Source organism: Geotrypetes seraphini, chromosome 9 (assembly GCF_902459505.1).
Source record: "Geotrypetes seraphini chromosome 9, aGeoSer1.1, whole genome shotgun sequence".
NCBI classification, from domain to species: Eukaryota; Metazoa; Chordata; class Amphibia; order Gymnophiona; family Dermophiidae; genus Geotrypetes; species Geotrypetes seraphini.
The window spans coordinates 165,305,759-165,449,937 of NC_047092.1; the positions used below are offsets into that span (position 1 = coordinate 165,305,759).

Consider the following 144,179-nt stretch of genomic DNA (forward strand, 5'->3'; position numbering starts at 1 on the left):
TGGGTCAGACCAGTGGTCCATCATGCCCAGCAGTCCCCTCACGTGGCGGCCCTCTGGTCAAAGACCAGAACCCTAACTGAGACTAGCCCTATCTGCGTATGTTCTGGTTCAGCAGGAACTTGTCTAACTTTGTCTTGAATCCCTGGAGGGTGTTTTCCCCTATGACAGACTCTGGAAGAGTGTTCCAGTTTTCTACCACTCTCTGGGTGAAGAAGAACTTCCTTATGTTCGTACGGAATCTATCCCCTTTCAACTTTAGAGAGTGCCCTCTCATTCTCCCTACCTTGGAGAGAGTGAACAACCTGTCCTTATGTACTAAGTCTATCCCCTTCAGTACCTTGAATGTTTCGATCATGTCCTCTCTCAATCTCCTCTGTTCGAGGGAGAAGAGGCCCAGTTTCTCTAATCTTTCACTGTACAGCAGCTCCTCCAACCCCTTAACCATCTTAGTCGCTCTTCTCTGGACCCTTTCGAGTAGTACTGTGTCCTTCTTCATGTACGGCAACCAGTGATGGATGCAGTACTCCAGGTGAGGGCGCACCATAGCAGTACTTCAGGTGGAAAAGCTGGTTCAGGAACCGACAAGAGGTGAAGCAATTCTAGATGTAGTTCTTACTGAAGGAGGTGCTGGGGTACTTGATAATATGATCATAACATGATCAGATTTAATATAATCAATGTAATAGGTTTACAAAGAAAATCTTATACAGCAGCACTTAACTTTAAAAAAGGAGACTGATAACATGAGAATGGTAAAAAATGAAACTTAGAGGTGCAGCTCCTAAGGTCAAAAATATACATCATACCTGGATATCATTTAAAAATATCATGCTGGAAGCCCAGTCTAGATATATTCCATGTATTAAAAAAGGAGGAAGTAACACCAAATGGCAGCCAGCATGGTTAACAAGTAAGGTGAAAGAAGCTATTAGAACTGAGAGGTGATATGATAGAGGTCTATAAAATACTGAGCAAAGTGAAGAGTGGTATATGGCACATGTTCTGTATCTCAGAAACTAGAAACGATAGGAGAAAACGGGTGCCATTTTTACAATCAGCAGGTCAAATATAGCCCAGAAACAGGTCTTACCATTTGAGGCTTCAAAATGAGTGTTGGCCAGTGATATCCTTCTTATCAATGTTATCTTCACTATGTCCTAGGAAATATTCAATAAGAATAAATGAAATTTACCAAAGTCCAATGAGTTCATAATCAAAATCATGTTTCCCTTCTAAGTAAAGTTCATTAGTCCTTCTTCACATCTGGACATATTTGGGAAAACTTGGATGGTGGATACTCCTCAAGGAAAGAAATCTATTCCTTGTTCAGGAACTAGTTTAGGTCTGGAAACACAGCTAGGCTGTAGACTTCTTCACGTTCAAAACTGACCTTAAGTGGATTTATTTCCACATCTTAAGGTCAATTAGTATAGATATTTTTTAGAAACTCCATTTTGTAGCTAAAGTTCCAGCTTATCCTGAAGCAATAGTATAAACAATAACGTTTAATATTAAGCTTCCAAATTTATTAAAATCTTATTGTCCCACACCATGGACAATCCTTCTGGGTAGCTTACAATCTAAAATTCAACAGTACAAATAATGAAACTATGGTTTTGATTTCTTTTCGAAAAGCTTTGAGGTCAGTTGACAGCTTCAACTGACCTCAAAGCTTTTCGAAAAGAAATCAAAACCATACTATTCAAGAAATTCATCCAAATTTCCTAACTCCCACTCATCTCCCCTCTCTCCCCCCTTAGGATCCTCCCCTCAAAATGTTACTTAGACTTAACGCCTTTAACTGTATTCCTCTTCCTGAAAACGTCCAGATATCGTCTTGATGTATCAGGCCCAACATCTTTGATTGTATTCCTCTTCCTGGAAATGTCGTTATCTTTTTGATGTAATCCGCTTAGAACTGAAAGGTACAGGCGGAATAGAAGTCATTAATGTAATGTAATGTATATCGCTTTCACGTACACATAGAATTTTGGATAAATAGAACTAGAAAATTTTATAGTAAAGAATGGAAAGGTATATACAATCTGGCAATCTTATGTTTTGCAAAACTCTACTGATGTAGCTAGCTACACCTTTTTATTTATCTTTGGTATCAATGTTGTACTTTTATATTTTGTAAGCAACTTCACATAAAAAAGCTTTTAGATCAGTCTTGGATTTGTCAAGAGAATTCAATAATCTAAGAGGTAATGGTGTAAGAGATCTTGACGGTAAATATCAGCTCAATAAATGCATAAAATATAAAGGTTCTCAATATCTTATTTTCTTTAATTGTATTTGAACTCAAGGTGGCTCCCCCAAATTAATGTGGGCTAGAAAGATTTGTATTAGATATTCATGATATTTCTTCCTTTTCTTTTGATGTATATCTTTATCCTTTACTGTTCTTTAAGAAGTGTATGAAAAAATTGATAAATTAAAAAAAAAAAAAAAAAAAGATAAAGGTTTAATATTTTAAATATCAATAAAATAATTTTATAAGTAATTTGGTGATCTATATGTAGCCAATGTGCTTCTTTCAGAAAAGGAGTTACATGATTACATTTATGTAAATTATAAATCAATTGAATTGCTGTGTTTTGAATAATTTGAAGCCTTCCAATATACTTCTGCCATATTCCCATATAAAGTTTAATACTAACCACCCCCCTTCTTTTACGAAACTGCTACAGCAGTTTCTAGAGCGGGGGAGCCGCGCTGAATGGCCCATGCTGCTCTGACGCTCATAGGAACTCAATGAGCGTCGGGAGCTGTGCGGCTCCCTGCGCTAGAAACTGCTATTGCAATTTCATATAAGGAGGTCTAAGTTTCCAAGTTTTTAATCTTATTATTCCGTACCATGCACAATCCTTCTGGGTGTCTTACAATCTAAAATTCAATAATAGAAATAATGAAACTATATCACCTGTTCGAGACTGCTTTCAACTCCCCTCACATTGGGTTCTGCATCCCTAATCCTATATGTCATGTCTATCCAAGTTAGATTGCAAGCTCTTCTGAGCAGGGACAGTCTATTAAATGTCAAAATGTACAGCGCTGCGTATGCCTTTTAGCTAGGGTTACCAGACATCTGGATTCCCCCGGATGGCTTTTCAAAACTTGATACTTTGTCTGGGGTTTGAAAGGCTGCTTCAAAATCGTGTCGGGCAGAGAGGAAGTCTGCACATGTGCGGATGCCGCATGGGACGTCATCGTGTGGCATCCGCAGACTTCTCCCCTGCCCGACAAGAGCAGGGGGCAGGGCTAGGGTGGGGGTGGGATTAGGAGGTCCAGATTTTCCGATTGGAAAATCTGGCAACCCTAGTAGTCAAAGAATGTTTTAGACCAGTGTTCTTCAACCTTTTGACACCTGTGGACCGACAGAAATAAAAGAATTATTTTGTGTACTGGCATCGGTCCGCGGACTGGCGGTTGAAGAACACTGGGCTAAGTCATGGGCCAGACCCCGCCCATCTCTACCCAATCTCCACCCCAGACCCCACCCCCATAGTCCTAATTGTAACACTATTTTTTCCATTCATATATACACACAATGGTAAAATTATGTTCTCACCTGTTAATTTTCTTTCCTTTAAAAGCAGCAGATGAATCCAGACAAGTGGGAATAGCTCACATCGACCAGCAGGTGGAGATAGAGAAACTGACTAACCGTTGGCCTTTTAGCCTGGTATTCTCTTTGTCCATTCAGTTATGCTCCTTGCCCAAGCATCCCGAGATAGGAGAATGAGCATCTTAAAAAACTTCTTTCCAGTATCAAATGCAACAACGAGACATTACTGAATACAACTACCAACAATAACCCAATTGGAAAATAAACAAAGACTGCCCCCGAACACCTATATAGATATTGAACTTAAAGGGTGGGGCTCTGGATTCATCTGCTGCTTTTAAAGGAAAGAAAATTAACAGGTGAGAACATAATTTTACCTTCCTTAGCAAAGCAGCAGCTGAATCCAGACAAGTGGGATGTAGCAAAGCAAACTCAAACCGGGTGGGAAGCTAATGCCGCCTCCGCAATCACTGAAGCGCCAAAACTAACCTCTTCCCGGGCTGCCACATCTAACCGGTAATGCTTTGAAAAGGTATTACCCGACGACCAAGTAGCCGCCCTGCAAATCTCCTCCAAGGAAAGACCCCCGGACTCCGCCCACGACGTAGCTAAAGCCCGAGTCGAATGCGCACGAAGTTGCTCTGGCACTTGCTTCCCTGTCAACAAATAAGCCGAAGCAATCGTCTCCTTGACCCAACGCGCAATGGAAGCTTTTGACGCGGCCATTCCTTTGTTTTTCCCTGCGAACAATACAAAGAGGTGATCCGACCGACGAAAGTCGTTAGTCACCCCCAAATAATGTAGAATCATCCGGCGCACATCCAGGAGACGCAACAACGAGTACTGCTCCCCCCAATCTTCCTTCCGAAAGGCCGGGAGGAATAAACACTGGTTCATATGAAAGGAAGACACCACTTTCGGCAAGAAGGACGGTACCGTTCGAACCGATACACCAGCATCCGAAATCCGCAAAAAAGGATCCCTACAAGATAGCGCCTGCAATTCAGACACCCGTCTTGCCGAAGCCATAGCCACCAAAAACACTGTTTTTAAAGTGACATCTTTCAGCGTGGCCATGGATAAAGGCTCAAAAGGCACCATTCGTAACCTCCCAAGGACCAGCCTAAGACTCCATGAGGGACACGGTCTCTTCACAGGAGGTCTGATATGGTGAACTCCTTTTAAAAATTGAACTACGTCGGGCTGTGATGCCAGCTCCAAACGAGAAATCCGGCCCCTATAACAAGCAATGGCCGCTACCTGAACCTTCAGAGAATTATAGGCCAACCCTTTAGCTACGCCCTCTTGCAGAAAGGAAAGAATAGCCGATAAAGACGCCCGAAAGGGCGAAATCCTGTGCCTCCCACACCACGAGTCAAAAACTTTCCAGACTCTAGCATAGGAGGTAGACGTGGAAATCTTCTTTGCTTGAAGAAGCGTGGCAATAACCTGCTCCGAATAACCTCTATTCCTTAGCCGCGACCGTTCAATAGCCAAGCCGTAAGACGAAAGTGGGACGGATCTTCTATGGAGATAGGACCCTGAGTTAGTAAGTCCCGAGTCACTTGAAATTTCAAACGCTCGCCCGCATATAGTTGCATCAGATCCGCGTACCACGGACGACGTGGCCAATCCGGAGCTACCAGGATCACCTGTCCCTGAAAGAGAGCGATGCGTTGTAACACTCGACTTATCATCGGCCAAGGAGGAAATATGTATAGGAGGGAATTTGGAGGCCAAGGGAGAGTCAACGCGTCTACCCCCTCCGAGTTCGGTTCCTTGCGTCTGCTGAAGAACCGAGGCAGCTTTGCATTGCAAGACGAGGCCATGAGATCTATCTCCGGGAGCCCCCACTTTAGGACTAGCATATCGAACGCCTGAGCGGACAGCTCCCACTCCCCTGGATCAAGACGATGTCTGCTGAGGAAGTCTGCCTGAATATTTTCGTGACCCGCAATGTATGCCGCCGAGAGGAGAGGAACATGCGTCTCTGCCCATTGAAACAGCATCATTGCCTCTTCGGCTAACTGAGGACTCCGGGTACCCCCCTGCCGATTGATATACGCCACTGCTGTGACGCTGTCCGAAAAGATCCTGGTTGGACGGTCCTGAATCCTGGACTGAAATGCCAGAAGCGCCAGCCTGATAGCCCTCAACTCCAGCATATTGATCGACCACTGGGCCTCTACCGAGGACCAAACCCCCTGGATCGATGCTTGGAGGCACTGAGCCCCCCAGCCCCGAAGACTGGCATCTGTCGTGATTACGACCCAATCCGGCGTCGCCAACGGCATGCCCCGAAAAAGATTGAACTCGTTGAGCCACCACTGCATGCTGGAAGCCGCTCGAGGAGTCCACTGGAGACGCTGATCGTAATCCTGGGACGCCGGGGACCACCGTGACAGAAGAGACATTTGCAACGGCCTCATGTGGAACCGAGCCCAGGGTACCACTTCTAGAGCCGCCACCATCGAGCCTAGAACCTGTACATAATCCCAAACCCGAGGTCTCGGGGATTCGAGAAGTAGACGAACCTGAGACTGTAACTTCTCTCCCCGCTCTCGGGGTAGAAACACCTTTCCCCGACAAGAATCGAACATCACCCCTAAATGCACTAAGGACTGGGACGGGGACAGCGAACTCTTGGGAAAGTTGATGATCCACCCCAAAGACTGAAGGAGAGAAATCACTCTCTGAGTCACCGACAAACTTTCCCGCCTTGAAGAGGCGCGGATCAACCAATCGTCTAAGTAAGGGTGAACTCGAATCCCCTCCTTGCGGAGACATGCTGCCACAACTACCATCACCTTTGAAAAAGTGCGAGGAGCTGTTGCCAGACCAAAGGGCATGGCCCGAAATTGATAATGCTGGCCTAGGATCGCAAACCGCAGAAACCTCTGATGCGGGGGCCAAATCGGAATGTGGAGGTACGCCTCCTTGAGATCGAGGGAAGTGAGGAACTCCCCCGGCCTAACTGCCGCAATGACAGACCGAACTGTCTCCATCCGAAAATGACGGATACTGAGAAATTCGTTGACTCTTTTGAGATCCAGCACCGGTCTGAACGACCCCCCTTTCTTTGGCACAATGAAGTAAATGGAATATCTGCCGAGGCCCACTTCTTCCTGTGGCACCGGCACCACCGCCCCCAGATCCAGAAGTACCTGAAGAGTCATTCGTACCGAGTCCCTTTTGGTTACCCCATTGCATGGGGACACCAAGAAAGAATCGGCGACGGGAGAGGAGAACTCTAACTTGTAACCTTCTCGAATAATTTCTAGCACCCACCGATCCGACGTGATATTGGCCCACTCCGCTACAAAAGCCGACAGTCTTCCCCCCAAGGGAATAGCGGAGGGAGCCAAGACCCCGTCATTGTGAAGATCGAGTGGCTGGGGCACGGGCTGACTGAGCTGTAGGAGGTTTCGCTGCCCGAAAGGAACTTTTCTGCGGAAACCTAGGCCCTGAAGAAGGGAAGGAACCATACGTGGACCTAAAACCCGGTTTACCTGTCCGATATCTTCTAACATCCCGGAAACGCTGTCTCGAGGTGGAGGACTTCAACGGGGGCCTAGGCCTATCTTCCGGCAACCGTTGGGTTTTGGTATCCCCAAAATCCTTAACTAATTTTTCTAAATCTTCCCCAAAAAGCAAACGGCCTTTAAAAGGGAGCTTTATGAGCCGGAGTTTAGACGCTGCATCTGCCGCCCAATTACGGAGCCATAAAGACCTACGAGAAACCACCGCAAGAGACATTTGTTTTGAGGAAGCCCGAATAATATCATATAAAGCATCTGCTAAATATGCCAGACCTGACTCCAAATCAGCCAGTTCTACTGGAACCGAACCTCCAGACTCCATTAAATTATCAGTCATTAACTGAGACCACTGCAGACACGCTCGTGCCGCATATGAACTACAAATCGCGGCCTGTAGAGTGACCGCAGCTACCTCGAAGGACATTTTCAGAGAAGATTCAATCTTCCTATCCTGAGTATCCTTTAGAGCAACTCCCCCTTCAACCGGTAAGGTAGTCTTTTTGGTAACTGCGGCCACCAGCGCGTCAACCCTGGGTAATTGAAATTTCTCAAGTTCATTCTGAGCAACCGGGTACAATAGCCGCATGGCCTTTGCTACCCTCAGACTTGCCTCCGGCGTGTCCCACTGCGCCGTGATAAGCTCCTGCATAGCCTCATGCACTGGGAAGGACCTAGGTGGCTTTCGCGTCCCTATCATAAGGGGATTGGCGGAACCAGAAGTAGCAGCATCATCTTGCGAGATGTTTAAGCCTTGCAACGCTTTAGAAATTAATGAAGAAAGTTCTTCCCTATGAAAAAGACGTAGAGCGGACGGATCATCTACTTCCCTACCCGGGGGATCTTCCAAGTCCAATACCTCACCCTCTTCAAGGGAGTCCGGAATAGATAACGGGGAGACTGGAATAGTATCTCCCTCGTCCGCGGCTGCGAGTCTGCGCTTTTTTGCTACCCGTGAGTTCCCGGGAGAAACCGCAAGAACCGCAGCCGCACACAAAGGTTTGCTAGCACAACCAGAAGTGGAAGTAGATGGAACCGGACGCTCCGACATACTCATAGGCACCGGCTGAGCAGGCTGAACAGGCTGAGAGCCCTGTAGCATAAAAGCTCGGTGCATTAACATCACAAACTCTGGCGAAAACGAAGTTAGCCCGAATCCAGCCAAACCAGTCTGATCCGAACAGAGGAGTGGACCCGCGGCTACTCCCAGCGTCCCTGACGCCACGACCTCCGCTGGCTTCCCCTCCTCCGTCCCAGTAGGTTGTTGTTTGGCCGACTCAACCGCGAGTGAAGGGGAAATCACTTGCGCCTCCCCAACGCGGGACTGAGCCACTTCTGTTGCCTGCGAAACCTCTGCCGGTGTATCTGAACACCCGGCAGAGCACAGACCTAGCAGTATCCTTCGCTTACCACAGCGAGAACACCGCTTTGCAGCTTCTGCCGCCATTACTTTCTCGCTCGTTTGCACACCCGCCCTCAACTCGCGACCCCGACCCGCCCTCGGTCGACGTTGCAACCCGTGTCGGATGGCCGGAACGCGGAGCGGGGAGACAACAAAAAAGCAGAAAGTACTCACCCCCAAAACGCGAGTTCTAAAACGCGAAGTTATGGCTGGCAGTTGTAATTATAGCTGACCCCACAGGAACAGCACAGTACAAACAGGCTCTGTTTTTTTTTTTTTTTTTTTTTATACTGGAAAGAAGACAGCAGAGCCCAATGAACTCCTCAATCCTTCGGAGGGTAGGGTGGAGAAGGGACCTGGGAGGGCCCAGGTGTTCACCTAAAGCCGGCACCGCTCAGCCAGGCACCCCTGTCTAGCAGAAGAGAGCTAGTCTCAACAGCAGACTCAAGTCGCTCAGAAATGCACCCGGCACAGCCAAAATCCAGGAGCTAGAGGACTAGCTCACATTCCTGCTGGGAGATAGAGCAAACTGAATGGACAAAGAGAATACCAGGCTATAAGGCCAACGGTTAGTCAGTTTCTCTATCTCCACCTGCTGGTCGATGTGAGCTATTCCCACTTGTCTGGATTCAGCTGCTGCTTTGCTACGGAAATAATCTTACTAGTGTTTAAGCCCGTTACATTAACGGGTGCTAGGATATATGTATGTCTGTCTTTCTTTCTGTCTGTGCTTCTCCCTGCCCCTGTCTCTTTCTTTATTTCTAACTCTCTCCCTCTGGCCCCCTGTTTGTCTGTCTTTCTTTCTGTCTCTCTCCCTCTGGCCCCTGTTTGTCTGTCTTTCTTTCTGTCTCTCTCCCTCTGGCCCCCTGTTTGTCTGTCTTTCTTTCTGTCTGTCTCTCTCCCTCTGGCCCCCTGTTTGTCTGTCTTTCTTTCTGTCTGTCTCTCTCCCTCTGGCCCCCTGTTTGTCTGTCTTTCTTTCTTTCTATCTCTCTTCCTGTCCGCTGTCTTTCCATCTCTCTGTGGCCCCTTGCCTGCCTGCCTGCCTTTCTTTGTCTTTCTCTATGGCCCCCTTCTTTATCCTCCTCAAAGCAATGCAAGATTGCTCCCTGGCCCCCCAGCATACCCCTCCCCCCCAAAGCAAAGCACGTTTGCTCCCTGGCCCCCTTTGTCTTCCCACCCCACTTCCCTATGCAGCAGCATTCCCTCCCCCTTTATTAAAGGTATAGACGAAAATGGCAACTCGGGAGGAGCCCACCTCCTCCTCATCGTAACATTCTGGGATTGAAAGAAAGCAACGCTAACCCTTGACGGGAGCGCCGCTGAGATGCCTACGTGGATTTCAGCCGTGGTGTCGCATGACAGTAACGCTCGGCTGTTGCGCAGGCGCCGCTGCCTTTTTTTTTAGTTCCTCCTTGGCGCCGTAATGATCTCTCTTGGACCGAAGGCTTGCGGCTCTATGAGACGAATTGTCTCCTCTCCGCGTCCCCTTTCCTCCTTCCTTCCTTCAGGCGGCAAGAGCTGCCACGGCTGACAGGCTCTGCGCTGCCCCGCGCATGCGCACTCCTACCTGAGGTCCCTACAGCTCACGGAAAACGGGAGCACACAGGTGGGAGTGCACATGCGCGCTTAGGGCTTTATTATATTAGATTAACAACGCATTGATTGCACCACGGACCGGCAGTTAAAAAACACAGTTTTGGGCCTGATGCACATGCCGGCCCTGTGGACCGGCAGGAAATTTCTGTGGACTGGCACCGGTCCATGGACCGGTGGTTGAAGAACACTGTTTTAGACAATACGTCAACAAAAGACAAGCCAGAACGATAAGTTAACCAGTTTTTTATTTGAGGAAAACAAGTTGTCATGCCCAGATTTGGTTCATACATTGAAAACATCTATATGGCCTAAAAGGTGCTTTAGACAATACTAAAATGTTGGACTTGCTCTTCATGAGAAAATATTTCTTTAAACTTATACTGTAAAGCATTAATACACCAGGTCCGATATAAGGTGCAGTTTCATTCTTTGGCATTCACAGTTTATTCAGAAGTACAAAAAAAAATTGTCACAGGTGTTATCTTGTAACAAAAAAAACCAGACTTTCCTACATCACAGTTCTCTGGTAAAAGAAAAGCCTTTAAATACACACCTGAATACTTAAGAGCGCTTGAAATTTTTTTTTTTTTTTAGTATAGTACATATGTAAACTGCATACATGCCAAATGTAAGCACATATTGCAATGTTTTACATTGCAGCAATTAAAAAGGATATAAATATTACACAGAGGGCCCCTATTACAAAGCCACAGTAAATGTACCAAAGCCTATAGGGACTGAATGGGCTTTGAGGTATCTACCAGAGAAGCATCACTACTTCAACTTTGTAAAAGGGTCCCAGAGTTAGAACACAGTGGCGTAGGAGGAAGGGGGGGGAAGGGCACTTTGCCCCGAGTGCCATCTTTTTTTGGGGGTGCCGGCACTTGTCCTCTCTGTCCCCCCCTCCCCGCTTCTTCCCTGCTCCCTCCTACCTCACGCCCCTTCCCCCATACCTCTAATATTCCTGGCACAAGCAGAAACCACAACCTGCTGCTCGTGCCAGCGTCTGCTCTTCCTTCGATGTCACTTCCTGGACCCAGGGGGAGAGCCGACGCCGAACAACAAGTTGGTGATGCTGCTCGTGCCGGGAAGGGGCACGCTCATGGTGGCAGGGGTTCCACACCACCTCAGGTGCCTCTCACCCTCACTACACCACTGATGCATGATAAAATACAGCCTTGATAAAGTTACGCTTTACATTTAATTCACTGTGCTTTTCAAGAAGTATTCTAAGAAGCTGACCTCTAAAATCACTTTACTGAAAATTCCTGACCCTATCGCTGTGCTTAGCAGCCGAAGTTCAAATATCTTCTGTTTCAGAAACCAGGCTTCAAAATAATACAGCAAAGTTATCAGGATGAGCATATGTATTTCATGTACATTTTTATGACACAGACACATAGGGTTGGGGGAAGAAGAGGAGCTGACCTAGTAACCATTATATCTTTTCATTTAAAGTTCCTTTCAGTGAAGGTATCATGGGAAAAGATTTTCAATTATGTTTAAAGTTACAACGAAGCTTTGAAAGGCCTATCAGAAATATTTAAAATGGAATCCAAAAAAATCACCAAGTAAAAAAAAAAATAAGTTGCAGCTGGAATTTTTGCAAGAGAGTTTGATGAAATACAATTGCATAAAACCAGTAAGATTTCACCTATTTCAAAATGTGTGCGTTCCCATCCTATGTTAAGTTAATCCATGCTTAATGAAAAGTCACACAATTTCGGTAGGGAATTAGCCAAGCTATAGTCTATGCATAGTGAAAGAATTTTTTTTTTTTGTTTCCAACTAGAGTTAACCAAGCAAGTCAGAATTCTAAACAAAAGAGGTAATCGAGGCAAAATCTTACTGCTACGAGGCCAGATACTCAAGTTAAGGCAACAGCATTCTGCAGAAATCAACCTTGCAGGGTTACGCAAACTAGGGCCCATACTCAAGAAAAAAAAAAAAAAAAAATGTTAGCTCATCACAGCAACAGTACTTTCATGCTGCCCTCCAAATATTCCCGAGAAGAACTCCAAAGCCAAAGAAACATGGATTGGAATGAAGACATACGAGGTGTAAACCACCATGGCAGCAATAGTCAGTAATATAGTGTTGAAGATGGACTGTTCCCAGGGTTCCAAGACATAACTGCACGTGATGAGAAGATACTGATAATATAGCCAAGAGATGTACTCTTTCACCTGTTTTATATCCATGTCAGGGGTTCACAGCTTTCAGGTCTGCAAGAGAGAAAATACAGTGGTTGACGATCGCGAGTACAGTTCATTGAGAAAAATGATCGAGAATGTACTTAAGCTCTGTTAAAGTGAGTAGATCTGGACCATTATGAATGCTCCTTTTATGTTGGATTTATTTATTTATTTTTTAAAATAAAGCCATGGCACAAGTTTACATACTTCCCTTAATCTGTTCAGAGGACTCATGTTGGCTTATCAAGTTTATTAGGTTTTTATATACCGCCTATCAATGTTATCTAAGCGGTTACTCAAGCATTTTCCCTATCTGTCCCAGTGGGCTCACAATCCATCTAACGTACCTGGGGCTATGGAGGACTAAGTGACTTGCCCAGGGTCACAAGGAGCAGCGCGGGATTTGAACCCACAACCTCAGAGTGCTGAGGCTGATCCAACCACTGCGCCAAACACTCCTCAACACAATTGACACAAACTGACCCATTCCACACAACAGTTCTTTTAGATAACATCATCCAGGAACAATTCTAGAAGATAACTGAAAAAATGAGGTACTTTTTTCCTTCCTAAGGGGCTCGTTGACCAAGCAGCGCTACAACGTAGCCTGCGCTGTCCCTAGCACATGTTTTCCCTTGCACTAAGGCCACCTTTAGCACTGCCAGTGAATGGCCAAATACTAAATTTTCTCATTAGCGTGCGAGCCTATATCTCCGTGCTTTATGTGCTCGTGTGGTAATAGTCATATGCTAATCCTGTGATTAGCACCAATCAATCAGCACATGGAGCACAGCCACACCATGCCCCAGTGCTAAAATATGTAAAGTTTCTGTATGTGGGTAGCGCACATGTAAAAAAAAAACAAAAAAAAAAAACCCTCACGTGCTTACCGCGGCTTAGTAAAAGAGGATCCTAAATATTTTCTACGTGAGCATTTAACTCATAGTCTAAGGCAGGGGTGTCAAAGTCCCTCCTCGAGGGCCGCAATCCAGTCGGGTTTTCAGGATTTTCCCAATGAATATGCATGAGATCTATTTGCATACACTGCTTTCATTGTATGCTAATAGATCTCATGCATATTCATTGAGGAAATCCTGAAAACCCGACTGGATTGCGGCCCTTGAGGAGGGACTTTGACACCCCTGGTCTAAGGTTTTGCAGAAGAATTTCAAACCCAATGATGCAAAGCTTCAGTAAAAGGGCTTTACGACTGTACCTGAGGCAATAAGTGACTTTCCCAAGACCACAAAGAGTAGCAGCAGGATTTGAACTGAGTTTCTCTGGTTCTTAGCCCATTGCTCTAACCCAGGGGTAGGTAATTCCGGTCCTCGAGAGCTAGAGTCAGGTCAGGTTTTCAGGATATCCACAATGAATATGTATGAGATGGATTTGCATGCACTACCTCCTTGAGATGCAAATCTCTCTCGTGCATATTTATTGTGGATATCCTGAAAACCTGACCTGACTCCGGCTCTCGAGGACTGGAATTGCCTAAACATGCTCTAACCACCAGGAGGGAAAAGTATTGTTTACATACTTCCCCCTCCCTCCAAAGGCATAGCAAGGGTGAGGCGCCTCTCCCCCCTCCCCATGCTCCTTCCCTGCCTCCTCCTCCCATGCACATGCCACTTCCCTTCCCCCGTACTTCTAACATTCCTGGCACAAGCAGCAAACCCCACGTTGCTGTTGCACCAGCATCAGCTCTTCCTCAGACGTTACTTCCTAGGCGTGGGTCCAGGAAGTGACATCAACAGGAAGAACTGATGCTGGTGCAACAGAAGCTTGGGGGTTGTTGGTTGCGCCAGGAACTTTACAGAGGTACGGGGAAAGAGAAGCAGCATGTGTGGCAGTGGGAGGATGGGGTGGAGAGGAGGGGGAGGATGCAGGCACCCATCAAGATGGCACCTGGGGCGGACTGTCCCCCACTTACTATGCCACTGTACCCCCCCAATTGGGGCACATAGGTATTAGAACCACAAATTTTTCTCTTAATTAGGAGCAGTGGAATTATGTGGTCTATAATAGTGTGTGACCCAGTAAATCATGTTTAGGTTTTTGCCCGCCTTGAGCTTCCCTCGTGGTTCTAATTAATACCAAATGTGCTTTAGGCTGGTTAGGAAGAGCATATTAGATTAAGTATCCCAAACTGAGATATAACATGCATTAAATATGAATGAAATATATGGATGGATGAATGAAGGGGCCCCCAAGTATGGATGGATGGAAGAACAATATATATAAAAGAAGATGTACTAAAAATGAAATGGTTTATAGAAAGAACACTAAGGAAAAATCCTGAACACAGCATCTGGAAATGGTTGTTAGAATCAGACACCTGTAGCAGTCTCTAGCATAGAAATGGGGCACATGAAGCCCACTCTTAGAAAGGCTTCTGTGTGAGTATCAGTTGTAATTTAAAACTGTCAGTTGTTCAAAGCAGGAGGAGGGAGTACCCCTCCTCCAGGATAAGGCTGAGAACATTTCAGCAGCTTGCCTGATACATAGACAAACTGTCTGAATTAAGTTTTAAGAAGGACAAAAAGAATATTGAATATGTTATAAAATGTTAATGTATATTCAAGGATGAATGTAAACAAAAAAAATTATGATTTCTGGAACTTTTATTCCATGTTAAAAAGAAGGTCTTTGTCTAAATTTAAGTACAGCCTCTGTTAGTTGATTGGCTGATGGCCAATGATGTCAAACTGGACTGAAGGTATATATTGGGGAGCTTTGAATTATTGGGTTGAGATCGTTATCAGAAGGCCAGCATTTTGGCAACTATAACGACCTCCTGCTAATGCAACTAGCCTTTTGAGGTCCATGATGGAAAAATAAAAGCAATAAATAATTATTTTGATAAACCTTGCGTTATGCGTCATTTCCATATTTTTGTTATTTTGCACACCTTGAGTGAAAGCTAGCAGTTTAATTGGCAACTGCAGCTTTATGAGTACGCTGGTGTCTCATTATTCATGCTCACTATGAAAGCTTATCGATACTGTGGAGTGGTGGGGCTGAGGCTCACAATAAGAAGAAAGAGACAAGATTAAGGGCTCCTTTCACAAAGGTGCATTAGGGCCTTAACTCGTGCTAAATTGCCGTGAGCGCTAGCTGCTACCACCTCCTTTTAAGTAGGCGGTAATTTTTCAGCTAGCGCGTGCTAATCCGGTGGGTGCACTAAAAATGCTAGCGCACCTTTGCAAAAGGATCCTTAAGAGGCTAGCTATTGCTGTAATATTGATGGATTTTTAGAGATGTTTTTGAGAAGATTGAGAAAGATGAATGTAGGGCAGAAAGTAAAGGAGAGAAAAGCAGCAAATGGATAATAATAATAATAACTTTATTCTTTTATACCGCCATAACCAAAAGTTCTAGGTGGTTTACACTAAAAAGAGCTGGACAATCAGCAAAATACAATAATACAGTAAATAATACAAATATTTGTAAAATAGAATTTCAATAATAAAACTCACCGACAACAGACAGAAGAAAGTGCAACCAAAAACTGGGAAAAGATGATTAAAAATAAACATAGGTAGGAAAAATGATTTATTTTCATTTTAGTGATTGAAATGTGTCAGTTTTCAGAATTTACATCTGCTGTTTATATTTTGCATGGTTCAGAAAAATTTATCTTTATTTCTATGGTGTTGTACTGTATGTAGTCTGGCATCGTAAGGTTTCACTTGTGTATATTAGTAATTTTAGCTTGTAGTCCTGTATTTGCATAGGGTTCATCTATCTTCTGCATTATGTGACTAAAAATGACCCTAAATTAGTGTACACCGCTGCCCCAGATTTACCATATGGCTCCAGAAAAAGGAAGATGGATCGAGACATCTGGGTTTTACCTCCGTTGCTTTCACTGGAAGTAAAACCTGGATGTTTCAATTCATCTTCCTTTTTCTGAAGTGTGTCCTGTATGGTTTTTCCACTGAAAAGGCAATATTCCACGTGCTATAGATTAAAATTAAGGATTGCCTTTATAGGTTTCAAACTTAATGTAAATAACTTGAGAGAAAAGCCCTAAGGGCTCCTTTTATCAAGCAGTGATAGAGCAGCATTTTACCACGGGCTGGTGAGGTAAATGCTCCAATGCTTATTCAGTTCCTATGAGCATCGGAGCATTTACCTCACCAGCCCGTGGTAAAATGCTCTATCACTGCTTGATAAAAGGAGCCCTAAATTATTCACATGTGATATTCTGAGGGCTGTACTTGATTGAATTCTCTCTATTTGCTAGCTTTGTTTTGTTGCTTGGAAATGGACATGTCTATTTGTGCTGTTCGGTTTGCCTTCACACTGACAAAAGCACTAAGCCATATGATATTGGTTTGCTTTTACACTGGAAACCCCCCCCCCCACACACACACACACTAAGTTTATTTGTGTGTGATATGCTGAGTCTTGTCAGATTAATATGAGGATTCTTCAAAAGGTTTCCACACTTTCATATTTTCACAGGAAAATGGTTGGGGCGGGAAAATTGGTGGCATTAAGAAGTTAGTAGGATGCTGGGAAAAATGTATCACAAAACAGAGTGATTATGTGGAAAAGTGATGTAATTTGCTTTTGAGATATTTTTAAACATCATTTATTAGAATATAAATGCACAGAAACTTTTTGAAGATCCCTCTTAGTTATCTTCTATTTTGTGCATTACTATAGGTGGAGCCATGTGAATTGATTTTCAGCTTACTGTAGGGCAGGGGTGTCAAAGTCCCTCCTCGAGGGCCGCAATCCAGTCGGGTTTTCAGGATTTCCCCAATGAATATGTATGAGATCTATTAGCATACAATGAAAGCAGTGCATGCAAATAGATCTCATGCATATTCATTGGGGAAATCCTGAAAACCCAACTGGATTGCGGCCCTCAAGGAGGGACTTTGACACCCCTGCTGTAGGGAGGTGATGGAAAACTTATTTCATAGTATATGATCCTTCAAATCAATAATTATGCAATTATAGGTGTTATTACAGCAGCACTGGAGCCACTCCAGTGGTAATTTTTTCTGTATTCACAACAGCTTAAGTTGATGCGCAATCATTTTTAATTAGAGTGAGAACTTGATATTTAGAATTGTGCATAGGTGTTAAGAAGCAATAGGAAATGTAGCATTTTTAGACAATTCTTGATAACCCTGGACTAACCAAAAGGTTTGTTATCCTTATCCAGTAATTTGAAAAAATAGGTAGTCACTTGACTTAAGTACTTTACATAGAAGTGTTAGATTAAGATCCAGATGTAGTTAACATTTATCCCACAGACAGTTCTGGAAAAAAAGACTTAGAACATCTGTCCCCGAAGATGTAGAACCTGTACTGTGCAAGAATGGCATTTCAATAGAAACAGAATGGGTAAAAATCGATTGGCTCTTCCACTATTATATTCATTAAAAGTGCATTATCATTTGAGGAATAAGATAGAAAAAAGGGCAATGGAATTTAGAAGCAAGAAGCAAACCCCCCCCAACAACAAGAAAAAAAAACAATCCACACAAAAAAAAAACCCCTACAAAATGACCCCCTCTTCCCCCCCCCAACTACAGAAGCTGAAAATTTTCCATGCTAATTTCTGTTCTCCCTTTACCCCTCTATTTTTTCCATCTCTCTTCCAAGCTCTAAACCTACCTTAATTCCTAGGCCTTCCTCACTCCCTCAGCTAATTTCTATTCCTCTCTCCCCCTCTTCTGTTCAATGCTAGGTCCTCTTGTCCCTGTCAAGTTGATCCATAGTCTTTTTTACTCCTCTTTCACCCAATGTCAAGTTCTTCTCTTACCTGCCAGTTCAATCCTTGGAAACTTTCCCTTGACTAATAGATTTATACTCAATGTCCATCAATGCTAACAGGAGGAAAGGGTACTTAATGTTTTTTTCCTTGCATATGGAATAAATGCCTCCAAAGTATTATTCCTACAGCTCAAAAGCAGGAATATTCTAGAATCCTTACCTCCTAAGCAGAGCTCTAGACAGGATGATGCAAAGTGAGTTAGGTGGCTTGTTGTCAGTCAAGGGACAGAAGGTGTCCCCTTACAAATCATGGAGGAAGTATAAACAGGGTATTAAGCCAGCACTTTAGACTCCGTAGGAGCAGGAAGGTCCAAGAGCAATGACGAAAGACTCATCTTAAAGATTAGGCCAGTAGGGCTAGCTGCCTCATGTCATGCAGCACTCTATTCCTTAAAATTATTTCCTTCCCTGCAGTTCTCCACCCTCCTAAAATGGGCAGACTACTAGAAGATCACCTACGTTCAGTCCTCCTCCCAAGGGAATCCCTGTTTCAACATTGTTGAAGGCTGTAATTGAGGAACAGAGTTAGTTATATAGTGTTGAAATGGAATGATTTTTTTTCCTTAAGCAACATCTGTAAACAAAGTATTTTTTTTGGTTTTTCAAACAGTCTCCGAGTGGAGTTCTTTTGGACAGCGATGCTCTTAAGTTCTGGTGCCATATTAGGAGACATCAACCGAGGTCTTACTTCACTTTGTAGGAGTGTTCTTCTGCCTTTATGAGAAATTTGAAATAGAATTGTGATTTTCTAAGTTTCTCATTTTTCTTGTGGAAAAATTAGTCAATGGACATTTGGGGCTCCTTTTATCAAGCCGCGCTAGTGGGGTTAACGCGCATGACTTTTCATCACGTGCTAACCCCCGCGCTGGTCAAAAAACTACCACCTGCTCAAGAGGAGGCTGTAGCGGCTAGCGGTCTAACGCACGCTATTACGCGTGTTAAACCGCTAGCGTGGCTTGATTAAAAGGAGCCCTTAATACGATGCCCATCTTTTTCTGCCTCAGGGCCAAATTACTACTAAAGGATCAGCAAATTTTGTTTTCACAGCAGATGTCCGATTAAACTTGTCTCTTGTTGCCAGCCAGTAGGGATGCATGATGGGATAGGAGCAGAGGAACCAGCTCTGTTCAATATTGGGGAGCTCAAGCACCCACATAGTCCTTGATTGTGTACAGAGGAGATAATTTCCATGCACCCTCCAATCATTTTGAAAATTTGGCTCCTATGGATAGGGATATCGAGTATGCCTAATCGCATGGTAGCCTCTTCATATAGATCATAATAAATTTGCTGTACCGGTTATATTTGGAGGATGAGGAGGGTAGGTGGAGATTAGGGGCGGGGAGTTAGGGGGTAAGAGCCTCTTAAGAAGGAAGCAGGAAGAGAAGGGTAATTTTTTTTTGGGGGGGGGCATGTCTGTAAGAAGGGGGAACATCTAGGAGAAGAAAAAGTGCAGGTATAAAAGTAAAGGGAGGAGGATAGTGCAAAGGATGGTGAGAGGAGGCACTTGAATGATTATTAATGGAGGGATGAAATTACTCCTTAAAATAAATGAATATTGTAAAAACCGCTGTCCAGACTACAAATCTAAAGATATTGCATTGGTTAAGAATACTTCATGAGCAGAGAACTGAAATAAAATCTATACTCAAAAACAAAGTCCAATCCCACCCTAAAATCTTTTAAAGTTGATGTGAAATGTTATCGGTTTGCAACACTGTTGGTTTAATCAAGTTTTGACAACAAATGTGATTACGCTACAACCAAAAGTTACAAAACCACTCTTCCAAGATTGTATTGAATATAACGTGCCTATACACAGCTGGCATTGTGACAAAGAAGAGAAAGAAAAGCTAGCTGCCCTATCTACGTTGACCATAGAAGAGGTGTAACAGGCACAGGAGTGGCAGGTGTGGCTCTGGCTGCCTTGTTGGGCAAACTAGATAAGACTATTCAAGTCTGTCATTTACAATGTTCAGTCCCTTCTGATAATATCCTGCCACTGAAATCTGAATACCATACAGGATCCCATGTACTCGAAAACACAGGAATTGGGGACAGAGACTGTGGGGACAGGGACAAACTCTGTCCTTGTGTCATTCTCTAAAAAAACTTGTGACTAGTATCAATATGTAAAAAAAACTAACACAGACAGACATTTGACAACTGAATTAAGAACATAAGAATAGCCTTACTGGGTCAGACCAAAGGTCCATCAAGCCCAGTAGCCCGTTCTCACAGTGGCCAATCCAGGTCACTAATATCTGGCCAAAACCCAAGGTGTAGCTACCAATACAGGGCAAGCAGTGGCTTCCCACATGTTCCTTAATAAAAGACTATGGACTTTTCCTCCAGGAATTTGTCCAAACCTTTCTTAAAACCAACTACGCTATCCACTCTTACCACATCCTCTGGCAACGCGTTCCAGAGCTTAACTATTATCCGAGTGAAAAAAATTTCCTCCTATTGGTTTTAAAAGTATTTCCATGTAACTTCAACGAGTGTCCCCTAGTCTTTGCAATTTTTGACGGAGCGAAAAATCGATCCACTTGTATCCGTTCTACTCCACTCAGGATTTTGTAGACTTCAATCATATCTCCCTTCAGCCTTCTCTTTTCCAAGCTGAAGAGCCCTAACTGTTTTAGTCTTGCCTCATACGAGAGGAGCTCCATCCCCTTTACCATCTTGGTTGCTCTTCTTTGAACCTTTTCTAGCGCCACTATATCTTTCTTGATATAAGGAGACCAGAACTGAACGCAGTACTCCAAATGAGGTCGCACCATGGAGTGATACAGGGGTATTATGACATTCTTAGTCTTGTTAACCATTCCTTTTTTAATAATTCCCAGCATCCTGTTTGCTTTTTTGGCCGCCGCCATATATTGGGCGGAAGGTTTCATCATATTGTCTACAATGATACCCAGATCATTTTCTTGGGCGCTAACCGAATGGGAGTGCACTTTAGCACTGCTGCTCGGCATTGAGTGGCTTCCTGAATGGCTCCTGCGAATTCACGCAAGAATTCCCACCCGGTACCGCTCAGCGGCAGCTGGAACTTGTGGCAGAAACGCCTGCTACACCTCTGGACCTGTGCCTGCTACACCTCTGGACTTCCAGGGACTCCAATAGCAAAGGAGGTAAGATTGACAGGACAGGGAGGGAAGGGGGCTGTGTGCAGTGCCTGGCAGGGGAGGGAGGGAGCGTTGGATGCAGATCCTGGCAGGGCAGGGCACTTGAATATTAAGCTGCCCAACTTATATTCAGGTCAACCCATTTTTCCTCCTTTTGGGGGGAAAAATGGGGATATTCGAGTATATATGGCAAATTAAAAGTTGCTGTTTTCAGTAACCCCTCAACTCTGTCTTGGATTCTTTCAACTTCAAATTAGGAAATAAATTGAGTGTGGCGATTGAACCCAGGATTGTAGTCCTCTGGCCCCAGCCTGTGCCCAGCTTGAGAGTTACCCCAGTTATAAATTCTTTGTGGACAATGGTTGTGAGTGGCATGACCCCAAACAACTGGCTGGGTCCCCGAGGACTATGTGCGGGACGGGTGGAACCAGGGTTACACATATGTCTTAACATAGTTATTCTGAACCTTATTTTTGTCTCCAGGATATCTGTAATATACATTGATAACTGCATACATAAATTTAACATTTCAGTCCGATACATGTAGATCTCAGTCATGCGTGTTTACTGTGCTTATTTTGGAAACTGGCTTAACTATAGCTCCCCACCCCTGGTAGCTCCTAAAAGCTTTAGGATTTCAGACTAGCCACAATGAAAAGCCAAGAGTAATAACAGAGATTAATGAGTTAGTTACATGAAAATTAGTCTTAATATCCATTAGACATACTCATCTTTTCCATTGTGGTTTGTCCGAAATTCCTGACTGGCTAGATGAAGCAAAGACCAGGCTTTGGAAAAACTATTAACTCTCCTCTTCCCCCTTCTTAAATTCAATCAATTTGTACCTCGCTTAATCTATTTTAAACCGCATAGAACTTAACGGTATTGTAGTATATAAACTTATTATTATTATTATTGACTATGGAGTAAATTCTATATATGGTGCTTTCAGTTGCATGTGTATATTTGGGCATGTGCAGCTTAACTCAATGAACTGATTAGCAGTGATAATTGGCATCTTAAGAAGCAATAATTAGTGCTAATTGGAATAATTAAAAAAAAAAAAAAGTTATGCACAAGCCTAAAAAGGTGGCATTGAAATGGGAGGTTCAAGGGCATTCCTAGAATTTGCATGCATAATTGTAGAAGAGGTATCCATGCCTTGATTTAAGTTTCCAAGTTTATTCACAATTTGATATACCGAGCATCGACAAGTATCTGGTCGGTTTACAATGCTAAAATTTAAGCTAAAATAAAAGGGGCAATATGTAGACAGGACATAAGACAAGAACAGACAATATTGAAACAGGAAGGTGCGGGGAAGGGAAAGATTCAAAATTACATCGAAGTTAAAAAAAAAAAAATTAGAGGGAGGGGAAGAATATGTAGGGAAGGAAGTCGCTTCTTAAAAGCGGTTCTCATTAATCATTAGTAGTAATTGGAGAAAGGATCTTATCTTGTATTTTGGTAAGCGTCTTGAAATAGAGGGGTCTTAAGTTTGATTTTGAATTTGTCAAGGGAGTTTTCGAGGCGGAGGTGTGATGGCAGAGCATTCCAGAGGGTGGGGGCTGTGGCTGAAAAGATGGCGTTTCGAGTATAGAAAAGCTCTTTGATTGGGGGGGGGGGGAGGGAGACGTTCAGCAGAATTCTGATCAGCGGATCTCAGGGCCTGAGAGGATGCATAAGGGATGAGATGTTTGCCTAAAAGCTGGGGAGTGAGCGAGTTTAATTTTGAAAGAGAGGAGGAGTATTTTGATGAGAAACTGGTAACCAATGAGCCTCACGAAGCAGCGAAGTGACGTGGCCATATTTTTTTTTGCTTTATAGATAAGTTTGATTGTGCAAATGGACATGTCTAAAAAGTTAGGTACAATTCCCAGGCATAAGTGCTATTCTATAAACTGTGCCCGACTCTTTAAGCGTCATCTATAGACTTAGCACTGAACATTTTTTTTTCTTCTAGTGCCATGTACAGAATTTACCCCTATATTGTTTCCTCTTAATACCTTTCTAGAAGATGGATTTACATAACATTTTGGGTAACAGTAGCCACAGAGTGGAATAGCTGCTTAGTGGTTACAGCACTGGGCTGAAAACCTGGGAAGAGTGTGTGGCGCAGTGGTTGGATCTACAGCCTCAGCACCCTGGGGTTGTGGGTTCAAACCCCACGCTGCTCCTTGTGACCCTGGGCAGGTCACTCAGTCCTCCATAGCCCCAGGCATGTTAGATAAATTGTGAGCCCGCCGGGACAGATAGGGAAAATGCTTGAAGTACCTGTATGTAAATGGCTTTGAGTGTGGTTCTAAAACTACAAAAAGGCGATATATAAGTCCCAGTCCCTTTCCCTGATGTCATAATGCCTGGCAGAAACCCAAATACTAGCAACATTCCAGAGCTCATATTGTGATGTCATAATGCCTCATTCCACCAAAGCCTAAGAGCCAGCCTCATCAGTGATGTCACAATGGCTTCATTGTTCTATACTTGGCTCACTTCTGAAATTGCGTTGGAGGAGAGTTTGGCGCAGTGGTTGGATCTACAGCCTCAGCACCCTGGGGTTGTGGGTTCAAATCCCGTGCTGCTCCTTGTGACCCTGGGCAAGTCACTCAGTCCTCCATAGCCCCAGGCATGTTAGATAAATTGTGAGCCCGCCGGGACAGATAGGGAAAATGCTTGAAGTACCTGTATGTAAATGGCTTTGAGTGTGGTTCTAAAACTACAAAAAGGCGATATATAAGTCCCAGTCCCTTTCCCTGATGTCATAATGCCTGGCAGAAACCCAAATACTAGCAGCATTCCACAGCACATATTGTGATGTCATAATGCCTCATTTCACCAAAGCCAAAGAGCCAGCCTCATTAGTGATGTCACAATGGCTTCATTGTTCTATACTTGGCTCACTTTTGAAATTGCGTTGGAGGAGAGTGTGGCACAATGGTTAGAGCTACAGCCTCAGCACTCTGAGGCTGTGGGTTCAAACCCTGTGCTGCTCCTTGAGACCCTGGGCAAGTCACTTAAATCTCCACTGCCCCAGGTACATTCGATAGACTGTGAACCCACTGGGACAGACAGGGAACATGCTTGAGTACCTGATTGTAAAACCGCTCAAATAAACCTTGATAGGTGGTAAATAAAACACCTAATAAACTTGAAACCTGGGAAGTCCAGTTCAAAGCCCACTGCTGCTCCTTGTAATCTTGGGCATGCCACTTAATCCTCCATGGCCTCAGGTACAAAGTTAGACTGTGAGTCCTTTGGGGACAGGGAAATACCTATTATACTTAAATGCAACTCACCTTGGAGTTACAGCTGAGAAAAATAAAAAGGGTGTGTGTGAGCTAAACATATGCAGTAATTTTCTGCATATAATTCAGTTCAGGAGGAATTTCAATAAAACCATTCTCTGTTTAAAGACTGGCGTTTTCTTCAGAACATTTAGCGATGGCCACTGAAGTCTTGAGTTTTTTGTCACTCAACTTTTTTTTCGAGTTTCTGGCCATTTCGATCTGCACCTACTCACCGTTACGATAGCTGATGTACAGGGAGGAAAGTAAGATAACATTCACCTACATGTGGCTTTTTATATAGCCTTGAACAAAAAGCGAAAAGGGCGAACAGAATGCTAGGAATGATAAAGGAGGGGATCACGAACAAATCGGAGAAGGTTATCATGCCGTTGTTCAGGGCTATGGTGCGCCCTCACCTGGAGTACTGCGGCCAGCACTGGTCACCGTACATGAAGAAGGACACCATACTACTCGAAAGGGTCCAGAGAAGAGCGACTAAGATGGTTAAGGGGCTGGAAGAGTTGCCGTACAGCAAAAGATTAGAGAAACCGGGCCTCTTCTCCTTCGAACAGAGGAGATTGAGAGGGGACATGATCGAAACATTCAAGGTACTGAAGGGAATAGACTTGGTAGATAAGGACAGGTTGTTCACCCTCTCCAAGGTAGGGAGAATGAGAGGGCTCTCTCTAAAATTGAAAGGGGATAGATTCCGTATGAACGTAAAGAAGTTCTTTTTCACCCAGAGAGTGGTAGAAAACTGGAACGCTCTTCCGGAGTCGGTCATAAGGGAAAACACCCTCCAGGGATTCAAGACAAAGTTGGACAAGTTTATGCTGAATCAGAACATACGCAGGTAGAGCTAATCTCAGTTGGGGCACTGGTCTTTGACCAGAGGGCCGCTGCGTGAGCAGACTGCTGGGCATGATGGACCACCGGTCTGATCCAGCAGCGGTAAATTTTATGCTCTTATTGCAATCTCCCATTTGTTCTACTGTAAGTGCAATCTTCTGTCCAAAGGGCTATAGCTTCCTTTAAGCATTAAAAATGCATTCCTGAAACAAGGAGTCAATGGGGACTACTGGCTGGAAGCCTTTGCCATCAGGATTGTCAATATGGACTTTGGCAAAAGCAAGGATATCGACAATCAAAAAGCAAGAACCAGGTTGAGAATCTAACCTAGGTTTTCTATGGTTAGTAATTACCAACTCCCATTAGACACACAAGACATCTAAAATATAAATTTATGAAGTCAAGATACATTAAAATTTACAAAGAAGACAATTATGAACTCTCTCTCTAAAACCCTCCACAAAAAAACATTTCCCCGATTGCCTCCCTAGCAGCTGCTCTGCTAACACCTTTGATCCAGAAAAACAGATTTTGCAATGTAGTTACATCAGCTATAAACCATTCTTATATGAGGAAGATTAGCAAAGAATTTTATCCCAACCCTAGTTTAAAAGCGACCTTCGAGTAACTTGGTAACGCCTAAACCAGTGGTGGGTAACCTCAGTCCTCTGGGGCTGCAACCCAATTGGGTTTTCATGATTTCCCCAATAAATATGCGCGTGATCTATTTGCATTCTTCACTGTCTCCATTGTATGCACATAGATCTCATGTATACATATTGGGAAAATCCTGAAAACTCAATTGGGTTGCAGTCTTTGAGGACCAAGGTTGTACCCCCCCCCCTCCTCAGACATTAAGGAATAGTTAAACCTCTTCTAGATAAAGAGAGGCCACCATTTACTTTTAAAAAGGTAATAAGATTAATTTGTATAGTGAAAACAGCACTCAGTAGTAAGGGGGTTGAGGGGCAGACCACCCCAGATGCCAACTTGGTGAGGGCACCGGCACCTCTCTGTCCTTCCATGCCAAGCCCCCACATACTTCTTTAAATCTTTGCCAGCGTGAGCAACTACTCTGGTTTGCTGCTTGCACTGGCCTGGCTCTCTCTGAAATCACTTCCGGGTCACGGATCCAGAAAGTGACATCAGAGGGAAAGCCTATGCCAACATGATCAGTAGGCCAGAGAAGCTGCTCGTGCTGGCAAGGATTTAAAGAGGTACAGTTGTGGGAAGGCAGGGCACGAGTGCAGTGTACGGAAAGAGCAGGGGGGTGGAGAGGAGGGCACTATTGCCCCAGGCACCTCCTACCCTCAACTATGCCACTGGATTCTATAAAAAGATTGCTCAAAATTGGGTGCCCAAATTTATGTACAATCCTGAGATGTGCGTGCAATCTAACAAGTCAATAATTGATTACATTACATTAGTGATTTCTATTCCGCTTGTGCCTTGCGGTTCTAAGCGAATTACAAATTAGATGATATCTGGACATTACCGAGAGAATTATATAACAAAGATTCATGTACATTACATGATACAGTTGAGAGTTACAAATTAGAGGATATCTGAATTTATCAGATGGAATTACATAGTAAAGATTCAAGTACTTACAGGATACAGTGGAGAATAACAATATATTCGGGATTACCTAACATTGAAGGGATAAGTTTATTGGATACATGTGGTAGATGCTTATTTAGCGGTCTGGATATTTTTTGGTAGGTGTGGTTCGAGTGATTGACTAGTGTGTTATTCATGGGGGAGAAAGCATGTACGAGTGGGAGGAGATTAGTAAGTAAGGACGTGTTTTTTGAATAGAACTGTTTTGATTTCTTTTCGAAACACTTTGATGTCTGTTGTTTTGATCATCAGTTTGGTGATGGTGGGGTCAATTTTCGCTGCCTGTGTCGCCAGAAGGCTGTCAACTGGTGCCAATTAGGGATTGCAAGCTATTGAATTCTGGGGGATCTGTGCCATAATTTAAGCCAGGTTTCAGTTGGCACAGGTCCTTACACCTAAATTAGGGCATGGGGAATTCATTTTAGGTGCTGTTCTATAAAAGAGCACTCATCTTGGCATGCCCTTTAAGGAACAGAACCGAGGGCTGATTTTTCCTAGTGCCTATTTTTTTTTCCCCCTGGCAACATTTACTTAATCCAACCCATAATGGAGAATAACTGATCTATAGGAGCTTACGTATAATTGAAACCGACATAGGAGAGAGAGGCAAAATTTTGAATTAAGGGAGAGGGGGTGTTTAACAGGCTGCCAGCTTACACGTCAAGCAAGCTTCCTCCACATGTGCCAAACAGACCACTCCGCTCCCAGGGTGAAACATGCTTTAACACCCTCCCCCCCCCTTGGAAAAGGGGATAGAAGGGAATAGATAGAGGGCTACTACACAGGTCCTGGACTTGATGGGCCGCCGTGTGAGCGGACTGCTGGGCATGATGGACCTCAGGCCTGACCAAGCAGAGGCACTGCATATGTTCTTATGTTCCTTTCAACTGCAAATCGCCAGATGACGACCCTTTCATACTACTCTACTGGAATCAATTGCCCTCACTGATCGGGTCACTTGAAGGACTCCTGAACTTTAGGAAAGCTATAAAAATCCACCTCTTCACCAAAGTCTCCCACCGATTTCCATATGATTGGAAAGAAATGTGTAGCAAAACTAGAGCCTCTGTATTATAATCAACAAATTATAATCAACAAATTATAGTGTGAATAGAGCAAATTTTAACCCGTTTGAATATATATTATGTAAGGACGGCAAATTGTACAGTGAAACTAGAACCCTCTGTACTGTATATGTAAAGTTACAATTAACACTTGATATTGTAAAGTGTAGCCCGAGAGCTTGTCTCGATGGGCAGAAGGTAACATGGGGCTGGGAGGCCCGAGTGTCACCCATCGAGACAGGCAGGTAGTTAAGGGAGGGGGGGGGGGCAGTGAGAGTAGAGAGCCATTGGGAGATAAGGTTTTCCTGCTGGGAGGTCGCATTGGGATTAGGTGGGAAGGGGGTCGGCGTCGTGGGGGTGAGGCTTTAAAGCTGGGACCTTGAAGGACCCGGTTCCTTCGGTGGTCCTCCAGGGCGGATTTTCCCACCCACCCAAACTTTTAGCTGGTGATGGTGGCTCGGGAGGGCGGTTCTCCCGAGCTACGGGGTGCTGGGGCTCATCAGGCGATGAGCGGTGGGCAGGCTGGGAGCCGTGCCTTGGGGTCAGGCGACCCGGTTACAGGGGCATGTGGTCAAGACACCCCTCAGACTCTAGCTGCTGTGGCGGGGTCAGGGGCAATATAATGCTAGGTATCTGGTAGCTTTGGAGGAGCTTGGTTTGGTTAATCGATGTTAATTTATTTTACTATTATGTTAATAATGTTATTTGTTATCATGATCAATAAACAGAGCTGCGGCTATATTCCCCATATTTAGAGACTATGTGCTGTTTTTGATAGAAGGGGTAATGGGGCAAGTGGTGGTGGGGGGGTGGATGGGTGACAGCTGGGACTATCCAGATCCCGATGTTAACATGGCAGATTGTTATACTTAGATAATATATAGTCAAACGATTACAATGTATGTAAACCTGTAACCCGTTCTGAGCTTGTTGGAGAGAACAGGATAGGAAATAGAGAATGACACGGTGACAAAATTCATCACCGTTCCCGTCCCCGCGGATAACCGCGGGAAATAATCCCATGTCATTTTCTAGTGTCTGTTTCAACCTCAGTCCTTCTACCCCAGCATTCTTCAAAGCAAAGCTTGCAGGTCAGTGGCTGTGCTTATGTGAGCCAAGGATAATGAAGCCACTGTGATATCACTGATGTGATTGGTTCTTAGGCACTGGTGGAATGAGGCATTATGACATCACAATATCTGCTCTGGATACCAGAGACTGTCATTCTGTAGTGTCTGTTTCAACCTCAGTCCTTCTACACCAGCATTCTTCAAAGCAAAGCTTGCGGGTCAGTGGTTGTGGCCATTCATACTCTAATTCTTCCCTCTCTCCTTAAAGAATGACATGAAGATGGTTTCCCGCGGTTATCCACAGGGACAGTGACGGTGATGAATTTTGTCACCGTGCCATTCTCTAATAGGAAACTAAAGTGATATATAAGTTACCCTTCAAATACTCTTATCACCGAGGTGCAATGGAATAGAGAAGGAGGTAGTCAAATGATGTATAGGATACAAATGGCTGGATTTAAAATTGAGGCAGGAGGGACCTGGACTCGCCAAGTGTTGTTCAATCTAGATACATAGAATCTGTAGAAGATGGGTCAGACTAGACATCCGTTTCCCAGTGCTCATTGGAGTTTCTGCCTTTTTAACCCCCAGCTGCTTTTACCAGATTATAAAAGGATTTGCCCCTCCCCACTCAACTGAATAACTGACGTATCAGATTTATTCTTCCAGTTTGGGAGCCACTCAAAATAGAAATGCTTTCTTGGGTTGCACACAAATAAGATTTGTAAATACCAAAAGCACCAACCTCAACTACAAGCTTTACCTTGGAGATACTGTAAATCAATGACCCTGTAAAACTATTGCTACATTAAAAAAAAAAAAAGAAAAAAAAAAAAGACATGTGCCAATAGGAAACAAACACAATGGCAGTAACCTATCATCCATTGTAAAGGGTCTCCCTTCCAGTCAGTACTCCCTTCCTGCTAGGGCATAAGTGATTGGCTTACACACCGACAGGAACCCCCACAACAACCTCCTCAATCCCCTGAACACCCCTAAAACTAACCCTAGTATTCAGTGGCACCTGCGACCTCCCAAATCCCAGGTGTACCGTCCAAGAAGTCACAGGAGCAATGCCCACTGATTCCTGCCTCCATATCAGCTTGGAAGATGATGGTACAGCCTGGGATGCACCATAGTCTGCCAAAAAAGGGGTATTCCCCTCGTTTGGTAGGATCTGCTCAGACTACCAAAGGAGGAGAAAATTTCCCTTATTTTGGCAGATTAACCCCGATGGTGCACATCAAGCAGGACAAGAAGCCATCATTTTCAAAGATGGCAGCAGTACATTGAGTGGGCATCTCTCCTGCTTTGTCACTCTTTGTGGTGTGTGTCATCTTCAAGGCAATTTATTTGGTGGGGATCATTCAACACCAGGGCTATTTTTGCAAAATAAATGAGTGCGTGTTGGATCAGGGGGCACGAAGGCAACTGCTACAGAAGAGCGAGCTTATCCTTCTATAATCACCTCAGAAGTTCAACTTCTGCCCTGTACCGCTTCCTGCATCATGCAGCCAGTAGTATATATAGACCTCTCGCTAACCACACACTTCTGCCCACAGTAATTTTCTGCATCATCCCTTAAGAGTCTACAGGGACAGAAAAATATCTGGTGTAGAAACAAAAACATGACAGCAGATAAAGGCCATTTGGCCCATCCACTATATCCTCCCTAAGAGATTTCACATGCCTGTCTCAGCAATAGGATTGTCCAGAAAAACCTAAAAGTTAGAGAAGCTTTTTTTTCATTGAAGTTTTTCCCATGATCACAAAATATTTTTGTACAATTTAGACCCGCTCTTAGGTCGCTCAAAGCCAATGAATATAAGCACCACCAAAATCCATTTGCCCTTAAAATCAGCTGAAAGCATTATCACCCATTTAGTGCAAAATTATCATTATACATTACACCAGGGGTCTCAAAGTCCCTCCTTGAGGGCCGCAATCCAGCTGGGTTTTCAAGATTTTCCCAATGAATATGCATGAGATCTATGTGCATGCACTGCTTTCAATGCATATTCATTGGGGAAATCCTGAAAACCCGACTGGATTGCGGCCCTCAAGGAGGGACTTTGAGATCCTTGCATTACACATTTAATCTACCTCCATAAGTAAATCCGACATTAATTAGACATATGTAAAAGAATTTCTGGGTTAAAAATGTCATTCAGAAATCAAACAAATTCATAGAACTAAGGGCTCCTTTTACGAAGGTGCGTTAGGGCCTTAACGCGCGGAATAGCGCGCACTAAAATGCCGTGCACGCTGGCCGCGACCCACTACTGCCTCCTCTTGAGCAGGCGGTAGTTTTTCGGCTAGCGTGCGCTAATCAGGTGTGTGCGCTAAAACTGCTAGCACACCGTCATAAAAGGAGCCCCAAATGTTTGACTATCGCATGGCTGATAGGGGCTTGTCTGGGCAAGTACGACACCAACAACTGATCTGCTGTCTGAGAAATCCTTGCGCGTGCCCCTACATTGACGAAATGGGTTGGGAACTGGCTTGGAGGTAGGCTTCAGAGGGTAGTGGTGAACGGCACCCCCTCCGAAATGATGGAGGTAAACAGTGGAGTGCCGCAGGGCTCGGTCCTGGGCCTGATCCTATTCAACATCTTTATAAGAGACTTGGCAGAAGGGCTGCGAGGTAAAATAACATTATTCGCCGATGACGCCAAACTAAGCAATGTAGTGGGCAAAAGCACAACAGACATAAATTCAATGTTCGACAACATGATGCACGACCTTCTCCTACTGGAGCGCTGGTCTAGGTCCTGGCAACTCAGCTTCAATGCCAAAAAATGCAAAGTCATGCACCTGGGCAGCCAAAATCCATGCAAGACTTACACCCTTAATGGCGAGATCCTAACAAGAACTGAAGCAGAACGAGACTTAGGGGTAATCGTCAGTGAGAACATGAAGACTGCCAATCAAGTGGAGCAAGCTTCATCCAAGGCAAGGCAAATCATAGATTGCATACGGAGGAGTTTCGTCAGCCGAAAGCCTGAAGTCATTATGCCATTGTATAGATCCATGGTGATGCCCCACCTGGAATACTGTGTGCAATTCTGGAGGCCGCATTACCCTAAGGATGTGCTGAGACTGGAGTCGGTCCAGAGAATGGCCACCCGGATGGTCTCGGGACTCAAGGATCTCCCGTACGAGGAACGGCTGGATAAGTTGCAGCTGTACTCACTCGAGGAACGCAGAGAGAGGGGTGAAATGATCGAGACATTCAAGTATCTCATGGGCCGCATCGAGATGGAAGAAGATATCTTCTTTTTCAAGGGTCCCACGGCAACAAGGGGGCATCCGTGGAAAATCAGGGGCGGGAAACTGCACGGGGACACCAGGAAATTCTTTTTCACTGAAAGGGTGGTTGATCGCTGGAATAGTCTTCCACTTCAGGTGATTGAGGCCAGCAGCGTGCCTGATTTTAAGGCCAAATGGGATAGACACGTGGGATCTATTCACAGAGAAAGGTAGGGGAAGGTCATTGGGGTGGGCAGACTAGATGGGCCGTGGCCCTTATCTGCCGTCTATTTCTGTTTCTATGTTACATTTACTCAAACATCAGGTAGTTCTAATTCTAGGCACGTTCTGAGCTTGTGTGGATAAGAATGGCTTGTTGCATCCAGTACTAGCACCTATATAAACCCAATATCAGATAAGTGTAGTTCACTTTTATTCAAAGCAGTGTGAGTTTTACTGTGGTAAATTTTTTAAAAAGTTTTAAAAATAGAGTAGCACATTTCATTAATAACCAAGCATGTCAACTTCAGAAACACCTATGAAGCTAAAGACGTCATCTCTGGTTTACCAAATTCATCATCTGAGAAATTCTCAAGGCCGGTTGCTAGAGCAGCGAGTTAATTTTAGCTCACTGGATTACAGGGTCTAAGTTGCCTACCTGCAGACAAGCCATGAAGTATTTTTTACATCTCCGCCATGATCAGGGAAATATCAGAGAACATTAAAAATGAAGTCGCCTACAGCGTTGCTGACACTATATCAGGGTATTTTGGCAAATAGCCTGCATCAAGACAAAGACTAGGTAGAATTTTATGCCGGATGTTATGGCTCTCTGGCGTGAATGGAGTAGTCTTTCAAAAAAAATAAAAGATGTGAAAGTGAGCCAGGAGGAAAAAGAGAAAAAAAACACAACTATTATGAAAAGTGGACAACTTTTTGATACTGGTGTTCCAGATGCCGTTGAAACTATACCGAATTCTTGACTGCTGTCAAGTGAAGATAAGAAAACCGATGTGGGCTTCTACCTTGACCAAAGAGATAAGACAGGCAACCATGTTTGAACACCAGATATTTGCAACAAAAGCAGTGATGCAAACATTTAGACAGCAAAATGAAAAAGTGAAAGACTGAAAATGAAAAGGCAAGGCTGCTTAATGTTGAAAAGTATATGATCGTGGTGAGATGGATATCAAAGCAGAAGTATAGAGCGACATGGAGGTTGACGAATTAAAGACCAAGGCAGCTGACTTCATAACAAATTCAACTGCCATGAAAAATAATGCAGTGCGATAAATAGTCCAGTCTGTCAGCTGCAGCAGTTATCAGACAATCAGACCACTCTGTCTCAGCAGTCATTAAGTCTGGCAATGATGACCTCCATGAATTTTGGCATTTCGCGACAAATTACGCACTGCAGCAAGAATGGCTAAATACCATACCACTTGTCTTTATGAACTCCCAGAATAGGAGCAATCACCTACTATAACTTTCTCTTTTACTATTAAGGTCAGTCTATTAGAATTATCTTGGCCTTCAAATCGCATACAATGATTAGAACTTGAAATATACTTTAAATAAACAGGTTTTGAAAAGAGTCCAGGGGTAGGAAAAGCCTCAAAGTACCATCGGGAGTCGTGTAGAGAATTTTCTCCAAGCTCCCTTTCTTTCTTTCATAGTAAAAGAGAAAAAAAAGTTATAGTAGATGATTCCTACTATTCTGGGAGTCAATATAGACAAGTGTTTGTTCCCTACTATCCAGGATTTGATGTTTTGAATACCATACATTTTTCAACTAGGATTCAATGCGGTTTACAATAAGATATGTTGTGATTTGGTTCACGATCAGAGGACATGAATACTGGTTGAAGGCTAGCTGGGTAGAGTTAATGTTATTGGTTCGAGGAGAAAACGTGAATCTTTAACCTTTTCCTGAAGATATAGTATGTGCATGTTTGTCGCAGGTGAAGCGAGAAGTTGTTCCATAATTTATTGCCACTGTACGAGAGAATCCTCTACGCTATGCTGCTCGTCACTGGGATGGTAAAGTGATTGAAGATCATCTTGGAGAATCTCATGAATGACTTGCTGTGCTTGTATCTGGTGCTCCAGAATACGCAGAAGGTAAACTCCTGGGTGTGCCAGACCTATCGGATGCTACAGGCATGGCCACAAGCAGATCTATGTTACGAGTTACTTGAACTATGTCATCTGGTTGACAATATAGTGCCATTGGTCTTCGATATTACTGCTAATAGTAGCATTAAGAAAGGTGCTGCAAAACTACTGGAAGACAAAATTGGTAAGAAGCTCTTCTATTTGGCCTGCAGGCATATCTTTGAAGTAGTTATTGGAGCAGTATAGAAGGGTCAGAAAATGAACCATTTCCAAATGTCAAGAAACCATGGGACAAACTAGATAAGCAGGATATGAATCTTCCGACACTGTAGTGTCCACTAACCCAGGTTCATCAACTTCAAACAAAGCTGTCGAGGAACTGACTGCAGTCCTAACATACGTGATGTATCGTGAGTGAATTGAAAACACACTTAAGATTCTTGGAACAGCACCTCTTTGTGGTGTACATTTCATGAAGCTGGGAGCAATACATCAAGCATTCTGGATAACCTGAAACATATGTGAACAAAAATATTCATGTTTTCCAGCCCACTGTTGTACAACAAGGAGATGATTTGTGAAACGAGCAAGTCAACTTTTCTGGTGCTCTTAGGTGCCGCTGTGGACGAGTATGTGCAGAGCACAAGACCCACCCATTCTTAATCTGCAATTTTTCTGTGACATGCATGACTACAAATCAGTTGATTGTGAAATCACTGACATTGTCTGGAAGAAATTACCATTTTTGCCAGAGTATAGGACGCACTTTTTCCCCTCAAAATATGCTTAAAATATGGGGCGCGTCTTATGCGCTGGTAATCAAAATTATGAGTTGAAATTTCAGTCAGTCTAAAACTTCTGAGAGAGAGCGCAGAATCAACGTGACGCGCGTGTACAGTGCGTACTTGTGAGACTTCGCAGTGTCCGAGAGGGAGCAGAAATAACGTGACGCACCAACGCACAGGACATGCCGATGCCAGTGCCGAGGCCCAGATGACAGTAAGATGCACGTGGGGGGCACGTATCAAAACGAGTTTCCATTATTTCCTATGGGGAAACTTTTGGTTTACGAGCATGCTTCTGGAACGAATTATGCTCATAAACCAAGGTACCACTGTAATTTGTTGAATGGCAACCCCAGTCATTATCAGTATGAGGTCTTGATGCAAGGAGATGACCAGCATCACAGGCTTTATCCCTTCTATCTCAATATGACATTGAATGCTCGAGTGCGTTTGGAACACCATTGGTAGACGACTACACCAAGAAGTGTACACGTTTAGCTATTTGTGAAGTATGTTAAAACTTCTGTTATTTTCCACAATAAAAGGCAGATATTGAAGGTTCATTTCACTAAATACTTCCAGACTTTTTGCATAAAATTTATCATTGCTGATTGTGCCAACATAAAAATAAGTTATAATACCAAGCAATTTGCTCCATTAAGCAAAAATAGTAAATTTTAAGAAAATCAGAACTTTATGTAAATCAGCAGCTTTGAATACCCCAGGATGGGCTTTAAATTTTTTTTTAAATTTTTTGATCAAGCACAATCAAATTCACAGGAAAAAAATCAATTCACGCAGTTTTTCCAACTTTAGGTTTTTCTGGACAACCCTACTGTCCCACGCTATGTTGAATTCAGATACACGACCACATTACTGAAGCATTCATTAACTCCCACTGGCTCCCAATCCAGGAAAGAATACACTTCCCCCTTCCTATTCGCAGTTTTGATTATCCGTGATATTTTTTTTTGGGGGGGAAAAGCATAGTTTAGGGCCTTCCCGCCTCCCTACAAGATTTAAAATGTCTAGTAGCACTATAGATTACTCTTTACCTGGTGGTCTAGTGGGCTTTCGGGGCAGGAGCGATCTTCCTACGCTCCTGCCCCGTGTAGATCGCCAATAGGAAATGGCTGCCGTGAGCTCTCGTCGTAGTCTCGAGAGACTATGGGAACTCACGGCAGTCATTTCTTATTGGCGATCTGCACAGGGCAGGAGCGTACGAAGTTCGATCCTGCCCACTAGACCACCACGTAAGGCCGGGATGCCGGGGAGAAGACGGGGGTGGGTCAGAGCCGGACGAGAAGTTATTTGCGGTTTTTCACACTTCGCGGTCCAGCTCTGCCCCTATCCCCCGCGAATACCGAGGGAGAAGTGTACTATTCAAATTCTACTGCATACTGTTTAAAACTATAAACAGAGACAGCCCAACCTACCTGAACAACCGCCTCAGCCAAACTACCTCAACCAGACATAGAAAAAAAACTCACACCCCATTCACACACCCTCCAATCAAAGAAGTAAAACGGAAAAAAACTTTATGACGGCCTCCTAGCTACTCAAGCAGCACAACTAGATAACCAAATCTCTAATCTACTGACAACAACCACAGACTACAAGATGTTCAGAAAAGAAATAAAAACCATACTCTTCAAGAAATCCCTGAAAAAATCTTATCATGAATATTTTCTTCCTTCCTATCTTCTTCTTCCGGACTCTCTGATACTTTACCTTCACTAGACATGCCCAATGATCCTCTCTTGTAACACACCTATTATAAATCTTTTGTAATCTGCCTTGAACCGTAAGGTAATGGCGGAATAGAAATCTCTAATGTAATGTAATGCAATACAGTCTGTCACCAGCAGTAAACTATTCCACGCATGTACCTACATGCAGCTCTCCTTAAGTTACTAGTGAAAGGTGTGAGCTAGATCCAAATGCAGCAAGTGTGCTAGCTAGAGTCTCTTATCTGCCAGCAGTTTGTGGAAACACATCTGACTTTCAGTTTAAAATTACATGCTGTTAAGAGCCCCCACCCTAGACTTTAGCCAGGAATGAAGAAAAACCAGAAACATCAAAACCTGACATTCCTGCCCGACAATCTCTCACAAATCAGGGTTAATCTGAGCAGACGTAAAAGCCTTGAAGGGTCAGGTGCGCAGAAATGAAGCGCAGCTTGGGAAAGGAGACTTTTAGGCTCCGATGTTTAATTGGAGCCTAGATTCCAGTTGCGTGGGTGGTTGAACACACCCCTGTTCCTCCCGTATCAGATCAGTGACGTAGCGAGAGTGAGTGGTGCATGGGGTGGTGGCGCTGCCCCCCCACCCCCTCCATCCTTCATACCTTTTAAATTTTCCAGATGGGAGCAACGTCACACGGGGCCCAGAAGTGATGTCAGAGGCAACGCCGATGTGGGCAGGAAGTTTGCAATGCTGCTCGCGCAGGGAAAATTAAGGTGGTACAAGGGGAGGGAAGGGGCGGAGAGGAGGACAGGTGCTGGCGCTCCTACGAAGACTACGCCCGAGGCGGACTGTCCCCCCTCCCCTCCCTTACTACGCGACAGTATCCGATTGAAATTCTATAACAATGTCCTTGACCTATAGCAGGGGTGCCAAAGTCTCTCCTCGAGGGTCGCAATCCAGTCGGGTTTTCAGGATTTCCCCAATGAATATGCATGAGATCTATTAGCATACAAGGAAAGCAGTGCACGCAAAGACCTTATGCCTATTCATTGGAGAAATCCTGAAAACCCGACTGGATTGCGGCCCTCGAGGAGGGATTTTGACACCCCTGACCTACAGCAATTGCAGAGGAGAGAAAGCATGGCGATTTAACATAAGAATTACCATACTGGGATAGACTGAAGGCCCATCAAACTCAGTATCCTCTTTACAATTCAGGTCAGAAGTGCCTGGCAAGATCCCAAAAGAGTAAAACCAGCCCCATTTTATGCTACTTATCCAAACAATAAGAAATAGATTTTCGTCAAGTCCATCTTAATAACGGCTTATTGACTTTTTTTTTCAAAGAAATTATCCAAACTTTTTTTTTAAACCCTGCTAAATTTTCACCACATTCTCTGGCAATGAATTCCAGAATTTACCGTAATTACAAGTTGGGTGAAGACATTTTCTACGGTTTGTTTTAAAAACTGACTACATAGTTGCTTCATTGCATGCCCCCAGGTCTAGTGTTTTTGGAAAGAGTAAACAAGCAATTCACATCTACCTGTTCCATGCCACTCGGTATTTTATAGGCCTTTATTACATCTCCTCTGAGCCACCGCTTTCAAGGTTGAAAAGCCCTAGCTTTTCCTAGGGTTGCCAGATTTCCTCCTCCCTCCTTCCCCCCCCCAAAAAAAATAGGACACATGGCCCTGCTCTGTTCTGCCCCTAGTCCAGCCTCATCTCCCCCCCCCCCGAGGTCTAGAGGACCCCTGCACATACACGGACGTCGAAGCAATGATGTCACACGCGTATGATGTCATCACGTCGATGTCCATGTAGGTGCAGAGGGTCTCCGGACGTGGCCCGGAGCCTTCCAAAACCCACAAAAACTGTCAGGTTTTGGAACTCCCTCTGAGCACCCGAACAGTCCTCTAAAAAGAGGACGTGTCTGGAAAAACGTGGACATCTGGTAACCTTAGCCCAGGGGTCTCAAAGTCCCTCCTCGAGGGCCGCAATCCAGTCGGGTTTTCAGGATTTCCCCTATGAATATGCATGAGATCTATTTGCATGCACTGCTTTCAATGCATATTCATTGGGGAAATCCTGAAAACCCGACTGGATTCCGGCCCTCGAGGAGGGACTTTGAGACCCCTGCCCTAGCCTTTCCTCATTGTCCCTCTCTGTCCCTTTTCTGCTACATTGTTGAGATACGGTGACCAGAATAGCACACAGTATGCGAGATACAATTGCACCACGGAGTGAATTTTAATTTTTTTTGTTTTACATTCTTAACATTGTTTGCTTTTTAGCCACTGCAGAAGGACTGGAAGTAGATGCGATCCGAGGGGTGGGGGGTTCAGGTAGACTTACCAGACGTCCGGATTTCCCTGCACGTGTCCGGGGATCCGGACGGCTTTTCAAAACCCGGTGCTTTGTCAGCTCTCCCAACTCCCCCCACCTACCTCCTTCCTGGCCATTGCATTGAATCTTCGAGCAGCCTGACAGCAGCAATGAGGTGAGCCTGCTGCTGTCGGCATAGCCCATAAGCCGCCTCTCTGTAGATCCCGCCTACACAGGAACAGGAAGTTGCTTCAGGGAAGCGACTTCTGGGGCATGCAGATGGCAGCCTCACCTTGTTGCTGCTGCCCAAAGATTCAATGTAGCGGCGAGACAGAATAGATGGCTTATAGCACCCTTTAAATGTTACGGAGTTCCTTTTTTTTCCCCTTTATTTAATATATGTTTTTATTGTTAGCCTCTGTTGTAAGCTTCTGCACGATATCTAATTTTAATAAACAAATATTTTGAAGGGCATCCCTCCTGCCAGATTTAATAAAAAAGGTACGGGGTTGGGGGGGTGTGCCGTTCTGTGAGGGGTGGGGTGCAAGGTTTCTTGGATGCCCCGGTGGCATGAGTGGGCATCCCTTCTGCTGATCGTCCATTTAAAAAGTTGGGGGGCCTTGGTGAGGTTTGTGGGGGCAGGAGGGAGTGGGCATCTCTCCTGACAACAGTTTTGTAAAGGGGGGGGGGGAAGGAGTTAATGCAGCTGTAAAATGGCTTTAGTGCACAAGATACTTTTGCTGCAACTTAGTACAATGACCCCCCCTTAATGAGCTCAGAAGTATAAAATTTCAGGCTCGCCGTTCAGTTGGTGAACCAGAGGCATCCATTTCTTTCACAGAGAAAATGCAATTGAGGCTTTTGGTTTATACAGCGATAAAAGTTAATTAAAAGAAATGTTTCAGATTAGCAGTAGCTCAGAGGGCATTACACTTCCCCCTCCCGATTTGCAGTTTTTGGACTTGCGATTTCCTAAAATCGGAATCACCCCCACCTCTCTCCCGCCTCCTGGACCACACCTGGCGGTCTAGCGGTCTTTCAGGGCAGGAGCGATCTTCCTACGCTCCTGCCCCGTGCAGATCAAGGGAACTCATGGTGACTCACGGTGAGTGTAGGAAGATCGCTTCTGCCCCAAAAGACCGCTAGACCAGTGTTTTTCAACCTTTTTACACCAATGGACTGGCAGAAAAAAAAGAATTATTCTGTGGACTGGCATCAGTCTGTGGACCGGTGGTTGAAGAACACTGGGCTAAGTTGTGGGCCAGACCCCACCCATCTCTACCCAATCTCCACCCTAGACCCTGCCCCCAGAATAGTCCTAATTGTAACACTATTTTTTCCATTCATTTTTCACAGATACACAATATAATCTTATTAACAATACATAACGGTTAACCACAAAATTAAACTACACAAAGCACACTGACAGCAGATGTAAATTCTCAAAATTGACATAATTCAATCACTAAATTAAAAAATAAAATCATTCCCCTCTACATTTGTTGTCTCCCTCCCTCCATGCTAAGCCTTACCTTCTTGCCTGCTCCTGCCTGGCCATTTTATGCCCCCGGTATTATCTTCAGGCCGGCTCCTTGTGCGTCCCGTGCCTCATCTGGAAGCCTTCCCTCTGACGTTGCAACATCAGAGAGAAGGCTTCCAGTTCAGGCACAGGATGCATGTAGGAGCCACTGCCCGTGGCTTTGTGCACTGAATCAGTGAGGAAGAGGGAGCTGGCTCGAAGATAACGCCGTATCGATCGTACCATGGACCGGCAGTTGAAGAACACTGTTTTGGGCCTGATGCACATGCTGGCCCTATGGACCGGCAGGAAATTTTTGTGGACCGGTGGTTGAAGAACACTGTGCTAGATCACCAGGTAAGGTCCGGGATGCCAGGGGGGAAGGTGGGAGGGAAGTGGGGGCCCAAAAGCCAGAGTCAGCCCAAAAGTTATTTGTGAATTTTCAATATTCATGGGCTGGCTCTGCCCCTAACCCCCGCGAATATTGAGGGAGGTGTGTAGTGACAAGTGATTAATTTTAAAAAGAATATATCCTCTCACTACACCACCTTGCTACTTGAAAATAGGGCAGGACTTCCTTGTCACCAGTGTGTCGTTACCACCCTAAACGACATTCCAAGAAAGGCAGAGGGCTGCAACCTACATGGAGCAGCAGGTACAACTTTCGCCACCTTTCTGGGCAGGATTAGATGTGGTCCTTATCTATCATTATATACTACTATTATTTCTATAGCGCTACCAGACACACGCAGCACTGCACAGAATCACAAAGAATAAAAAAACAGTCCCTGCTCGAAAGAGCTTACAATCTAAAACAGGCAAGACAGACAAACAGGATGAGCTCAGTTAAGGGGAACGGTTAATCAGCTGGCTGGGTTGGAGGACAGAGGGGAGTACAGGACAGTCAAGCCACTGTGACATCACTGATGAAGTTGGCTCTTAGGCATTGGTGGAATGAGGCATTATGACATCACAGTCTCAGCTCTGCTTCCCAAAGACTGAAACCCTTCACACTACTACTATGAATTATTTCTATAGCGAAACCAGTCGCGCACAGCGCTGTACAGAGTCACAAAGAAGACAGTTCCTGCTCGAAAGAGTTTACAATCTAAACAGCCAAGACAGACAAACAGAATGTCATGGATACAGTTAAGGGGAACGGTTAATCAGCAGGCTAGGTTGGAGGGCAGAGGAGTAGGGTTAAGGATTGAAAGCTATATCAAAAAAGTGGGTTTTCAGTCTGCTTTTAAACAAGGGAAGGGGCCTGATGGACAAACTAAGGTAATTTATTCCTGACATAGGGGGCAGCTAGATGTAAGGAACAAAGTCTGGAATTGGCAGTGGAGGAGAAGGGTTAACGCTAAGAGCGACAAACTGAGGAACGGAGATCTCTGGGAGGTGTATAAGGAGAGAGAAGCAAGGAGAGATATTGAGGGGCAGCAGAATGAACACACTTGTAGGTCAGCAATAGGAGCTTGAACTGTATGCGACGGCAGATAGGGAGCCAGTGAAGTGACTTAAGGAGAGGGGTGACGAGCGTAGCAAGGTTGGTAGAAGACGAGTCGTGCAGCAGAGTTTTCCACAGATTGCAAGGGGGAGAGGCGGCACTGAGGGATACCAGCTAGGAGTGGATTGCCTTGTATTGACTATGTACCAACCACAAGGATTGTGGTGCGTCAAAAATCATTTTCCTTAATAGACATAGAATTAAGTTGCCTTAAAATGCATTATCCACTCGTTTAAACAGATTACCGTACATCTTTATGTTGTAAGCTGACAAGCAGAGCATGATTAGCAATAACAAATAAAAAAAAAAAAAAATAGTGTTTGCAGACATTCGGGTCTTAACCTTGCAAGTAACCAGAACACTCTCGCCTCTTAACCCTTTCAGGACCATAAGGATCGTAGGCCAATTTTTGTGGTTTTGACGACATTTTTATGGTAAAAAGGGCTTGCAGATGCCAAAAAATTGATTTTTTTTTGTGAAATATCATTATTTTTTTTTTAAAAAAATCAAACTTCTGGCTTATGGACAGTGTGGCAAGTGAATCTTCTCGTCAATCTGGCAACGACGCTAATGAATGAATGTCGGAACCAGTTTGTTTACATAAAGGCAGTATCATATGGAATCCGTACATATCAAATTTAGAACTGTAGACTATCCCAATCAAAATTTATAGGATTTTAAAGTTATGGGACAAATATGTCCCTTGGTCCTGAAAGGGTTAAGCGTTTCCTCAAAGGCCCCCTCTATAAGAGGGAGTCTTATTAAAGATAATCGGTTGCACTCTTTAGAGCAGCCACTGAAAGCAATTCCATACCAGATCACCTATAGCTGCAGTTGGCTCTTTTCAGACTCATCTATGCAACCCAGGTGGCTTCTAACAAAAGCCTTTATACGTCAGTTGTGTTTCATTAAGTTAAGAAGGGAAAATTGCAGCTCAATGCGGTACTAAAGCCAGGGAACACCCCCTTAAGCGACTGTTAACAGCGGGATCTGGCTAGGCCCTGCTGTCTCCCCTATATTCTCATCCCCTTTTGGTACCATAACTCTCCCCGTACCTTTTACCACAAAAACACTAAATACTTTATGATGGAAAAATTAGCTGCAGCTCAGTTTATTAATCATAACACTTTAACATATCATAACTTTAATTAACATAAAATCAAAGAGCTCCTCCCGAGCTACCCAATTAAAATATACAGTGCCTTCGACCCCGCCGCCTCAGCAAGGGTCAGAGGGGTGGCATGCCCCTCATGCCCCTTTATCCGGGTCACCTGACCCACCAGGTACCCCGCCGGCCCACCGCTCATCACCTGATGAGCCCCAATGACCCAGTAGCTCGGGAGATCTGCCTCAGAGCTACCCTTTACTGCCTAAATCACGGGTGGGTGGTAAAAACCGCCCTGGAGGACCCCAAACGGCTGAGTCCTCCACGGTCCCCTCGCCCCTGCACGCCACCTATCTTCCTCCCAATCAATTTAAAAACTTTCTTGCTTGACAATCTCTCTACCCAATCCCCACCTCGCCGCTACTCCCCCACCCCAGCCGATGGGCGACACGAAGGCCCGCCAGCCCCGTGTTATCTCCCGCCCATCAACACGGGGTCTCGGGCTCCCATTTAAAGAATTTAGGGAAAAGAAAACGAATAAAAACCAATTTTTGAAGACTTTACGCACAAGTGCTTTAGAAATCTGGCGTCTTCATAGCTTCCACATTCCTCACAAATATTACACTATATATTCTATTTTTTTTTATTTTTATAAATCTTTATTCAATTTCCAAACTTCAATTGTGCACACCAATAAATATATGTTATGTACATATGATATTAAAAGTAAAGCACATTAAACTTACATATATTAATGAAAAAGTACTTTCCCTCACCCTCCCACCTAGTAATCAATAAATGAGATACCTACAAGAACTTTCTAAACATAATCCCTGAATCAATTCCAAAACCTCCCACCCTGGATGTAAACATGAAAGAGTATTGTAAAGATTAAAAATATTCTTCCCTGTATAAAATTTTAAGACATTAAGGGGGGGAGGGGGTATTTTTGATTATAATTGAAACAAATTATTGTCATAAATAAATAAGGGAGGGGGTAATATTTTATATTATGATGATCAATTATAGGATTTGAAGTGTATTTGAATGCTTAATTGATAAATGTCAATATTGTACTTGTTTTAAGATTTGAAATGAATAAAGATAAAAAAAAAGAAACAGTTTATATTCTTTAAAACAAAAATATAAAGAGTACTCTGTGAAAATCAAATGGAAAAGAGAGTAAAGGACCGTAGTTGTAGTCTCTTTAAATCTAGTCTTATCTTTCAAAGAATGACTTAACCCCCCCCCCCACCCCCCCCACCCCAGATAGGCACAGAATAACAGAAAACTCCTCTCTGAATTCATTCATCTGCTAATAAAAACCCGGTTCTCTTTTTATAAGCCCGTTAAGGGATCTAAAACTCACCGCAGTGTCTTAACGCTAAACTCCAACGGGGCTCCTGCTTACTCGAAGAACAGCGGCGCAAAGTAAGCCTGGCTTTAGCGTGGCTGCTACCTCCTTCTGCCCCGCCCTCTTTCCCGTGGTCGAGAACTCAAGCTGGTCCTAACGATGAATGATTAACAGAAAACAAGAAGGAGCTGAAATGCACCAAACCTCACCCAAGAAGATAATGGTTGGCTATTCCTGTGCTCCTTTTTTTTTTTTTTTTTTTACACAGCGCCCCCCAGCGACTCTCTTTGCAATGGGAGCAGCAAAGTCAGGTAGCGTAGGAATGGCGGGGAGACACCGCTTGGGGGCCCCTCAAGCACCTGCGACCCGTCTCCCCTCCAGGGATCAATTGCTCTCTCGGCTGCTGCAGTCGGAGCCTTTCTTGTAGCTCCCGAGTGAGGACAGGGTCGGGGGAGGGGTTATCTGTCCCGGGTTAGAAGTCAGCCAAGAGGCAATCAAGACCCAGAGGTACAGCCTGAAAATATTGGTTTTATTTTATTTATTTATTTTTTGCCTAGAGCACTCGGATCTGTGCCAATTTTGCAAGATGACAGAGAGTAAAAATTGATCATTGTTATATGGAATTATTAATGTGTTTCTGATTTACTAGGAACAACAATTAGGCGCGTTCTGCCCAGACATAGCGCCTACCAGATGCTGTTGAGATGAAGGAAGGGGAACATACCATTTTCCCAAACCAGGGGGGCGGCGGGGGAGAGATAAATCTATAAGTGGGCACCTCCACTTAGGTGATCCAATGCCTTGCATCAAGATCTTATTCTTTAAGGCAGGGGTAGGGAACTCCGGTCCTCGAGAGCCGTATTCCAGTCGGGTTTTTAGGATTTCCCTAATGAATATGCACAGAGATCTATTTGCATGCACTGCTTTCAATGCATATTCATTGGGGAAATCCTAAAAACCCAATTGGAATATGGCTCTCGAGGACTGGAGTTCCCTACCCCTGCTTTAAGAGCATCTGGGTGCCAGATTCCATTATAGAAGGGAAGGGGTAAAACACGGACCTCGCGGATCTTAAAAATCTGAGGTCCGCGCCACTTGTAGTTTCTAGCTCTGACAGACCTCGATGACAATTGAGCTCTGACGGATCCGTCTCAGCATAGGGAGGGAAAAGTATTAGGATCTGTCAGCGCTAAAATGTCATCGAGGTCTGTCAGAGCCAGAGACTAAAAGTGGCGCGGACCTCAGATTTTTCAATGTACTGAAAACAACCAGACCCCCCCTAGGCAGGGTAAAATGGTTCATAGACAACCCCGCGAAAGACAAAGGCGCGCGCCGACAACTGAGCACAAGACGGAGGCGCGCGCCAAAGAAAATTACAGTTTTTAGGGGATCCGATGGGGGTTTTTGTTGGGGAGCCCCCCCCAGTTTACTTAATAGAGATTGCACCGGCGTTATGGGGGGTTTGGGGGGTTGTAACCGTCCACATTTTACTGTAAACTTAACTTTTTTCCTAAAAACAGGGAAAAAGTGATGTTTTCAGTAAAATGTGGGGGGTTACAACCCCCCAAACCTCCCACAACGCCCCCACAACGCGGCGCGATCTCTATTAAGTAAAGTGGGGGGGGTTCCCCCCCACGCCCCCACCGTCGGAGCCCTAAAAACAGTAATTTTGTGTGGCGCGCACTCCCGCGCTGCGCTCAATTGTCTGGGCGCGCCTTTGTCCCGGCGCGCTTTTGACCTGACACTGGGTAAGATAGGGATATAGCAAGCACAACCACCTCTCACTTTCTTTTACCAGGAAACCGGTTTAAAGGATTCGTTTGAGAGCCGCTCCAGCACTAGTCTCTGGCTCTGGCAGACCTCGATGACATTTTAGCGCTGACGGATCCTAATACTTTTCCCTCCTTATGCTGAGACGGAACCGTCAGAGCTAAATTGTCATAGAGGTCTGTCAGAGCCAGAAACTACAAGTGGCGCGGACCTCAGATTTTTAAGGACGTGCGGTTTTAGATCTGCGAGGGCCGTCAGATCCGCGTTTTACCCCTTCCCATTATAGAATACTAGAATAACCCAGTATTGGCAAGTCTCATATGTTTGCACCCAGTGGCGTAGCAAGGGTGAGTGATACCCCCCTTCCCAAACCCCCTGCTGCATGCGTGCATGCCCCCCTTCCCCCATACCTCTTTAATTTTCCCGGCGTGAGCAGCCTCACAAACTTGCTGCCCGCGTCCTGTCTGCGTTCCCTCTGACGTCGGGGCCAAGAGCTGGAATTGTGTTCTGTCAAAGAATTTTCAACCTTGCCTCAAGTTTCTCATGACCACGAATGATTTTTACTGTAATTCTCATCACTAGCTTCTTTCATTTTAGACTCTACAGAATCACAAAATTATTAGCAAAACTGAAATCTTTTTTTTTTTTTTAGCTCTTTGCCAAATGCAAAATTAGGTTCCATCACAAACAAAAATAGGCTTAGCTGCAATTATCCAATCATTTAAAAAAAAAAAAAAAAAATGTAATAGAGTAATTTAACATTGAAATTGACAGCGAGTGCTTATTAGCAGAAGCCGTGATCATATTGTATTTATTTTAAAAGGAAAAAAAGCTTTCACTTTCTAATGTAATCAAATGTGTTCAGGCAACTGGCAAATGTCTGTCAGATTTACAAAATAATTTTCCTTAGTAGGTGATTGCCAATGAATAGGCAATGAGAACAGGCTAATTGTCGGTGCTTCTTCCAACATCGCAGAAAAGGAAACAAATGTTGCTCTCTGGTGGAATGAAGAGTCTTTGCACCCGTTTGCTCCAAGAATTACATTGGCAAGAGGGCAATTGCAGAGCCAACTGCACAGTGAGTGATTGGCAGCTGGGATCTGTCGGTGCAAAACGATGCAATCATTTTCAGCTCTTCTACTCGTGTTATGTTTGATTCATGAAATTTGTGCAGCCAACATGCGACATCCTGCCTCATCGGTTTTGTTGAATCGGCTGTGCAAAATGACTGATCTTGTTGGCCGGCTCTGCGTAGATTGTCTTGAAATAAACCGTTAATTGGATTCTTCATACAATATATAAGAAATGGTTATTGAACCTGGTGACATAGACTATTGGTTCCCTGGTTGCCATCTCTTCAAGGACTTCCTTCTTTTAAAGGTGATGGAGACTTAGAGGGGACATGATAGAAACCTTCAAAATCCTTAAGGGCATAGAGAGAGTAAATAAGGACAGATTCTTCAAACTGAGGGGAGCCACAAGCACTAGGGGTCACTCGGAGAAATTGAAAGGGGACAGGTTTAGAACAAATGCTAGAAAATTCTTTTTTACGCAGAGGGTGGTGGACACATGGAACAAGCTTCCGGAGGAGGTGATAGGCCAGAACTCTGTACAGGGGTTCAAGAAGGGTTTGGATAGGTTCCTGGAGGATAAAGGGATAGAGGGGTACAGATAGAACTTGAGGTAGGTTATAAAAGTGGTCAGAAACCACTTCACAGGTCGCAGACCTGATGGGCCGCCGCGGGAGCGGACCGCTGGGCGAGATGGACCTCGGTCTGACCCAGTGGAGGCAACTTCTTATGTTCTTATGTTCTTATGTAATATTATTTTATTGAGAATGAACATTTTAATAGGCTATTAAGAGGCACTTTTACTAATGTATGCTAAAAAGTTAGGAGGCAGCTCTATAACAGGGCATCAACATTTAGGTGGCCAATTTGCACTGGATTCTGTATATGACACTGAAAAATCAGCATCCTGAAAAAAGGAGCACTACATAAGTGCTATGGCATAAACCAGTGTATCTAAACAAGACAATAAAAAGAGAGAACAATATACTAAGAATAGGGGTACAAAAAGTCAAAACAAGCTGAAGACCCCTCACAATCAATCGCATTAAAATATAAATATAGCAAACGTTAGTAATAAGCAAGAAACAACAAAGTAAATTTAATAACAGTTGTCAAAATTTTTATTCATATCACAATCTTATAGTATAATATAATAATATAATAATTTAGAATTGTGTAAAATCAATAGCCATCAACCAGTAGTCAATGACCATCAACATATAAACATATAGGACAAGACAAACAACAAAGACAAGAACTTCATGATCATGGGAAACAGAAACCAAAGAAATTCCACTCAAAAAAAATATATAATAAAGTTAGTCCAAAAAATAATCAAAAAAATGATGATAATGGTGTAAATAATCTCATAGAAAGAGCATATATGGCTCAAAAATGCGTGAACAAAAAAGGAATTCCATTCAAAAAAACTGAAAACAATTCAAGAAAAAATCCAGAGAATAGTACTAGTGTGGGCAATCTCTCAAGTGAAAATCAAACGTCACAACAGCGGCAACGGTTCAAAAAATCACGATGACAATCATCAGTGCAAAAAGAGATTCAAAAGAGCAGATCACAGAGAGTGAAATCAAATGTAGATCAGATAAATATAAAGAAAATCATTGCTTGGCGAAACCAGTGTATCACCAACTGTGCGCCTCCTGAGATTTCATGTGTGCCGTGACATACTGGCAAGGAGGAGAGTCATCCGTGCCAGCTGACTGCCTACAGGACCTGCCTCTTGTGGCGCGGATGACTCTCCTCCCCGCACCTCCCCTCCTCCAGGATCCCTCCACCGAAGTGGGTCGCGGCCAGATGGGCCTCAAAGCATGCGCAGTTGTCGACGCTACGACATAAGGCATGTGCGTGATGTCATTGCATCAACGGCCGCACACTTCTGGGTGCCTCCGCGCCAGGGCGCTGGGTTTAGTGTGCCACTGGCCGGAAAGTTTGCGAGACACTGGCATAAACAGTGCTCTGAGCTGGGTGATGTTTATAGAATAGGATTTGGCTCTAGGATCTGCACCACATTTTAGGCCTGAAACCTGGCGTTAATCAAGTTTCAAGTTTATTAAAAGTTTGTTGTACACGCAATATCAAATACTTCAATGCGTATGACAATTTAAAATTAGAAGACAAAAATAAAACAATTTATACAAATAAACACACAATGTATGTACACAAGTAATTAGCGATACAAAAGGGAAGAGGGGTGAACTACAATCTTTGAAGAAAGTAAGAGTACATTTAAGGAAAAACCAACATCAGGGGGCTGATGAAGAATGTTTTATAAATCTGGCTAAGCCTGAAAAGAGGATCGGGGAGGTTGTGACCTATACATAAGGTCTGGTTAAAATTAGGTATTTGAGCATGGGATTAATGATAGATGAATTATCCTATCTATGACTCAAATGCGTCTTTGTACAGGTAGTATTTGAATGTGCTTTTAAATTTTTCTAATGAGGTGTCTCCACGTAGATAGACTGGTAAACTAGGCATAGATCAAGTTTATTCTGTAACACTGTATGCAAATTCCAGGAATGCCCCTCCCATGGCCACGCCCTTTATGGATCCGCATGCAGAAATTGATGCTTGCATCTTTACAGAGTAGCAACTATAAAGATACACATGTAAATTCCAGTTATTGTCAATTGGCCCCAAATAATTGATTGTTAGCATCCAATTAGCAACACTGATTGGCTCGTTAAGCAATTAAATTGCATAGGCACATTGAGCATGGGCTCCAAATTGCCCACACAATTTTTAGTGCCTTAAATGAAACTAGGGGGGTAGTATATAAATGAATGTGCGCACAATTACGGGATCGGTTACAAAGCTGCGGCAGTGACGCGGCTGCGGCAAATGCACCGAAGCCCGTTCAATTCCTATGGGCTTTGGTGCATTTACCGTGGCAGGATTGCTGCCGTGACTTTGTATAAGGGGAGTGTGGTTTATTTATTATTTCATTTATCGGCCATCGACGACATAGACAATAAAATAGACAAAACTTAAAAATAATAAAAAAGGAGAATAACCTCTTGTCCGTCATTAGGTCATCAAAACTGCCAAAAATAAAATGCTAGGTAATTGGAAAGTCCTGCTTGAACAGGTATGTTTTAAAATGTTTATTAAATGGCGGTAGGGTTATGCAACCTCTCACCCCCTCTTTTACTAAGGTGCGCTAACCGATTGGTGCACGCTAATTGAATTAACGCATGCTAAATGCTAACACGTCCATAGACTAACATGCACGCGGTAGCGTTTAGTGCGCACTAATCTGTTAGCGCACCTTAGTAAAAGAGGACCTCAGTGTACTTGGAAGAGTATTCCATAATTGTGGTCCTGCTATCGAAAAATTACCGTTAATGGTAGAAGAATGCTGTACGTGTCTCAAATCAGGGAACCCCTACTTTCTTTTCCCCATTAATCTGTAAATATCTCTTAGAAGCATTCATGTGTACCACTTGTTCAAAATAGGTGAACACATTACAATTCAAGCTTCGGAAAAGCAGACACAACTCTATACGGTATTCTAAATTTTACTGGTAGCCAATGCATAAGAACATAAGAAGCGCCATCTCCGGATCAGACCATCGGTCCATCAAGTCCGGCGATCAGCAGACACAGAGGCCCCGCCAGGTGTACACCTGGCACAATTTTTAGTCACCCGTATCCTTCTAGGCCTCTCGTAGGAGATGTGCATCTAGTTTGCTTTTGAAACCTAAGGCGGTCGATTCCGCTGATGTTGGAATCTACCGACACGTCCAACAAGCCTTGGCTCTGCCTTTTCAACAACCTACAATGCCTGAAGTTTCATGGCCGATAATCCAATATACGAAGTAAATCAAACAGTAAAGGCAAAATACATTTGGCACATTTTGCAAGATGATACATTTGTTGTATCGTTCAACTAGCTTCTGCATTTTTGTTCTCAAAGCCAGGTGAGCACCACTTCCTTCCTTTACTTCATCATGCTTTGTCTTTTGCTCTCCGGGTCGCAGCGACGCACCCATGTCTCATCGCCGGTGACAGTTCTCTCCAAAATCCTCGGATCTTCTTCATACCATCTCAGGAATTGGGTCGCAACCTGCATACGCTGTTGCTTGTGCCGATTAGTAAACTGTTTGGGGACCTACCATTCACAGACTTTCCTGTTTCCCAAGTCATCATTCAATGCAGAGCCATAGCTGATATCCAAATTTGCATTCAATTGAAACACCGTTATCCGTCGGTCTTCTCTAATCAAGGCATCCGCCCTGTCAATGTGCTTTTGTGAGCGCGATGTTGATGGGCGACCAGAACTACCTTTATTGGTTACATCTGCTCTTCCCGCTTAAAATTTTTTTACCCACTCATAAACCTTTCATTGATTCATGGTGCTATACCAGGGGTCTCAAAGTCCCTCCTTGAGGGTCGCAATCTAGTTGGGTTTTCAGGATTTCCCCAGTGAATATGCATGAGATCTATGGGTTCATAGACAACCCCGCGAAAGACAAAGGCGCGCACCGCCAACTGAGCGCAAGACGGAGGCGCACACCGAAGAAAATTACAGTTTTTAGGGGATCCAATGGGGGGTTTTGTTGGGGAGCCCCCTCCAGTTTACTTAATAGAGATCGCGCCGGCGTTGTGGGGGGTTTGGGGGGTTGTAACCGTCCACATTTTACTGTAAACTTAACCTTTTCCCTAAAAACAGGGAAAAAGTGAAGTTTTCAGTAAAATGTGGGGGGTTACAACCCCCCAAACCCCCCACAACGCGGCACAATCTCTATTAAGTAAAGTGGGGGGTTCCCCCCCACGCCCCCCGTCGGAGCGCTAAAAACAGTAATTTTGTGCGGTGCGCGCCCCCGCGCTGTGCTCAATTGTCTGGGCACGCCTTTGTCCCGGCGCGCTTTTGACCTGACACCGATCTATGTGCATGCACTGCTTTCAATGCATATTCAAACCTGAAAACCTGACTGGATTGCGACCCTCAAGGAGGGACTTTGAGATCCCTGTGCTATACTGACAGAGTCAATATCTGATAGTGAATTTCCACAGGTTTCACTCCCTCTGCTCAAAGAAAGCGCACTACTGCATGTAATTCTTCAATGGTGCAATCTTGCAATGGAGCGTCCATGTTTCTGACCTCTCGGCGAGAGGGAGAATTAGAAGGGCTTGAGCATGTGCAGATGCATGCTCAAAGCCGGCAGAGACTGGGAAGAAGAAGATCTTCAAGCGGCACCGGCACTGGCACTTGTGAGCTGCGTGCCCGGTGCCAAAGGGGGGGTGAGTTAAAGTTGGTCGGGCGGGGGTTCCTGTTCTCGTGGGGGGGGGTGCCGATTCGAGCGGGGGGGGGGGGGGGGAGCAGTTCTCATGCCGGTGCCAGACGGGGGGTGAGTTAAAGTTGGTCGGGTGGGGGGTGCCTGTTCTCACGGGGGTGCCGGATCACGTGGGGGGGGGACTTTGCGAGCAGGGGGGGCAGCGCCCTGGCCTCGGGGGGGGGGGGGGGGGAACGTATCAAAGCGAGTTTCCATTATTTCCTATGGAGAAACTCGCTTTGATAAACAAGCATTTTGGATTATGAGCATGCTCCTGGAACGGATTATGCTCGTAATCCAAGGTACCACTGTATCTGCCATTATGTTTCTATGTAAGTGTTCATGTGTAACTTATAGGCTATTGGAAGGGTGATTATACTCCTCCATGTCAAGAGAGACAAGCAGATCCATACCTGGGGATGTGGTTTTTATTTCTCTGTTGAGTACACAGGAAAAGCAGTAGCTCATGTCATGGGGGGGCAAAGGCTGAACTGACAATATATTTATACATAGGAGGGAGGGGGGATGGTATAAAGTTCTATTAAAGGTTTAATCAATAGATAAGAATACAATATTTATATGATATTTTTGATTGAAATTTTTGTAGGAAGGGTGGGTGGGGAGGGAATAAATTTATGTATTTACTATGACAATAGAAAGAAATTCAAGTGATGTGTAAAAGTTTTAAATGATGTAATATTGTGTACTTGTTGTAAGATGAAAAATGAATAAAGAATTTGAAAAAAAAAGAACTGGATCAGCTGATCCTCCTTGACATGGAGTTATACGACTATTTTTTCAGTGGGGGAATTCTTCTGCTTAAAGACAGAGCGGGGTCTGTTTGTCCACCTATCCCTCATCCTAAGAAATCGTTCTTCTGAAGCAGTCTGGGAAGTAATTATCTACTCCCTGGGCTTATTTTCTTTATGCTTTGCCATTCATGGGTTTAATAGAACTCTAGCTGTTTCCTGGCAAATTACATGCTAACTTTATTCTGGAACAAAGAAGGAGTTTTCGCCCTACAGTATGCAGGGAATGCTAGTCTATTATCTTTGCAAATAATAAGTATCGGCGGTAATAATGACTCGGTGTTCTGAGTTCTGATCAAACTGTGAATAGGTTTAATTATAAGAAAGCACTGATGCACAGACCCTCACTATCTTGTGAGGTTTCATAAACACTATTATTTACGGTAGAGGTGTTCCGGCATAATGAATATATTTATTTTTGTGCAGTATAATGAGACCTTGTTCATCTTTTTGTATTTAAGAGCCCCTCATGCAGTTGTGCTCCCAGATTCAGGAGAATTGACAAAGAAGATTGTTTATCTGAAGATTTGCAGGCAGGTAAAAAGATTTACCAGTGTTTACCTTTGAAACTGTACGGCTGATATGAGGTTTGGGGGTACATTACGAACATGAAGGGAAACCACACAGGAATTGTTCCAAAATGTTATTTTTGCTTGCTTTTAATAATAATAATAATAATAATAATAATTTATTTCTTATATACCGCTATACCGTGAAGTTCGAAGCGGTTTACAATAAAGATACATTTGACAGTACATGGGATAGAAACGGTTTACAATAAAGATACATTTAGTCAGTACATGGGATACAAGTTACAGTAAAGATATATTTTGTCAGTACATGGGATGCAAGTGGGTTACAATACAAGTGGTTTACTATCAAGGTGCATTTTGTCAGTGTAAGGGATACAGGTGGGTTACCATATTATTTATTATTTATTATTTATTTTTTTTATTTATTCAATTTTCTATACCGTTCTACCAGGGGAGCTCAGAACGGTTTACATGAATTTATTCAGGTACCCAAGCAGTTTTCCCTCTCTGTCCCGGTGGGCTCACAATCTATCTATCGTACCTGGGGCAATGGGGGGAATTAAGTGACTTGCCCAGGGTCACAAGGAGCAGCAGGGCTTGAACCCACAACCTCAGGGTACTGAGGCTGTAGCTTTAACCACTGTGCCACACTCCCCCCATAAAGATACATTTAGTCAGTACATGGGTTACAATAAAGATACATTATGTCAGTACATGAGATTCCAGGTGGAAAGTATAATTAGTTTCGGGCCTTGGAATTAGGGGGCGAGGTGGAAGGGTCATGGCGAGGAAGAGTTGGGTATGGGAATTTAGAATTTGTTAAACAGTCGAGTTTTCAGGGATTTTCTAAAAACTCGACTGTTTAACAAATTCTAAATTCCCATACCCAACTCTTCCTCGCCATGACCTTCCACCTCGCCCCCTAATTCCAAGGCCCGAAACTAATTATACTTTCCACCTTGAATCTCATGTACTGACAAAACGTATCTTTATTGTAACCCATGCTTTTGACCTTAATTAAAGCATTAATTATTTTGCAATGAAACAATTATATGCTAATAAAGAGGCCCTTTTACTAAACTATGCTAGAATCCGGTCTTAGCACATTTTAACGTAGGACTTTCCTGCGTGCTAAAGTCAGACTCAGCGCAGCATAATTTCAGGCTTTATTCTTATGTTGTTGTTTTTTTTGGTCATGTGCTAATATTTGGAGAGAAAATTATGGCCTATTTCGTAAACATCTTAAAGAATTTTTATTCTCAATATACATAATAGTGAGAAATTTATTTAAGTATTTATATAATAATCACTTATAGCCTAAGTGGTTCACATTCAGGTACTCAAGCATTTTTCCCTATCTGTCCCAGTGGACTCACGCTCTATCTAATGTACCTGGAACAATGGGGAATTAAGTGACTTGCCCAAGGTCACAAGGAGCAGGATGGGATTTGAACCCACAATCTTAGGGTGCTGAGGCTGTACCTCTAACAACTGTGCCACACCCTTAGGGGTCCTTTTATCAACCTGCGGTAGGGGTTTAATGTGCGTTAAACCACCTGCTGCGCTAGCCGCTAACGCCTGCGTTGAGCAGGCGTTAGTTTTTTAGCTGGCCGCGGGGGTTAGCGCATGATGAAATCACCGATGCGCTAACCCCACTAGCGAGGCTTGATAAAAGGACCCCTTAGATTAGATGGTTATGAGATTGTCATTACAATTCCTGGTAATGCCCAGCTTCTTTATTGTATGCCGCATAGAACTCTTTGGGTAGGGTTACCAGTCGTTCGTGAAAACCTGGACATGTCCTCTTTGTAGAGGACTGCCCAGGGCCCGGATGGACTTTCTAAAACCTGGCAGTTTGTTCGGGTTTTGGAAAGCCCCAACGAGCTCTGGTTGCATCTGGGGGGGCCTCTGAGCATGTGCGGATGACGTCACACGCATCTGCGTATACTCCAGGCTCTCCAGACGTGGCTGAAGCTCCTTGTAAAGAGAGGAGGCTTTCTGAGGGTGGGGCTGGAGGGCGTAACTGGGCAGGGCTGGAGAGGGAACCAGGTGGGGCTGGTGCAGAACAGGGCGGGGCTCAAGGTGGAATGGGGCAGGGTTTAAAAAACATGGTAACCCTATCTTTGGGGTAATTGCGGGATAGAAGATTGAGTTTTATTGTTTGCTTAAGTTCAGGACCGGTAAAAAGTTAATTTCAGGAGCCCATATCACCGCCTATTTAGGAGATGGTAAGTATTCCTGTATTAAATCCACATTTCCTCTAAGCTGAGTGGGAATCCTTGAACTGCCTTGCTGACAGTTGGGGGGCGGTGAGGACAGACAGGTTTCCTGGAAGCCTGCAGAGCTTGCCTGTCTCTCACTACTGAAAATGTTAAAGTGAAACAGCACCCCCCACTGGCAGGACTGTAAGTGGAGGACTCCCACTGAACTCTGAGGGAACAGTGATGCTAATCCCAATGTGCTAAAATAGATAGAGAGCGATCCCGGCAGGCGGTTGGGGGCGTGATTCCGATCAGTCCCCCCGGTCACGGATCGGATCCAATCCATGCCCTTAGTGAATCTAGCCCTAAGTATCTACCTTCATATTCTATAAATTATGCCCAAGTTAGACACACAATTGGGTGTGTGGTTATAGAAAAGGGCTAGTTGAATGCATGACATAATTAACAATAACTTGGCAATAATTTGCATTAACAAGCAATAACATGCTAATTTTCTGTTGTGCACGTAACAAACATACCTCTTTTGATATACAACTACACTCCCTGTAGATAAGTTGACGAAGCTGGAGAAAATATTTCTTCACTCAACGTGTAATTAAACTATGGACTTTGTTGCCAGAGAATGTGGTGAAAGCAATTAGCTTAGCAGGGTTTAAAAACTTCCTAAAAGAAAAGTGCATAAGCTATTATTAAGATGGATTTGGCAAAATCCACCGCTTATTCCTATGATAAGCAGTATAAAATCTCTTTTACTGTTTGGGATCTTGCCGGGTACTTGTGATCTGGGTTGGCCACTTTTGGAAACAGGATACTGGGATTGATGGACCTTTGGTCTGTCCCAGTATGGCAAATCTAATGCTCTTATGTTGGATCATCAGAAGGTGCACTGAACTGAATTGTCAGATAGACAACATCATAACATCATAAATGCTATAATTTTTTTAAACTGCAAAACAAAATTTAAAACACTTTGCTATTCCCAGTTCCTATTTCAATTATATCAGCATAGTATTTACTTTTCGATGAAAAAAAATTAACCTTCCTTTTACAAAACCGTAATAGCGGTTTTCGGTGCAGGCCGGCGTGCTGAATGCTCTGCGCTGCTCCCGATGCTCATAAGAACTCTTTGAGTGTCGGGAGCAGCGCAGAGCATTCAGCGCGCTGGCCTGCGCTAAAAACTGCTGTCACAGATTTGTAAAAGGAGGATGGGGTGGGGTAAATTAGACTTATCTTTGTAACCACCTGACATGGCCCATATTTCGCAAAGTTGCATCATGGGACGCTGTTTTCATTAGCTCAGGAACCATCCCTGACCCAGATTGTTAGATCATAACTGTAACACTGCATGCATCCTTTATGACCATCCTTGCCCCGGCCCCTCCTTAGCCATGCCCTCTTTTGAGTTGTGTATTTATTTATTTTTCTATACCATTCTCCCAGGGGAGCTCAGAACGGGTTACATGAATTTATTCAGGTACTCAAACCATTTTCCCTGTCTGTCCTGCTGGGCTCACAATCTATCTAATGTACCTGGGGTCAATGGGGTAAAGTGACTTGCCCAGAGTCACAAGGAGCAGCATGGGTTTGAACCCACTACCTCAGGGTGCTGAGGCTGTAGCTTTAACCACTGCAGCACTCTAGAAATTAAAATGTAGTAAAAGTGAGCCAAGTATAGGACAATCAAGTCATTGTGACATCACTGAGGAGGTTGGCTCTTATTGGTGGAAGGAGGCATTGTGATGTCACAATACCAGTTCTGGTTATCAGAGGCTGAAGCTTTTCACACTATTCATTTATTCAATTTTCTATACTGTTCTCCCAGGGGAACTCAGAACGGTTTACATGGATTTTTATTCAGGCACTCAAACATTTTTCCTTGTCTGTTCTGGTGAGCTCACAATCTATCTAATGTACCTGGGGTCAATGGGGTAATTAAGTGACTTGCCCAGAGTCACAAGGAGCAGCATGGGTTTGAACCCACTACCTCAGGGTGCTGAGGCTGTAGCTTTAACCACTGCAACATTCTAGAAATCAAAATGTAGTAAAGTGAGCCACTGTGACATCACTAATGAGGTTGGCTCTTAGGCTTTGGTAGAATGAGGCATTATGATGTCACAATATCAGCTCTGGTTATCAGAAGCTGAAGCGTTTCACACTATTTATTTATTAAATTTTCTATATTGTTCTCTCAGGGGAGCTCAGAATGGTTTACATGGATTTATTCAGATACTCAAACATTTTTCCCTGTCTGTTCTGGTGAGCTCAAAATCTATCTAATGTACCTGGGGCAATGGAGGGATTAAGTGACTTGCCCAGGATCACAAGGAGCAGCATGGGTTTGAACCCACAACCTCAGGGTGCTGAGGCTGTAGCTTTAACCACTGCAGCACTCTAGAAATCAAAATGTAGTAAAAGTGAGCCAAGTATAGGACAATCAAGTCATTGTGACATCACTGAGGAGGTTGGCTCTTATTGGTGGAAGGAGGCATTGTGATGTCACAATACCAGTTCTGGTTATCAGAGGCTGAAGCTTTTCACACTATTCATTTATTCAATTTTCTATACTGTTCTCCCAGGGGAACTCAGAACGGTTTACATGGATTTTTATTCAGGCACTCAAACATTTTTCCTTGTCTGTTCTGGTGAGCTCAAAATCTATCTAATGTACCTGGGGCATTGAGGAGATTAAGTGACTTGCCCAGGGTCACAAGAAGCAGCGGGTGTTTCAATCCACAACCCTAGGGTGCTGAGGTTGTAGCTTTAACCACTGTGCCACACTCTTCAATAGCATACAGCTAAATTGGCACCCAAATCATAATTAGTGCCAAATAAATTCTTTTTAACTCCAATAATTAAATCATTGGAGCCCATTAACTAATTATTTTGGGGGTGACGGGACTAAATCGCGTGAGACAACGGCGCGCTGACAACTGAGCGCAGACAACTGAGCGCAAGGTTGACGGCGCGCCGAAGAAAAGCACTATTTTAAAGGGCTCCGACGGGGGTGTGTGTGTGGGAAACCCCCCCACTTTATTTAACAGACATTGCACTGCCGTTGTGGGGGATTTGGGGGGTTGAAACCCCCCACATTATACTTAAAACTGAACTTTTTCCCTAAAAAACAGGCAAAAAGTTTGGTTTCAAGTATAATGAGGGGGGTTACAACCCCCCAAACCCCCCACAACGCCAGCGCGATGTCTGTTAAGTAAAGTAGGGGGGTTCCCCACCAACACCCCCTGTCGGAACCCTTTAAAATAGTGCTTTTCTTCGGCGCACCGTCAACCTTGCGCTCAGCTGTCGGCGCGCCGTTGTCTCGCGCAGTTTTGTCTATGAACCTATTTTGGGTGCCGATCTGGGGTTTGACAGCAAATGCATTGTACCAGTGAATGGAGCGTGAGCATGTTATAGGCGTTTTGCCTAGCAACATGCATATCTTATAGAATAGTATCAGATGTTTCTATTGCAAGGCCCACTCAATGTGCCAGCAATACCTGCCGTTGACTGGCATAAGCTGTATCAAAGCAGCTTTGTGCTACTATTTTGTAACGGGTTAGGCCACCTTAATGCTGTCATAGACCTGGCGCTAAGCACACTTCTTTGTTGCACCTCCATCTGGGTGACGGCTTATAGAACGGCCCCCGTTGACATGACTTTTTTGGAGCGATGCTTATAATGTTTTCGGCTTTGGAGTTTTAATAACGTCAACGTGCCTTACTGTGCTTTTCTGTTCCAGACCTTTAAGGGCAATGTCCCATCACAGCGTCATGTGTGCTTAAATGAGTATATGTTGAGGTAAGGGAAATAAGAGCAGCAATTACTTTCTCAGCCTTGAACTATTTTTAATCCTGCGTTGTAATTAACTGTTTTTTTTTAACTCTCTAGAAGAGTGATTGTTCAGCTCAAGGAGATGATCGCTAAAGCAAACCACTGAAAGGGAAACGCACACTTGGAAAAACTCAATTTGGCTGGTGGGAGATCAGAAGAAATCTCTGTGAGCCCCTTACACTAGTCTGTTCATCCTACACAATTATCAAATCTAGCAGTTCTGGGAACAGACGATTGATTTTCAAGAATATAACCAAATATGCAGCGGAAACTACTGTATCTTTCACTCCATAAGACACACTTTTCCACCCCCAAAAAGGGGGTGGAAATAAGGTTGCATCTTAAGGAGCGAATATTAAAAAACAAAACCTTGCATCTTTTTTTTTTTTTTCATTCCGGCTCCCAGCACGCTTTCCGTGCTCCTGCCTCTCTTCTGGCAGTGGCAGAGCGGTGCACGAGGCAGGCGTGCACTTTTTGTATGCCTGCCTGGTCTTGCGTTGCAATCTGAATAGTTGCCGTCGGTTATTGCGAGTCCCACAAGAACTCACGGCAGCCATTTGGAGTGCAGCGCGGGACCAGGCAGGCATGGAAAAAGCGCACACCTGCCTTGTGCACTGCTGTGCCGTTGCAGAAAGAGAGTGGGGAACCAAGGCAGGAGCGTGGAAAGTGCGCTGGGAGCCAGGATGCAAAAAAATAAATAAATAAATAAATAAATAAAAAAGGGGGCTGCCTTGGGGCTGGCTGGCTGCCACTACACGGGCCTACTATTAGAAGTGCTCACCACTAGACGTGCCCTTTACCCTGTCCCGGCCTACCACTAGACCACCAGAGAGGCAACAGGATACAGGGCACACCATTTGGTTCAGAATTTTTTTTTTTCTTGGTTTTTCCTCCTCTACAGGTGGGTGCGTCTTATGGTCAGGTGCATCTTATAGAGCGAAAAATAGAATAATAGCAAATATTACAATCTGAATTTTATTCTCTCCTTGACCAGGGTGCTCTGTAAGTTAATGATTCAGAGTTCAGTAGGAATGGATGAAATGTCAATGCATTTCTGCCATTTAGAATTGTATTGTTAGTGCTTCCTGACTTTGTTTGTAATGTAAGCATGAGCTTTGGATGTATTGACTGCATTTCCAATAAACATTATAAAAAAACAGAAAGTATAAAAATGTCTAAAGGAGTGTTACCCAACCGCAGGTCACTAGATGGAAACCTTGAGCTGAATTTTGGCAAACTTGAAGCTGGGAGTATTGAGATACTTGGAGTTTCCCTTAAACTCCTAAAAAACCCTTTGGTTGAATTTTTCTGGTCTTTACCTGTTGCTGTGCAAAAGTGATCTGGTCATAAAGAAGGCAATTCTAAAACAGGGTGTTTGGTGGGAACGTACTCTACAAACATAGTTATCTATTTTCCTTATTTGCTCTTAAAAGTTGGGATCAAGCCAGTGGTGTAACAAGGGTTAATGGCTCCTTTCTCCCTGCCCTGCTCCTATACCTCTTTAACTTTCCTGGCACGGGCAGCATTACAGACTTGCCGTCTGCGTGGTGTTGGCTCTCCCTCCGATGTCACTTTCTAAGAGAGCGCTGACGCTGACGTGAGTAGCAAGTTCGTGATACTGCTCACGCCGGGAAAATTAAAGTGGTAAGAAGGAAGGGAAGGAGCAGGAAGCAGACAGGAGGATGGATGCCGGCGCCCCCACTAAGACGACACTGGGGGCGGACCCTCCCCCCCTGCTTACTAAGCCACTGGATCAAGTATTTATGCCTAGTTATCACAGATGCACACATACTCTCTAATTCTATAAAAAGCACAAAAAATTGTGCATACAAATTTCGTACGCCATTGACCACCACTCTCTGAAGTCTTCCATTTAGCCAATCGTTGACCCATGCAGTTAGTTTCTCACCTAACCCCATCGATTTCATCTTGTTTAATAGTCTACGGTGTGGGACACTGTCAAACGCTTTACTGAAATCCAAGTATACTATGTCCAGAGACTCTCCCGAGTCTAGCTTTCCTGTCACGCAATCAAAGAAGCTGATGAGATTGGACTGGCATGACCTGCCCCTAGTGAATCCATGTTGACAGGGATCCCTCAGATTCCCCTCATCCAATATCGTGTCTAATTTCCCTTTAAGTAGAGTTTCCATGAGTTTACACACTATTGATGTGAGACTTACTGGTCTGTAATTCGCAGCCTCCGTTCTGCAACCCTTTTTGTGCAGAGGAACAACATTGGCAGCTTTCCAGTCCAGGGGGACCCTCCCCGTACTTAAGGAGAGATTGAAGAGCATGGCTAACGGTTCCGCCAAAACATCGCATAGCTCTCTGAGCACTCTTGGGTGCAGATTGTCCGGTTCCATGGCTTTGTTCACCTTGAGTCTTGACAGTTCTCTGTAAACATCAGCTGGGGTGAACTCAAACTCCTGAAATGGGTCATCCAATGCTTTGCTTTGCATCCAGCCGAGGCCCGTGAAATTATTTGAATATCAATCTCCATTTTCAAATCGGGCATTTACCAGACTCATAGGATTTTAACAGCGATTTTAGAGGAATCCGGGTCTGAGTTTCATTTATTTGATACATTTTGAGTGTTGTACTGAATCCCAGTTTTGGTTCCACTTTTCTACATATTTTTAAATAGAACAAACTCATCTAGGTCTTAGAGCAGTATTTCTCAACTCGGTCGTGGAGTACCCCCATGCCAGTCATTCTAATTTCTAATGCTCTTGTGAATTTTGGAAGTGACATTTAAATACCACCTGTTGAGCTGTCATTTGGGATTTTTTTTTTTCTGTAATGGTTTATGGTATGTCTAGTAAGATTGATATGTGGTCCTTGATTTGAAACGAAAACTTAACAAGGAGTAAACTCAAAACAGGATCCTAAATAGAAGAAAATGGTACAAAATTCTGCAAATGAGAACAAGAAACTGTGGACGAGGATGTTCTAAAAGACAATTTATTTATCACTTCACAATATGTTGGTCCTGCCAGACCCTACACCAGGGGTGTCAAAGTCCCTCCTCGAGGGCCGCCATCCAGTCGGGTTTACAGGATTTCCCCAATGAATATGCATGAGATCTATTCGCATACAATGAAAGCAGTGCACGCAAATAGATCTCATGCATATTCATTGGGGAAATTCTGAAAACCCGACTGGATGGCGGCCCTCGTGGAGGGACTTTGACACCCCTGCCCTACACGGTCCGTGTTTCGGCGAACACGCCTTCCTAAGGGGCCCAGTTGGATATTAAAGTCTCAGATAAAAAACGTAGACTAAAAAAAACAGTATATGTGTCTTTGAAATATCGATGCGCAAAACTCTCTGGCCAATTCTTGAACAGGCAGCTGCAATGATGGCTTCAGGCAACCCCGTTCCCAGAGGAGCAACATAGGTGGACTATTATATTTGCATTTCTATTTGTTTTATGGTGAAGAGTGATAAATAAATCATCTTTTAGAACATCCTCAGCCACAGTTTTTTGGGTTCTCATCGCTTGGATTGCCTTTTTTTTGTTTGTTTGTTTCTTGCTATTCTGCATTGCTGTGGTTAACCCACAAAATCCTGCACAGCAGCACCAGCCTGGCTCCTTTTACGAAGGTGCGTTAGGGCCTTAATGTGCGGAATAGCATGCACGCTAAAGAACATAAGAACATAAGAAACGCCTTCACCGGATCAGACCGAGGTCCATCTAGTCTGGCGCTCCGCACACGCGGCGGCCCATTTAGGTACTCCTTTTTGGAGACCCGACTTTACCGTATCCCTCAGTATGATATGCAAGAAGGTGTGCATCCAACCTGCGCTTGAATCCCAGTACAGTAGTCTCCGCCACAACCTCCTCCGGGAGTGCGTTCCAAGCACCCACCACTCGCTGTGTTGTGGCGGAGACTACTGTACTGGGATACACGCGCAGGTTGGACGCACACCTTCTTGCATATCATATTGAGGGATACGGTAAAGTCGGGTCTCCAAAAAGGAGTACCTAAATGGGCCGCCGCGTGTGCGGAGCACCGGACTAGATGGACCTCGGTCTGATCTGGTGAAGGCGTTTCTTATGTTCTTACGTTCTTTAGCGCGCATGCTATTCCGCACGTGCTAGCTGCTACCGCCTCCTCTTGAGCAGGTGGTAGTTTTTCAGCTAGCGCGCGCTAAAAACGCTAGGGCACCTTTGTAAAAGGAGCCCTAAATCTCATTCTCATCGTATTTGATTCAGGGCAGCTAACAATATGGAACTTAATGCATTTTAATGAAAGGGCTCCATAGAGCTGTATGTTTAAATGACAGGTACGTTTTCAGTAACGTACAACCGCCAGCCGATAATGTTATGCAGCCTAGAATCTGAAGTTTCCCATCATATCTGCAACTCTTACTTTACCTCTGGCTTTTGTACCTTGCAGGGATGTCCTCCGAACTACTGATACTGGTTTTGCTCAGCACCAGCTGTATAGTAAAATCAACAGCTCTCTTTAGCCTGACTTCCAACCCGGCATTCACAATGGATACGCTTAATGGTATGGAAACGGAAGATCTTAAACAAGCATCCACTGTTCCTCTTGACTTAGCGCAGGGAACGACGGAAACTGATCCTGCCACAGGTGGTGGGATTCAAGAGACTTCCCAGACCTCTGCGACATTACCAGCGACCTTTCGTTTTAACAATGTAGCAGATGGGATGGAAAACAACGTCGACCTACAAGAGCCGAAGTCCACCGCCGGCCTCAAACCGCCGCCGGCTGTGGAATTATTCACCACCCCGGACACTGAGAGCGCTTTCATTGTGGCCGATGGAATTTTACAACATGAGAGCATCAATGGCGTCCTTGTGCCATCACGTGATGCGGACAAAGGCGCGGCATCTGATCATCTTTTCGCTTCTTTCTTCGATACGCCGAAGAACAGGACAACAGAGAAGCAGTGCTTTTGTAACACTCCAGGGCCTGAAGGACAAAAGGGAGTCCAAGGTGAAAGAGGAGATTCAGGTAATCTTACCTGCTAATGCTTTGCCTTCCTTAATTATCTGCAACTGATCCCTTTCTGTAACAGAAAGGATTTTAGCCTCAATCCAGTTCCATGGTGAGACTTGTTCTAACAGGGCTATTAGTAAGTAAAAGTGACATAGGTTGATCTAAGTTTCCAATGGAAGCAAACGTGTTTGATGTCAGTAAACAGAAATTACGTTTGGATCTGCATGTCTTGATTCTTTCTTTCTTCCTTTTTTTAATAATGATGACTTTTATTTTATTTTTATATTTATTTATCATTTTCATATTAAAACAATCAAGTATAAACTTGTACAGAAAGCTTTAAGCATAAGATAATACTTTGAAAATTGATTATATAAAGAAACAATGAATGCTTAAACTAAGCTCTAGTCCCCAATTAATGGGTTCCAAGATTTAACTTAACGGAATCAAGAAAAATTAATAAAGAATACAAAGGCTGACTTGGCTGAGATCAAGTTGAAATAGTCACCTCATTACAATCTCTAATATTGGGCTTTTTAGATCTTACCTTTTCCCTTCTCCAGTCGCGACAGTGATAGAAAAGTTGTTAACTGAGCAGGTTCAAAAAATACATACTTTTGAGAAGAATAATGCACCACACACTTACAAGGATGACGTAAATAAAATGTCGCCCCTAAGGCCAGAACCCCAGGTTTGAACAACAAGAATTCTTTCCTACGTTTTTGGGTATTCCTGGCCAAATCCGGATACATTTGTACTTTTAAACATAAAAAATCCTTTTGCTTAAAGAAATTTTTCATAAGCCAATTTTTATCCGGTGCCGTTGCTGCCGTCAATAACAGTGTAGCAAGTGTAACTAATTCTCTATCAGACAACTCAAGCAATTCTGTACTTGTGGTTCCCCATAATTTGAAAAATCTGTCCCTGTCCACTTTTTCTATGCCCTTCATGATCTTGAAGATTTCTATCATGTCTCCTCTGAGTCGTCGCTTTTCCAGCGAGAAAAGTCCCAGCTTTTTCAGTCTGTCAGGGTATGGGGGACCTCTCATACACTGACAGACTGAAAAAGCTGGGGCTTTTCTCGCTGGAAAAGCGACGACTCAGAGGAGACATGATAGAAACCTTCAAGATCATGAAGGGCATAGAAAAAGTGGACAGGGACAGATTTTTCAAATTATGGGGAACCACAAGTACAAGGGGGCACTCAGAGAAATTGAGAGGGGAAAGGTTTAGAACAAACGCCAGGAAGTTCTTTTTCACCCAGAGGGTGGTGGATACATGGAACGCGTTACCGGAGGATGTGATAAGCAGAAGCACGCTACAGGGCTTCAAAGAGGGTCTGGACAGGTACCTGGAGGACAAAGGGATTGAGGGGTACAGATAGGAGTAGAGGTAAGGTTAGAGCAGGAGTGTCAAAGTCCCTCCTCGAGGGCCGAAATCCAGTCGGGTTTTCAGGATTTCCCCAAATTAATATGCATAAGATCTATTTGCATGCACTGCTTTCATTGTATGCTAATAGATCTCATGCATATTCATTGGGGAAATCCTGAAAACCCGTCTGGATTGCGGCCCTCGAGGAGGGACTTTGACACCCCTGGGTTAGAGGGATAGGATTAGAGGTAATTTGTAAAATTAGTCAGAGACCACTGTTCAGGCAGTGGGCCTGATGGGCCGCCGCGAGAGCGGACCCTGGGCGAGATGGACCTCTGGTCTGCCTCAGCGGAGGCAACTTCTTATGTTCTTATGTTCTTAGGAGCAATTCCTTGCTGCTGATTTTGTGGTTTTGCTGGCAAATAATAAACCTGAGATAGCGGTGACTTTTAAATACAATTGTGGATTTTTAAACCATTTTCAGCAATCTTACGTTTAAACAGACACATTGATCTGAACCTTGATAAGAGTCGAACTTAATCCCCCCATTGCCCCAGCTACGTTAGATAAATTGTGAGCCCACCCAGACAGGGAAAAAAATGCTTGAGCAACTGAATAAATTCATGTAAACCATTCTGAGCTCCCCTGGGAGAATGGTATAGAAAATAGAATGAATAAATAAAAGATGCTCTGGGCTGAACGCTCTTTATAGATTAGCATTGGCCACTGAATTCTGTGCCCAACTTTGGACATGAAGACTTAGACCAACTGGAACCAGGTGTAAATCCTGGTACAGACAGTTAGGCAAATAGGCAACACAAACAATAAAAGAATGTCTGCAGAAAGAAGCCCGGGAGCGATTAACAGAGGGCAGGCATAAGGTGGGGGGGGGGGGGGCGCTCCGGGGGGGACGGAGGCAGGTTGGGAAAAAAGGGGCCAGGCAGGGATAGGCAGAGGGGAGGGGCAGTAGGAGGAGCGAAAACTTTTAAAAAGGACTCTCCCGGCACAGCCATTCTTTTTGCGGCGCGCCGGGGAGAGCAAACTGTCTCTGTTTTGGGAGGGGGGGAGGGGAGGGTAGACAGGAGCCCCCGGTGAGGCCTCCCCAACCTTAAAAAGCCTGGAAGCAATTAGCGGAGGGCAAGCATAAGGTGGGAGGGCTCCGGGGGGGGGGGACGGTGGCAGGATGGGAAAAAAGGGGCCAGGCAGGGATAGGCAGAGGGGAGGGGCAGCGGGGGGAGTGAAAACTTTAAAAAAGGATTCTCCCGGCGCAGCCATTCCTTTTGCAGCGCGCCGGGGAGAGCAAACTCCCGCCCACCCATGCCCAAACTTGAGGAAGATGGCAAGGATAGGGCTTAAGAAAAGGGGGGGGGGAACCCAACACAAGCGGGGAGGGGGAAGAGTTGGGAGGGGGATAGGATTGGCCGCTCTAGAGTGAGGGCTCCTACCCCCTCATGAATGAGAGACCCCTCTTGGATGGAGGGGCAAGCAGAGGATGGAACCTCGCTACCCCCAATCGCTTGGACGGCGATTAGGGGAGACAGCCATCGGGGCCCGGGACGCTTGGACGGCGGCTCGGGCCAAGTGGGAGTAGAGCATTCGCTTGAACGGCGGTGCCTACTTATATGCAGTGCTAATGGACCCCCAGTTTGGGCCCCGCTTGGTAGTGTGGTAGACCCCCTCCCCCGAGGGCGAGGCTAGTAGAAGTTAAGTTGAATTCAAGTTTGGTATGTTTACAAGTTATGGTTATTCCAATGTGATCATATTAATCATGTTATTTATGAACATAAATATGATTATGGTCAATGTTATTGTGTTATAACCATGCTGCGGCCATAAATAATTAAACTCCTTAGCGGAAAGTTAACCCTGGTGTCTGTCTCTGTTTTGGGAGGGGGGGAGGGGAGGGTAGACAGGAGCCCCCGGTGAGGCCTCCCCAACCTTAAGCAAAACACAAGGTAAAATGAAGAAAAACTGCAGACAAACGTACAAGAATGCAGGCTAAATCTATTACAACACAACTATGAGTGCGGTTAATGTTTATCACCTTAAAACAAACCAATGGACCCGACACGGTCCGTGTTTCGGTTAACACGCCTTCATCAGGGGTCCCAAATGGATAAGGTATCAAATAAAACCGCAAACAAAAACTGTAAAAAAACTTAGCCTGTTTAGGAGTAATCATCAGTGCAGACATGAAAACTGCCAATCAAGTGGAGAAGGCTTCATCTAAGGCAAGGCAGATATTGGGTTGTATCAATAGAAGTTTCGTCAGCCGAAAACCTGAAGTCATAATGCCGTTGTACAGGGCCATGGTGAGACCTCATCTGGAGAACTCTGTGGAATTCTGGAGGCCACATTACAGTAAAGATATGCGCAGAATTGAATTGGTTCAGCGGACGGCCACCAGGATGATCTCGGGGCTCAAGGGTCTCTCGTACGAAGAGAGACTGAGCAAATTGCAGCTCTACACTCTCGAGAGACGTAGGGAGAGGGGAGACATGATCGAAACATTTAAGTACCTCACGGGACGTGTCGAAGTGGAAGATGATATTTTCTTTCTCAAGGGACCCTCGGCCACAAGAGGGCACCCGCTCAAACTCAGGGGCGGAAAATTTCATGGCGACACCAGAAAGTATTTCTTCACAGAGAGAGTGGTTGATCATTGGAACAAGCTTCCAGTGCAGGTGATCGAGGCAGACAGCGTGCCAGACTTTAAGAATAAATGGGATACCCATGTGGGATCCCTACGAGGGTCAAGATAAGGAAATTAGGTCATTAGGGCATAGACAGGGGGTGGGTAAGCAGAGTGGGCAGACTTGATGGGCTGTAGCCCTTTTCTGCCGTCATCTTCTATGTTTCTATATTTCTACATAGAGACGGTTCTTTGGGAACCGACGTTTACAAATGGTGTTAAAAGTTATAAGAATATATGAACATAATAATAACCTTACTGGGTCAGATCAAGCCTAGTAGCCCGTCCTCATGGTGACCAATCCAGGTCACTAGTACCTGGAACCCCCCCCCCTAAAAGTAGCAACATTCCATGCTACCATTCCAGGGCAAGCAGTGACTTCCCCTATGCCTGTCTCAATGACAGACTATGGGACATTTCCTCCAGGAAATTGTCCAAGTCTTTCTTAAAACCAGCTACGCTATCTGCTCTTACCACAACCTCTGACACTGCGTTCCAGAACTTAAACAATTCTCTGAGTGAAAAAAAATTTCCTCCTATTGATTTTAAAAGTATTTCCCTGAGTGCCCCATAGTCTTTGTAATTTTTGATGGAGTGAAAACTTGATCCACTTGTACCCGTTCTACTTCACTCTGAGCACTAACTGGAGCACAAACTGGAAAAAATATTTTTGCACACAACGTGTAATTAAACTGGAATTCGTTGCTGGAGAATGTGGTGAAATCAGTTAGCTGAGCGGGATTTAAAAAAGGCTTGGATAATTTCCTAAAAGAGAAATCCATAGGTAATGGCTTGGGCAAATCCACTGCTTATTACTTATTCCTTCACCCCTATGTCATCTGTGATCTACTCATTCTGACGGACTCCCTCTGATAATTGCCTCCTCTGAAAACTCCTCCTCTTTTTCACAGCCTTAGTTGCCACGCAGAAGACAATCTCATACATTCACTGACAGTCTGCTGTGTCTCAGAAACATGACATCATCAAATACTGACAGGAAAATCACACAGATCAAATCTGTTAGTCTGCTTAAAACACACAAATTATACTCCATAGATGGGGTTGCATACAGAATGAGGGGGGTTAGTGGTTTCCTAAAGTAGGGTTACCATGTAGCTTCAGAAAAGAAGAGGACGGATTGAGACATAAATAATAAATATAAATAGATAACTTTATTTTTCTATACCGCCATAGTCAAATAACTTCTAGGCGGTTTACATTGAAAGAAGGCTGGACAATCAGCGAATTCCAGAATGCATGAAGAGAAATGTTACGTAAGAAATTAGAGTTACATGGGGAAGGAATACATGAGATATTGGAGTGACCGGAGAGATTACATCAGGGTTTGCAGCGGGGAATTAACATAATGAGAGAAGGTCATCTGTTTAGGTAATGAATTTGTCGAATAGAGTAGTTTTAATTGATTTTCGGAATGCGTTGTAGGTCTTTTTGGCTCCATTGAAAGCAATGCAAGTAAAATCCGGATGTCTCAATCTGTCCTCCTTTTTCTGAATCACCAATTCAGTTCACTCTCAATGGATTCAACACTATAAACAAATTAGTAATTATACTATTCCACTGAATAACTACCAAAAGAACCCCGATTTTTATCACACATAAATCCCTATTGTAAGATGGTATACGCGCTCTAAGTCTGAGGCTATTTCTCCACCTTACAATAGGGATTTTTGTGTGATAAAAATCGGGGGGCTCCTTTTCCTGAAGCCATATGGTAACCTTATTCTAAAGTATCTACTGAACTGAAAGTATGTGTATAAGTTTCAGAATTTGGTGGAATGTGGGAAGAGTCTGTAGTTATGCACACATTATTAAAATCTCTTAATTTCTATCCATGCTTATAGAAAGTAGGCACTAAGGGACTCTTTTACAAAAGCGTGCTAGGATAACATGCACGCGTTTGCGTTTGGTGCGTGTTTAGCACGCATTGATATTTAGTGCACGCTAAAAAGCACGGCGCACCTTTGTAAAAGAGGGGGTAAGATTTACACCAGATCTTCAGCTGTACCTGTGCTTGTATGTACGCTCATTCTTTTGTGCCTATACGTGATAACTATATAAGAACATAAGATTTGCCGCTGCTGGGTCAGATCAGTGGTCCATCGTGCCCAGCAGTCCACTCATGCGGTGGCCCTTAGGTCAAAGACCAGTGCCCTATTTGTGTCTAGCCTTACTTGCGTATGTTCTGTTCCAGTAGGAACATATCCAAACTTGTCTTGAATTCCTGAAGGGTGCGTTCCTCTATAACAGCCTCCGGAAGAGCGTTCCAGATTTCTACCACTCTGGGTGAAGAAGGACTTCCTTACATTCATAAGGAATCTTTTCCCTTTTAACTTTAAGCTAGTGCCCTCTCATTCTCTTCACCTTGAAGAGGAAATCTCTCTTTCTCTACTAAGTCAATTCCTTGAATGTTTTGATCATGTCCCCAAAGAGGCCCAGTTTCTCTAGCCTCTCGTACAGCAACTCTCCCAGTCCCTTAACCATTTTTGTTGCTCTTCTCTGGACCCTTTCAAGTAGTACTATGTCCCTGATATAACGGCATGATAACCTTTTCAGATCTGTTTGTGATCCTCTTCTTAATCAGATTGCGTGGACGGTTTCATTGACTTGTCTACAAGTACTCCCAAGTCTTTTTCCTGGGGGCTCTCTCCGAGTATAGCACTGGACATCCTGTATTCGTGCATATGATTTTTGTTACCAACATGCATCACCTTGCACTTTTCCACGTTGAACCTCATTTGCCATTTCGCAGCCCATTCCTCGAGCGTATTTATGTCTCTTTGTAGGTCTTTGCAATCCTTCTGTGTCCTCACTACTCTGAATAACTTTGTATCGTGCGCAAATTTAACCATCTCGCTCGTCGTGCCAATTTCTAGGTCATTTATAAATATGTTGAAGAGCGCAGGCCAGAGCACCGAACCCTGCGACACTCCACTCGTGACCCTTTTCCACTCCGAGTATTGTTCATTCACCCCCACTCTCTATTTCCTATCTGCCAACCAGTTTTTAATCCACGTGAGTATATCACCCTCGATTCCATGGCTCGCATTTTTTTGAAGTAGATGTTCATGCGGAACCATGTCGAATGCAAGACAAGGCAAGGCAAGTCCAAGGCAAGACAAATCATGGGCTGCATACGAAGGGGTTTCGTCAGTCGTAAGGCGGAAGTCATTATGCCATTGTATAGATCCATGGTGAGGCCCCACCTGGAATACTGTGTGCAATTCTGGAGGCCGCATTATCGCAAGGATGTGCTGAGACTGGAGTCGGTGCAAAGAATGGCCACCCGGATGGTCTCGGGACTCAAGGATCTACCATACGAAAAACGGCTTGACAAATGACAGCTATACTCGCTCGAGGAGCGCAGAGAGAGGGGGGACATGATCGAGACGTTCAAGTATCTTACGGGCCGCATCGAGGCGGAGGAAGATATCTTCTTTTTCAAGGGTCCCACGACAACAAGAGGGCATCCGTTGAAAATCAGGGGCGGGAAACTACGAGGTGACACCAGGAAATTCTTTTTCACTGAAAGAGTGGTTGATCGCTGGAATAGTCTTCCACTACAGGTGATTGAGGCCAGCAGCGTGCCTGATTTTAAGGCAAAATGGGATCGGCACATGGGATCTATTCACAGGGCAAAGGTAGGGGAGGGACATTAAGGTGGGCAGACTAGATGGGCCGTGGGCCCTTATCTGCCGTCTATTTCTATGTTTCTATGCCTTCTGAAAATCTAGATCTATGACTTTATAAATTATTCTTATTATTTTCAGAGGTGTTATACTTCCAAAGACCGATGTATTGAGAGACTATAGGATGAGGGTCATCAGCAGTGGCATAGCGGGGGTAGGAGGTGCCCGGGGAAGTGGCGCTCCCCATCCTCTGACCCTGCTCCGTCCCTGCTACTCTTGCTATGTGTGCACCTTCCCTCCTCCTGTACCTCTTTGCCGGCGCACGTAGCGTCTCCACAGCCTAATGCCCGCGCCGGCCTTGGCTCTCCCACTGACATCACACATGCTTTCCAACCCAGTAAATGAACAAATCTCCCATCCTTGCATCTCACCTTGATCTACTGCTGTGTGCGGATTCCTCGTCATGGTTCCCTTATCACGGTCTGCTCAAGAGGAAACAGAAAGTTGCATCAGAGTAGGGTGGACCACGGCAGGGGAACCATGCCGAGGAATCTGCAAGCATTGCTAGAGAACTGGTGCCATGCCAGCGACCCTTTAGCATTTTGGAATGAGGTGGGGAGAAGGGACGGACATCCCAGCCCATGGGGTCCACCAGAACTGTGGGGTCCAGGGCAGTTACCCTGTTTGCCTCCCTTACCCCCCTCCCCTGAGTACATTGACTCTTCAGGAATACATTTTCAAAAGTTTAGGGCTCACATGTATAATACGAAGAGTTTTGCATGTAGGTGCAACTGTCTAAAACTTAGCAAGTTGATAATGTCCATAATGTGGCTCCATAAAACAGAAACAGTCTGGGTAGATGGTTAAGGGGCTGGAGGAGTTGCCATACAGTGAAAGATTAGAGAAACTGGGCCTCTTCTCCCTCAAACAGAGGAGATTGAGAGGGGACATGATCGAAACATTCAAGGTACTGAAGGGAATAAACTGGGTAGATAAGGACAGGTTGTTCACCCTCTCCAAGGTGGGGAGAACGAGAGGGCACTTCTTAAAGTTGAAAGGGGATAGATTCTGTATGAACATAAGGAAGTTCTTCTTCATCCAGAGAGTGGTAGAAAACTGGAATGCTCTTCCAGGGGCTGTTATAGGGGAAAACACCCTCCAGGGATTCAAGACAAAGTTAGACAAGTTCCTGCTGAACCAGAACGTATGCAGGTAGGGCTAGTCTCAGTTAGGGCGCTGGTCTTTGACCAGAGGGCCGCTGCGTGAGTGGACTGCTGGGCACGATGGACCACTGGTCCGACACCGCAGCGGCAATTCTTATGTTCTTATAATCTACATGCTTAACTTACTTATTCAGAAAGTACATGTGGAACTGGCATACTGATAGCACACATAATATTACACCCTTATTATGAAATGAATGAAGATATGCCTAGGTATTTAGCCACCTAATTACTTGATATTTTGATGCAATTATGTGGGTATCCAGTGTTTGAAAATCCAGCTGTTTTGTGTGGGTTTACATGTAGTCCCTCATGAATAAATTCTACTCTATATATGGCACCTAAAACTTCAGCGCTGAAAAAAAAAATCCCGCTCAACACTCGGTTGTTGCTTTTAAACTATACAAAAATACAGGCTGCATGTGCAGGTTAACCATTGGCATTGATGCGGGAATCGCTACTGTGGCTTTGTAAAAGGGGTCCTTAGAGTTATAGGTCTATCGTAACAGGACAATTTCCAAAGCCGTCTCTGATCATAAGACAGAGTCTAATGCCAACTGCCTGCCCCATTTTACCTTTAAAAATTGATTTAAAATTTGCTTGTGACAAGTACCTACTGACATTACAGGCAGGCACGTTGTTTGAAAGCTGTCTTCTAAATGTAAATTGAGTAGGCAGGTCTTTGAAAAATAATGTTTCGTGTTGCATTTCATTTTCTACTTTAATTTGATATGTTTTAAAGTGGATCCTGTCATAACTCTTGTTCTCTTTATACAGGTGAATCTGGGAAGAGAGTAATTGAAGGAACTGACGGACCAAAAGGAGGACTTGGAAGTAAAGGAGGGAAGGGTGATCAGGGATTCAAAGGTAATCCAGAGCTTCCTGGCCAGAAGGGAGAACCAGGAAGTTCATGCCCATTCTGTGTGAAGGGTGAAAGAGGAGATAAGGGAGAGATTGGATACATGGGCTCCGTAGGTCTTCCGGGGCTTAAGGGAGACAAAGGAACAAGTGGAAAGCCAGGTCCAAAGGGTGAAACGGGTCTAAAAGGGAACACTGGACAGAAAGGATCTAAAGGTCATGAAGGTGAAATGGGCAAATTAGGGGAGATTGGACCTAAGGGGGCTGCAGGACCTCCTGGTCCATATGGATCCAGAGGTTCTAAAGGTGATCCGGGGCTCCCAGGAAGGAATGGGCATCCTGGGGCTCCTGGAATTCCTGGACAAAAAGGTGAGAGGGGACAAACATGTGACTGCACTGAACATGAGGACACTGCCTTCTCTGTTGGTTTGCTAAGGCAAAGAAGCTTTCCCCCACCAGGATCACCGTTGAGATTTGAAAAACATTTTTTAAATGGAAACAAAGTCTATAACAGCAAATCGGGCATATTTACAGCCAACATTGCAGGCGTCTACTTTTTCAGTTACCACCTGAGTGTCTCTAGTAAATCACTGAGAGTTGCACTTTTCCATAACGGAAAAATAATACTGCAGACCTTGACTGGGCAAAGTGAACACCAGATATGTCAGGCGTCTGGATCTACTCTCATTCATCTTAACGAAGATGACAAAGTTTGGCTTCAGATATTAAACGCCTATGAAAATGGACTGATTGCAAATGAAAGCACCGATTCTGTGTTTTCTGGGTTTCTCATAGGATCCGTCCCTGACTAGTCAATTTATAGATATTACAGTTAAAAAAAAAGGTATGAAGAATTGGAGTATTCTCATAAATAGATTAAATATGCTTAATGGGATTTTCTGAATAAAAACTTTCAATTTGTGTCTATGTAATATATATATTATTTCATTTCATGCATTGCAACTGTTCATTGCTTCCTATTTTCTTCTAACCACCTTGCACCTTGTAATCACTGACCGCCCAGTGACCTCTTATCTAATTATATACTGTAATTCGCTGATTGTACAGCTATTCTTCTTTGTAAACCGCCTAGAAGTCGCAAGACAATGGCGGTATAGAAAAATAAAGTTATTATTATTATTATTTATCTATAAAGAAAGATATGCTTCTATGTCTCTCTATACTGCACCCACAATCCTTTGCACAAATATATAAGGAAAGTACTTTAGAAACACAGGTAATCATTCTCTGTAAACAAAGAGAAAAATAATGGAGATAATAGGGGGAATTCTATAAACGGTACTTAAGCTAGGTGCCACTAAGGGCTCCTTTTAGTAAGGTGCGTTAGGGCCTTAACGCGTGGAATAGCACGCGCTAAATTGCCACGCACGCTAGGCCTTAACGTCAGCATTGAGCCGGTGATATTCTAGAAGCATACCACGCGGTATAGCGCGCAGTAATTTCCTGAGTGCACTAATTTCTTTAGTGCACCTTCGTAAAAGGAGCCCTAAGTACCCTTATCAGTCTAGACGAAATCTACATGCGACTTAATTTTTCTTAATTAGTATAATTGGTGTGGTAATTGGCCACACTATTAAAAAATAATTTTACATCCATATGCTCTAGAAAAACATAGCGAAGAGCCATGAGAGTAACAATAATTTTGGTAGTCCATACTGGATGTCACTGGAAAAGGACAGACAAGAAGTAGTAGACAAAACCAATAAAAATTTTTTGAACTGAAAAAAAAAATAATTTTACATTAAAAAAAAAAAAATGTTTAATTAAAGTTGCATGCAGAATTCTGTGTGGCACCTAGCTATATCTAAGTTGAGACACATACCAGCACAGCGAAGCCCTACCTGGAAAGTAGACATGGTTGGGGGAGGCGAATACTCAATCAATATAGTAGTAAGGGCAAAATTCGCCATATCAAACAATTAACCTGACTCATGCATCAATGAAGACATCTATTATCTATAATTTTCATGATTTTAATTCAGTCCCAAAAAATTTTCTTTGGAAATGTGATCGACTAACTAGGTGCATTTTTCTACTTAGGGCTCCTTTTACTAAGCTGCGATAGCATTTTTAGCGCACGCAGGATTTTGGCGTGCGCTAAACCCGCGCTCAGTGCTGGCGTTAAGGTCTAGCGTGCATGGCAATTCAGCGCGCGCTAAGCATGCGTTAAAACCGCTATCGCAGCTTAGTAAAAGGAGCCCTTAGTTCCAATATTGTGGAACAATTTACCAGTAGAGTTAAGGAAGGAAGAACCATTTCCAAAATTTTAAGAGACATCTAAAAGCACATTTTTTTCAAATGGCTCTCCAGAATTGAATCATGGAATGGGGACCGCAATCTGCCTTAATTTGTATTATTTTGTACTGATTTGTGTTGATTTGGATTTATTTATTTCATATAACAGTTTTAGTGGATATGGTTTAGAAATGTTCATTTCTTTGATGCTCTCAAGCTCTGCCAGTGACGGATCCGTGAAGTGGGCTGTGCCAGGAGTTGTATTAAGACCTGCCCTAAAATATGACTGTTTGCTATCAGGCTGCTTCAGAGGGTTCATAGAAATAATCACGGAAGACAAAGGCGCGCGCCGACAACTGAGCGCAAGACGGAGGCGCGCGCCGAAGAAAATTACTGTTTTTAGGGGCTCCGACGGGGGGTTTTGTTGGGGAGACCCCCCCACTTTACTTAATACAGATCACGGCGGCGTTGTGGGGGGCTTGGGGGGTTGTAACCCCCCACATTTTACTGGAAACTTAACTTTTTCCCTAAAAACAGGGAAAAAGTGAAGTTTTCAGTAAAATGTGGGGGATTACAATCCTCCAAACCCCCCACAACGCGGCACGATCTGTATTAAGTAAAGTGGGGGGGTTTCCCCCCACGCCCCCCTGTTGGAGCTCCTAAAAACAGTAATTTTCTTTGGCACGCGCCTCCGCGCTGCGCTCAATTGTCTGTGCGCGCCTTTGTCCCGGCGCACTTTTGACCTGACACCGCTTCAGAGACTTTTCTATGTCTTAAATTTGTTTTATTTTATTTTTATTTTTAATTTTATATTTCTTTGATTTTTGATCTTGGAAATGTATTATATGTTGTTATTACTTATTTTTAGGGCTCCTTTTACTATGCTGCGATAGCATTTTTTAGCGCACACAGGATTTTAGCGCGCTAAACTCGCGCTATGTGGCTAGAACTAATGCCAGCTCAATGCTGGCATTAAGGTCTAGCGCACGGGGCAAATCAGCGTGCACTAATCACCACTATCGCAGCTTAGTAAAAGGAGCCTTTAGTTTATCAGGTACTTTAGCTAGATTGTGAGCCTTCGGGACAGATCGGGCCGTTTTTCTCAAGTACCTAATTTCATTTTAGTTTGATACTTTGTAAACCACTTAGGTCAGTAAAATGCAGGAGCGGTAGATCAAATCTTAAATCAACATAAACATATATCATAGTGCATACAATACTCAGATCATAGGATCTCTTATAACATATGTTATTTCAGATTCCCGTTCTGGGATCTCAGCTCTAATCATATATACTCCACCCTTAGTTTTGAAATTTAGAGAATGACACGGTGACAAAATTCATCACCGTTCCCGTCCCCGCGGATAACCGTGGGAAACCATCTTCATGTCATTCTTTAAGGAGAGAGGGAAGAATCAGAGTATGAATGGCCACAACCACTGACCCGCAAGCTTTGCTTTGAAGAATGCTGGTGTAGAAGGACTGAGGTTGAAACAGACACTACAGAATGACAGTCTCTGGTATCCAGAGCAGATATTGTGATGTCATAATGCCTCATTCCACCAGTGCCTAAGAGCCAATCACATCAGTGATGTCACAATGGCTTCATTATCCTTGGCTCACATAAGAATCAGAGTATGAATGGCCACAACCACTGACCCGCAAGCTTTGCTTTGAAGAATACTGGTGTAGAAGGACCGAGGTTGAAATAGACACTAGAAAATGACTTGGGATTATTTCCTGCGGTTATCCGCGGGGACGGGAACGGTGATGAATTTTGTCACCGTGTCATTCTCTATATTTGAATTTCAGCCTAAGCCCTTCATTACCTAATCTCCTTCTTGACTCGCAATGGCAACACTTATCTTTGGAGGTTGACACCAGTTTCAGCGCTGACAAGAGTTTGAACCACTCCCAACGCTAACGCTTGCTTGTACTTTAGCATTCCAGTCGTACTGATCTTCTTCAGGGGCGACTTCTGCTGTTCGTTGCCAAACCCTAACCTACAGTTGAACAATGCACTTCTGCAGCAACTTCTTGCACTGGCTTGTCGCCCTAATTGTAGAGGAGGAGAATAGGCATGGTATGACTTAGGTGTCGCTTCCAGTAAATTAGGCCAGGAAAGCTCTGACCTAATGTAATGGTGTCTACCATTAGGATGCCTAAGCCTGCTTAAGCACCGCTAGGCATGATTCTGTAAACGGCGCCTAGCGTTTGACCACCGTGCAGAATAGCCTGCACGTCCTGCATTGGTTGTACAACGCTCTCACTTACACAGTACTCCGAATGCTTATCAGCATACTAAATTTTGTGGTTACATCAGATAGAACCGCAGAAGAAGGTCTTATTGACCGAAACACGGACCGTGTCGGGTCCACACCACAACATCTTTACTGTGTATTATTGGATTGTTTTATTGACCTGCACCCTTTATTGTGAAGACTTTTTTTAATAAACTATTGCATCAAGATCATCGATTCCACAGTTTTCATCCTTTGGGTTGGTTTACTTAGGCGTTAGGTGCCATTAGGCACTGTTTATAGAATCAGGCCCAAGGAGTGTTCAGCTTATCCTGTCTGCCTATCCACCCCAGCTACCAAACTCTACAACTCCTTCCTGGGAAGATGTAAAACGCGGACCTGACGGACCTCACGGATCTAAACCCGCACGTCCTTAAAAATCTTGAGGTCCGTGCCGCTTGAGGTTAAGTTTCTGGCTCTGACAGACCTCGGTGATAATTTAGCGCTGACGGATCCATCTCAGCATAGGGAGGGAAAAGTATTAGGATCCATCAGCGCTAAAATGTCACCGAGGTCTGTCGGAGCCAGAGACTAGTACTGGAGCGGCTCTAAAACGAATCCTTTAAACTGGTTTCCTGCAGCCCCAGGAAATCGGATCTGACAGACCTCGGTGACATTGTAGCGCTGACGGATCCTAATACTTTCCCCTCCCTATGCTGAGATGGATCCGTCAGCGCTAAATTGTCACCGAGGTCTGTCAGAGCCAGAAACTTAACTAAAAGTGGCACGGACCTCAGATTTTTAAGGACGTGCGGGTTTAGATCCGCGAGGTCCGTCAGGTCCGTGAGGTCCGCGTTTTACCCCTTCTCCTTCTTCCTCCCTCTCATTACTTGCCGCATATTTTCTTGAATCCAGGTACAGTTGTTGTCTCTACCCTCTACTATCTCAACTGGGAGGCCATTCCAAGCATCCATTACTGCCTTCTTTAAGGAAATATTTCCTTAGATTAGGCCTTAGTCTGCCCAATTTCACCCTTAGGCCTCACCTAGGGTTGCCAGATTTTCCTTTTGGAAAATCCGGACCCCCTTAGCCCCGCCCAAAGGCCCGCCTAGTTACGTCCAACCCCCAAGCCCTCCCTAGCCCCCCCCCCCCGCCATCTGCTCTTGTCGGGCAGGAAGGAAGTCCGCGCATGCCCGTGATGTCATCACGTGATGGCTGCGCAGGCGCGGACTCCCTTCCTGCCCAACACAGCTTTTCAAAACCCGGACAAAGTGCTGGGTTTTGAAAAGCCATCCGGACCCCCAGACGTGTCCTCAAAAGGAGGACATGTCCGGGGAAATCATTGGCCCTGGAAGTGCTGTGCCTGCAGAGAGATGGCACAGAGTGGCAGCAGTAGACTGGCTCCTGCCACCTTCTCTACTCTCATTGCAGATACAGCAGAACCAGCTTCCCACATCTACTACATTGGGAAGGGGCTTAAAGATGCACAGTGGGAGAGCAGTGGGACTCACATCGGGAGTTTTCTGTTCAAATAGAGCAGTGGTTCTCCTAGGACGAGCAGGATGAGTCAGCCACATATCGTGGCTGACTCATCCTGTCCACAAAGAACCTACGTTACAGGTAAGTAACTGCACTTTCTCAGGACACCTCCAGCCAGTCAGGTTTTCAGGATACTCACAATGAATACACATGAGATAGATCAGAAAAGAATGACCGTTGCACATGCAAATTCATCTCATACGTATTTATTGTGGCTATCCTGCAAACCCGAATGAATAGGTGTGTCCTGAGGGCTGGGTTGAGAACTGCTGAGTTAGGCCTATGTAATGAGCATGGGTGATATCTTCTTTATTTAAAAAAAAAAAAATAAATTATATCCTGTCTTTCCTAAAGTTCCAGATGGGTTACAAATAGACTATCACAAAATAAAATGCAAAACATAGAAAAGACCACTCTTATAGGGGGAATTCATCAAGAGGTGCAAAGTGATTTAGTACGCAGTAAATACTAAGATGCCCATAGGAATATAACGGGTGTCCTAGCATTTAGTGCATGCTAAATCACTGAGGGGGAAATTCTAGAAATGGCATCTATATTTAGGCGCCAGTAGGCGCCCTAACGGTGTCTAAATTAAGTAACGAACGCTGTTTAAAACGTCAACAAAGGGCACCATTAAAGCACCCACTAGTGTCTAAATAATACATGCCGGAATCATGCCTACATAGGTGCTGTAACATAACATAACAACAAATTTCCAGACCGCATAGCCATACGTTCAATGCGGTTCACAAAAGATTATGTTAGGAAGAATGCAAAAGATCTAATAAGAAATTTTGGAAATAAGAAGGTTTTAAACAGTTTTCTAAAATGTTCATAGGAGCTGGATCTAAATAGCAGTGGACGGAAATGTTTATCGTAATGAGCCGCTTGATATGAAAGAGTGTGTAGGCCGCCAAATGCCACTAAGGGCCCGGCTAATGCCGGAAGTGGCATTCGGCGGCCTAAAGCGCCGGGGCTGGTGCGAATCGCAGCATAGATAGTTGCCGGAAAATTTGGCCCAGAAAACCCTGGCCTACGTTTCCGGTGTCTATCTTTTGCCGAGGCACGATTCTCTACAGGGCGCCGCGGCTTGCTCGACACGCGATCAACGGCCGCTTTTTAGCAGGTCGCCATAGAGAATCCAGGCCTTAGCCCCGTTGATGAATTTCCCCAACCCCCCCCCCCCCTAATCATATAAACTGTCACTTGCTAATTATATCATCAACTTGCCTTTCTCAATAAAACTGTGAAATACGCGTCATCTCAATTATCGAGCAGACGATCAAAACTTCTTCGATATAACAAAGCGGTAAATCTGAAAATGAAAACTCAAACTAGGGGCTCCTTTTACTAAGGTGCGCTAACGTTTTTAGCACGTGCTACATTGCCGCACGTGCTAACCCCGCGCTACGTGCCAAAAACTAACGGCAGCTCAATGGTGGTGTTAGCGTCTAGCGCGCGCGCTAAAACCGCTAGCACAGCTAAGTAAAAGGAGCCCTTGGTGATGCGGGGAATTATTGTTCACCTCTTGAAACTTGAATGGCAGTGAACCGAGACTCGTGGTAGAAAAAACCTGTGCTTCATCGTCTACATTTTTATGTAGTTTTTCCTGTTTTGCTGTTATTCTACGATGCTGATTATTTACTGTTCACTTACTTTGATTATGTACCGCTGTTTAACTTTTATTTAAGGCACGTAGCACATTAATATGTAACGATATAATAATATTCATGTTTGCCATTGCTTAATGTGCACTTATAACCATTAAATATAGCATTATTGAATGAGGACTGGTGGGGAATTTTTAAATGCTGCTGCTGTAAATGAACCCTGCAATCACCATATGAGGCTGCAATTCTGGAAACACCATCTGGTTTAAAAAGCAATTCTACTATTTTATGGTTTGAATGTGACAGGGGGAATTTGACTTTTAATGTTAACTGCAGCCACAAAATCTCTGCGCTGTTCCTCCATTTCCATCACTGCGGTCCCGTATAGGAAGCTGCACTCCCATAGTGACATCAGCAGCTCATTTACAGCTATTATAATACTGTCGGAACCAACTGGAAGCCTTGAGCTGAAAGATACAAGGATGGGAGGACTGATTTTTAAAGCATGCATCATTACTCACGACCTCCCGTGATAAGTCGTCTTCTAAACTAGTGCACAAAAATGAGCAGAGCTGTTTAGAAAAGTCACTTCCAGGCAAAAATAAAACTTTTTTTTTTTTTTGCAATAGACTAGGGGATAATTTTATGAAGGTTTTCCATGTGTGAAGCCTGTTTAACACATAGAAAATGCCTTTTATACAATTGCATGGCTGTGTATCTTATGTAAAAAGTGTATACAGTAAAACCTTGGCATGCAAGCAACTTGCTATGCAAGTGTTTTGCAAGACAAGCAAAACATTTTATTAAATTTTAACTTCATATACAAGGAAGGTCTTGCAATGCAAGTACATACATTATACACACATCGCAACTGAGCCGATGGTTCTTCTCTCTCTGACGCTGCGGGAGTGTAGTGACTGTTCTAAACAAGCGAGGTCTTTCAATACGAGTACATACAGTATTTTGCATTAAAATTTTGGGGTTGTGGGATGAATTGTCTGATTTTCCATTATTTCTTTTGGGGAAATTTGCTTTGATATACGAGTGTTTTGGACTATAAACGTGTTTTCAGAACAAACTGTGCTCGTAAACCAAGGTTTTACTGTATATGGAAATATCATGGGTAGACAGGACTAGGTGATAACCTTGGGCAGAATCGTTTATTGTGTGTGTGTGTGGGGGGGGGGGAGAGGGGGGTTGTGAAAAAGAGCAGCTGCAGATGGGGCCTGAAAGTTAAAAAAGGGGAATGTGAGGCTGATGGTTTGCCTAGGGTGCTAATACCCTTGTATCCTCTTCGTGTAGGCATTCCTGAGGCAAAGGGGCCCTTTTATCAAGCTGTGATGAAAAAGTGGCCTTAGTGCATGCTTATGCAGGCCATTCCTGCACGCTAAGGCCATTTTTACCACATGGGTTAAATAGCTGCTTATTTTGTTTGTTTTTTTATTAATGGCCATGCACTAATTTTCCCATTAGCACATGGCTATTAATGCATGAGCTCCTACCACCTATTTTGTAGGCAGTAAGGGCCCACATATTAATGTTTATTAAAAGCTTGCTTAATCACCAATCTTGGCCAAAGCCAAAGGTTCCTGTACCCCTCAGCAGCCTTCGACCTAGTCCAACACACACTACTAAAATCAAGATGCATAGAATTGGGCCTCAAAGGAAAAGTCTTGGCTTGGAATACAAGAAACTGGAAAGAATCAGACATAGGGGTACCACAGAGATCCATGTTGCTCAACTTCTTCCTCCAAACACGGGGGAAATTCATCAGAATCGCAAATGACATCCAACTGATTATCCCACTGAAGAAACAGGACACAAAGACTAAATAGAGGATCAAGACAGGTCTAGAGAAAATCTTTGGGTGGATCCAAACAAATGAACTAGTAGCTTAAAAGGAAAAACCAGAACTGCTTCTGATTAACAAGTGGGGAAGAAATAGCCCAGGATACCAACTAACTCTGAACAGCAATACCTTAAAATCATCCAAGGAGGAGGTGAGAAACCTAGGAGTATGGCTGAACCCAAACCTAGACAAGAAAATACATATCCAACGCATCATGAAAAACGTATTTGGCAAACTCTACTGGGTTAGAGGACTTAAATCCTACCTCACTCATCAAGCAATGTCCAACGTAATAATATTCCTAGTATTCTCAATCTTTGACTATTTCAATGCAATCCTACTGGGTATTCCGAAGTATATGATTAGGCAAATACAAATAGTACAAAACGCAGCAGCAAGATTTATGCTGAGAAAATTGAGACAGACAAGTGCCACCCTGCTACTGAAGGAGTCACACTGACTCCTGATTGAAAGCAGGGTGAAATTATTGCTGTCACACAAAATCGCTCCCCTCTCAGAACCACAATGGATGACCGGGAACAAGTTACAGTTAAATGAGTTCAAGACGGAACTTCTCTGGATCCGCTAAGATCCTTGCAATATATCCCTGTCTGTCCTTTTCCTGGAGTGCAGACACCCTTACGGCCAAGGGTAACGTCTAGTCTAGGAGTAACTCTCGATTCAAACTTATCACTGACGGATCATGTATGTAAACTAGTATCATCATCCTTCTACACTTCTCCCTCCGTGTCCGCGGTTTCTGTATCTGCAGATTCACTTATTTGCGATTTTTCGGCTGCTGACTCTGCCCCCTAATTTTCATCACTGAACCCGGCATTTCACATTGAAAACCGCTGCTCCCAGTGTTTCTTGAAGGAAACCGCTGCTCCCAGCATTGTACGGAGCAAATCGCAGGTCGGGTTATCCACGTTTTATTATCTTTTTCAGGTCTATTTTACCGAAAAACCGCAAATAACATGCAAAAAGTTATTTGCGGTTTTTCAGTATTCACAGCTATGTTCTGCCCGCATGCCCCGCGAATACAGAGGGAGAAGTGTACTACCTCCACCAGCTAAAATGCATACGTGCATACTTCTCAGAATCCGAATTCACACAACTACTGTACGCTTTTGTACTATCCTGCATAGATTACTGCAACACACTACTAATGGGCCTGCCAGCCAAATCTCTCTCCCGCCTCCAAAGTGTTCAAAATGCTGCAATCCGCCTCCTGGCATCTGCAACCACGTTACCCCTGCATTAGCATCCATGCACCGGCTGCCCATTCAAAAACAATGCGCCTTCAAAACCTTCCATGAAATGACCCCCGCAATATATGATAACTAAACTAGAAATATACTTCCCAAAGCGACCAATGAGATCCCCAAGGAGAGAAACGACTGACCATAATGCCTGGTCACTCCCTCAACACCAAAACAACCCGCAAATGCTCCTACTCACATTTTATACCCAGACTATGGCCCAGCAACCTCCCCATCTATTAGAGCACTAGATGGACTATGGACCTTCAGGAAGACCATAAAAACCTTCCTCTTTACAAACCCAGCACCTTAATAACACGTGCCCAGAAACGCCATTCAGAGTTCAACATAACTGTGCCACTAAATCTCATCCAGATGCTGCATAGCATAATATGTTTTATTTTGTCACGTCCTTATTGTAAATTATGTCATCTCTGTCTTGTCTCGACCTTATTGTGAATGCACCTTGTAACCCGTTCTGGGCTTCTCTTTGCAATTTGAATTTCTGTTAATAAGGTTCTTGAAACTGTTTCATGTTAGCCCTTTTGTTAAGTTTCAATTTGCTGATTTTGAGTTTACATCTTTCATTGTACTTATGCATATATTTGGTCTTTTTATTACTGTTAACAAAATTGTAAGTTTTTTTGTTAAATTGTACAAGGAGCAGGCAAGTTCTACAGGAGTCCAGAAAACCTGGCTTTTCCTAGCAATTGAAAACACAATATTAAAACAAACCCCCCCTACTGGCAGCCCCCCCCCCCACTGGCAGCCACTGGTTGGAGAACACCTGCACAGGGAAACATTGAATTCTGCAAGATTGTGCCTTCTTTTTCTGATGACCTATTTATGCATGCAGGATATGAAGATAAAATTGATGCCTCTGTAAGGGAAAATTAAACTTAATTAGATCCGTGCACTTTGCATATTATGTGTATCAGAGTTTTAAAAAAGTTTTCCCATTTTCTGCTGATGTAAAAAAATCACATCCTATAATAAAATAAATTTAGTTCAAAAACTCCTAAATAAACAGATTCTTGTAAATAAAGACAATTCTTGGCCACAGAACGTATGTATTTTGCATTTCCCCCAATGTACTTGTTTATTTAACCTTAGGAAGTAATTTGCAATCACCAAATTGTGATGGAAATAGAAAAGAAAATCAGATTTGTTCAGTGAAATGCGATCACTTTAATGTAAGCAAGCAATAACTTTTGTTTACCATTATAAGTTCTCAGTGATGGTCTATCTTGTTATACTTTTCTGTTGTCTTTGTGAAGAAGAGGTACCGTATTTTCGCGGATATAACGCGCACCATTGTAAAACGCGCACAGGGGTATAGCGCGCAGAAATCACGATGATATGTACAAAAACTTTTCTATACCGCGCTCAGGCATATAACGCGCATGCTGCCCGACTCTCCTTTCGCCCGCCCTGACTTTCCGTGCGCTGTCCCGACTCTCCGTTCACCCCCCCTGACTTCCGTGCACTGCCCTGACTTTCCGTGCGCTGTCCCGACTCTCCGTTCACCCCCCCTGACTTTCCGTGCACTGTCCTCCCTTGAAGTCCTGTCCCCCCTTGAAGGTCTGTCCCCATCCTGAAAGCCTGATGCCCCCCCCGACGTCCGATACATCCCCCCCCCGGCAGGACCACTCGCACCCTCACCCCGAAGGACCGCCGACTCCCCAACAATATCGGGCCAGGAGGGAGCCCAAACCCTCCTGGCCACGGCGACCCCCTAACCCCACCCCGCACTACATTACGGGCAGGAGGGATCCCAGGCCCTCCTGCCCTCGACGCAAACCCCCTCCCCCCAACGACCGCCCCCCCCCAAGAACCTCCGCCCGTCCCCCAGCCGACCCGCGACCCCCCTGGCCGACCCCCACGACACCCCCACCCGCCTTCCCCGTACCTTTGTGTAGTTGGGCCAGAAGGGAGCCCAAACCCTCCTGGCCACGGCGACCCCCTAACCCCACCCCGCACTACATTACGGGCAGGAGGGATCCCAGGCCCTCCTGCCCTCGACGCAAACCCCCCTCCCCCCCAGCCGACCCGCGACCCCCCTGGCCGACCCCCACGACCCCCCCACCCCCCTTCCCCGTACCTTTGGAAGTTGGCCGGACAGACGGGAGCCAAACCCGCCTGTCCGGCAGGCAGCCAACGAAGGAATGAGGCCGGATTGGCCCATCCGTCCTAAAGCTCCGCCTACTGGTGGGGCCTAAGGCGCGTGGGCCAATCAGAATAGGCCCTGGAGCCTTAGGTCCCACCTGGGGGCGCGGCCTGAGGCACATGGGCCAAACCCGACCATGTGTCTCAGGCCGCGCCCCCAGGTGGGACCTAAGGCTCCAGGGCCTATTCTGATTGGCCCACGCGCCTTAGGCCCCACCAGTAGGCGGAGCTTTAGGACGGATGGGCCAATCCGGCCTCATTCCTTCGTTGGCTGCCTGCCGGACAGGCGGGTTTGGCTCCCGTCTGTCCGGCCAACTTCCAAAGGTACGGGGAAGGGGGGTGGGGGGGTCGTGGGGGTCGGCCTGGGGGGTCGCGGGTCGGCTGGGGGGGAGGGGGGTTTCCGTCGAGGGCAGGAGGGCCTGGGATCCCTCCTGCCCGTAATGTAGTGCGGGGTGGGGTTAGGGGGTCGCCGTGGCCAGGAGGGTTTGGGCTCCCTTCTGGCCCAACTACACAAAGGTACGGGGAAGGCGGGTGGGGGTGTCGTGGGGGTCGGCCAGGGGGGTCGCGGGTCGGCTGGGGGACGGGCGGAGGTTCTTGGGGGGGGGCGGTCGTTGGGGGGAGGGGGTTTGCGTCGAGGGCAGGAGGGCCTGGGATCCCTCCTGCCCGTAATGTAGTGCGGGGTGGGGTTAGGGGGTCGCCGTGGCCAGGAGGGTTTGGGCTCCCTCCTGGCCCGATATTGTTGGGGAGTCGGCGGTCCTTCAGGGTGAGGGTGCGAGTGGTCCTGCCGGGGGGGGGGATGTATCGGACGTCGGGGAGTCGGCCGGGCAAGAGGGCTTGGGCTCCCTCTTGCTCCGATCGTGGATGCGGGTGCGGGTGGGAGCGCGTGCGAGCGGTCGTTCGGGGTGGAGGTGCGAGCGGTCCTGCTGGGGGGGTGAATCGGGCGTCGGGCGGGGTGGGAACTATGTTTAAAAACTTTTCTATACCGCGCTCAGCCATATAACGCGCGAGGGGTATGCGCGGTACGTAAAATCACGTATAACGCGCGCGTTATATCCGCGAAAATACGGTACATAGGGGCTTCAAAAAAGGCTCTTCTGTCAGAAAAGGACTTTTGCAAATATATTCTGCACTGAGGTATAGTAGCCCTTATGTACCATAATACATTTAAGCAATAATTTAAAAATCTTATGCGGGCAATTATGTAAATTGGTACCTCCTTTTTTGCGCTCTGATGGAGTGCGGGGAGTGCCAATTCTATAACTCCATCAGGGCACTCTGACGCTATTATAGAATACTAACACAAATAGGGCATCCCACCTGCCGGGAATTGTTTCGGGGGTAGCGGCAGGAGGGATTGGGCATCCCTCCTACCAGAACCCCCCAAAACAACCCCCGGCAGGAGGGATGCCCAATCCCTCCTGCCGCTACCCCCCGAAACAATTCCCGGCAGGTGGGATGCCCTATTTGTGTTAGTATTCTATAATAGCGTCAGAGTGCCCTGATGGAGTTATAGAATTGGCCCAATCTCTCCTACTGCAGACAATGTGTGTGTGTGTGTGTGTGTGTGGTGGGGGGAGGGTTCAGGGTGGTGGCAGGAGGGAGCGGGCATCTCTCCTGCCAGCCGACTTGCGGTGGGGATTAGTTGAGCAGCCGTAGCAGGGAGATTTTCTTGCTGTGATTAGTTTAGCAGCTGTGTCTATTTGAAAGGTAGCCTGCATTCTGTGGGCATACATTTCGGGTACCTTTTGCAGCCCTAGGGAGACGCCTAGGGCCATACTTAAGCTCGCCTAGGGCCATTTCTGGGTGAAACCACGCCAACACCCAGCCTTGGGCGAACTTAAGCATTCCTAGGCATTCCTAAAGTGTAGGCAGCCTGCCTCGGGATTTTTTAAAATAGAAAACGTGTGTCCCGATTGGCTGGATCGGCCTACAATCGGGACACTGTTTATAGAATTTGCCCCTAAGTGCCTTGTTCTTCAGTACCTATGTTTTAGGTGCCATTTATAGAATCGGGGCCTCTGTCACTTAAACATGTGCTTATGGTACGGCACTTAGGGCAAATATTCACACAACTGGCTCATCCTGATTATTCTGTAGCAGCATGCCAAAATGTCAATGTAACATAAAAATTTACTTCTATACCACAGTCACCGTTAAGTTCTAAGCGGTTTACAAAAAAAAAAAAAAAAATAACCCAGATGAATGAAAAGTTTTAATCACTTACGTATCTAATCCTATGGAAGATAAACTGAAGCATGAAAGTTTATGTTATCACCTACCTTAATAACAGTTCTCTCTCTCTTTCTCATCAACACACTCTTTAGATGGTGCTTGGGAAAAGTCGATCTACCCTCAATGAGGGATTCGTTTACTTTATTGCTCTGATTCTTTCACTCTTGGCCAATGAGCAAAAAGCTGCAGGAAGCACGGATAAAGGGATTGGATTATCTTTAATCTTATCTACTGTTTTGCCTTTTGTCCTTGTTTTGTTCTATTTTTATCATTTAAATTTCTCCAGAGCTCTATTGTTCAACGGTTCCCCCATCTGCATCTATTCCTTTCTCTCCTCTCTTCTACTTTCCAAAGTATTTAGATCAATGCTGTATTGTTAAAATGTTTATTTTATTTTTTCTTCTATCTCTACCTTTCACTTCTTTATTACCCTCCAGGTACTTTAGTTAGATTGTGAGCCTTCGGGACAGTAAGGGAATTTTTTAAGTACCTTTCTTATTTATAATCTTAATGTAGACTTTCTGTAAACCGCTTAGAACCTAACGGATGTAGCGGTATATAAGAAATAAATTACATTACATTACATTACATACTTCTGCATATATCTAATCTAATCTAAATCTTAAATTTATATACTGGATCATCTCCTAGAGTTAGGAGCTCGATTCGGTTTACATAACGTGACCTTAGAATTACAGGGTTCTAAGTGACAATTTTCAGCATTTTTAACTCCGATGACTTCCGGGTTCTATCTGACATTATCTTTATATTATCACCATGTAGTATTTGGAGAAACTCTGTTCTGGTGTTAAATAAAAAAAAAAATAAATCCGCACATGTCATTGAACACCAAATTGCCCCAAAAACCTCCACTTCAAATTCCTGAGAATGACTTTCGGTACAGTTAGAACCATGTAATTCAGACGTAACGATAATTAGATTGCAAAACAGGGATCTATCTTCACTAATTACAACTATTACCTAAATAATGCTGGAACAAGACAGTTTTCAAGGTCTTGTGGAAAATCCAAAGAGATAAACAAGGTCTTATAAAAGAACGGGAAATTTTGCTTGCAGACTTTATTCCCTTCAAGGATGGGAAAGAGCTTACACTTGTACCCAAAGATCTCGTGATGCTTAGAGATAAAAGGGATTAAAGAAACAAAAAGTCCGTGTAAGATTTTAAAAACTATATAGGCACATTTACATCGAACTCTCAGTCTAAAGGGAAGCCAATGAAGTTTCCTCTACAGAGGTGACTCATGATCAAACTTCTTTTTTTCCCCCAAGATCAATCTGGCTGCAGTATTTTGAATCAACTGTAGTCGTTTATATGTGTGAAATTCTGTATAGGTGTGCCTTGTACAGAATTACCCCATTCATCTTTTCTTTTGTGTTTGAATAAGCTTGGTCTGTTTATGTGCTTTGGTTTAATGGTTTTGTATGCCAAAATTTCTAATTAAAAATTGGTGTTTTCATTGTAGTTTTTCCTATTTCCTCTCAAAAAGCTATAGCACTTTGATAGTGATATTTGAAATACTCCGAGGTTCTATTATTTTTCCTTTTCAAACAGTTTGCACTGAAAACCACAAAATCGTCATGTGGGCCATTATATCTGCGATAGATTAAAGCCAGCAGAGGAACAACGAAACAGTGGAAAACCAAGCCAAACTATGCATTGTTTCAGCCTTCAGTATCACATGCATTACCTGAGGAAGCAACGAACCAATCCCTTTATCCGTGCTTCCTGCAGCTTTTTGCTCATTGGCCAAGAGTGAAAGAATCAGAGCAATAAAGTAAACGAATCCCTCATTGAGGGTAGATCGACTTTTCCCAAGCACCATCTAAAGAGTGTGTTGATGAGAAAGAGAGAGAGAACTGTCATTAAGGTAGGTGATAACATAAACTTTCATGCTTCAGTTTATCTTCCATAGGATTAGATACGTAAGTGATTAAAACTTTTCATTCATCTGTGTTATTTTTATTTTTTATTTTTTGTAAACCGCTTAGAACTTAACGGTGACTGTGGTATAGAAGTAAATTTTTATGTTACATTGACATTTTGGCATGCTGCTACAGAATAATCAGGATGTAATATACTTCTGTGGAAATAGCATTCTTTTACCATTTTTGTGGGCAGACTTTTCTGCCTCTGCGTTTTTTTCCTACGGAGAGGGGTGCGTGATAACTTGAACTGCTAAGCAAATGTATCAGTTCTTCAACTTAATGAAAGCATAACAAAGCCACAACAATTTAATATTGCTGAAGCGCGGGGGCATTTTATCAGTTTACTGTTATGTTAAAACCAGTTCAAACACTCATTATGTTATGTTGAAAGCGAAGGCATCTATTCATCATGACAGGACCTGACTGCAATATGTTAATCAAGTTTCAAGTTTTATTTAAAATTTGATTAAAACGCATGTACGTATTTCTAAGTGATAGACATCGATTAAAATGGGGGGAGTACGTAAAAAACGTACATGTCTGGAGATTCTAACTGGACTAACTAGAAACAAGTTTGAAAAAAAGGGAAGAACTACAATTTTATAGGAGAGGAGACATTTAGGAGATGAACAGAAGGAGGGTTCAATAAAAACGAGGAAAATGATGGTCAAGAAAGTAATCTGAGTGTTACTAACGCCCTAATGTGCTCCTAGTTATATTTGACATGTCTACAATAAAGCTAAGAAATAATCTTATTGCAATATTTCTTTGGGGTTGAAAATCTAGGCGTTTTGTCAAACTTTCCGACCAACAGCTCACTTGATGTTCTGCTTGAGAGAAGCCTACAGGCTTAGCAATTGCTTAAGTTACAGTACTCAGACAATACAAGGGACTGTTCTCAGTAATACTGAACACGGTCAAACAGCGAGGCTAGCCTGAAAGGAAGGTGAGGGTCCAGTCTTTTACATCTTGCATGAACATGGGGTAGGTTTCTGGGAACAAAAAACCTTCTGTCGTGCTTCTGGCTCAGAGAGGCCCTGTTGCTTTTCAGGCAGATTTATTTCCAGAAGTTTTCTGACCCATGGTTGTTCATAAAAGAGAGATGCCCCAGAAAGATAACTTCCACTCTGGTTTGGCTTCATTTCCTTTCGGAGAAAAAAAAAAAAGATGACTATTTTTGAAGCTGTGTGTCTACAGTCACATTTAACAGACTAAAAAAAAAAATTGTTTATGGGGACAAGTTTTCGGGGCTGTTAAAGTGATCTGTTGAAAAGGAATCCACTATTGTTTTCTTGCTGGGTAACAAGGCAGTCTGAAATATGGAAGATGTTACAGTTTCTGATATCAATGAGAAATCCTCTTGGAAAATCAAAACATTGTATTATTAAGTGGCGGTCAGTAGCCTGCATTGACCTCATGGTGGCTGAGCACTATTTACGTTTATATATATATTTTTTTATATTCTTTATTCATTTTAAAACACATTCAATAAGTGAAAAAAGAATGAATTAAACATTTTACACTGTAGATATCACTTAAATTTTACAAGATTCATTCATATTGATATCCTCCCCCACCCAATCTAAACTGTATCATTAAAATTACAATAAAATTTACATGGTTTCAAAAATATATTATACATATTTTAAAACAGAAAATACACATATATAACCATTCAGACTTATTTATCAAACCACAAAAATATCACCCTTCCCCCTATTACCATCCGTAAAAAAATAGTTAATTAAAAACCTTGTATTCCCTCCCTCCCTGGATGTGCATTTTAACTAACAACAAAAGTCGTCAATGGGCCCCAAATTAATTTAAAATTTTTATTATTCCCTAAAAAAACAGCGTTCATTTTCTCAAATTTATATATTAGACATAAACTAGCCCACAAAATGTAAAGTTGAGACGATCCCAGTTTTTCCAGTTTCGTGTAATCAATTGTATAGCTGTACTTGTCATAATTATCTAAGAGATCTTTGATATGCAAAATGGTACCACAAATTACTATTTCATAAGTTAAAGGAATCTCAGAATCTAAAATATTATTAATATGTCCCCAAATTTATATTTCTTATGAAGTTATTAATACGATGTTGAAGTTTGGAAATCTTGTTAACCACTTTTGTGAATAGGGACCACATCTGCTCTCCTCCAATCCCCGGGAACCACTCCCATCTCCAGAGATTTGTTGAACAAGTCTTTAATAGGACCCGCCAGAACCTCTCTGAGCTCCCTCAGTATCCTAGGATGGATCCCGTCTGGTCCCATCGCTTTGACCACCTTCAGTTTTTCAAGTTGCTCATAAACACTCTCCCTTCCTTGAACAGCACATAATCTACTCCATTTTCTCGTGTTAACTTTTTGATCTCCCATTATTTTTAGTTTTAGATGTTACAGTTTACCAAACAGAGCTGAAGACATGCTTGACACAAAATTTCTAGTCATGGTAACATATCTATATCCATACATATAACGTGTTTCCCCAAAAATAAGACCTACCCCAAAAATAAGCCCTAGGATAATTTTCGGGGTTGGTCTTAATATAAGCCCTATCCTAAAAATAAGCCCTAGTCACCGGCAGCAGCACTTTGCCCCGCCCCCATTGCGCAGCCGAACCCCCACTGACACTTCCATCTCTCCCTCCCATTAGACCGTGAGACCTATATATCTTGCAAATGGCAGCGTCGCAAAAATCTAATCAGGCTGCTTCGCGGCCTTCTCTTCTCCCTCCAAGGTGTTCCGTGTGCTGCGTTGCTGATGACATCATTAGTGATGTGACAGAGGAACGCCCGGGAGGGAGAAGGCCATCAAGCAGCCTGATTAGATTTTTGCTGACACTGCTGTTTGCAAGGTATATCGGTCTTGCGGTTGTCGTCGTTCTAATGGGAGGAAGAGATGGAAGTGTCAGCGCAGTTTGGCTGCGCAAGGGGGGGGGATAGAAAAATTCTGCAAGGAGGGGGGGGGGCAGAATGGGAGGAAGGGAGGGATTGAAGCCAAACTTGTATTCTATTATGATGGAAAGTTACAAGCTATAGAAAGAAAAAGAATGGACAGTAACTGCAATCAGCAATTTAGATACGGCGATTTACATACAATAAACAGATTTACATTTCTGCATTAAAGAACTAAAAGGGTTCTGCTGCACAAGGGAGGGAGGGAAGGCACAAGGGGATGGGTGAGAGGGGAGGAAAGATGCTGGACATGGAGTGGGGGAGAGAAAGGAAAGAGGAAGAATTGGGGTGGAGGAGAAGAAGGGAGAGATGATAATTGTACATGAAAAAAAAGAACCTACCCTGAAAATAAGACCTAGTGTCTTATTTTCAGGGATTCACGGTATATATATAACCTAAAAGAATTTCATCTTATACAACAATAATCAACTATTGCTTTTACAAAATGAAAAATTGTTTAAATCTACAGAAATTAAAGAGGAATACAAAAAAAAAGATAAAAAACAGATTAGCACACTGGAAAAACAAACAGTTGTAAAGACAATACAGTATCTGAACCTATAGAAAGAATTGCTGGCAACAACTTAACATGGAAATGGAAGTCTAAAAAAACCAGAAGCAATATTTTTTTTTTCTGTTCAAGAACAAGTGATTCAAACAATTGTCATCAAGACAAAAAAAGGTAGCAATGACAAAAATGTAGTCTGTGTAAAAAAAAAAAAAAAAGGAAACCATAGACCACATTATCAGTGGCTGCAGCAAAACTGTCTAAATAAAATATAAGTCCCAGGAAACAAGTAGGTAGAAGTTATAGGAACAAACATGTTTTGGAGGATAAAAAATATTTTACCGAAGAACCATATACTGTATATATGTTATGGTTCTATTATGATTTTATGTGTATTTTGTGAATTTTATTATGTTTATTTTTTTTAACAGTAATGTTTTAGCCCTTCAAGCAGCCCTTGGTGGGTGAAACGTGGTCATGTCGGGCTTGATTTTGAATTTGATTCTCCAATAAAATATCATTTATCCTCCATTAACTGTGTCTGCTTCTACAGTGTGATTACCATCCACTAAACCAAATATTGGAAACAATATGACACAGTCACCAGATTAAGGGCCTCTTTTATCAAGCTGAACAGCATGGGCCTACATGGTAAATGCACCGAATAGTAGTCTTCAGTGCGTTTGTTGTGTGGCACTCGCTACTGCTGCTTGATAAAAGAGGCGATAATTCACCAATGTTTACGTAAAAAATGGGCATTCAATGTAATTAAAAATAAGAATAAAGTCATATAAAATAATAAAAAAAAAAGACGTGGGGGGATTTTTAGAATATAAATTGATAGGCAGATTAGAATTGATAACATTGATGTAAGCTAAATATGTATGCTTTGCTAAAACGCTAATACTTGGAAACAGTTGGTTTGGAGAAAAAGAACTGAAAAGATCACAAAGTACTGGGATTTACAAATTTCCGCAGAAGAGCTTCTTACCATGGGCCAGTGAGGTAAATGCTCTGATGCTCATTCATTTCCTAAGAGCATCGGAGCATTTACCTCATCGGCCTGCAGTAAAAAGCTCTTCCGCAGTTTAGTAAAACCCAGCGTGAAATTGGAAGAACATTTTACAGCGCACAGTTAGGCCCAGATTCTATAAGTGAAATCTAAAGTTAGGCGCCTAGATCGACCTAACTAGACAATCTAGGCACCTGGCTTAGGCCCCCTTTTATGAGGCTGCGTTAGACTTTTTTTATCGCCAGCCATGGCAGTATTAGCTCATAGAAATTCTATCAGCATTGGAGCTAATATCACTGCAGCCGGCGATAATAAAGCCTAGAGCGTCTTCATAAAGGGGGGGGGGGTGTTAATTTTCTTAATTGGCTTAATCAGCTCTGATAATTGAAAGCGACATTAAAAAAAATTAAGAAATGATTTAAAAAATTAATTAGCTGGTAGGCGCCTAATTAGGTAGACTTTGAGGTAGGCGTCTACACCGAGGCACCTACTAGCAAGTAGACATGGTTAGAGGCAGATTTGGGGCAGATTTTGGGTGGATTTTGAGCATGGTTTGACTTAGAGAATGACACGGTGACAAAATTCATCATCGTTCCCGTCCCCGCGGATAACCATGGGAAATAATCCCATGTCATTTTCTAGTGTCTATTTCAGCCTCAGTCCTTCTACGCCAGCATTCTTCAAAGCAAAGCTTGCGGGTCAGTGGCTGTGCTTATGTGAGCCAAGGATAATGGAGCCATTGTGACATCATTGATGTGATTGGCTCTTAGGCACTGGTGGAATGAGGCATTATGACATCACAAGATCTGCTCTGGATACCAGAGACTGTCATTCTTTAGTGTCTATCTCAACCTCAGTCCTTCTACAGCAGCATTCTTCAAAGCAAAGCTTGAGGGTCAGTGGTTGTTGCCATTCATACTCTGATTCTTTCCTCTCTCCTTAAAGAATAACATGAAGATGGTTTCCCACGGTTATCCGCGGGACGGGAACGGTGATGAATTTTGTCACCGTGTCATTCTCTAGTTTGACTTAAGTGCATTTCTGTAGGCCAAGAAAACTTTGGTCTAAATGGCAGTATGCCTAAGGATTCAATGCCTACTGGCTCCTAAGACCACTGGAATAATTCTATAAATGGTACCTAGTGAATGACTGACAATTGCACTCAACGGCACCTAGGAATTAGGTGCTGTTTATAGAATCAGGCCCTCAATTTTTGCACATTTGGCTGCCTGATCGTGTTCTACGATATTTCATTTTAAGCTGAATTAGGCGCATTTTACTACCTAGCACATCACAGTAAATCATGGAGTATGTAGAGAAATCTTTCAAAACGAGAAGCTATGGAAAACTGACTTTATTCAAAATAATATAACAACCAATCTTAAAATGTGTATAGAGGGTCCTCAGTCTTAACAACTCTGCCCATGAAACCCTGTTTAGGCAAGTTGTCGGTTCTCATTTACCCAAACACGTAATAAGTTGTAAAACATCCCAGGACCCTGCAGCGTATAAGTGCAAAATCCAAAATAATAAGTGCAAAACCAAATAATAAGTTTTCCGTAGACTCAGATAACATCTAATTAATATGTATTCAAAAAGTTTAGTTCAAAGATTCAATTCAAAAGTACAGACAGCATAAAGCAAAGAGCAGTAAATTTGCTGATATTCACAAGTTGGAAAATCCAATGTACTTAACTTGGAGGACATAACCAGTCAAGGTTTGGTGATCTCTATATATCTGCCTATATATACTGTCTCGTTAAATCATGCTGAGTGGGTCGAGCGCAGATATTGAGGTGCACTTAACTGGATAACGTTGGTGAATTTCCAATCTGACTGCTGTGGTATTCTCTTGTTAGTCCCATGAAGCAAGAAGGTAATTGGTCTTCAAAATCCAGAACGATGACAGGTAGAAAACCAAAATGTACGGTACATTAGTCCACAGTAGAGTTTATTTATAACAGTGTGCTAAATTTCTTTTATAATTTGTTCTTATTTTTGTTTCTTTTTAAAAGTAGAAATATGGATATTTTATGCAAATAGGTAAAACATGGCATGAAAAAAAATAAATAAATAAAAGCAATACTTTGGGTTCCAACCAATCAGATTGCTTGTAACTAAATGAAGTATTCCATATATCTATAACATTATTGTTGTACATATATTTTACAGATACAAATATGGGGATTTTTTCTTGGCCCACTGTCACCTTTATTTTTACTTTTGCCATTGTTCATATGGAGGGGAAAACTACTCAGCCAACAAAGTACACTAAGAAGTCTCTAGATTATGAGCTCCTAAATGATTTGGAGACCTCCATTGTCCCTCCCACAGATGAAACCAGCTTTACCGACATGTTAGAAACAAGTGAAACCACCACTGAGCTATCCACCATTGATCAGGATTTCACGACTGCTACAACTCTCTTTCCATTTGAAAACTTTACCCTGGAAACGAGCGATTTCTTCTTCAACTGCTGTGAATGCTGCACCCCAGGATCAGGCCAGAAAGGAGAGCCAGGGGAAAATGGACTGCCAGGTAATTCCATTTCCAACCGTTGTTTCACATTGATCAAGCTTTTTTTCTCGCGCTACGCACTGTGCAAATATGCGCTGGCATTTTGAAAAGGTAAAACTGAAAATCTGCCACGGCAGTTCCAGCCACTGAAGTGTGAAATCAATGAAACCCATGCATGAAAGAGCCAGGAGTTCTCCTATTTCCAGAAATGTGCAAAATTCTCAGATCATGCAAAAAAGGAATGCTACCTGTATAACTGAATTAGCAGGTGTTTAGGATTTAAAAAGGCAGCATGTAATTAAAGATATTATGGCAGTTTTGGGGGCCTTTTATTAACGTGTGGGAAGTTGTTCTTACTGCTTTTTTAAAATATCTTTATTCATTTTGAAGCCATAAGTAAGTGCAACATATAATACAATCATATTACACTATAAAAGCACTTAAATACAATTAAAATTGTATTCTATTACAAATAGATATATCACCTCCCCATAATTATATTCAAAAAGTACACTCAAATTAAGAAATTAAAAATATGCTTCTTACTGCTTCTTAATTGCAAAACTTAAAGTGCAAAGCTTGTGTGGTGAATGCAGGGGGAATGCGCAGTATCTGCGTTCAGTTTATTGCAGACAATTACCTCATGGGGACTGCTATGGGCATTCAAAGCCTCATTCTGGTACTCCAACTGCCTCTCGCCATAAAGCCCAAGCCTCATTCTGGTGCTCCAATGGCTTGTCTCGGTCCAATTCAAGCCGATTTCTGGAGTCATCAGAGGTTTAGTACCTTCTATTCCCGTGGGAATCACGTGACAACTTTTTTCATACCTGCAGGAATCCTCCAGTTTCTGCGGGATTTCCACAATCCTCATTCCTGTGCAATTCCCTAATCTCCACCACTTCCACTGGGAGAACATTCCATGAATTGATCATCCTTTCTATGAAGAAGTATTTCCTCAGGTTATTTTGAATCTATCCCCTTTCACTTTCATCTTATGCTCCTTCATTCCAGAGCTTTCTTACAATTGAGACTTGCCTCCTGTGCACTTATGCCACATAGATATTTAAACATCTCGTATTTCTCCTGCGTTTCTTTCAAAGTATGCCTTTTGAGATCTTTAATTCCCTGTTTTACTAAGATGCGCTATGCATTTTAGCGCATGCTAAATATATACGCGCGCTAACGGCTAACGCGTCCATAGATTAACATGCAGGCGTTAGTGTTTAGTGTGTGGTTAGTGCAAGCTAATATTTAGCGTGTGCTATAATGCTTAGCGCACCTTTGTAAAAGGAGCGTCTGTCCCCATATGCTTTACGATGATAACATAATAAAATGTAATTAACAAGTAAAACTGTGTTGATGTAATTATCGAAAGGTGGCATATCAAATACTTTGAAATAAATAAATAAATGAATACATTTTCACCTTTCGCAAAAAAAAAAAAAAAAAAAAAGAGAGGGGGAGGACACACTAGTCAGGTTTTCAGAATGCCCACAATGAATATGCATGAGATGGATTTGCATTCAATGGAGACAAGCATTTTTATTATAAATATCTTGCAAACCAGACTGGCTGGGTGCAGGGCAGGATTAATTCATCAAGGGCCCCTAGGCATACAAGTACACTGGGCCCCCTGCCCTCCCCCCACCCCACCATGCATCCAGGCGGAAACAGGAAGCTGCGTCAGAGGGAAGCTATGGGCAAGCAGCACCGCTTGCACAATTACAGTTCCCATTACCTTTCTTACCCATGTTGCTTGCTTGTCTTACTTTCCATCGATGGGGGGAGGGGACCGCGTTGCTGATCGGGGTGGGGCCCGCATTGCCGATTGGGGGGGGGGGGCCCCGCATTGCCGATCGATGCTGGAGGGGCCCATCGCCGTTTGGAAAAAACAATGTTGATGCCCTCCTTCATCGGGCCCCCCTGACCATTTCGGGCCCTAGGCACGTGCCTACTTGGCCTATTGGCTAATCCTGCCCTGGCTGGGTGTATCCTGAGACTTGGTTTGAGAACCCCTTAAAGACTAACGGGCAAAAGTTAGGTACCGACATAGGATTTATATAAAATTGGGAGCTGTTTAGTGAATCGCGCTGAGCGGTACCTATTTGGGCACCTATTTTGAAGGTGCCCAATAAATAGGCCAGCTCTAGGCCCAACTAAAAGTTAGGCGGCCATGTGAGCGCTTAAGCACGCTTAAGAGCAGCGATTCTATAACAAGGTGCCTAACACGTAGCCACGCCCACACCTAACATGCATAGCACCTATTTTTTTGAAAGCCGCCTAAATTTTTAGAGGCACCTTGTTACAGAATTGCTCTTTCTTGATAGGCGCCTAAGTTTCAATTATTGCTAATTAAAAAACTTAATTGAGCTTGTTGTTCAATTTAGACGCCTATCTAGATGGGCGCCACCATAATAGGTGCCTAACCTTAGGCGCTGTTTAGAGAATTTGGACCTAAACCGTCATGCTTCATAGCAGGTACGATTCACGTGGGTATAAATTACCCACTTTCTCTTAATGGCCCAAATTTTGACAGGAAAACTTTTGGCCTTTGAAAATTATTTTGTAGGCCCACGGGTACAAAGTATGTGTGGGCCTGAGAGCAAAGCCCAGCGCATGTCCTCTAAAAATCCCCTAACGTCTGCCATGAGGAATGAAAAAGAAAGCAAGAATGAGGTTTTCAAACTACACTTAGAACAGACGTAGGAAAACATCTTGGTAAAAAAAAGGCAGCGGAGCACTTTAATTAAGGCAAAGAAAAGGATCTCCAATCAGTAGAACAAATTGTGCTGTTTATTCAGGGACTAAAGAATGTCAAGTCTGATGTAATTCAATCTCATCCTGTCTCATCTCATCTTGCATTTGACTAACGCAGGTTTAAGGCTGGAGTTTACAGAGAGTGTCCTGGAAATAATCTAGAATGCCTTATGAATGTTCTGTGATAAAAATGTAAACACCTACCAAAAATATGGTAGGCTTTTTAATAAATCAAAAAAAAAAAGTGTTGTAAGATCCTGGCCACTGTGAGGCACCCCAATTCAAACCCAGCATGCACCCAATATACGAGGAAGAAAAAAGCCTCAGAATAAAGTAGCAGTGCATTCACCAAGAGGTACAAGATAAACTGCTTTACATACTGTCATAGGCAAAAAACCCCCAAAAACCCTCCCTCACACACAGCTTAGGTTTAGAAAAGGGCACTGCCGCCCAGAAGCATGCTCAAGGACTTAGCTGGAAAGGGACAACTTGAGTTCCAACGCTGTCGCGTTTCTTCCAACCTCCCAACAAGTGACTTTGTTTCGTCAACCCATTGGCTCGTCAGGGGGATCAGTGAAGTGTACAGCCACTAAGCGAACAGCCCCGAAGCAACTGGATACAGTCCAGCGGAGGTTAAAAACCCCCCAACAATGCGCAAAACGTCAAAATTACATCATATCCGGTCAGCCTTCTCCAATCAGCACACAGATGTCGAAACTTCAAAAAAGCTGACCTGGTTCAAACGTAATGATCAAACACTGGAAAAAACAAACAATCAGTAAATTGGCTTCAATTATGAGCTTTTAACAAGCTCATTATTGAAAAAAAAAAAAATGAAATGGGCAATAGGTGCCTATCCCTTTAGGTGCGATTCTAGAAAATGTAGACACCTATCATATGACACCTAATGCCAAAGTAGGCGTGTTTAGGTGCAGAGAAGGACTCAGGCACCGCTAGGCGTGATTCTCTTAAGGAGCCTTTAAAGGTCCCTCCTATCTGTGCCCTTCTCCTCTACTGCCAGCTCCAGACTCCTTCCCATCTGTCTTGCTGCGCCATATGCCTGGGACGGTGACAAAAGCACGCGAGACTTCAGCGGGCCGACATTGCAGCACCGACAATTCAGCGCAAGACACCAGCGCGCCACCTAAAAAGTGACTTTTAAAGAGCTCCGACAAGGGGTGTGGGAGGGGGAACCCCCACTTTACTTCAGACTGTTCGCGCTGTCATTGGGAGGGGCGCTGTCATTGGGAGAACCTCCCCACATTATAGAGAAAACTTAACTTTTTCCTAAAAAATCGGGAAAAAGTTAAGTTTACTCTATAATGGAGGGTTCCAACCCCCCCAATCCCCCTCAGCGGCAGCGCAAAGAGTATAAAATAAACTGGGGGGGGGTTCCTCACACCCCGCGTCGGAGCTCTTTAAAAGTCACTTTTTAGGTGGCACGCTAGGGTCTTGCGCTGAGTTGTCGGCGCTGCAATGTCAGCGCGCTGAAGTCTCGCGCGCGAATGACTATGAACCGCCTAGGACATATGCTGGGTTCTGTCTCTGGCAGCGTTCAAGCCTAAGTTAAAAGCCCACTTCATTGACACTGCTTTCAACTCCTAACTCCTCTCACCTCGGGTTCTGCATTCCCAACCCTATGGCCCTCTTTTACAAAGGCGCGCTAAGCGTTTTTTGCACGTATTTAGCATGCGCTAAATCAACGCGTGCACTAACCATTAACACATCCATAGGATAACATGCACGTGTTAGCGTTTAGCACATGTTTAGCGCGCGCTAAAAAGCTTAGTGCACCTTGGTAAAAGAGGGGGGGGGTAAGGCGCGCTAATCGATTTAGCACGCGCTAATCGATTTAGCATGCACTAATCGATTTAGCATGCACTAAACGCTAATGCGTGCATGTTAGTCTTTGGACGTGTTAGCATTTAGTGGGAACTAATTCGATTAGCGTGCGCTAATCAGTTAGCACACCTTAGTAAAAGAGGGGGTATATGTCATGTTTGTATGTCCTGTGATAAATAGTAATAGTAGACTTAGGCACCTATAATGTAGGCCTTTAAAACCTGGGCCTATTTTACAGGTGACTAACCCCCTCTTTTACTAAGGTGCACTAACCAATTAATGCACGCTAAATCGATTAGCGCACTTTTGTAAAAGAGGGCCTAAGTTTTAAGTTAGGCGCCGGTATGCGCGATTCTGTAAGAGGCACCTAAGCCTGATTGACATGTGATAGACACCTCGACTGTTCGCACTCTGTTTCGATTGCGCAAGTGTGATTGTGTGACCGAATGCTATGTATCTTTATATTTGGTCGAAATTGGAACATCGACTTGTTCATACATTATCAGTTACGGTGTATCTTTGCATTCACAATCAGGCGCCAAGGCATTTGATGGATAGCGTTCTGTCGTATGAACCCCGGCGCGCGCTGCGCTCAGTGACTCATGCTGAGTTACGCATCTCAACTGCGAAGCAATTGCGGCTGGCGGTGTCTAGAGTTAGTATGTTTTCCTGTGTGGGTCCCCAAGAGTGGAATAAGCTCCCAGGACACCTGCAACGACAGATAAATTTGAGTAGATTTAAGAAAATGTTTCAAAAAAAACCCATCTTTTCTGTAGGATGACATATGGGATCTGAATGAGTATGTGTTTAGGGGAGGCGCTGGTAGCCTTCTTGTGACTTTTAGGAGGCCTGTTATTATTGTCTTGTTTTATGATGGTTGAAATTGTTGTTATATATGTGACTTTTACTATGTTTCTATTTTGCTGTGACCCGCCTTGGGAAAGGCGGGATATAATAAACTATAAATTATGGGCTCCTTTTCCAAAGTGCACTAGTGTTTTTAGTGCACATACCGGATTAGTACGCGCTACCCAAAAAACTACCGCCTGCTCAAGAGGCGGTGGTAGCAGTTAGCGCGCGCTATTCCACGCGTTACGGCCCTAACGCACCTTTGTAAAAGGAGCCTCATATTATATTATAGATGCCATTTACAGAATTTCCCCTTAAATGTAATTTATGGGTTGAGATGGTGTAATCTTACGATTTTTGCTGATGCAGAGGATCTTTATGTTGTGCAAGCCTTGAAATATGTATGTCAGGGGTGTCCAGCCTTTTGGCTTCCCTGTGCCGCGTTGGCTGAAAAAAACGTTTCTGGGGGCCGCACAAATGTGCAAACGCTGCAGCAAGACAGAGGAGGGAGCCGGCAAGACGGTAAACACCCGAGGGCAGCAGAGGAAAACACTGCATCGCCCTCGACCGGGGCTGCACTAAATACTTCACGGGGCCGCAGGTTGGACACCCCTGGTGTATGTAATATTGTGAGCCGCCTTGGATAAAGGCGGATTAAAAATGTTTGAAATAAATAAATAAGTGCTTCCCCTTTAATTGGGAGTAGTTACCATGCACTAACGTGAATATTAACACATAACCTGTAACATTAGAAATGCCCCCAGTAGATGCCACATTAACCCCCCCCCCCTCTTTTACATAACCGTAGTACGTTTTTTAGCGCAGCCGTGGCGGTAACCAGCTCTGACGCTCATCGGAATTCCATGAGTGTCGGAGCTATTACCGGTGTGGCTAAAAAACGCGCTACGGCTTTGCAAAAGGGGGTAAATTTGCACCTACTGTGCACTAAAGTCACACTTTAAGCCACGGTAACTGCAATTTTTACCCCGGCTTAGTAAAAGGCTCCTTATTTCTATTATGCTATACTTCAATATAAGGTTGTGTGTAGTGATGGGTCTGTCACATTGTCCAATAACTTGCACTGCTTCTAAATTCATGTTTATAGGCCATAAAATAATATTCTTTTTTTTTTCAGTCATTCCCTGAATAGTTGGTGCAATGCCTGATTTATTTTTATTCTCTAATTTCCAGGTCCAAAAGGAGAAACGGGGGATATGGGCCTCCCAGGTTTAGTGGGTGCTACTGGGCCACAGGGTCTGAAGGGCAACAGAGGAGATAAGGGTATGCATTTACTTTTTGATTTCCAGAGTTTTTATATGACAGATGATGATTTTTAAGGTTAAAAGTTTAAAAGACGTGTAAAATATTTGGAAATCTCGGCAGGCACTATTTCTAAATTCATCCAGGGTACATCATGTTTTTCTGACAGATGTTCTTGGAGATACATATGATTCAGCAGCCATAAGCCTTGCCAAGTGTTTCTGATTGCCGAGTACAGGCTGAGCTGTTTTTGTGATTTTGAAATTCCATATAAAATTTGATATATACCACTTTTGCCCAGCACTTTGTCATATGCTCTGTTGGTAGTATAAATATGATGAAAGACAAGCACACTGAAGAGGCTTTCGAAACTTTTAGTTCCTAAACTCACCTGTCTGATTGCAATGTTTCTCCATCTCTTTAGATTGGAAACTTATCATCATTTTGCCTCTGGTGTCGACAGCATCATTGCAGTATTTTGCTCATAATGGCTTGATTCACTAAGGGATATAGTTATCAACATGGACATAAGAATATAAGAACATAAGAATAGCCTTATTGGGTCAAACCAATAGTCTATATGGCCCAGTATCCTGTCTTTATGGTGGCCAATCTGGGTCACAAGTACCTGGCAACAACCCAAATACTACCAATCAAGGGCAAGCAACGGCTTCCCTCATGTTTTTCTCAATAGCAGGCTATGGACTTTTCCTCCAGGAACTTGTAAACCCCCCCCCCAGCTATATTAACCGCTCTTACCATATCCTCTGGCAATGCATTCTAGAGCTTAACTATTCTCTGAAAATAATGAAAATAATATTCCTCCTATTGGTTTTAAAAGTACGAGTATGTCCCTGTGACTTCATCGAGTGTCCACTAGTCTTTGTAATTTTTGATGGAGTAAAAAATTGATCCACATGTATCCATTCAAGATTTTGTAGACTTCAATCATATTTCCCCTCAGCCATCTCTTTTCAAAGCTGAAGAGCCCTAACTTCTTTAGTATTTCCTCATACAGGAGGAGTTCCATCACCTTTATTATCTTAGTCGCTCTTCTTTGAACCTTTTCTACTTCCAGAACAAATTTTTTGAGATAAGGTTACCATTACTCAATGCATTACTCAAGGTGGACTACCATTATGGGTTACTTTATCACTAGCTCATGCTATTTTAGCATAGGTCTCTTTTTATGCAATGAGATCTAGTTACCGTATTAATAACCTAGGTTAACAATCTCTAGAAGATCATAGCTATAGTGAAGAAAGGTGACGCCAAGGACTGTAACAACTACAGAACAATTGCATTAATTCCACACACCAGCAATATATTGCTGAAAATATTACAATGAAGGCTCCAATCATATGTTGAGCAAGAACTAGCCGAAGTTCAGGCTGGTTTCAGAAAAGGTCAAGGAACAAGATATATTATTGCCAATATTGGATGGATATTGGAGAAGAGCAAAGAATACCAAAAACCCCTTTACCTTTGCTTCATTAACTACAGCAAAGCTTTTGACTGTGTGAATCACAATTAACCATGGAGAACTCTAGTGCACTATGGAGAACTCTACTGCAAATGGTAATACCCAAACACATAACTCAGCTGACAGAGAGCCTATATGAAAATGAAGAAGCTACAGTGAGAATTGAATACGGCAACACTGATCGGTTTCCAATAAAATGTGGCATCAGGCAAGGATGCATTTCGTCACCTTATGAAACTATCCTCAGAAAAGCAAATTTGGAAGAAGAGAGTGTTGGTTTCACAGTTGGTGGCCGAAATATAAACAACTTGCACTTTGCAGATGATATAACACTCGTCACTAGCAGCAAAGAAGACATGCTTTATCTACTGAGAAAAGTGAAAGTCAAAAGTCATAACATGGGATTAGAACTAAACATAAACAAGATGAAGATCATGAACATGGAAAATGGTGAAGATTTTGAGCTTGAAAGCGATAAAATAGAAGTTGTAAAGAATTTCAATCGCCTGGGCTCTTTTGTAAACAAAGACGCAACTAGCAGGGAGGAAATACTCTGCAGAATAGCACTTGGTCACTCTTCAATGTAGGCTCGTAACAAAGTATTCAAAGGCAAGGAGGTAACACTCCAAATGACTCTGTCCATACACTCATTTTCTCTGTGGTCAGCTGGACGCTATGGAAACAAGACAGAAAGAAGATTGACTCATTTGAGCTTTGGTGCTGGAGAAGGATCTTAGGGGTGCCGTGGAGCGCCAGAAGAACTAACAAATCGATTCTGGAAGAGATCAAACCGGCTATGTCACTTGAAACCCAAGTGATGAAGTTACAACTTAGAGAATGACACGGTGACAAAATTCATCACCGTTCCCGTCCCCGCGGATAACTGCGGTAAACAATCTTCATGTCATTCTTTAAGGAGAGAGAGAAGAATCAGAGTATGAATGGCCACAACCACTGACCTGCAAGCTTTGCTTTGAAGAATGCTGGTGTAGAAGGACTGATGTTGAGAATGACAGTCTCTGGTATCCAGAGCAGATATTGTGATGTCATAATGCCTCATTCCACCAGTGCCTAAGAACCAATCACATCAGTGATATCACAATGGCTTCATTATCCTTGGCTCACATAAGAATCAGAGCATGAATGGCCACAACCACTGACTCGCAAGCTTTGCTTTGAAGAATGCGGGTGTAGAAGGACCGAGGTTGAAATAGACACTAGAAAATGACATGGGATTATTTCCCGCGGTTATCCGCGGGGACGGGAACGGTGATGAATTTTGTCACCGTGTCATTCTCTATTACAACTGTCTTATTTTGGTCACGCAATCAGAAGAGAGAGAGAGATCACTGGAAAAGGACATCATGTTTGGGAAGATGGGAGAGGAACCAGGTGAAGAGAGCGACATGCAATCAGATAGCAGGACATGTTGAAAACAACCATGGGGACCTTTCCAGACTAGCACAAAACTGATTTCTTTTTAGATCCACAATTCATCATGTTGCTAGAACTCAAGCACGAGTCGATTGCACCTAGCAACAACAGGTTAACAATAAAATGACATGTCATAACGTAAGAACATAAGAATTGCTGCTGCTGGGTCAGACCAGTGGTCCATCGTGCCCAGCAGTCCGCTCACGCGGTGGCCCTCTGGTTAAAGCCAGCGCACTAACTGACACTAGCCCTACCTGCGTACGTTCTGGTTCAGCATGACCTTGTCTAACTTTGTTTTGAATCCCTAGAGGGTGTTTTCCCCTATAACAGCCTCCGGAAGAGCGTTCCAGTTGTCTTCCACTCTCTGGGTGAAGAAGAACTTCCTTACGTTCGTACGGAATCTTTTCCTTTTTAACTTTAGAGAGTGCCCTCTCATTCTCTCCATCTCGGAGAGGGTGAACAATCTCTCTTTCTCCACTAAGTCCATTTCCTTCATTATCTTGAATGTTTTGATCATGTCCCCTCTCAATTTCCTCTGTTCGAGGGAGAAAAGGCCCAGTTTCTCTAATCTTTCGCTGTACGGCAGCTCCTCCAACCATCCTAGTCGCCCTTCTCTGGACTCTTTCGAGTAGTACCGTGTCCTTCTTCATGTATGGCGACCAGTGCTGGACGCAGCACTCCAGGTGAGGGCGCACCAAGGCCCGGTACAGCGACATGATAACCTTCTCTGATCTGTTTGTGATCCCCTTCTTTATTATTCCTAGCATTCTGTTCGCCCTTCTCGCCGCCGCCGCCGCACATTGCGTGGACGGCTTCATCGACTTGTCAATCATAACTCCCAAGTCCCTTTCCTGGGACAGTAGGTGAACTTTGATATCTTAACATAGTAATATAGTAGATGATAGCAGATAAAGACCTGTATGGTCCATCCAGTCTGCCTTACAATATAAACTCATAGCATACGGTATGATGTGATACTACATATGCATACCTAATATTGATTTGTCTTTGCCATTTTCAGGGCACAGACTGTAGAAGTCTGCTTTCTCTAGCCTTCTCCCCTTTGACTCTTCTCTTATTCCGTGTCTATATTAAAAAAAAAGTCATAGTAACTCAAAACCTAAGTAAATATCGGGATTTGCAATTGCTTTGCTGTTGTCACAAGGGAAATTTCTCCATATAAGTGTAATTTATCCACTGAAATATCCTTCTCAGTGTCATGAAACTGGAGGCATACAGTTGGCTTTAGCATGGACATCTTCATTACACGCCTTGAATGAATATTGTTTTCATGGCCTACTTTTTCCTGATGGTCTACGAGGAGGTGCTGAAAAGTTCTCAGCCCAACCAACCAACTTCCTAAATTCTGAGTGTTATTTTGCCACGGAAGCTGAAAAGAGTGTTTATCGTACTTCATTAAGTGCCAATTTGCAGAAACAAAATTCATTGTTTTGACCTTGTTTCAGATTATTAACTGAACCATATCCACGCCATTCTGTTCTTGACTGGGCTGAGAACTTTTCAGCACCCCCTCGCAGTGTGAAGACTTTCAGTCTCTGGTAACCAGAGCTGAGATTGTGATGTCATAATGCCTCATTCCACCAATAAGAGCCATCCTTATTAGTGATGTCACAATGGCTTGATTGTCCTATACGTGGCTCTCTTTTATTACATATGAGGGTGTGCTGAAAAGTTCTCAGCCCAACCAACTTCCTAAATTCTGAGTGTTATTTTGCCACTTAAGTGCCAATTTGCAGAAACAAAATTTGTGTTTTGACATTGCTTCAGATCATTGATTGAACCATATCTACGTCATTCTCTTCTTGGTTGGGCTGAGAACCTTTCAGCATCCCCTTGTATTAATATGTTCTTTGTCGTTTTTTCTGACTTCTATTTTTAAGTGAAATAACTTGAATATATAATTAAATAATATGCATATAACCTCCCCCCCAGAAAACTATTTTGTCTTCTTTTAGGTGAAAAAGGGGAATCTGGAGAACAAGGGGTCAATGGGATTCCTGGTTTTCCAGGGAAGCCTGGTGAACAAGGTGCGTAAAACATATCTTACAACCCCCAAACAATGTTCTCATTCTTTCCTTCTCATTAATCCCTCAGTAAAATGCAGAAAATAAAATGAAATCCACTTAATATATTTTTTTTAAAAATTTTCAACATTATCAATAATATTCATCAGAACTGAAGGTATAATGTGATTTGGAACAAAACAGAAAAGCAAAAAAGGAACCACAATAACTTAGGGGTCAAGTTTCAAGTTTCAAGTTTCAAGTTTATTAAGTCTTGATGAATCGCCTATATAATTTGCTAGGCGATGTACAATAAAAATAACATGTATTAATAAATGAAACAAGTACAATGTTAAAAATGACATAAAAACAAATTTGTTGTATAGACAATAAGCATACTTTACAAACTAATCAAAAACCTAAATTCACAATAATGTGAGGGTAAAAACATACAAGACATGTGAGGCTAAATAGGGAAATAGTTACAATTTTGATAGAAGAGAGGAAGAAACATAAAAGGGAAAAACAAAAGGTGGGTAAGAGGTGGCTGGTTTTTTTTTAAAAAAGAAAAAAACCGAAAATGTATATAAGATTGTCAATTTTTACTGCTCATAATAACCATACGCATCTTTGAAAAGAAAAGTTTTTAGCATTTTTTTAAACTGAGTTAGGTCTTTTAGTTCTCTGATGTGTTGGGGTAGAAGATTCCATGATTGAGGGGCATTAACTGAGAACATATCCTGTCTTCTGGTTCCTATCATTTTGATAGATGGAACTGTAAGAAGATTAGTTGAGGAAGAACGAAGTGAGCGTGTCGTACTATAAGGAATAAGCCATCTGTTAATGAATTGGGGTTCATTGTAATTTAAAGCTTTGAACACCAAAAGCAACAATTTAAAAGTGAATCGATGGCTTATAGGAAGCCAATGAGATTTAACTAACAGCGGAGTAACGTGGTCGTATTTTTTGGGTCCTTTTATTAAGGTGCGCTAACCGGTTTAGTGCGCGCTAAATTTCCAATATCTCTACCCGTGGGTTGGTCACTTCCATATACAAAAATAATGCTACTTTAATTTGGGTAGGGTGAGGGATATTTTATTAATATGTTTTTTATAAGATTATGGAATATATGGTAGGGAGGGGTGGGAAGGGGGAGGGATAAAAATTTATGTACTGTACAAATGAAAGAATGTAAAATGATGTATTTATTGTTAATGTGATTGAATATATATATACATTTGATGTAATTTTGAAAATGAATAAATAATTTATTAAAAAAAACAAAACAAAACTGTAGTGTGGATTTTAGCCATGGTGGTAACAGCTCTGACGCTCATAGAATTCTGAGCATCAGAGCTGCTACCACCACGGCTGGCGCTAAAAAACGCTCCACATATGTCTCCTAAAGCAATAAATAAATAGAAAATTTTTGTTCTTAAAAAAAAAATAAATAAATAAAAAAATAAAAATAATGCTACTTGCAAACAATATTATTTTTTCCATCCCAAGAGCATTGGGTCACCAAGCTGCAGTCTGATGCTCTGGGGCTGCTACTGAAAGGGGCCAGGCTGAAATATTTTCTCCCTAAAGCCCCTCTTTGCTATAACCCCCTCAGATGGCTCCTTATTAGTCCCCACCAACCCACAACGGCATATAATAAACTTCAAAGTGCCTAATTTCTAAGCAATCTTTTTTTCTTCAGATAAGTACCTCTATGGTCTTCAGTTCCAGCCAACCACCAGCCAAATTATTTGAAGGATTGTTTCTCTTTCTGGCTTAAGTGCTTGTGCTCTATACTCTATGTTTTGTGCAAATCAATAAACTTTTCTTATACAACTTTAAAACTTATGTACTTAGATTTAGCTATTTCTTCATTCTTTTTTTGAACCTCGGGAAAGACCTTAAGGTTCAACAAGTTTCGCCCGAAGGCTTTTTCAAGAACGGGTCCCCTACAAATAAGAGGCAAGCATCCGTTTATCTGAAGAAAAAAAGATTGCTTAGAAATTAGGCACTTTGAAGTTTATTATATGCCGTTGTGGATTGATGGTGTATATTACATAGACAACGTCATAAACAACATTGGGCTATTTCAATACATCCTTATTAGACCCTTCATGACGGATACCACCAGATGCTTAATCTAAACTTAGAGCCCCCCAGATTGCACCCATTGACATTTTCCCTGGATGGTTCCCCAAATTCAGGCACCCTTCAGACAGTCTCCATGACAGATTCCCGCACAAATGCTCTCTTCCCCCCAACTCCCCACCCTCCCAGTAGATTGTTTCAGATCAACCTGGTCAACCCCTGGGGGTCTAGTGGGCCAGGCCAGGAACAATCCTCAGTTGCTCCTACCCCTGCCTGTACTAAGTTCAAAATGGCGCCAGTGAACTCCAGCAGTAGTCTCATGGTACTAACCCTGGAGTGCTGTAGAAGGGAAAAAGGCATGACTACCACTAGGGGTCACCAGCCCCAAAGATACCTGAACAGAACACTTGCCTTCCAAGCAGGTCAACTAAATGATTGGCTGGACAATATTATCTCGCGCTCCTCATCCTACCTAAATTTCAGAAAATTATTAAAAACAATTTAACCGATTTGAAACCTAAGACCTCTATGCCCGACCTCTCGTTTTCTATGCCTTCCTCGGTATCCTGCTCACCTATATACATTGTATCTATATAATGTACCTATATCCTGCTTACCTATTTAAATTGTATCTATATTTGCTGATTGTACCTATTCGCTGATTGTCCAGCCCTTCTTTGTTGTAAACCGCCTCGAACTACTACGGCATTATAAGAATAAAATTATTATTATTATTATTATTATTTTGAATCTGGTGCCAGTAGTGGCAGAAGTGACTAGGGATCATTCCTAGCCCAACCTCACTGAATCATTCCACATCAAGTATTGCCCCCCAGTATTCAGTAATACTGCATGCATCTTTAGGGAACACTCCCATTCGCCTATGCCCCTCCCATGGCCACACTCCCCTTTTGATTTACACACACAAAAATTTGTGTGTGAATTTTTAATAGAATGGCTCTCAGCAAGGTGCGTGGGTGAATCGAAACGGTTGCTAATTTATGCCAATAATTTTTAGCACCCAATTATTTTGGCGCTACATGACTCAGTTGCATGCGCATCGCAGAACAGCGTATAATTTTGGATAGGTAAATGTTGCGCACCAATTATAGAATCCGGGGGGGGGGGGGGAGGGTGCTCCTTACAAGCACTCTTACAGAATAATATTTGTGGTGCTTATTTTTAAATATTAATTTTATTGTGCATTTATGTATGCAATCTTGAATACCTTGTTTTAGAATTGCCCGCACAGTGTATAATTAATTAATAATGCCACTGTATCTTTATTTTTTTTTCAGGTGAGGTTGGTTCTAAAGGGGACAAAGGGAATTTTGGCCTTCCAGGATTAAAGGGACAAAAAGGAGTCAAAGGTGAAACCTGTGAGAATGGTACGAAAGGAGATAAGGGTGATAAAGGAGAGCAGGGCTTCACGGGGTTAGACGGTGAGAGAGGAGACAAAGGCGACAAAGGGGAGGCAGGTGAAAAGGGTAAGTGTGGAGAGTTAGGGGACAAAGGAGAAATAGGAAATAATGGGGATCGGGGCATAAAGGGTGAGAAAGGATGCAAAGGAGATTCGGGGGAAAATGGTACGAATGGCACAGATGGAGGACCCGGGGTTAAGGGTGACATGGGCATGAGAGGGGAAAAAGGGGATTCTGGGCTAAGTGGTACCGTGGGACCTCCTGGACCAAAGGGCAACCCTGGGGGCAAAGGGGCTCGGGGGCCACCTGGAAAAAAAGGCGCCAGAGGTCCGAAAGGTTCCAAAGGCGACAGCTCGAAGGCTGCAAGATCCGCTTTCAGCGTCGGCTTGTCCAAGCCGTTTCCGCCACCAAATGCGCCAATCAAATTTGACAGGATTTTTTACAATGAGCAAGAAGATTACAGCCCGGTATTGGGGAAATTTAACTGCACCATTGCAGGGGCTTACGTCTTTGCCTTTCACGTGACGGTGAGAGGCCGGCCTGCTCGAATAAGCCTTGTTGTACAAAACAAAAAGCAGATTAAGAGCCGTGAAACGCTCTATGGCCAAGAGATAGACCAGGCATCCTCTATGGTCATTCTGAAACTAGGTGCTGGTGATCAGGTTTGGTTAGAGGTGGCCAGGGACTGGAATGGGGTCTACGTTAGTGGTGAAGATGATAGCGTATTTTCAGGCTACCTGTTGTACCCAGATGAGGACACAGAAATGTATCTGTAAAAGTGTACAGTAAGGCTTTAAAAAGCATTTGCTATTTCTCTAGCTTTAAGGAAAAACAACTGAAATCTCTGTCAGCCAAATAAAATATATTGTACATTTAAAAATATATTTAAATATTTGTAATGCATGAGTGATATTTAATGAATCACTGAATGCTGGAATGTTTAGAAAATGTTTGGGGTGATAAATTCAGAAGGAAAATAATTGATTCATCTTAAAACGTTAGCAGAAATGTTTCTGTAGTCTTCTTAAAAAGAACTTGCATACGTTGAAAAATATGCACAGTTTGTGGTTGAAACCAATGTTGTGAAAATAATGTTTAATGAAATGTAAAACAAATGATTTATTGGGATGTTTCAGAATAATACAGCAAATTGTATTTCATGCACTGTCCGAATATTGAGTTACCTTTGAAATACTTGACAATAAAAGTATATTTACATTGAATCTGGTTTTGTTTAGCCTCTAATATATTTCTCATTGAAGCAGCGAACAATCTAGCACAATGAAAGCAAAGGTGACCACATTCGAAAAGGCCACAGGTTGAGAAGCAGGAATGCGATTGCGCACGTCTTGTACTGAATGACATGGAAAACTCCGGAAGTTCAACTCAGAGACATGATGGGCAGAGCCAAGATTTCTTTGTGATTCAAACAGAGCTATAGTCAGTAGTGTAGTGAGGGAAGGAGGCACCTGGGGTGGTGGTGCTCCCCACGCCATCCTCTCTGCCTCCCCCTGCTTCTTCTGCGCTACCCCCTGTTCCTTCTGTGCCCCCATGCCACACTCACGCCTTCCCTTCTCATCCTTGTACCTCTTTAAATCTTTGCCAGCACAAGCAGCTTCTCCAACCTTGGCTTTCCCTCTGATGTCATTTCCTGGCCCCGCGACCTGGAAGTGATTTCAGAGGGAGCAGCAGGCCAGAGTAGCTTCTCACATTGGTGAAAATTTAAAGAGGTACGAGGGGGTGGGGAATGGAGGGCACGAGCGTGGCATGAGGGGCAGAGAGGTGCCAATGCCCCCACAAAGACCACACCCGGGGCAGTCCACCTCCCCCTTTCTATTCCACTGGCTATTATGCATGCTTTGCATCAACAGCATTGTGCTTTGGATAAGCAAAATCCATTACAACAGGGGCTCTTTACACGCTCCTTGTGAACCACTTGATCTTCTCAGGATATTCATTGTCGCTTTCATGCATAAGTAACGTGACCATTTATTTTTTTCATCAAAACGAGACATCTATTAATATTCAGTCCCGCCCCAATCCCGCCCTAGCCCCGCCCCAATCCCATCCTAGCCCCGCACCCAATTTCTTTCATTCATTTTTCATGTACACACAATATCTTATTATTTCATAATGGTAACCATAAAATTTAAAAAGCACAAAGCACCCTATACGCAGAGAAAATATTAATTATCATTTATATTTGGGGGGGTTTCAACCATGTCACCTCAGTAACTATAGAAAAATAGACAAATATAGTGCAAAATAAATTCTCAAAACTGACATATTTTTACCACTAAATTGAAAATAAAATCATTTTTCCTACCTTTGCTGTCTGGTGATTTCATGAGTCTCTGGTTGCGTTTCCTTCTGACTATGCATCCTATCTTTCATTTCTTTCTGCACTCAGGCCTAACAATTGTCCCTTTCTATTCCCTCCCTCCTTCCTTCCTATATCCTTAGTTCCCCCAGTGCTTTCCTATGTCCTTAGTGTCCCCAGCACCTCCTTCCTATGTCCTTAGTGCCCCCAGTGCCTCCTTCCTATGTCCTTAGTGCCCCCAGATCCAGTGTCAGTTCTCCTTTGTACCTTTGTTCCAGGTCTCCCTCTCTCCCTCCTCTGTTATGATCTTGCCTCTCTCTGCTCTTCCTCAGGGGCTCTCACCCTCTGTCTGCACCTCCCAAAGTCCTGCTTCTGCCACCTGTCTTTCCCCTTTGGTCCAGGCCTTTATCTCTCTGGTCTTTCTTCTACTTACAACCCTCCCTTCTCTGCCGTTTCATCCCTCCTTCCTATGTCCCCTCACTTCCTTCTAGCCTTTGTCCCAGCCCCTCCCAAAAAGCCTGCCGGCCTACCTCCCCCAAAGCCAGCCTCCCCCAAAGCCAGTCTGCCTGTCTCCCCCAAAGTCAACCAGTCTGCCTGCCTACCTCCCCCAGAGCCTGCCTGCCTGCCTCCCCCAGAGCCTGCTTGCTTACCTGCCTGCCTCCCCCAAAGCCTGTCTATCTCCCTCCCTCCCCCAGAGCCAGCCAGCCAGCCAGCCTGCCTGCCTACCGCCTTCCCCCCCCCACCGGAAAACAAAAGCCTCCCTCCAGGTCCGATTTAGGTCCACCATTGCTGCTCCTATGCTGCCACTACTGGCACCTGGAAGCCTTCTTCCCGATGTCAATTCTGACGTCGGAGAGGATGTTCTGGGCCAGCCAGGCAGCGACAGGGTGGGGGGTGGGCTGAACTGGGCAGGCCTGGGGGCGGATCCAGGAGTCCGGATTTTCCTATTGGAAAATCTAGCGCCCCTAGCACTTGGACTTCCTGGCAATTAGGACATCTCCAAGTGCCAATTTAGGATGCTTTTAGGACATTTATATTTTTTGATTTTGAACCCCCTAGTGTATACTTATACAGGTCATGATAATAATTATAATATTGTTTGCCATTTACACTGCTGGCATTGGCCTTTGCATTACAGTGTGAGAATAAGCACGATGTCTCATTGCACCTTTGTCTCGTGATAGCATGGGGCTTTTAATTGTTTGCTACACAGCTGCAAATTTATCTTTTACTTGTTATGTTTCCATTTTTAAAGTACTTCATTTGTATGAAACTAATACACTGGCAGTAATGGATCTCTGTGGATTAGTGTAATTTGATTAATCACGGGGAGGGCAATAATGAAACTCTGTGGGCGTCCTGCGAGCCTGGAAACTAATTTTTCAAAGCCTGACATTTCCCTTTCAAAACTCAAGTCGAAGCAGGTATAAAGTATGTGCCCAAAATTATGCACCGTGGTTTCAAAATGAATCCCTTTTTATTTATTTATTTTTTCTAAACCTGCTCTGGCCTTGTTGTCAGCGCTGCTATTTTCAGCATAGCTACGAGGGGCATTTTCAATAGGACGTCTAAGTCTGATGTTGGAGGTTTCCTGCAAGATGTCCAAAATTTGGAGAGGGGAAGTGTCAATTTTTGAAACCGCTAGATGTCCAGTTTTTTTTTAATGTTTTTTTTTAAATGACCTATTTGGACGTCTTGGCTGTCAAGACATTCAACCTTAGCATGCCAGATTTTCTGCACCATTTTCGACCACAAAAATGTTCAAGTTCAAAACGTCCAAATCCAGACCACTTGGACGTGGGAGGGGCCAGCAATGTAATGGACTGGCCAAACAAACATGCCAACAGAGCAGTGGGGCACCTTGGAGAGCGCTGATGTGAACTTCCCCTAAAGGGTGCCAGATGTACATCTCACCATAACCCCCTTATAATTTATGGTGAACTCTCCAAAACTCCCCCGAAATCTACCAGACATCCAGGAAGACACCTTTCCTGTCTACAACCCCAATATCCATTATGGCTGCAGGTGTCACTTATATGGCAGTATAGTAGGGTTTTGGTGGCCTCACTCTGCAAAATAAATGTAGTGGATAGAGTGGGAAATAGGCTTGGGTCCATCTCTATGGTTCACTATATTGACCACCAGGTTGCTTCTCTACTAGGCTTTCCCGTATTAGATGCTGCTGTTTCATTCAGATCTTTCTGGGGTGGCAGAAGGTCTGCGACCACTGAGAGTCTGGGGGGGGGGGGGCATTATTTAATCCCTCCAGTGGTCATCTGGTCAGTTTGGGTCAATTTTAGCACTTAGATGCATTTAAAATGGGGCTAGCCTTGAACGTCTAAGTTTGTCTTGGTCTTCTTGGGAAATGTTTGATTATCATCGTATGACGTCCACGCTCTAAGCCTGCCCATGACGCACCTCCAACATGTCCCCTTGAACTTTAGATGCCCTATTGAGGTTAACGTGGGGAGGCTGAGAGAGACGAATAGAGAGAATGCAATGCGGAACAACAGATGGAATTAGAAAATTTTGGTCAGAGTTAAAAAATGTAATCGTAGTTTAAAATTTTAACAAATGAATCGAATTAACAGTGAACTAAAGGCCTGATTCTATAAATGGCACCTACATTGGTAGGTGCTTAGGGAAACAGTGCCTACCGCATGCCAATCAAATTTAAGCGCCATTTATAGCATTGCGCCTAAATCAGAGAGGAAGGGTCGGATTTTGGTAATGTTATAGAGGAAGGTTTCAGTGGTATGTTGTATCTGTGCAAAGAGAGAGAGAGAGGAGTCAAAGATGACCTCAAGATTGCGAGCAGACAAAACAGGGAGGATGAGAGTGTTGTCCACAGGGACAGAGAATGGGGGAAGTGGGGAGGTGGGTGTAGGCAGGAAGATGAGCAGCTCCATTATAGCCACATTCAGTTGTCGATGACACCCAGCTGGCAAAGTTGGACAGGCAGGCTGAGACTCGGGTCTGGGTTTGAGTAGAGATATCTGGTGCTGGGAGGTATATTCAGCGCAGTTATCTGTGTCGTTAATAGCTGTAGATATACATGCAATGAAATGACCACACCAGCATTATTCATTATTATTAGCTGGCTACTCAGCAACCTAAGCAAAATTTATTTATCTACCCCCCCCCTTTTACTAAACCGCAATAGCAGATATTAGCACAGGGAGCCGTGCTGAATGCTCAGCGCAGCTCCCGATGCTCATAGAGTTCCTTTGAGTGTCGGGAGCAGGGCGGAGCATTCAGCGTGGCTCCCTGCACTAATAAACGCTATTGCGGTTTAGTAAAAGGGACAGGGAGGGGTTAATTTGTTTTCTATCCCATTGTCCCCAAAGAGCTCAGACCAGGTTACAGAGAATTTGATGTCAAAGGTATCTGGAAAGGTAGAGGGAAGGTCTTGGTGATAGCAAGAGAAGATCACCGCTACCCAGATTTTTAGGGTCAGTTCTGTCCTGCCTCAAGCCCAACCCACATCTATGTGGATAGTATCGGGCCATTTGGTAATTTAAACAGCCCTGTACTATTTCCATAAGCTTTGGAAATATAGGATCAAAAAAGTTAGGCATTTTTCTGCTCCCCCGTCTAAGGCAAAGGCATAATTTGCTTTGAATATTAGTCTGGATAGATCCAGTTCATCAGTGTTTTTTTTCCAATATACACAGAATAGGAAAATAATGTTATAAAGACCGGTTTTAGAGAGGTAGGGGATCAGAGATACCATTTTGAACTCAGGTGCTGGTAAGGCATGAACATCCGGGGATCACTCCTGCAAGTGGCATAGTAAGGGGGAATTGCAAGGGGGCAGTCAACCCCTGGCACCGTATTGGTGGGGGCACTGGCCCCTCCCTGCCTTTTCCACCTCTTTCTACTCCCCCTTCACATCCCCAGACCTGTAGTTGTTCTCTGCGAGCAACAACTTCCATGTTTTCCTTGCAACCGCATCGGTGGTCCTGCTGACGTCACTTCCGGGTGCCGCCTCGTAGGGAGAGTCATAAGAGAGAGTCACCAGGGTCACGAGGAGCATGTTGAAGTTGTTACTCACAGCGGTGAATGACTAGAGATATGGGGGAAGGGCAGGGGGGGCACGCGCGGTAGGGGGGATAGGGAAAGACATGGCGGTCGGGGGAGCGGCGTCTCTCACCCTTGCTATGTCACTGACTCCTGCAGCTCAATTGAAACCAGAATGAGCTGGGAAAGAGAGTAGGGGGCAGAGAATTTGATGTTAAAGGTATCCAGAAGGGTAGAAGGAAGGTCTTAGTGATGCCAGAGGCGTGGGATTGGTGGGAAGGTCTTAGTGATGCCAGAGGCGTGGGATTGGTGGGAAGGTCTTAGTGATGCCAGAGGCGTGGGATTGGTGGGAAGGTCTTAGTGATGACAGAGGTGTGGGATTGGTGGGAAGGTCTTAGTGATGCCAGAGGCGTGGGATTGGTGGAAGGTCTTAGTGATGACAGAGGTATGGGATTGGTGGGAAGGTCTTAGTGATGCCAGAGGCGTGGGATTGGTGGGAAGGTCTTAGTGATGCCAGAGGCGTGGGATTGGTGGAAGGTCTTAGTGATGACAGAGGTATGGGATTGGTGGGAAGGTCTTGGTGATGTTGGGGCTAGGGAGGGAATGCTGTTGAATTCCAGACTTGCCCTTTGATGTAGTCCACAGGGTATAAAATGGGACCTGAAACTTGTTCACGCCTCCGGGCAGGACAAAAGTTGATGTGGATAATGTAGACGTGTCTCCCTATTGCAAAATAGGAAGTACCTGTGTATTTCGGAGACATGCCCCCGCCGCACATCCTTTAATCAACTGCTTCTCTGGGAGTATATACGTGCAGATCATGGCTTTCAAAAATCACGGTTTGCATGCCATTTAGAAACGTATTTGCTGTTTTACACATCTTGTAGTGTCAGGTCAAAAGCGCGCCGGGACAAAGGCGCTTGCAGACAACTGAGTGCAATGCAGAGCCGTGCGCCGATGAAAATGACTGTTTTAAAGGGCTTCGATGGAGGGTGTGGGGGGGGGGAACCCCCCACTTTACTTTATACAGATCGCACCGCGTTGTGGAGGCGTTGTGGGGGGTTTGGGGGGTTGTAACCCCCCACATTTTACTGAAAACTTCACTTTTTCCCTAAAAAACAGGGAAACAGTTAAGTTTCCAGTATAATGAGGGGGGTTACAACCCCCCAAAACCCCCCAACGCCGCCGTGATCTGTATTAAGTAAAGTGTGGGGGGGGGTTTTCCCCAACAAAACCCCCCGTCGGAGCCCCTAAAAACACTCTTTTTCTTCGGCGCGCGCTTCTGTCTTGCGCTCAGTTGTCGGCGCGCGCCTTTGTCTTCGGCGGTTTTGTCTTTGAACCCATCTTGTTGCTTCAAAAATGATCTCCTTATTCCCTCTTTTACCAAGGTGCGCTAACCGATTAGCGCACGCTAAACACTAATGCGTCCATAGACTAACATGCACGCGTTAGCATTTAGCCCATGCTAATTCGATTAGCGCACCTTAGTAAAAGAGGGACCTTCATGTCTCCGTAACACTGGATACCTTTTTGGGGTACTGAGATTATTTGCGGCCAGTTTTTTTTTTGCAGAATACTCTGTTTTCAAAATTTTAGCAGAAAAAAAAAGTTTAAATTGAAAATATACCAAAATATCTAAAAGCTTGTGAATGTCCTGGGTGGTTTTTTTTTTTTTTTTCTTTCATCTCCTGACTTTGATTTTAGACTGTCAAAGGTAGAACACTGCATATTGCCTTCCAACAAAAAGTGAATTACAAGGCTTCTGTGGAAAGCTCATTAAATGCTATTTGTAATGGGCTCCATTAATTGTTCTCCAGTTGGCTTTATTGACGCCCACCTACAGATGTTAATTACCTGACCGCTCGGAGACAGCCTTTGGTGTGGTGACAAATGATCCCGCAGCTCTGCCTTTGTGGAATACCCTCTTTGCCCTGGAGATGGAAATCCTGCTGAAAAGGAGGCAGACAAAAGAATAATGAGGTTACCGAAAAGCATATTTCCCTGTGACTTTCTCTAATGATGCTTGGCATGTCTAAATTATAATTTTCCACAGTATTCACCTCAGAGTAAAGGCCAGGGTGATGCTTTCTCTCATCACTTCATGTCAGTAGTTATAACCAATTGTGACACTGCTGTCAAGTTCTACTGTGTGAGACCTCCCTCACTTGGGAACCAAAGGTCCATTTTTATAGGCAATCATTGGAAGATATAACATCTGGATCTGGAAGGGCCAACTTGTGCCCCTACTACCCAACCCCCTTCCGCCTCTTTCTTACCCTTACACTACCAATGACCCATCAATGCTTGACAAAATAAAACATTAGACAACCTCAGCAATGGTGACTATATTAATTAGGCATCAGACGTTTTATTGGTGGAAAAACCTGGCTGCAGCTTTGTTTATTAGGCAAAAGCAATTAAATACGCAATTAACAATGCAACACCTCCTGAGCTACAAACATGGGGCTACTTGGCAAATAATTATAATAACAGTTTTTTTAATATATATAGTCTCCTGGCTCTACCATGTCAGCTAGAGCCTAGGGGTAAGCATGGTCCTTCATGTCCTCTTTTCCCGGTCACCTGACTGAAAGAAATTTGCTCACTTCCAAATAACCGCTCATCACCTGATAAGCCAAGACCCTGTAGCTCGGGATTACCGCAGCTGCGACAGCTCAAAGCCCCAGCACCGCCCTTGACACGAAACCCTAACATAAGGGGCGGGTGGGTGAGAAAGTTGCCTCTAAGGCACAAGGTAGGACCCAATGACTCGGAGGCAAGGGTGTTTATACCCCCTACCCATAATTCCCTGCTCCTACCTCACTGCCCAATCAATTTTAAGCCTATTGGCGGGAAGCCGAGTAGGCAGCAGTGGTCTGCAATGAGACAGGAAATGTTATTGCATGTTATTTACTAAAGAAAAAGAAGCAGAAAACACATTTTCGTGTTTTGTCATAATAATGCACACTCTTCGGAAATAGGGCACAGTATATGTAAAGTTGATGCAGTATTTTGGATAGAGAATGCATTCTTTCACAATAGTGAAACCACCAGACATGCATGAATTATTGTGCGTATGAAAACTGATGCATGCTGTAAACCCAGTTTGGAAAAGTGTGTGTCCTCTTTTTGAAATAGTGTATGTTATTTCTATAATGTATGCATTAATGCACCTGACAAAGGGTCCCTTTTACCAAACTGCCTTAAAAAATGGCCTTAGCACATGGCTAAAATGGCTGAATTTCTGAGTTTTTCTATTAATGGCCATGCGCTAATTTTCCCATTAGCACGTGAACCCATATCACCACCTATCTTGCAAATAGTAAAGGCTAACCACATCCTAATACATTAGCGCACAGCAATGATTCTATAAGTGGCATCTATCCCATGTTATTCAAAGTTAGGTGTCATTTGAAGAATCACATCTAGCGATGCTTAATTCTAGTTAGGAGCTGATATGTGTCTACATCTTAGGCATTGGTATATTAAACCAGGGTTTTCTTGGCCAAAAATACCAGCACCTAAGGTAGACACCTACCAGTGCCTAACTCTATCCATGCCCAAGCTCTGCCCATAACTACGCCTACTTTTTGAGTAGATGCCTTGGCGTAGACACCAAGGCACCTACCGATGTAGGTGCCTATCCAAAATTTAATTTTTAAAAATAGTATTTTTAATTGGTTTTTAATGGTGCTGTTCAATTAACAGCACCAATTGAACTAATTAAAAAAATTAACTTGGGTGCCTACATCGGTAGGCGTTCCAATTTACGCGCCTACCGGTAGGCGCAGCTTATAGAATCTGGGCCCACATGCCTATTCTCCACTCCCAACCCCACCAGTGTTAAAAAATAAAATCTATTGTTTAGTGCATGGGAAGCGCTCATCAATGCCATGATAATAACAGGATGCCTGAGTGCGCCGCGCGATAAGGCATTTCATGCTGAGGTAAGCTGATGAACAAATGAAAATAAATAAAATGAAAATTCCTTATGCTGTTATATTATTCGGACCCCCAGATGATATCATTCCTGTGTGAGCGAGCAGGCAGTACCATCTTAAGATTGCTGTTGCCTTCCAAGAAATATTGAGAGGATGGAAGAATGCATTAATGTTGAATGTTATTGTCTGGTGGAATTCCGTTTGTTTACTACATAAATATGAAGCAAGAGCTGTGGAACGTGAGGGGCACTATGAAAGGTTTTGCAGTTCTTGGGGTCCTCTTTGTTGTATTTGGGATTTATAGACTGACCTGGTGTTACGTTGGTTCCTTATTTTGGTGGAGGGCTGGGGATGACACCTTCCGGCATCGCTCTTGAACATGGTAAGATTGTTGGTTGTAAGGGGTTCAAAATAACGAAGTTGAGAACTTAAAAAAATGAATTTTCCCATAAATGATGTGGGAAACCATACAAAGTGAAACATTTCTGGCTGCCTCTCCCTGCCTGTCACCCTGCTTCATGGATATTTCCGATGCATTATAAGTAGCTATGAAATGACACATTACAAAGTGAGCTTGGACCCAGTGGCGGTCCGTCCTGGGCGCCATGTTGGTGGGGGACGTTGGCACCCCTCCTCTTTTCCACCCCCTGCCCCTTCCCATTTCTCCCCTTCATGCGCGTGCCCCCTTCCCTTTCCCCATACCTTTAGTTGAAGTTGTCCACGGTGGTCAACAACATGCTCTTCACGACCCTGTCGGCTCTCCAGCTGATGTCATTTCTGGGCGCCGTGCATAGGAAGTGACATCAGAGGGAGAGCTGATGGGGTCACAAGGAGCACACTGTTGACCACTGAGAGCAACAACTTCAACAAGAGGCACGGGGGAAGGTAAGAGAAGGATCGGGGGGTGCGCACGGTAGGCGGGATTGGGTAAGGAGTGAGGGGGGCACGCACAGCAGGCGGGATTGAGGGGGGCACGGGCAGCAGGCAGGATTGTCGAAGGAATGAGGGAGGGGGACACGCTTTGGCAGGCGGGATCGAGGAACGAGTGAGGGGGGACACGCGCGGCAGGCGGGATCGAGGAAGGAGGGAGGGGGCACCCGCGGCAGGCGGGATCAAGGAAGGAGTGAGGGGGGCACGCATGGCATGCAGGATCGAGGAAGGAGTGAGGAGGGGCATGCGCGGCAGGCAGAATCGAGGAAGGAGTGGGGGAACACGTGCGGCAGGCGGGATCGAAGAAGGAGTGAGGGGGGGCACACATGGCAGGCAGCATCGAGGAAGGAGTGAGGGGGCACACGCGGCATGCGGGATCGAGGAAGGAGTGAGGATGGACATACGCGGTAGGCGGGATCAAGGAAGGAGTGAGGGGGGGGCACGCGCGGCAGGTGGGATCGAGGAAGGAGTGGGGAGGGGCTGAGACAAAGGTGGGAGAGGGGGTGCCACCGCCCCAGGCGCCTCACGCCCTCGCTACGCTACTGCTTGGACCTTTACTGTAGATTAAAAAAAAAATCTTAATAATTTGTGTTCAGAAAGAGTATTAAACTCCACTAAAAAAAATTCTCAACAGGTAACTTGTCTGTATATGCCAAGGCACCGTGTGGATCCAGATTGCAGAGACCTGCTTAGATCTTGCAGCGCTTTTAGCAGGTGTCTCCACTAGAACTGCTAATTAACTCCTTAGCACCCTTAATTACTACGACATGAAATAATATTATCCCTCAGTCTGTTTCAGAGCATCTCAGTGCAACTGGTCCTTGCTAATAAGTAGCTGTGCAGTTTGAAAAGGTCACCAGCAGCCAAATGAAAGTCGATTTGCATGAGCAGAAAAGGGCTTTGCAGTGTATCGAGAATGACTCATGTGAGATACAAGCGATTTTACTTTCATATGGGAATCTAACAGGCACATTTTAGTCACTTAGAAGCTTTGCATTGCCGCCTGGTGAAATGTGGTAGTGGATAATTTTGTAATTTATAGAAACCGAGACAAAAAGATTTTGAAGAACTGACTGTGAAGAACTAATGCCAGTACTGGGCAGACTTGCGTGGTCTATGCCCCATATATGGCAATTCAGTTTAGGATGGGCTGGAGAGGACTTCTATGGAAACTCCAGTAATTTTGAAAATGCTGGGCAGACCTTTAAGAACATAAGCATTGCCATACTGGGACAGACTGAACGACCATCAAGCCCAGTACCCTGTTTCCAACAGTCCCAAGTACCTGGCAGAAACCCAAGGAGTAGCAGCATTCTAGAGCTGAGATTGTGATGTCATAATGCCTCATTCCACCAAGGCCTAAGAGCCAACCTCAGCAGTGATGTCACAATGGCTTGATTGCCCTATACTTGGCTCACATAAGAACATAAGAGTTTTCATACTGGGCCAGACGGAAGGTCCATCAAGCCCAGTATCCTGTTTCCAACAGTGGCCAACCCAGGTCCAAAGTATCTAGCTAAATCCCAAGTAGTAAAACAGACTTTGTGCTGTTTATCCTAGGATTTCCCTAAGCCATTTCAATAATGGCCTATGGACCTCTCTTTTAGGAAATTTTCCAAACCTTTCTTAAACCCTGCTAATCTAACTGATTTCACCATATTCTCTGGCAATGAATTCCAGAGTTTAATTACACGTGTGAAGAAATATTTTCTCAGGTTTGTTTTAAATCTATTACTTAGTAGCTTCATTATATGGCCCCTAGTCTTAGTATTTTTGGAAAGAGTTTAACAAGTGATTCAGATCTACCCTTTCCATTCCACTCATTACTTTATACTCTATCATATCCCCCCTGAACCGCCTCTTCTCCAGGCTGAAGAGATCTAGCCACTTTAGCCTTTTCTCATAGGCAAATCGTCCCATCCCTTTTATCATTTTTGTCGTCTTTCTCTGTACCTTTTCTAATTCTATATCTTTATTGAGATATGGCGACCAGAACTGCACACAGTATTCGAGGTGCAGCCGTACCATAGAGCGATACAAGGGCATTATAACATTTTCATCTTTGTTTTCCATTCCTTCTTGATAATTCCTAACATTCTATTTACTTTCTTAGCAGCCGCCGCACATTGAGCTGAGGGTTTCGATGTATCCTCAGCAATGACTCCTAGATCCTTTTCTTGGGCAGTGACTCCTAACATAGAACCGAGCATCATATAGGTATAGTTTGGGTTCCTCTTTCCAGTGGCGTACCAAAGGGGGGGGGGAAGTCCGCCCTGGGTGCACGCCCCAAGGGGGTGCACAGTTGGCCACCCACTGGGGAATAGGCTGTCGCCGGGGAAAGGCTTCCACTGCCGTCATTGGGAACAAGCCAGCCGAGTTATCCCTTGTTTTCTTCCCTGCAGGGCCGACCAACTCTCGCCACCCGATGTCAATTCTGACGTCGGAGAGGACGTTCTGGTCCAGCCAATCGCTGCATGGCTGGCCCGGAACGTCCTCTCCGACGTTAGAATTGACGTTGGGCGGCGAGAGGAAGCATACAGGAGGCTGAAAGAAGGGAAGAAATATTGGATGCACAGTCAGAAGAATAAAGTGCAACCAGAGACTGATGAAATTGCCAAAGGGAGAAAAAATGATTTTATTTTAAATTTAGTGATCAAAATGTGCCCGTTTTGAGAATTTATATATGCTGTCTATATTTTGCACTATGGCCCCCTTTTTCTAAACCGCAATAGCGGTTTTTAGTGCAGGGAGCCTATGAGCGTTGAGAGCAGCATGGGGCATTCAGCGCAGCTCCCTGCGCTAAAAAACACTATCGCAGTTTAGTAAAAAGGGAGGGGGTATATTTGTCTATTTTTGTATAGTTGTTACTGAGGTAACATTGCATAAAGTCATCTGCCTTGATCTCTTTGATAACCCGCAGAATATAAATGATAATTAACATTTTCTCTGTGTACAGGGTGCTTTATGTTTTTAAAATTTTATTGTTGGTAGATCATTTTAACTTGGGAGTGAGGGAGGGGAGCTGCTGAAAGACATCTAGTAATCCTTGCAGGCTTGACTGTGCAGGGAATTATTTTTGTAAAATCATGTTTTGTTATGTGACTGGCATTATTTAGACTTTAATTTCTATGAATGAATAGAATGAAAATGATATAAAATTACTTGCTTGTTTTTATGTGCGTGCGCTGAAGGAAAGTGGAGAAAGAGTGGACTGAAGACGCTGAAGGGAAATGGGGAAGAGAGAGTGGGGAAAAGACGCTGATTTATAAATTGACAATTGTACAGAATATTGTTTCTTTTTATACTTTAATATAATAAGTTCAATATAAAACAATTCAAAGCTTGTGTGGATGGAATCAGGTGGTTTGCGGGGATGGGGATCGAGCTTACGGGGATTAGTCCAATAAAATGGTATTTTCTTATTTCTCTTTATTTGTTTTATTTGTTATTTGTAAAGTGGTGATTGTTATGTATCAGTTTTTTCAAATTTACATCTACTGTCAATTTTCAAGTTTATTAGTGTTTTTGATTAATTGCTTAATCACACTTCAAAGCGATGAACATAAATAATGAACAATAAAATTACAGTATTAAGGAGTAATACAGTACTTAACATAAACTTAAAATCAAACAGGACTATTAACAAACTTTACAGACAAGAAAAAGGGGAAAAAGGGAATTGAACTACAAAATATTAAAAATAGAATAGTCAGGGTAAAAACACAAGGTAGGGGATGTAAAATTCCATAATCATAATCAACTCAATAACTAAATCCAAGAGGGAAAACTATCAATCAAAAGCATCTTTAAAAAGAAATGTTTTTATATTTTGCACAGTATTAGAGGACATGCATTACTGTTTTTGTGGTGTTGTAGTGTTGCATTGTATGCAGAGTCTGGTTTCTTGGCGGTTCAGTTTAACTTTTGTCTACATATTTCTATTTTTAGTTTGTGATTATTCCATATTGGGCGAGGGTGTATCTGTCTGTGTGTATGAAAGGGACATGGCTTTCTGATAGCATCGACTGTACAGGATCAATTGACTGTGCAGGATCTGGCTTGTTTAGTTTTACAATGTATGTGTTGGTGTTCTAGTGCTCACTGCAGTGTTTAAGATGCTGCCTTTTCCTAGGTACACTCTTGTGCAATATGTGGATTGTTACTAAAAATCATATTTTTCATTTACATGGGGGTGTCAAAAATGATGGGCCCCGGGTGTCACATATACTAGGTACGCCACTGCCTCTTTCCCACACGCATCACTTTGTACTTATTCACATTAAACATCATCTGCAATTTTGACGCCCAGTCTCCCAATCTCAGAAGGTCCTCAAATGACAAGATGGTTTGGATAGGCTGGAGTGGACTTTGAAGGGAACTCCAGAGGTTGGAACCTAAGGACAGTACTGGGAGGACTTCTACAGTCTTTGAGCCAGCAATGTCAAAGAAGACAATTTAATCATGAATTAATAATGTGCGTAACTGTTGGGCAGACTGGATGGACCATGCAGGTCTGTATCTGCTGTCATTTACTATGTTACTTCTTCCCTGCCCGACATGATTTGCGGACAAGAGCAGGCAGCGGGGGATGGGGTTAGGGCGGGCCTAGGGGGACCGGATTTTCTGATTGGAAAATCTGGCAACCCTACTCTATGGCAGCACAGAGTCTAAAAGACCCGAGAGAGGATTTCTCTACTACAGGGGTGTCAAAGTCCCTCCTCGAGGGCCGCAATCCAGTCGGGTTTGCAGGATTTCCCCCAATGAATATGCATGAGATCTATTTGCATGCACTGCTTTCATTGTATGCTAATAGATCTCATGCATATTCATTGGGGAAATCCTGAAAACCCGACTGGATTGCGGCCCTCGAGGAGGGACTTTGACACCCCTGCTTTACTATGTCCACAAAAGTTTCTTCTGTTTACACCTCTCAATCTGCCTAAGCTTCTCCAAGTCGGATTTTCTAAACTCTGGAGGGCAGACTCATTTCCTGAGAGCTAGGAGCTTTTTGCACCAAATGCACACCCGCAATTTCTCACCAAATGGACACCCACAATTTCTCACCAATGGACACCCGCAATTTCTCACCAATTGCACACTCACAATTTCTCACCAAATGCACACCCGCAATTTCTCACCAAATGGACACCCGCAATTTCTCACCAAATGCACACCTGCAATTTGTCACCAAATGGACACCCACAATTTGTCACCAAATGGACACCCGCAATTTCTCACCAAATGCACACCCACAATTTCTCACCAAATGGACACCCACAATTTCTCACCAATGGACACCCGCAATTTCTCACCAATTGCACACTCACAATTTCTCACCAAATGCACACCCGCAATTTCTCACCAAATGGACACCCGCAATTTCTCACCAAATGCACACCTGCAATTTGTCACCAAATGGACACCCACAATTTGTCACCAAATGGACACCCGCAATTTCTCACCAAATGCACACCCACAATTTCTCACCAAATGCACACCCACAATTTCTCACCAAATGCACACCCCCAATTTCTCACCAAATGGACACCCGCAATTTCTCACCAAATGCACACCCACAATTTCTCACCAAATGCACACCCGCACTTTCTCACCAAATGGACACCCGCAATTCCTCACCAAATGCACACCCGCAATTTCTCACCAAATGCACCCCCCCCCAATTTCTCACCAAATGCACACCCACAATTTCTCACCAAATGCACACCCACAATTTCTCACCAAATGCACACCCCCAATTTCTCACCAAATGGACACCCGCAATTTCTCACCAAATGCACACCCACAATTTCTCACCAAATGCACACCCGCACTTTCTCACCAAATGGACACCCGCAATTCCTCACCAAATGCACACCCGCAATTTCTCACCAAATGCACCCCCCCCCAATTTCTCACCAAATGGACACCCGCAATTTCTCGCCAAATGGAAGATAAGCATGAATGTGGTGCTTGGTGCAAAATACTGGATAGCTGCCATCGCGCTGCTGGACCGTCATCCGCATGTTAGTATTGGTTAGTTATTTAAAGCTGCTAAGGGGAAGCACCCCCCCCAGGCTTTTCTATTGTTCCATAGTACATGCCTTTTTGCAACAGATATGGAGTCATGTTCAAATTTTGTTACATACGAACGTATCCTTAACATATGCAGAAGTGATATTTAATCTCTTTGACCCTTCTGTAGATATAAGTAAGAATAATATAAGATTATTAGCTGTATTGACAGCTGTGGCCATTCAGTCCATTCTGAGAACATGGAAAGAGTTACCTTCACTATCCTTTCAATTCTGGTGGACCTCAGTTTGTGTAGTTCGGAAGTATGATGCAACCATAATGGAAAAAAGGGATAAAAAGGCAGAATTTGAAAAATTATGGTTGCCCATTCAAAAATATGTGGAGAGCAAAAAGGTTTGAATGTGTATGTGTTGAATCTGCACTTTCTGTCTATATGTGGGAAAGGGAGGGGTGGGTTATGTTTAGGATTCATATGTATCCCTTGCCTATGTTAATAATATTATAAGAAGTGTTTTGAATGAATAAAGATTTAAAAAAAAAAAAAAAAAGAAAATAATTTATATTCTCCTGTCTAGATATTTTGTTATGAAAAAATTTTCAATAAAATTTTGGAACTAAAAACTGCTATGGGAGTAGGGATATTTAAACTAATATAAAGTTGCTTAAGCTTATTATACAATTTTGTTTCAAAATGAACTGCAAGGAATTAGAACTAATCTGCTCTTAAGGGCTAATAACTCAGTGATGAAGATGCCTGATTAAAATCTTGAGATGAAATTTTTTTTTTCCTACCCTCTTAATTGGCTTAATGGTCTATAATCAAATATTGAACCTGGAGTGAGTGGGAACTGTGATGTGAAAGTGAGAATTAAACACTGAACAGAAAGTTTTTACATTTAAGCTATGCCGGAACTGGCTTTAATAAACGGTGTCAGGTCAAAAGCGCGCCGGGACAAAGGCGCGCCCAGACAATTGAGCGCAGCGTGCGCCGCCGCTCTAAATTACTGTTTTTAGCGCTCTGACGGGGGGGCGTGGGGGGGAACCCCCCCCCACTTTACTTAATAGAGATCGCGCCGCATTGTGGGGGCGTTGTGGGGAGTGTGGGGGATTGTAACCCCCCACATTTTACTGAAAACTTCACTTTTTCCCTGTTTTTAGGGAAAAAGTTCAGTTTACAGTAAAATGTGGAGGGTTACAACCCCCCAAACCCCCCCTAACGCCGGCGCGATGTCTATTAAGTAAACTGGGGGGTTCCCCAACAAACCCCCCCGTCGGAACCCCTAAAAACTGTAATTTAGAGCGGCGCGGCGGCGCGCGCTGCGCTCAATTGTCGTAGCGCGCTTTTGTCTTTCGTGCCGTTGTCTATGAACCTTAATAAACACTAGAGGTGGAGTAGGGAAGCTTATTTAATGGTGTTTTCAAAAGACTGTCTCACAAAACAGTTAAATATATGATTTAATCTACTTCACATACACTCAGAATTGTGTAATTCGGCCAAGAGCCGAAGCTCCTAGAGTCGAACCCACCACCCAATCACTGTGTATGGAAAAGTGAAAAAATGTGGATAAAAGTGCTAGTCGCTAGTTAAAAATCGATATATTCAGTGGCAAAAAGTGATATTCCCACTCAGCTTTTAGGGTTTTCAGCAGGTCCCGACATGGAACCATGTTTCAAATTTCTTTTTCAAGGAACCCAAAGTAAGGCTTAAACAACTCAAATGCCAAACTGGTGGAAGTGCAATTAAGTCAAATAATAATAGAAACTGACGGCAGAAAAGGGCCACGGCCCATCTAGTCTGCCCACACTAATGGCCCACCCCCTAACTTCCTCCCTGAAGAGATCCCACGTGCCAATCCCATTTTTTCTTAAAGTCTGGCACACTGCTAGCCTCAATTACCTGTCGCGGAAGACTATTCTGGCGATCAACCACCCTTTTGGTGAAGAAATATTTTCTGGTGTCGCCATGAAATTTCCCACCCCTGAGTTTCAACAGATGCCCTCTTGTTGCCGCGGGGCCTTTAAGAAAAAAGATATCTTCTTCCACCTCGATACGGCCCGTGACATATTTGAACATCTCGATCATGTCTCCCCTCTCTCTGCATTCCTCGAGTGAGCATAGCTGCAACTTATCCAGCCGTTCCTCATACGGGAGATCCTTGAGTCCTGAGACCATCCGGGTGGCCATTATGACAGAACTCAAACCCATACTGGTGAAAGTGCAATTGGATTATTATTTGACCCAATCACAAGGTAAGGGGGTGTTGGGTAGGGTTATCAGATTTTCTGTTTGGAGCAGGGATCTCAAAGTCCCTCCTTGAGGGCCGCAATCCGGTCGGGTTTTCAGGATTTCCCCAATGAATATGCATTGAAAGCAGTGCATGCATATAGATCTCATTCATTGGGGAAATCCTGAAAACCCGACTGGATTTCGGCCCTCGAGGACCAGAATCTAGTTGGGTTTTCAGGAGCTCCCCAATGAATATGCATTGAAAGCAGTGCATGCATATAGATCTCATTCATTGGGGAAATCCTGAAAACCCGACTGGATTTCGGCCCTCGAGGACCAGAATCTAGTTGGGTTTTCAGGAGCTCCCCAATGAATATGCATTGAAAGCAGTGCATGCACATAGATCTCATTCATTGGGGAAATCCTGAAAACCCGACTGGATTTCGGCCCTCGAGGACCAGAATCTAGTTGGGTTTTCAGGAATTCCCCAATGAATATGCATTGAAAGCAGTGCATGCACATAGATCTCATTCATTGGGGAAATCCTGAAAACCCGACTGGATTTCGGCCCTCGAGGACCAGAATCTAGTTGGGTTTTCAGGAGTTCCCCAATGAATATGCATTGAAAGCAGTGCATGCACATAGATCTCATTCATTGGGGAAATCCTGAAAACCCGACTGGATTTCGGCCCTCGAGGAACAGAATCTAGTTGGGTTTTCAGGAGTTCCCCAATGAATATGCATTGAAAGCAGTGCATGCACATAGATCTCATTCATTGGGGAAATCCTGAAAACCCGACTGGATTTCGGCCCTCGAGGACCAGAATCTAGTTGGGTTTTCAGGAGTTCCCCAATGAATATGCATTGAAAGCAGTGCATGCACATAGATCTCATGCATATTCATTGGGGAAATCCTGAAAACCCGACTGGATTGCGGCCCTCAAGGAGGGACTTTGAGACCCCTGCCCTAGACCCACCCCCCAGGCCCGCCCAATCCCACTCATCCCAGCTCCAGTTCTGCCCCGTCATACCCCCAAGCCCGCCCCCCCCGCTGCCTGCCCTTGTCAGGCAGGACATCCGCGGATGTGATGCAATGCATGTGATATCATTTCACCGTATCAGAACATGCGCGGATGCCCTCCTGCCCAAAGGAAAGCTTTTCGAAATCCGTACAAAGTGCCGGGTTTTGAAAAGCCGTCTGGACCCCCCCGGACATGTCCTCAAAAGGAGGACAAGGCCAGGGAAATCCGGACGTGTGGTCACCCTAGTGTTGGGGGGAAGAATCTGAAGTTGGGGAACAATCAAAAGGGGGGGGCTCAGAATTAGAAATCATTGTGGGGGGGGGGGATTGTCACTAAAGAGAGGCCATGAGGGGGTTTCTAGACATCATTTTAATCCTGCCATTTCATGGTCAGTGAGCGACCTGGAATGGGTCAATTCGTCCTCCTGCCTCCCCAGAGGTCTCCGAGTAACTTCAGCGATAACATGGTCCCTTTTCCTATCTTGCTTTATGAAAGTTTTCAGAGTCCGCACGCCAAAGGAATTCTATCAGCTCAACCACATAAATGGTGCCAGCATACATTTTTCCTGAAATATTAAATTATACAGTATGTTAACATTCTGTTTTGCCTGAAAGGTATTATTACAAACCCATATCCAAATTATTATAACAGCATGGCAGTTTTCAGATGTCTAATGCACGTTATGACATCCTACCGTTGCTTCTTGTCGAAAGAAGTGGTGCACGTTTCTTTTCTGGACACGTTTCAGTTATAGCAGATTGATTGATTTGACTATTTCAAAATATTTTCTGGCTGTGCCTCACTTTAAACCCAGCACCAGCCTCCTTTGGTAATGTAAGCAGACATAACTTATATTCAGAGCTTCACTGCGCAGCTACTGAAACAATGTAACATTCAAACTATTCTCGGAATTGTCAGCTCCTCCAATGTGATCTTCATTTAACTTTTTCTCAGATAAGGTTAAAGTATATTTCATTTGCATTCCAAACACATTTGAATTAATGCATTGGAAACTTGACTGAGGACACTCCAAAGTTATTTGCCCTAGAAATAAGGATTAAGAAACAAGCTGTAAGGTGATATCCTAAAATTGGACTGGTTAGTAGCAGAAGAAATTTCCCCAGGCACCGGGTTACCAGAGCATCTAAAAATTTGCACCTGGTTTCCATTACTGACCTAGAAGGAGTTGTCTGTACTTCAGTGGCCCCAGGCTGGAAGAAGAGCCATCTCTATTATGGTGGCCTGGGCCATAAGATGAGATACTGCCAATGTGTTAGTAATAGGGTTACCAGATTTTACTACCCCTAGACAAAACGGCAATAAACACACCCACTACACTTACTATGACTTCCCCCATGTATTCTTCTATTACCATTCTTATTGGACAACAACTCACGCAGGTTCCGCCCCCGAGTCTATGCGAACCTTGGTATGTCCCAAAGCTCCTCATGAAGGCTAAGAATATGCCAATGTTGACGTATTATTTGTCTCAATTGACAAGATTGAGTTGAACAAGGGAGAGTGCAAGTTAGTCTGTTATCCTCACTACCTCTTTCTTTTTTCAACATTAACCATCTCCTGTCTGTATATTTCGCCCTTTTAAAGGCTCATTTAATTATTTTCTGGGGAAGTAACCTCTTTGTCTAAACCGAGTAGTCATAGTATACGCTTGAGACTGAAATTCTACTGGTTCACTACACAAACATTTCACTCGTAAATGCATATTCATTGGGGAAATCCTGAAAACCCGACTGGATTGCGGCCCTCGAGGACTGACATTTGACACCCCTGATATATGGTAAGTACTGAATGCTAACTTATTTATTTAAAAATTTATATACCGTATAAATCCTATACGGTTTACATAACAACAGTCATAAATATAGACAGTTCTGGATTCCCAACTAAACCACTGGGTAAAAGTATAACACTAAAGTTCCCAAAGTGTAGAACTCAACACCAAAACAAAAAATAGGAACTTTGACTATTTCAGCCTTTGTAACCAAAGCAGTGCTCAGAACCGTGTAACGGTGAGAAAATCACAAGTCGGGGAATACTCCCCTGTCAGTGTTTTCAATCGTCTATCATTGCACCATCTTCATTGGGTAGAAAGGAGATGAAATAGGCTTCAACAAGTGTATGTAATGTAATGTAATTTTTTTTCTTATATACCGCTAAACTCCGTTAGGATTCTAAGCGGTTTACAGAAAATAGACAATAGTGTGCATTAAAATTATAAGTAATATAGGTTTACAGAGAAATATACATTAAAGGATACAATAAAAATAAGATAAATAAATAAAGAATAGGTACTTAGAAATTCCCTTACTGTCCCGAAGGCTCACAATCTAACTGAAGTACCTGGAAAAATAACAATTAGTTGAGTAATAAAAGTAAGAAATAGAAGAAAAAAATAAGAAAATAAACATTCTAACAAGACTACATTGATGTAAGGACTTTGAAAGGTAGAAAAGAAGAGAGATAGGAATAGCTGCAGAAAGGAGGAACCGTTGAGCAATAGAATTTTGGAGAAATTTAAATGCTAAAAATAATACAAAACAAGGGGCAAATCAATGAATGAAATTAACAATAAAGCATAAACTGGAAAAAAAAAGTGAAAATATAAATCAGAACAGTCGAATTAAAGTCCAGATTGAGATGACCACTGCTAGGCCGCCAAATTTCACCAGGTATCATCTGATCCTTGCCAACACACCGGAAGCCCCAGATCCAGTGTCTCTGCTTTTCGAACTCGACCGAGATATTCACATCCTCCTCCTGCATGCCAAACCTGATGAACTTGTCTCTTTTTGGACAGGTATTGTGCCATTTTGATCGTGCGCGGCTCCTCGGCGACCATGCCATCTGGGCTAACCATGGCCTCCCCTTCGCGGTGGCGGCGGTGGCTGTGGGGGACGCTCCTCTCCATGGCCAAAGCGAGTGGTTGCAGTGCCTTCGCCGGGTTAACGCTGCCGTAGGTCAGGAGTGTTCCCGGTCGCTACTGGGGGGCGGAGCTTGCTCACACGCCGAGCCCCGGAGGAAGAGAGGTGGCCTGGGAGCCCTGGAGGTGACAGCCGCGGTGCGAGCAGGCAAAAGGCAGGAGCAGGCGAACGGCTCAACTGCCGCAGTTCAGGAGGGTTCCCGGCTGCTTCTGGGGGGCGGAGCTTGCTCACACACCGAGCCCCGGAGGAAGAGAGGTGGCCTGGGAGCCCTGGAGGTGACAGCCGCGGTGCGAGCAGGCAAAAGGCAGGAGCAGGCGAACGGCTCAACTGCCGCAGTTCAGGAGGGTTCCCGGCTGCTTCTGGGGGGCGGAGCTTGCTCACACGCCGAGCCCCGGAGGAAGAGAGGTGGCCTGGGAGTCCCGGAGGTGTCAGTTGCGGTGCGAGCAGGGAACAGGCAGGAGCAGGTGAACGGCTTAACTGCCGCAGTTTAGGAGGGTTCCCGGCTGCTTCTGGGGGGTGGCACTCGATCACATGCCGAGCCCCGGAGGAAGAGAGGTGGCCTGGGAGCCCTGGAGATGTCAGTTACGGTGAGAGCAGGCAAAAGGCAGGAGCAGGCGAACGGCTCATAGTATCTGCTGATGTTTAGAATTTACAGCTGGTCTTTTCTCATAACGCATATACCATATGCTTCTTTTGCTTGGTTGATGTCCTTTTAGAGGATTTTATAATTAAATAGATGAAGAATTGTTGTTTAAAAGGAGGGAGCTCAACTGTCAGCCAGCCACCATCCAGCCTCCAAGTGTAGAACAAACTCCAAAAAAGTTCTAAATAAAGCTCATAAATTAACAAAAAAAGTGATTTTCTCACCGTTACACGGTTCTGAGCACCGCTTTGATTACAAAGGCTGAAATAGTCAAAGTTCCTATTTTTTGTTTTGGTGTTGATAAATATAGACAGTACATAAATGCTCAATCCATAAAAAAAACTTTGCTATAAGATCCAGAATAGCTATCAAATAAGGCATTTGTAGGTAATTACATCACACAATATCTCATCATAAGAAAGCATTTCCAAACAATTGCGTTTTTTCAACATTTTGGTGAAACCCAACCTAACTGTGCATAAGTGCAGAACTCCTGGCAAGGCATTCCAAAGCCTTACACCCCCCAATGACAGCACAGCATCACCAATCCTGGAGGGAGAAATTGTTCCTGCAATATGTAAGCCACGCCCATTCTTTACCCATAACCCAGCTCCTAAAACGCCATGAAATCAACATTGCTGAATTCCGTCATGTCACTTACTGTACTAATATACTAACAATCAGAGGCTTAGCTAGAGGTGGGTGTGTAGTCGTTCCCCCAAATGGATTTTGAATGAGTTGGAGCCTATGCGGATTGGGCCTGTAGTCTTGCACCAGTGCTTATTTTAGAAAATGTCTTCTCCCCCACCATCAAAACCTGGCTATGCTTCTGCAAAGTGAGCTAATTTACATGATTTAACTGCTTAAGACACTTTAGTAAAAGGGCTCAGTATTTTTTGTGTAAAGAGGGACAGCAAGTTATGCAGAAATCCAGAGGACCTGTATGTCCTAAGTCAGTGGTTCTTAAACCTGCCCTGGGGGACCCCCAGCCAGCCAGGTTTTCAAGATATACCTAATGAATATGCAAATATGCCTCATGCATATTCATTAGGGATATCTTGAAAACCCAACTGGCTGGGGGGGGGGGGGTCCCCCAGGACAGGTTTAAGAACCACTGTCCTAAGTGATTGAAAACAGAAGATTGAAGCACTACCACCTACTGGCAGGAATGTACTCTTGCATCGCTTAGAGGGAATATTGACAGAGAATCTAGTAACTTCCCCATTATAAACCGTACTTCATTGTGGGAGCAGGGGAACAAGGCGGGAATGGAACCATCCACAGTTGAAACCATTAGTTTTCTGAACTTCCCTGCTCCTCTGATCCTCTCTGCAGGTCTGCAATGGCTATCATGGATTGTACATTTCTGAGAACGAGCCATGGTTGATGAATGCTTGCCCATGGCACATTTTCTGGAGATGAGGCTGTCAAATCCAGTAATAAACCTTATAAAGCACAGGCACAAAGATTAAAATACTATTTGATCATCTTTATTGTTCAATATTTCTTGCTCTGTTGCCAGTTCAGGTGCCCTAAGCATCCAGCTATTGACTGCACAAATATTCCCGGATCTACAGTGCAACCATTGCCACTAGGCCCAATTTTTGTAATAAGATCCTCAAAAAAAATTTTTTTTAAAGTCCATTACTATAAATAAGTTTGTGGTGATAAACCTTGTCCCATGTTGAAGTTAGTAATTGGCTTTGAAAATAACCTTGGAAAACGCTATTGGCTAGAATCTCATCAGCAATCAGATATTGATCTCCTTATTTTCTCTCAAAACTCATGTAGCTGTACCCAGAGGAGTGAGACAACTCGCCTAAGCTGAATAACTGCTGTTGCCATATGGCTCAAACACAAAATTTTTGAGATGTTCCGGGGGAATATCTGATTCTCTCCCCTGCCTTAAAAATCTCAGTGTCTAACTATTTTATGTACACTAGATTATACGATGTTAAAACAGGCTGTGGTAATGTGACTAGCAGATAGGCCTGAGCTCTTGATAAATGCAGCCACATAGGGGTTAAAGGTGAAAGGAAAATATTTATTTACAAGCAGAAAAATTTGCACCCTGTTCACTCCACAGGTCAGAGGTAAATAAACATGCAAAGTCACTTCTTATAGTCACAACACGCATTCTCTCCCATGGCCTGCTCCTATAGGCCCAGGGCACATGCTTGGTTGTCCCTCCACCAGGCAACCTAACCATTTTATATGTTCTCGGAATTCCCACCATTCCAATTTCAATGCCCATACTGGACAGTAAGGCCCAGATCTTACATAAAATATCATTATTAACTTTTAAAACGATGCAAACCAAATTACCCAAATTTATTGATAAATATTTGACTCCCTATGAACCGTCTCGTATCCTTAGATCCTCTGACCGCAAATTAGATACTAAGGCCCAGATTCACTAACCTGCCTGATTGGGGCAGGTCCGACGAATTCAGGAACGAAAAATATGCAGATGGGGGCGATTGGAGGATCTATAGATGGTCTGCGCATGCCTGTCCGAGACGCGACCTTTTTTTTTTTTTTTACTTAAAACTTTTTTTGTTAGTTTTTAGCCCTGCGAGCCCTTGGGAGCGGGAAAGGGCAGGAGAGCTTCGGGGAAGGACAGGAGAGATTCTGGGAAGGGCAGGAGAACGGCGATGCGGCAGGAGAGATTCTGGGAAGGGCAGGAGAACGGCGATGCGGCAGGAGAGATTCGGGGGAAGATCGAGGCAGAGCAGGGCGGCATGCGAGGCCAGCAGGCAGGAGAGATTGCAGGGCACAGAGCAGGGCTTCCAGTCGGAAAGGCGTTTTCAACTGGTCCCCAGCAGTCGCTTCTTCAGGTGATAGGCCAACCCAGTCGGATCTGAAATTTGGTGTTGTGAATCGCATCCCAGCCTACTTTGCATGTGTTTCACCTCATTTGCATGCACGGATTTGAAGCGGATCGCAGGAGAGGTAAGTGAATCAGGCCGGAGAGAAACTTGATCATAAGGGGATCGCAAACCGATCGGTACACAATCGGTTTGCTTTGTGAATCTAGCCCTAAAATACATGATATTTTCTCAGGTCGCCCCCCCAGCTCTGGAATACCCTTCCAACCACAGTAAGAGAAGAAAATGATCTGAACCGATTTAAATGCTTACTTAAGAGCCACTTGCTTAAGGATGCTTACAACATTTAAGCTCCTCTAAAACTTCTTCCAGTCATCTTTTAAGAAACAAGTCTCAGGTTCCCCCTCCTCTTGTCCTCTCCTTGCTTGTCTTCTACCCTATTTCAATTGTATTTCTTCCCCACTTCCCTTTTTGTTTTGTGCAAGTCCTGTATTAGTTGTTCTTGTTTAGTAACACCATTTGATTAATATTGTTTTTAAATGCTTTTTAATTTTTCAGTTTTTTGGCATTTTTTAATCCTGTATAACGCTTAGAATTTGGATAAGCGGTATTATCAAATTTGAATAAAAACTTGAAACTACTCTTTCCAAAAATACTAGGTCAAGGGGGCACGCAATAAAGCTGTAGAAAAATATTTCTTCACTCAATGTGTATTTAAGCTATGGATTTTGTTACTAGAGAATGTGGTGAAAGCAGTTAGCATAGCAGGGTTTAAAAAAGGTTTGGATAATTTCCTAAAAGAAAAGTCCATAAGCCATTATTAAGATGGACTTGGGGGAAATCCACTGCTTATTCCTAGGAGAAGCAGCACAAAATCTGTTTTGATCTTTGGGATTTGCCAGGTACTTGTGCCAATTATTACTTGTTAATTGCCAGTTATCAGCTCTGATTAGCTTGCTAAATAATTAACTTGCACATGCAAACTGGCAAAGCACTCAGATTTGTGCAAGCAACTTTGGTTGCACTATACAGAATCAGGCTTTTTGTCTGTATTAACAACTACACCAAAGATAGGCATACACTTCTTAAACTGCACTTCAGCCATTATTACTAAACTGAAGAAAGTCATTTACTGAGTATAATACTCAACTTGATTTGTTTGCTCAAACCCTGTAGCTCATGACTGGCAAAATCTTGTGTTAAAGTAAAAAAAAATCTGGTGCTTAACTATGATTCATACAGTGACTATAATGATAATTTACCTACTATGCAGCAGCATGTACAGTACTTAAGAAACGATGATTTATCACCATTTAGCCCGTATGTCTGTGCTTCATAGAGCACCATCTATAGCCTGTCCAATGTTGTTTTATCAAATCTGCTTGTACACATAAAGCAGACTTCCAGTGGCCTTATCCGCCCCAGAGAAAGCTGAATTGTTTGCAGGCTCTCCGGCCAATCGTTGAATGAGAATTACCCAAATGAACTGTGGGTACGGTTACCAGACATTCGGGGAAACCCAGACAGGTCCTCTTTTTAGAGGACCATCCGGATGCCCGGATGGACTTTCCAAAACCTGGCAGTTTTTCCGGGTTTCGGAAGGCTCTGATCGCGTCTGGAGGGCCTCTGAGCATGGCCAGATGACGTCACACGCGTCTTGCATATACTCGGAGACCCTCGGACGCGGCCCGTAGGTCAGGGATTAAAAGAAGAGACTTGCTGGGGGCGGGGCTGGGGGGGGGGCGGAACAGGGCAGGGTTAGAGGTGGGATGGGCCGGGGCTGGAGGCAGAATGAGGCGGGGCTGGAGGCAGAATGAGGCTGGGTTGGATCAAGGCGAGGCAAGGGCAGAATGGAGCGTGGCCATGCGTCTGGGATTTGTGGGCGCAAGATCTGGTAACCCTAAGGCCGTCTTTTACTAAGTTGCACTAACTGATTAGTGCGCGCTGATCGATTTAGCGCACGCTAAACGCTAACGCGTGCATGTTAGTCTATGGACGTGTTAGCGTTTAGCGCACGCTAATCCGATTAGTGCACGCTAATTCGATTAGCGCACCTTAGTAAAAGAGGGGCTAAGTGTGGGAGTCTTCCAGTCCCTTCTTCAAATAGAATTTTGAATGCTCATGCATTGCATCGTCGTCAATTAATTCTTATTTTAGTCAAATAAGCTGCAAATAATCAGCTTTAAATACAATGGGAAGAAGTGGAGTGGACAGAGCTTGTGCTAAGAACCAAGAGGAGCCACAGGGTTTCAATCCTGATTTTGATCGTGACCAAGTTATTTCACTTTCCACAGCCTCAGACGCTGTTTATGTGGAAATTCGATAAGAGGGTGCCTACAAAAATTTCCCTAAACAAGTCTATTTTGCATTATTAAGCTCCTAAGTGAATTTATAACATTGGCTTCCAGAATTATCTCTAGAAGTCCGCAAATGCTCTTGCGCACTTTTACAGCTGCTTCAAGGGAGATGCAACTATGTAAAATATATTAGAGAATGGCAGAATTTGTTACCGTCCTTGTGGATAACTGCGGGAAACCATCCCAATGTCATTCTTTAAGGAGAGAGGGAAGAATCATAGAATGAATGGGCACAGCCAATGACCCTCAAGCCTTGCATTGAAGAATGCTGGTGTAGAAGGACCAAGGTCACAAGTACCTGGCAGAAACCCAAAGAGTAGCAACATTCCAGAACTGAGATTGTGATGTCATAATGCCTCATTCCACCAATGCCTCAGAGCCAATCACATCAGTGATGTCACAATGGCTTCATTATCCTAGACTTGGCTCACATAAGAATCAGAATATGAATGTGCACAACCACTGACCCTCAAGCCTTGCATTGAAGAATGCTGGTGTAGAAGGACTGAGGTTGAGATAGACCCTAAAGAACGACACAGGACAGTTTCTCGCAGTTATCTGTGGGGACGGGGACAAATTCTGTCACTGTGTCGTTGAGCTCACAACTCCATCCAAA

The 144,179-nt window shown here is 43.8% G+C and overlaps 2 protein-coding genes across 3 annotated transcripts; one reads left to right on the forward strand and one right to left on the reverse strand.

Annotated features, from left to right (window-relative positions):
* Positions 1–10,332: 10,332 nt before the first annotated feature.
* SPTSSB (serine palmitoyltransferase small subunit B) lies at positions 10,333–45,208 on the reverse strand. 2 transcript variants are annotated; one of them, XM_033957703.1, is made up of 2 exons: positions 44,967–45,208; positions 10,333–12,330 (listed from the first exon to the last, which is right to left on the reverse strand). In XM_033957703.1, exon 2 carries the CDS (start codon positions 12,304–12,306, stop codon positions 12,064–12,066), a length of 243 nt encoding a protein of 80 aa, XP_033813594.1. In that variant the 5' UTR covers positions 12,307–12,330; positions 44,967–45,208; the 3' UTR covers positions 10,333–12,063. The 2 variants fall into 2 exon arrangements, with proteins under 2 accessions (XP_033813594.1, XP_033813592.1); XM_033957701.1 differs by having other exon boundaries at positions 44,773–45,194.
* On the forward strand, positions 44,779–115,076 carry OTOL1 (otolin 1). The gene is made up of 9 exons (XM_033957783.1): positions 44,779–45,264; positions 54,165–54,240; positions 64,687–65,268; positions 74,964–75,855; positions 98,485–98,501; positions 98,798–99,163; positions 105,782–105,871; positions 110,744–110,815; positions 114,178–115,076. Exons 3-9 carry the CDS (start codon positions 64,689–64,691, stop codon positions 115,074–115,076), a joined length of 2,916 nt encoding a protein of 971 aa, XP_033813674.1. The 5' UTR covers positions 44,779–45,264; positions 54,165–54,240; positions 64,687–64,688.
* Positions 115,077–144,179: the final 29,103 nt, after the last annotated feature.

Bases quoted from the DNA above. Each gene is read 5' to 3' on its own strand.
- SPTSSB (XM_033957703.1), bottom strand. From the start codon at position 12,306: ATGGATATAAAACAGGTGAAAGAGTACATCTCTTGGCTATATTATCAG.
- OTOL1 (XM_033957783.1), top strand. From the start codon at position 64,689: ATGTCCTCCGAACTACTGATACTGGTTTTGCTCAGCACCAGCTGTATA. The intron at 65,269-74,963 runs GTAATCTTACCT...CTCTTTATACAG, and splicing joins AGGTGAAAGAGGAGATTCAG to GTGAATCTGGGAAGAGAGTA. The intron at 110,816-114,177 runs GTGCGTAAAACA...TTTTTTTTTCAG, and splicing joins AGGGAAGCCTGGTGAACAAG to GTGAGGTTGGTTCTAAAGGG.